Genomic DNA, 144,179 nt, shown 5'->3' with positions numbered 1-144,179 from the left:
TCCATGCCCCACATAATCTTGTACACCTCGATCAGGTCGTCCCTCAGTCTTCTCTGCTCCAGCAAAAACAAACCAAGTCTATCCAACTTCTCTTCATAACTTAAATGTTTCATCCCAGGCAACATCCTGGTGAATCTCCTCTGCACCCCTCCAGTGTAATCACATCCTTCCTATAATGTGGCGACCAGAACTGCACACAGTACTCCAGCTGTGGCCTCACCAAGGTTCTGTACAACTCCAACATGATCTTCCTACTTTTGTAATCTATGCCTCAATTGATAAAGGCAAGTGTCCCATATGCCTTTTTCACCACCCCACTAACATGCCCCTCTGCCTTCAGAGATCTATGGACACACACGCCAAGGTCCCTTTGTTCCTCAGAACTTCCTAGTGTCATGCCATTCATTGAATACTTCCTTGTCAAATTACTCATTCCAAAGTGTATCACCTCACACTTTTCACGGTTAAATTCCATCTGCCACTTATCTGCCCATTTGACCATCCCATCTACATCTTCCTGTAGCCCAAGACACTCAACCTCACTGTTAACCACCCGGCCAATCTTTGTGTCATCCGCAAACTTACTAATCCTACCCCTGCACATAGTCATCTATGTCGTTTATATAAATGATGAATAATAGGGGACCCAGCACAGATCCCTGTGGTACGCCACTGGACACTGGCTTCCAGTCACTAAAGCATCCTTCTATCATCACCCTCTGTCTCCTACAACTAAGCCAATTTTGAATTCTCCTTATCAAATTACCCTGTATCCCATGTGCATTTGCCTTCTTTATAAGTCTCCCATGTGGGACCTTGTCGAAGGCTTTGCTGAAATCCATATAAACTACATCAACTACACTGCCCTTATCTACACACCTGGTCACCTCCTCAAAAAATTCAATCAAATTTGTTAGGCATGACCTCCCTCTGACAAAGCCATGCTGACCATCCCTGATCAAACCTTGCCTCTCCAAGTGGAGATAGATTCTCTCCTTCAGAATTTTCTCCAATAGTTTCCCTACCACCGACATGAGATTCACTGGCCTGTAGTTCCCTGGCTTATCTCTACAACCTTGCCAGAGAGGAATTAAAAATTTGGGTCAGAGCCCCTGCGAATTCCGCCCTTGCCTCCCTCAGCAGTCTGGGACACAAATCATCTGGACCTGGAGATTTGTCCACTTTTAAGCCTGCCAACACATCCAATTACTTGTCACTCCCTATATCAATTTGCTCAAGAACCTCACTGTCTGTCTCCCCAAGCTCGATAACTTCATCCTCATTCTCTTGGGTGAAGATGGATGTGAAATGTTCATTCAACTCTCTACCGATGTCCTCTGGCTCCACCCATAGATTGCCCCCTTGGTCCCTAATGAGCCCTACTCTTTCCCTGGTTATTCTCTTCCCATTGATATACTTATAGAATATTTTGGGATTTTACCAACCAGAGCTTTCTCATATCCCTTCTTTGCTCTCCTAATTGCTTTCTTAAACTCCACCCTGCACTTTCTGTACTCCACTAATGCCTCTGCTAATTTGCTTCCTTTGTACCTGCTAAAAGCCTCTCTTTTCCTTCTCATCGCATCCTGATATTCACTGATATTTTATTTTCATTGCCTGGTGATGCCAAGGTGGATTTTAGAGGCTAATCTGGGACCAATGGACGGAGTTGAACCTGGAACATATTTTTCACAGAATCATAAAATCTTAACGGCATAGAAGGAGTCCATTTGGCGCATCGTGCCTGCACCAGTTCTCCAATGAGCATTATGACCTAGTGCCATTGCCCTGCCTTTTCCCCATACCCCTGTACCTTGTATCTATTCAAATAACCATCTAATGCCCTCTTGAATGCCTCGATTGAACCTGCCTCCACCACACTTCCAGGCAGTACATTCTAGACCCAAACCACTTGTTGCGTGAAAAAGTTTTTTCTCACATTACATTTGCTTATTTTGCAAATCACTTTAAATCTGTGTCCTCTCGTTCTTGATCCTTTTAAGAGTGGGAACAGCTTCTCCCTATCTACTCTGTGTAGCCCCCTCATGATTTTGAAAACTCCTATCAAGTCACCTCTCAGCCTTCTCCTCTCCAAGTAAAACAGTCCCAACCTCTCCAATCTATCCTCATAGCTGAAGTTTCTCATCCCTAGGACCATTCTTGTAAACCTCTTCTGCACTCTGTCCAATGTGTTCACGTCCTTCCCATAATATGGAGCCCAGAACAGTACATAATACTCCAGCTGAGGTCTAACAAAGGTCTTATATAAATTCAGCATAAGCTCCCTGCTCTTGTACTCTATGCCCCTATTAATAAAGCTCAGGATACTATATGCTTTATTAACTGCTCTTTCCACCTATCCTGCCACCTTCAATGATCTATGCATATATATACCCAAGTCTTTCTGCTCCTTCACCCCCTTCAAAATTTCACTCCTTATTTTATATAGTCTGTCCATGTTCTTTCTACCAAAATGCATCACCTCACACTTCTCCAGATTGAACTTCATCTGCCACCTATCTGCCCACATCACCAACTTGTCTAGGCCTCTTGACGTTCCACACCGCCTTTCTCGCAGTTCACAACACTCCCAAGCTTCATATCATCTGCAAACTTTGAAATTGTCCCTAGCACACCAAGATCTAGATCATTAATATATATCAGGAAAAGCAAGGGTCCAAATACAGACCCCCGGGGAACTCCACTACAAATCTTCCTCCAGCCCGAAAAACATCCATTGCCCATTACTCTCTGCTTCCTATTTTTCAGTCAATTTTGTTGCTACTGTGCCTTTTATTCCATGAGCAATAACTTTTCTCACAAGACAGTTGTGTGGCACTGTGTCAAATGCCTTTTTAAAGTCCATGTACACCACATCAACAGCATTACCCTCATCGACCTTTTCTGTTACCTCTTCAAAAAACTCCAGCAAGCTAGTTAAACACAATTTCTCTTTTAGAAATTCATGTTGTATCTCTCCCTTATTAATCCATATTTTTCCATATGACTAATAATTCTATCCTGAATAATTGTTTCTAGGATCTTGCCCACCACTGAAGTTAACTGACTGGCCTGTAATTGCTGGGCTTATCCTTACAACCTCTTTTGAACAAAGGGTGTAATGTTTGCAATTCTCCAGTCCTCTGGCACCACCCGAGTCTAGGGAAGACTGAAAGATTACAGCCAGTGCCCCTGCAATTTCTGCTCTCACTTCCTTCAGTAAGCTTGGATACATCTCATCTGGTCCCGGTGCCTTGTCAACTTTAAGCACCGACAGTCTATTCAACACTTACTCCTTATCAATTTTTATCCCTTCCATTTTCCTCATCTGTCGCCGTGGCCTGGGTAGCGTATACCTCCTTGGTAAAGATGGATGCAAAGTATTCATTTTAATACCTCACCCAAATTCCCTTTTAGGTCCGTAATCAGCCCTACTCCTCCTTTTACCACCCTTTTACTATTTATATGCTTATAGAAGACTTTGGGATTTCCCTTTGTTGGCTGCCAGTCTTCTCTCATAATCCCTTTTTGCTTCTCTAATCTGCTTTCTCACCTCCCCTCTGAACCTTCTGTATTCCTCTTGGTTCTCAGTTGTATTTTCTACCTGACACCTGTCGTAAGTACACTCAGCTACAGCTCAGCTGTGCTTGCTGAGTTACATTGGCTCCCAGTTAAGCAACTGCTCAATCTTAAAATTATCAACCCTGTTTCAAATTCCTCCGTAGCCTCGCCCCTCCCCATCTCTGTAACTTCCTCCGGCTTTACACATCTCCATGATATCTGTACTCCTCCAATTCTGGCCGATTGCATATCTCTGATTTTAATCACTGCGCCATTGGTGTTCTCAGCTGCCAAGATCCTATGGTCTGGAATTCATTCTCTAAATCTTTCCAACTCTGTTCCTTTATTTAGTCTTTTGAAATGCTCTTTAAAACCGACCTTTTGGTCATCTGACTTAACTTCTCCTGATGTGGCTGGATGACAGCTTTTGTTCGATAACATTACTTTGAAGCATCAATGTTTTATTACATTAGAGGCAGTATATAAATATATCTTGTAATAGTTGGATTTGTCGTGCTTTTTAGCTATGAGAGTTGGGGTGTGTTGACCCTCCAGTATCCTGATTGGAGCAATGGCAGGAAGTGAGTTAAATAGGGGAGAATGGTGGTACAGAGGCCACAGGTCTCTGAGTGCTATTCCCCCGAGGACACATAGCAATGTAAACTGCCTTTTGTGGCAAATTGCTATCATACAGAGAATTGGAACCATGAGGCACGGCTGCAGAAGCTTCTAAATTTATACGTGGTAATCCTTTCCTATAACACACTCACAGCCTCTATAATGAGCATTGTTCTGGCTTCCTGTTTGACAGAGAATGTACACAAAGAGCTTTCATTAAGTAGCCTTTTGCTAAAATTTGGTTTTAATATGACTTTTGAATGAAAGGTGGAAGGTTGGAATGAAGGGTTATGGGTTTCTGTTTTAAATGCATAAAAAAAATCAGCATTGAATGGCTTTATTTTGATTCTGATTTTGGTTTACTTCCACTAAATTCTCTTAAGCATCATTTTAAAAGACACTATTCTTCACTATCTGCATTTAGCTTGCACTTGTATTGGCTTTGATCAACTTTACAACAGGGAAATGTTCTGTGGCTGACAGGAATTATAGACAAGAATTTGGGTGGCGTAGTTTATGGATGCCTATCACTGCTTTCTGGGTGCATGTTGCACCATTGGCCACTTCCTGTGCAGCATTCTGGGAGGAGAGGCCACATGTCAGGGTATGGGGTTTGGGGGACTCTAATATTGGCGATATTGTGATGTAACTGAGCCTGATCAGCTGATCCAACGCCAGCATTCCAAATTGGGCAACACAAGAGCAGGCAACAAGTTCATACACCATCACGTACCAAAGATCAGATGGGCCCTGAAGCAGAGCTAATTAAAGGGCCTAGAAGTTGCAGGTAAAGTGTATTTTGAGTAACTTTTACTCAGGGCATAATTGAGTGAAACACTGTGCTGGGTTATTGGAGTTGCTTTTTGCCACTTTCTAAATGCAGTCAAGAAAGACCTTCAACTGAGACCGGAGGCTGGGTGGGAAGCCAACCCACTCTAAGAAGACAGGTTGGAGCTTTAAATGTGATGAGGCTGAGAGCCTCATTGTTATTCAGGTTCTCAATGTTAACTTTCCTTGGTCAGGTTTCCCAAGTGCTGGGGAACCCGATAGCTTCATCGAGCTGCGGACTTGGTGAATTCAGGAATTAAGTGCTTTCACATCTACCTCTTAGGGTCAGGTGCCTACCTGAGAAGCTTCTATGATTGGCAGCTTATACCACCTGCCCCCCAAAGCAACCTTAGCCCTCCAATCTGAAACCACTTCCCCGCCATCACCTGACCCCAATTGCCCCCATACCACCACCATCACCAAGCCCTGATTCCCCCAACATCACCAAACATGATTGCCTCACCACCACCAGGCCCTGATTCCCCCACCACCACCACCAGGCCCTGATTCCCCCACCAGCACCACCACCAGGCCTTGATTCCCCCACCATCACCAGGCCCTGATTCCCCCACCACCATCACCAGGCCCTGATTCCCCCACCATCACCACCAGGCCCTGATTCCCCCACCACCATCACCAGGCCCTGATTCCCCCACCACCATCACCAGGCTCTGATTCCCCCACCACCACCACCAGGCCCTGATTCCCCCACCAGCACCACCACCAGGCCTTGATTCCCCCACCACCACCAGGCCCTGATTCCCCCACCATCACCACCAGGCCCTGATTCCCCCACCATCACCACCACCAGGCCCTGATTCCCCCACCATCACCACCACCAGGCCTTGATTCCCCCACCATCACCACCAGGCCTTGATTCCCCCACCATCACCACCACCAGGCCTTGATTCCCCCACCATCACCACCAGGCCCTGATTCCCCCACCATCACCACCACCAGGCCTTGATTCCCCCACCACCACCACCAGGCCTTGATTCCCCCACCATCACCAGCAGGCCCTGATTTCCCCACTGCCACTGGCCAATGTGCTAGTCTCCCACTGTGGACCCGCTCTGGGCCATCTTCCTTCTGGGAGGATTGTGGTGGTGAAGGGGAATGGGGGTGGCGGGGGGTGGTGGGGGTGTGTGTGTGTGGAATGTAACAATTATCCACCTAGAAGCAGCAGGTAGCCCAATTTTTGGGACTTATTAAGACCAGTCTCTACTTGCTGACTAGGAATGCCCCACTGAAGCTGAAGCAGCCAAGGGATGGAGGAGGCTCCCTGACAGAAGGAGAACAGCCAGTCAGTGAAAGCTATGACTAGCCAGTGTGTCTCTGGTCCAACCTCCACTGCCACATTAAACTCTTTCTTTGTGATAGTCCTTGTTTTGCTGGGTGAGGTGTTCCATTGTTGAGAGCAATTGCCATAGTTAAGTGTGATCATATCACCTGCTGACTAATCCACAGGGCAATGTGGTCATGCTAGAAGTGGGAGATTCCAAGTGCAATGAGGCTCTCTCTCCTCCACCAGAGTGGAGCAGAACATTGTGACGGCTTCAGCTGTCGAAAAGAATAATGTTTAAAGAGCGGTAACAATCATTACATTACAACAGTGACTACACTTCAAAAAGTACTTTGTTGTTTGAAAAGTGCTTTGGGACATCCTGTGCTATGAAGATGAAAAAGCTAAGAAAGTAACATTCATGCTTGTATTCATAACTTTCCAAATCTTGGAGTAGATAACAAAGTTAGCATGTGGTAATTAATTCATAGGAATAATGCATGGAAATATATTTTATTGTGGATTGTTTTCGTTTTCTCTCTCCCACGGATTTTCAATGTAGAATGGGGTCAGGTCACCTTTACCTTGGCTAACCATTTCACAAATAGCAATCTCCAACTGACACTAAAAGGTTAATCAGGGAAGTTTGACTGAGGAAGGAACGAGGAAAACACGAATTGGAAACTTTCCCCTACATATGGTTCTTTCTTTCTGTATTTTCTCTCCATGTTAGTGAAGCACTTAGATCTTCCTTATTGCTTCCCTTAAATGTCAGGCCAAGATCAGGAACTCTCAGTGCAGAGAAGCATTGTCACTCACCTGTTTCCTGCCAATCTTTGGGGGGAAAACACTAACCTTCTCACTCGCACGATTTGCTAAAACCTGCAGCTTTGTCATCACAATGCATCAAGGGAGTGCCACATAAAATATTCTGACTATTTTGAGCTGCAGTATACTGATGACTGGCCCAGCCACCACTACATTTATTAACTATTTCACACTTGAAATGACTTGATGCCCCTTAGTATGGGGCAAATTTCTCTTTGGTTGTCGAATTAATTTTTGTCCGAGTTCCTAAAATTGTTCCAAGCGGTAAAGAAGTGTGACATGTGTTAACAACAATAACTTGTATTTACACAGCACCTTTAACATAGGAAAAAAAAAGTCCCAAGGTGCTTCACAGGAGCATCACCAAACAGAAACGAACAGCAAGCCAAAAATAAGGAAACATTAGAGCAAGTTGCTCAAATGTTTGGTCAGAGAACCTAAGAACTAGGAGCAGGAGTAGGCAATTCAGCCCCTCGAGCCTGCCCCGCCATTCAATACGATCATGGCTGAACTCATTTCGGCCTCAACTCCAATTTCCCGCCTTCTCCCCATAACCTTTCAACCCGTTACTAATTAAAAATCTGTCTATCTCCTCAAATTTATTCAGCGTCCCGGCATCCCCTGCACTCTGAGGTAGTGAATTCCACAGAATCACCACCCTTTGAGAAAAGTAATTCCTCCTCATCTCTGATTTAAATCTACCACCCCTTAGCCTAAAACTATGGCCTCTCATTCTAGAATGTCCCACAACAGGAAACATCCGCTCCACGTCTACTTTGTCTATCCTCTTTAGTATCCTATATACCTCAATTAAATCTCTTCTCACCCTTCTAAACTCTAGCACGTATAGGCCTAAACTACCCAATCTCTCCTCATAAGACAAGCCCTGCATCTCTGGAATCAATCTAGTGAACCTCCTCTGAACTTCCTCCAGTGCAACTACATCCTTCCTCAAGTAAGGGGACCAAACCTGTGCACAAAGTACCACTATTCAATCATCTCCTCTAGTCTCTTTTAGTCATTTTTCTGTCTGACAACCTACAAGCTTTTAAAGCCCAAATCAGCCTTATTTAATCCCTGCTTCCTGATTTACCTTGTCTTCTCTTCTGTTCTTTCCTTAGGCCTTGGGCCTAGGTCCTTGGGTAGATTTCTCAATTTAAGCACAAATATAAATTGCATTGCAGGTTATTTTAATTTAAATTTGTAATACTGTCTGTTTTGTGATAGCGTATGGGTTTGATTTCTTCTTTACTCTCCCTCCTTATTCCCACCATAATGTTTTTAAATAGTTTTTCTGGATGATGAGTCTTCAGCCAGTGTAACTTAGTAAACAGTATCTAGGGAGTATTAACAGAGCAGTTTGATGTCATCAGATTCTCCCACGTCCCTCTGTTAAAACACTTCTCCTGTTTGGCGTCTCCACCAGTGATATAGCCATGGTTACGAACACACCTTTTTTTTCACTTTGAGCTGTTTTAGGTGCACTTTTACCCTTAGTGCAAAGTATGTGCTAAAGGCATTTTTTTGTCACATTTAGTGAATGTGCTAATTTTTTACACTTTGCATCGAGAAGAGATGCATTACGTAGAATTACGTAGAATATGCAGCAGAGAAACAGGCCACTCAACCCAAACAGTCCATTCAGGTGGTTAGCCTCCACTCAAGCCTCTGCCCATCCTTCAACAACAACAACAACAACTTTCATGCCTTTAACATAATAAAGCTCACAGGAGTGTTATAAAGCAAAATTACACACCTAGCCACATAAAGCAGTATTAGGGCAGATGGTAAAACACTTGGTCAAAGAGGTAGGTTTTAAAGAACGCCTTAAAGGGAGATGAGGGGTTGAGAGGCAGAGATGTTTAGGGAGGGAATTCCAGAGCTTATAGGGCCTTGACAGATGAAGTTCACATCGGCTCACTCTATCAGCATAATTCTCTATTCGCTTCACACTCATACATTTAACTAGCTTCCCTTTAAATGCATCTATACTATCCACTTCAACTATTTCTTGTAGCAAATTTCACATTCTCACCACTGTCTGAGGAAAGAAATTTCTCCTGAATTCCCTATTTGATTTCTGAGTGACTATCTTATCGTGATAGCCTCTAGTTTTACTCTTCTGGCAAGTAAAAACGCTCGTTCTGTCAAATTATTTCACAATGTTAAGGACCTGTATTAGGTTACCCTTCAACCTTCCCTTTTCAAAAAAAAAGAGACCCAAACTGTTCATCCTTCCCTAACCTCACAGTTCTGGCATCGTCCTTCTAAATCTTTTTTGCACGCGCTCCAATACCTCTATATCGTTTTTATAAAACGGCAACAAAAACATATGGTATTCCAAGTGTGGTGTAACCAAGGTTCAATACAGGTTTAGCATAACTTCTCTACTTTTCAATTCTATGCCCCTAGAGACAAACTCCTGTACTTGGTTTGCAGTTGCTATGGCCTTATTGAGCTGTGTTGCCACATAGTGATTTGTGGATTTGTACTCCCAGATCCCTTTGCTTCTCTACTCCAATTAGCTTCTTATTTTCCAAGTAATGAGAGACCTGCTTATTTTGCTTACCAAAAGGTAAAACCTCATACTTGTCTATATTTAAATTAATGTATAACTTATGTATGATTCTGTGAAATGATTCTGAACAACACCAGCACAAATGCTGTTGAACCACATGTTAAACTCAACAGGCTCAAGCCTGAAGTGTAGTCCTGTGTGCCACCGAATGATTAGTTTGTCACAGAGCTAGAGGCTGATCCTGGGATCTTCCTGGCCTTCGAGGCTCAATTTTACGCTGGACAGTGCGTTTCCTAACTGAGCTATTGGGAGCCCACATGAGGACCAGAGGGGGTGAAATTCAACTCGTGGCCACTCATTTTTCTGGATTAAAATTGGCATAAGACCCTCTGAATTTTGTGTTGTACTCTGCTGAGCCTGAAGTGTGCTGGAAGCTATATTGGCTTGAGTGAATTTTAGAAGTCGGGGTCGTCCCCCTGATCTGGTGTTAGGCTCCTTAAATGTGCAAGTCAGGATGTTACATTGATTCCAATCAAGGCACAAATGGGAGGAGGCATTTTGGCATTCCCTATCTAGTTGCCCAAGGTCAAGTAATCTAACCAGCAATTGTTAAAGGGTGGTGAATACAGTACAAGGAATGAACCTTAAAGTTAGAGATAGGTCTTTCAGGGTGATGGCAAGAAGCACTTCTCCACAACAGAAGGTAGTAGAAGTCTTGATTTCCTCCCTCAAAAAGCTGCTGGAGGCTGCAGATCAATTGAAAATTTAAAAACCGAGATAGGGTTACAGACCCAAGGCACGTAAATGGAGTTCAAATGCAGCTCGCCCATGATCTAACTGAGTGGCAGAGGACAGGCTTGAGGATCGGGATGGCCTGCTCCTGTATGAGGATTTGTTTTATTCAATCACTGGATGTGGGCACTGCTGACAAGGCCAGCATTTATTACCCCTCTCCAATTCCCCATGAGAAGGTGGTGACCTGCTGCCTTGAACCGCTGCAGCCTGTGTGGTAAAGATACACCCACAGTGCTGTTAATTAAGGAGCTCTAGGATTTTGACCCAGTGATGATGGAGTGGCAATATATTTCCAAGTCATGATGGTAAGTCACTTTTTCTTTATTTGTTCAAGGGATGTGGACATCGCTGGCAAGGCAAACATTTATTGCCCATCCTTAATTGCCCTTGAGAAGGTGATGGTGAGCCACCTTCTTGAACCACTGCAGTCCATGTGGTTTAAGTAGGCCCACATGCTTTTCGGGAGTTCTAGGATTTTGCTCATGCAATGGTGATTTGCTCATTTGGAGAGGCGGTGCAGAGACGATGGGCCAAATGGCCTCCTGTGCTGTAACAATTCTGTGATTTGACATAGCAACATTGAAGAAATGGTGAGATATTTCCAACTCAGGATGGCAAGTGACTTGGAGGAGAACTTGCACATGGTGGTAGTGCCATGTGTCTGCCATTGTTCTCTAGGTGGTAGAGATCTCAGGTTTGGGAGACATTGTCAAACATGTCTTAACCTTAACGTTAGAGCTAAGCCTTTTAGGGGTGGTGCCAAGAAACGCTTTTCACAGTACATTTTGTAAAAATAGTGCAAATTGCAGCCATGGTGCCCCAGTGATAGAGGGAATGAACATTCAAGGCAGTGTGTAGGGTGCCAATTAAGTGGGTTGCTTTGTCCTGGATGGTGTTGAGCTTCTTGAGTGTTGTTGGAACTGCGCTCATCCAGGCAAATGGAGAGTATTCCATCACACTCCTGATTTGTGCTTTGCAGGTGTTGGAAAGCCTTTGGGGAGTCAGGAGATATGTTACTCACTGTAGAATTCCCAGCCTCTGACCTGTTCTTGTAGCTACAGTACTTTTATGGCTGCTAAGTTTCATTTCTGGTCAATGGTGACCCCCAGGATGTTGGTGGTGATGGATTCAATGATGGTAATACCTTTGATTGTCAAGGAAAGGTTTTTAGATTCTCTCTTTGATGGTCATTCATTGGCACTATGTTATGCAAATATTACTACTCATTTACCAGACCAAGCCTGAACATTGTCTAAGTCTTGCATATGGTCACAAACAGTTTCAGTATCTGAGGAGTTAGAAATGGAACTGAACACTGATCAAGAATTTCTATTTTTGTGGGCCTTGAAGGAGCAGGAGCTCTGTTCCTGAATCCAGAAAAAAACAACTCTAGCAAACCTACTGTCCGGCGCACAAGAGTTCCCCATTCCGGGGCCACATGCCAGCCAGTCCATCTTAGCAACACAAACTATTTTCCAGTCTCCAGCTGACAAGCTGTAGGGTGGCATTTAAATGAGGCCCTAATGAATTTGACAGGCCTCTGGCCATTACATGGAGTTGTCGCTCTGCCAAGTTTGTACCCCTTTGGGTGCAAGTTGATTTTCTCAGCCATAGTCTTTCCACAGCTCTTTTTGCCTTGGATTGGCTGAAGGTGTTAATTCCACAATGTACAAAAATGTACAGTAAATTCAGGAGGCTGGGACAAGGGGGAACTAGTTAGGTGGAGCTGACTTATGATGGTGAAAATGTGCAAATATTTCTGTGAACAAAGTCATCCTACAGCCTGGGGCAGAGATTCTAAAGTCACACTCATTTCAACAGAATTTGTCTGTGTTCTGCCAAGTCCAATTGGAAATAGTTGCAGCTTGACATGAAGCCTAAAGGAAAACATCAGGAAAGTTGAGCAAACCTGACTCATTTCCTGCACACAACGTGTCTCACTTTTTGCAAATAAGACCAATCACAGAACCGGAAATGAAGCAAAGCAGAAGAAAAAGGTGAAAATAATCTTTTTCTGCTCTTCGAATGAATTCTGGCTATTTTCTATGTTTTAAAAAAAAAGCAATATGCGCAACCCACACAAGGAAACACTTCAATAAACTGAGGATCAGAAAAAGGACTTGGAGAAATATTTAAGATACTTTAGATGCATGACAATAGTATTTCAAGCACAGAAGGGTGAGACTCATTCCCCAGGAGACAAGACTGTAGCTCAGTTAGATTGCCCAGTTAATGCTGAACAGATGCACAATTCGCATCCATCAAATTCATATAGAAATATGATAGTACAGAAGGACGCCACTTGCCTCAACGGATCTGGACTGGCTCTTTAGAAGAGCGATCCGGTTCATCCCACTCACCTGTACTTTCCACATATTCCTGCAATTTTCTTTTTCTCCAAGTATTTATCCAGTCCCCTTTTGAAAGCTACAATTGAATCTGTTTTCACCACTCTATTAGGCAGTGTATTTCATGTAATTGACCTCATGTTGCCTCGTTTTCATTCTGTGCCTTCTAGTTATTGACCTTTTGGCTATTGGGAATAGTTTCCTTTTATTTACACTATCAAAACCCTTCTTGATTTTAAACACCCCCAATGAAATCTTCTCTTAGCCCCTTCTGTTCTAAGAAGAACAAGCCCCAGCTCCTTCAGTCCATTGTTGGGCTTCAGGAAAACTGTAGGACTCTCCCATTGGGCCAAGTGCTTTTAAACAGCGTGGGCAGTATTTAAAGGGGCTTGTAAGAGCAGGAAATGTGGTGGGCAGGGAGACCTAATTAGGCAGGAGCCAAAGTCTCAGGTTGACATCAGGTTGAGTTTGTGAGATGTAGTGGGCAGTGTGTCAGTGCCAGAGCGGCCAACATGTCATCATCTGGCGGGAACCAATTTAACATTCATTTGCATACCATGAATACTCATTAATAGGATGCACACTAAATTAAGCCCCACTTTCAATATTAAGTCAGTAGCGCGCAGGAAATTTGTGTCTCTTGTTTCTCAACATCCTAAAGATGGTGTGCGCCAGGCGAGATTGTTCAATCCTTGGATCTGAGGTGAGGTTTTGTCTTTGGCTAACTCAGCTGCACAGGGGACCTGGGGAACGTGGTCCATTAGCAGAAAGGGCGAGATGGGGATGAAGAGTATGTTGCTCGGGTCCTCAAACAGCGCAGCAGTTAAGCTGGCAAGAGGGTGGAACTTTTGCTTGGATCCTCAAGTGGCAGCACAGCAGGGCAATGGCACTTTGGGGGCGAGAGGTGTCAGAAGGGAGCCAGGCTCCGGACTATAGGGTAGGGTCCATTGTTGCAGTGCTCGCCCTTTTTCCTAAGGGAACAAAGCTGCACCACACATGGCAGGTCAACAATCAGAGAAGGAGCCTTGAACTTGAAGCAGGGGCAACAGGTCAGTGGTCTATGAGGGAGGGTTGAGGGAAAGCGAAGGTCGGTGAAGGATGATGGATGGAGGCTCCAAGATGATAGCAAGAAGGTCACGGGTAAGGATGGGAGGGTCAAGGGTGAGAGATGTAAGGTTGAGGGTCAATGTCTTTGGATCAAGGATGATGGTTGAATGATCCAGGATGATTGGGGAAGGAGACGGGTAAGGTCGGGAGGGTCAAGGATGACAGAGGGAGGGTGGAGGTGGGTGAGCTCCAGCTGCAGGGTCACAGTGTTAGTGTCCGTTGCCTTGGCTAATAAGAATCTGCTACATTGCTGGAGATAAGGTGCTGATAGGAAACATTTACCTCACAGGAGATCAGGTTCTTATGGGAGGAGAACACTGTAGGATGGGAGGAGTCCTGGGTGTGGCCCATGAAAGGGCATTGGATTCCCATTGGTCAACTGCAGCTGCTCTATGAATGAAAGCCCTGTCAGCAGAAGTTCTCATATCTCTGCCTGCCTTCTTCACATGCTTCTCTTTGTTGATTTGCAATGGGTTTCATACAGCCAATCTTTTTGCAACCTCAGATGGTGCAGGAGAGGATTTTCCAGAGGAGGGCGTTGGCTGCATAACAACATAGGCCATAAAGTTGTCAAGATGGCACCAGCTGAGCAGGAGGGAGGTTGGGAGGAACCCAGCCAGGGCCATCTTCATTGCCAAAGAGCACTGGCACACTAGCACATATTGACCTGTGTGTGCTCCTCCAATAAGACTTGCAGCCCCATGGCTTTGGAGGGAACCCCATGTCAGCCACCTTCAAGGGAACTGTGGTCCTATTCTTCTCCTCTAGTGGTTCATTCTGGGGCTCCACAGGGGAATGTGGCATTTCCCAGTCTGTAATATATAGGTGCATATGGGAGGTGACCAATGCACTGTTCAGAAAGGCCAACAATTTCATCATATTCTCAATAGATGCTGACAGCCAGGCTGCCTAAGCATTTGGCTTTGGGGCCATCACATGGTTCCCACAGGTACAGGATATAATTAACTGCACATATGTGGTCATTAGGGCCCCCTGGAACAGCCAGGTGCATTTGTAAATTGGAAGGCATTTTGCTCCCTTAATATTTGAGTTGTCTGTGACCACCAGCAAAACATTATGTGGCTGTGTGCTCATTTCCAGGGAGCTTTCATGACGTATACACCTTAAGGAGCTCCCAGCTGCCATAGCTACTTGATGTCCCTGCCCAAGTGCGGGGTTGGATCCTGGGTGACAAGGGCTTTCCTCTCAGGACGTGGTTCATGACAGTAGTGCGTCCTCCCCAAAGCCCTGAGGAGGAATGTTACAATGGTGCACACTGCTCAATGAGGGCAATCGTAGAGCAGACCATAAGATTATTCAAAATGTGCTTCTGATGCCTTGATTGCATCACAGTGGGTGTAAGGATTGTCATTGTACATGGCACAGCAGACAATGCAGCATTGCAAAGGGGAGAAGAATTGCCAATCGAGGACATGGAGAAGCTGCTAACCTCCTCAGATAAGGATGATGGGAAGAATATGAGGAGGAGTAAGAGGACAGATCTCACGGCAGCTCTCCTTGATGCCAAGGCCATGGAGAGACATGTCAAGGCTGTCTGGGATAACCTAATCTTCAGTCATTTTAACACAATTGATGCATCTACCTGACCATCATTTCCTCACCTGAAAACCTTTGCCTGCTCCAGTGCCCACTTCTGCCAACCTCCATGACCTCGTGGCTACCTCACTACAAATGTCCTCTACCCCCTAGAAGACTAAGAGGAGTGGACCGTTTTTACATAGGATGAAAAGCGATGACTCCCCCCAAGGATACTGGCTTTGCACTGACACTGAAGTCAATGAAGTTATCATGAGCCATCTCTCAGCTCCTTGCCCAGATTGTCAATGCCATGATTGCACAAGCAGCACATCACTTCTCACATTCATCAGTGACCTTGGCCAATCTCCTTGGCATGTCATTTATGGGGAGGCTGGCATGATGCTTCATGGTCAGCCACGACGCATTGTCTTGAGAATACAAATCACACCACACATGTTACCATCCAAAAAAGACTGACCCCTAACACACTGCCATATTGTTGCCGGGACATGTACGATGTCTCTCAATTCCCTTAATTCAACTACGGCTGTCAAACATGAAGCATGGCAGTGCAATATGCCCTCCAAAGGAGGACAACCCAACAAATGCACATAATGCATACAATAGTCAAGTGAACAAAATATATTGTGATATCCATGTACATATGCTTACCATAACAGCATCTTAGCACCTGTGTCACCATTGTGGCCTCAATATTACTTAATTTTTCTTTTACAATCGTTACACCTTGTTGTGACCCTGCCATCAACAACTGATAAAGAGGCAGGCTGCTGAGAGTGAAAATCCCCCACCACGTGATTGCACATTCTAGACATGTCTGTCATATGCATGTAAAAGTTGCATTGTGATTGCATGGGTGGCGGCTCCTGACACTAAAGCGGAAGTGGTGCTCACTTTACGTCCCACCGTCGGGGAAATGTGCTCATCTTATTAAATTCCACCCCTTGCATCTATGCCATATAAACTAGGAATGCTCCAACTTAATTTCTTGATGAGCACCAAGTTAACTCATCACTGCAGGGCACAGAAGTATCCACAAGGAGGGTGGAGCAAAAAAAATCTGGCAGTGCTCCCACTCTTAGTGGAGGTAAGATATGTGTATGGGCATTGGGTAAGGACTATTGTGACATCCCATAGTGTTAATGCTCATTGTTCAGACTCCCAAGTAAGCAATGGCTACAGTACAGACAGCAGCATACATCTGTGGAGACATATCCCATGTGAATCAGTGTCCACAGGTCAGGTATTGGCATTGAACCTTCTCAATAAGTTTCCCTGTAACAGCAGGAACTTGTAGTTATACAGTGGGTTTAACGTGAAAAAAGTCCCAAGATACTCAAGTAGCCATTGACTCACATGAGGTGTGATTCCATAGGTGCAAGCTGTCTAGCTGTATGGAAAACAGACTTGAAGGTGTGGCTAAAAGCTTGGTCATAGACACATGTAAGGAAGTTTTTAGAGGAGGGAAAGCTGGAGAAATTGATAGAGGGGGTTTCCAAAGATGCTTTCTCTTCTAATTTCCCCTTTCTCACATAAGCGTCTGTTTTCCATACAGCTAAGCGTTTGGAGAAGCAATGATGGCAGGTGACCTTTCAGCCTGGTGAAGTATACGCTCTGTCTGCTGAATCAAGCTAGCTTTCCCAACGGAAATGGGGTCTTCTCTCGTGTGCTTATACCCTGTCCCACAACCCAGGACATAACCTGATAAACTGTCTGCCATTTTCAGATTGTTTTCACGATGGAATGACAAATAAAGAAGGATCTAACCGCACCTGGTCATCAAAAGAGTCATGTCAGTTCGACTTTGAGACATAACATACTGAAAGTCTAGGTCAGTGTAGTCCAACAGTAATCTGACTGACCACAGGTGTAGTTATTGCGACACTGTGTTAGCCCACCTGCACTCATTTTAGTAGAACGTACGCTCATGTTAAATATACTTCAGGATGTGTATATTTAACATTTTAGTAGAACGTACGCTCATGTTAAATATACTTCAGGATGTGTATATTTAACAAACGTCTATCACCATTCAGTAGCCAAGAATTGCAAGCACTCAGAACCACCGAAAAACGGTCCCACACTCTGCTTTTCACCCTCGAATCCCAAAATAGGTTAAAGTTCATTTGCATTTGCAGTATGAATATGAGTATTCAGACCACATGCCCAACAACTATGTCTATCACTCATTTCTTGTTTATTAAAATTCATTCTTGGGACGTGAGCATCGCTGGCAAGGCAGGCATTTGTTAATGCCCTAATTGCCCTTGAGAATATGGTGGTGAACTGCCTTCTTAAACCAATGCAGTCCATGTTGTTAAGACACACACTGCTTTGGATTTTGACCCAGTGACAGTGAAGGAATGGTCATAAAGTTCCAAGTCAGGATGGTGAGTGACTTGGAGGGTAACTAGCAGGGGGTGATCTTCCCATGCATCTGCTGCCTTTGTTCTTCTAGGTGGTAGAGGTTGTGGGTTTGGAAGATGCTGTTGAAGGAGCATTGATGAGTTGCTGCAGTGCAACTTGTATATAGTACACACTGCTGTCACAGTGTGCTGGTGGTGGAGGGAATGAATGTTTAAGCTGATGGATGGTGTACCAACCAAGCGGGCTGCTTTGTCTTGGATGGTGTTGAGTTTCTTGTATTTTGTTAAAGCTGCACTCATCCAGGTAAATGGAGAATATTCCACCACATTTCTTGGAAATGGTGGACAGGCTTTGAGGAATCAGGAGGTGAGGTACTCGCCATAGAATTCCCAGCCTCATCTTATGAGCCCCCACTGTGAAACAGCAGTCTGACACTGTGGAAACTTTTGAGTTCTCTAGTGTGGCAGGCATGTAAAAGCCGATCCAGTGTCTGCAAAAGATGTTGCCAAGGAACAGCACAGTAGCAGCAACATGCACAATCAGGGCTTCATCATAGATTGTTGGGGGAATCTGGTGGTGACAATGTAGTCCGGAAGAGAAGCCATTGTTCTCTCTATGTTCGAACCATGCAAAAGCAGTTCCATAGAACTGGACAATGGAGGAGAAGTGTTGGAGGAGGAGGTCAACCATGATGAAGGCCATGGGAAGGGACAAAGTCAGTCACAGAGGATATAGTTGATGACTTCAGTTAGAATTTACTCCCTTCTTTTCCTCTAATTTTCATTTTGATATTTCTCTCCTTAGCAGTTCTCTCATCAAGGGATTGACTCATATTGGGCTCTGCTTCCGTATATACTAGTGGCTCACCCATAACTTGCCCGAAACTCATGCTAAGTTCGTCATCCTACCCTCACCCAGAGGCTACTGTTACACTTTAGGATTTCTGACTATGCTACTGTGGAAGAAACTAGATGTAAAGAATGTTAAAAATGATACCATTGAGTTACACTTAGCTCTTAAGGCAGTAAATGTACAGGACAACATGGCTAGGAGATGTAGATGAGAATTTACTTAAGTAGCATATGCAGCACTGAAGCAGATTATTCAGCCCAACCAATCTGTGCCAGTGTTTATACTCCATACAAGTCTCCTCTGATCCTATCTACTTTACCACAACCTTTCAGCATATTTTTCTATTTTTTTTTTCCCTATCATCTAAGTTTCCTGTTAATAGGGACCCCTTCCTCCAACACTTCTCCCCCATTGTCCAGCTCCATGGAACTGCCTTTGCATGTTTCGAATGCAGACAAAGCAATGGCTTCTCTTCCTTGTCACCAACAGATTCCCCCAGCGATCTATGATGATGCTCTAATCTTCCATGTTGCTGCTACTGTGCAATGAACATTAATTTTGAAGTTTCAGTGACTGTTAGCAACTATTCTGTTTGAGGTGACTCAATTTAACTGAGTTCTGTGGAGGGTTGCTAGGCTAGTTTTGTGAAATTCTGCTTCCTAGCAATGAGGAAGGAAAACCCATGTTTGGGTCATTCATGTCAAAGGTTGGGTTATGGACAGGAGGGGGATTAATTTAAACAGCCGTGATTTCTCCTCTCACTACCAGTCCATAAACAGAAAGGTGTTTTTGATTTCTGATCTCCCCCTTTATAAGTGGTGGCATGTTTTCACCAACCCTTCAGTTTGGAGTGATCCAATCGTCTATTAACAACCCCATAACAAATTCAAGATAAGGTAAAATAAGATGGTTGGTTTATTTTTATCCACATACACAAAACAGTCGAAGGGGCTTTTGCAACGTCTGTCCCTTTTTGCACTCGTACAATAAAAGAGGGATAAAGGAAAGAAAGGGACACAGAGCAAGACCATGATGAAAATAAGAGTTATGGTTTCACATGAGTTCAGAATTAAAAGTCCAGTGGCGTATTCCTTCAGAAGTTAGCAGGCTAAAATTGTTGCAGAGTAATCTGTCTTTCCAGAAGCGAGGACTTCCATAATGGGAGAAGGCATGCAGAGATGAACTAGTCTTGAAGGCATTATTACAGAAGTCCCAATGTTCCAGGTGTAGATGATGGCTAGGCAATTTACCCAGACAGAGCTCTTTCTGCTGCTACCTGTTAGATGGTAAAATGATAGACTGTTTGGGTTCAGATCCACACGGCAAGATTACAGGTTCTAGCAGCTTGGGGGAGGTCATGTGACATACCTTCCACTTCTTCTCCTGCCTGTTGGACAAAGGATGTATTTTCCCAGGTCTGGAATTTTTGAGGTGTTTAACAGCATCTCTGTTGGCCAGCTCTGCCTTAGAAATGTAAAAGGATAAAAGCAAAATACTGCAGATGCTGGAAATCTGAAACAAAAGCAGAAAATGCTGGAAAAACTCAGCAGGTCTAACAGCAACTGTGGAGAGAGAAAAAAAAAGAGTTAACATTTCAAGTCTTTATGGCTCTTCTTCAGAGCTAAAGAGGATGTTGGTAGATTTCTTTGGAATTTTATTTTCTGCAGTCACAGGGTCATTAGTGCCTCTTTAAAGCTAATGAGGTCACTGCTGGTTTCTGAAGGTTAGAAATTTCACTGGTATGAGTCATGGCTATTCAGGGTAAAGCCTTGGTAATTTAAAAAATATAATAAGTTTATAGAGTAGCCAGGTTGACTTGGATATATATATATATGTATATATTTTCCTTCCTGTCTTCTGGCTGGGACAGTTGTGAGAATGGAAGTTCAAGGCCTGAGTTGAGAATTCAGGTAGAGAAGTGTTTCTTTCTCAGCTAGAAGCTGAGCCAAGTGGAAATAAAACAAATATTGACTATTCTGTCAGCAGATAATCCAATGTGTTTTTCTGTTGTCATGGGTTTTATTATGGGAGAAGATCAGAGATATATGTATTTTGCAAAATAAACAAGCTCCTTAGGTTTGTTTCTTTGTCTGAGCTTTTCCAGCATTTTCTGTTTTTGTTTCAGATTTCCAGCATCCGCAGTATTTTGCTTTTTTCTTAGGTTTGTTGTTGACCTTAGCATAGAACAATACAGCACAGAAAGAGGCCATTCAGCTCACTGAATGAGTGAGTTCTTCCAAAGAGGAATCTGACTAGTGCAGGTCCCACAAAGAGCAATATGATGAGCAGATAATCTATTCTAGTGAGGCTGGTTGATAAATATTAGCCAGGACACTTGGGAGAACTCCCCTGCTCTTCCCTTTACCAGTACCATGGGCTATTTTATGTCCATCTGAGAGGGTAGACAGGCCTCAGATTAACACTTCATCTGAAAGATATCTCCCTCAGTTCTGTGTTGGAGTATCAGCCTAGAACTTGTGCTCAAGTCTCTCTAGTGGAACTGGAACCTACAAGCTTCTACCTCAGAAGCGAGTGTGCTAACAGTTCAGCCAAGAATGATATACACTGAGACACGGCTGACACCTATATGCAAAACTGGCACTACATTAGCAATTTCACTCAGAGAAGCCACTGGCTGGCAGGCACGGAAAATGTCATGGTGGTACAGAGGAGTTTTCCACTGAGCTTTGGGCTTAGGGATATTGATGGGCAGAGTTGCACAATTTTACGAACATACAAAATAGGAGCAGAAGGAGGCCATTTGTCCTCTCGAACGTGCTCCGCCACTCAATAAGACCGTGGCTAATCTGTTTGTGTTTTGAATTCCACATTCCCATCTACTTCTGATAACCGTTGATTCGCTTGTCTAACAAGAATCTATCTACCGCTGCGTTAAAAATATTCAATGACCCCCTCCTCTACCATCATCAAAGGCAGAGAGTTCCAAAGTCACACAACCCTCAGAGAAAAAAATTGATCCTCATCTCTGTACCAAAAGGGCAACCCCTAATTTTAAAACAGTACCCCCTAGTTTTGAATTCACCCACAAGAGGAAACATCCTTTCCACATCCACCTTGTCAAGGCCGTTCAGAATCTACCTATCTTTGCATCATCTTCAAATTTAGCTGGCATGCCTTCACTCCTCACATTTAAGTCATTGAAATAAATTGTAAAAACTTGAGGTCCCAGCACAGACTCTTGTGGGACTCCACTTGTCACATCCTGCCAATCAGAAAAAGACCCATTTTTGCATATTGTCTGTTTTCTGCCAGCCAGCCAATCTTTTATCCAGGCTAATCTGTTACCCCCTACACCATGAGCTTTTATTTTCTGCAATAACCTTTGATGTAGCACCTTCTGGAAACCCAAGTACAGTCTGTCTACAGGTTCCCCTCTAACCACCACACATGTTACTCCTTCAAAGAACTCCAATAAATTGGTTAAACATGATTTCCCTTTCACAAAACCATGCTGACTCTTCCCGATTACTTTGGGTTTCTCTAAGTGCCCAGCTATAACCTCCTTGATGATCGATTCTAACACCTTCCCCACAACAGATGCTAAGCTAACTGGCCTATAGGTTCCCACTTTCTGCCTCCCTCCCTTCTTGAATAGAGCAGATATATTTGTTACTTTCCAGCCTGATGGAACCTTTTCAGAATCTAGTGAATTTTGGAAAATTAACATCATTGCATCTACTGCCTCATTAGTCACATCTTTTAAGACCTTAGGATGAAGTCCATCAGGACTGAAACTTGTCAGCCCACAGCTCCATCAGTTTGCTCAGTACTGCTTCCCTAGAGATTGTAATTTCAATTTGTTCCACTTTCCCTTCCAACTCCTTTACAGCTATGATTGAATGTTTTTTGTATGGCACTACTACTGTGCTTAATTTTGAACAGAACTAGCAAATCAAGACTTGGCATCCATGAGGCACTGTGGACCATCAGCAGCAGCAGAATTGTACTCAATCACAATCTGTAACCTCATGGAATATCCCCCATTCTACCATTACTACCAAGCCAGGGGGTCAACCCTGGTTCAATGAAGAGTGCAGGAGAGCATATTAGGAGCAGCATCAGGCATATCTAAAGAAGAGGTGTCAACCTGGTGAAGCTACAACACGGGACTATTTGCATACCAAATAGCATAAGCAGCAAGTGATAGACAGAGCTAAGTGACTCCACAACCAACGGATCAGATCTAAGTTCTGTAGTCCTGCCACATCCAGTCGTGAGTGGTGGAGGACAATTAACTCACTGGAGGAGGGGTATCCACAAATATCCCAATCCTCAATGATGGTGGAGCCTAGCACATCAGTGCAAAAGAATGGAACATTCACAACAATTTTTAGCCAGAAGTGCCTAGTGGATGATCCATTTCGGCCTCCTCTGGAGGTCCCCAGCATCACAGATGCCAGTCTTCAGCCAATTCGATTCACTGCATGTGATATGAAGAAACGGCTGAAGGCACGGGATATAGCAATGGCTATAGGCTCTGACAGTAATTCAGCAATAATACTGAAGACTTGTGCTCCAGAACTTGCCACGCCCCTAGACAAGCTGTTCCAGTACAGCTAATTGAAAATGATGGCTATCAAGAATTATGGACAGCAACAAGACCTACAAGTTGTCATAACAGGAAAAATGTCCAACCCAAATAAAATGGGGATTTATGCATCCTGCATGGTAAACAGCCCACTTAACCCTGTTTTGAAGACAGGAATTTATGCTAAAGCACAGTCCTGTGGATTAGTACAATACATACGTGTCACATTTGAGCCCTCAGGGTGGTCAGACAACTACACTCGCGATGTTGAGGCCGATTATAGCACTGCCATTTCAGCTGACAGTAACTAATTCAGCACAGGCTTTCAAACAGATCTGGGACCTTCCTGATCAGTACAATGCCTCACTGAATCGAAGGAAGGGAGGGAGTGTACCTCTAAAACAACCTGGTAACTGCATATCCTGAATAGCAAGCAAGTTGAGCAGAGTACCCGGCTAATTGTCCAGGTATGTCCTGTACACAAGAAACAGGACAAATCCAACCCAGCCAATTAATGCCCCATCAGTCTTCTCTCAATCATCAGTAAAGTGGTGAGGAGGTCATCAACAGTGCTATCAAGCTGCTCCTGCTTAGCAATAACCTGCTCACCACTCTGCCAGGACCACTCAACTTCTGACCTCATTGAAACATGGACAAAAGAGCTGAACACCCGAGGTGAGGTGAGAGTGACTGCACTTGATGTCAAGGCCACATTGGCCGAGTGTGGCATCAAGTAGCCCTAGCAAAACTAGAGTTAATGGGAATTAGGGTGAAAACTCTCCACCGGTTGGAGTCTTACCTAGCACAAAGGAAGATGGTTGTGGTTGTTGGAGGTCAGTCATCTCAGCTCCAGGACATCACTGCCGGAGTTCCTCAGGGTAGTGTCCTCGGCCCCACCATCTTCAGCTGCTTCATCAATGACCTTCCTTCCATCATAAGTTCAGAACTGGGGATGTTCACTGATGATTGCACAATGTTCAGCACTATTTGCAACGCCTGAGATACTGAAGCAGTCCATGCTTAAATGCAGTAAGACCTGGACAGTATTCAGGTTTGGGCAGACAAGTGGCACATAATATTTGCACCACACAAGTGCCAGGCGATGATCATCTCCAACAAGAGAGAACCTAAATATTGGCCCTTGAAATTCAATGGCATTACCATACCTGAATCCCCCACTATCAACATCCTGCAGGTTAACATCGACCAGAAACTGAACTGGACTAGCCATATAAATACTGTAGCCACAAGAGCAGGTCAGAGGCTAGGAATAGTGTGACGAGTAACTCACTTCCTGACTCCCCAAAGCCTGTCCACCATCTACAAGGCACAAGTCAGGACTGTGATGGAATACTCTCCACTTGCCTGGATGAGTGCAGCTCCAACAACACTCAAGAAGCTTGACACCATCCAGGACAAAGCAGCCCACTTGATTGGCATCACATTCACAAACATTCACTCCCTCCACCACCGACGCACAGTGGCAGCAGTGTGTACCATCTACAAGATGCACTGCAGGAATTCACCAAGGTTCCTTCGACAGCACCTTCCAAATCCACGACCACTACCATCGAGAAGGACAAGGGCAGCAGATAGATGGGAACACCACCACCTGGAACTTCCCTTCCAAGTCACACACCATCCTGACTTGGGAATATATTGCTGTCCCTTCACTGTCGCTGGGTCAAAATCCTGGAACTCCCTTCCTAACAGCACTATGGCTGTATCTACACCTCAGGGACTGCATTGGTTCAAGAAGGTAGCTCACCATCACCTTCTCAAGGGCAATTAGGGACAGGCAATAAACGCTGGCTGAGCCAGCGCCACCCACATCCCGTAAATGAATAAAAATAAATCCTCTATAGTAAATACAGAAGCAAAATATTCGTTCATTTCATCCGCCATTTCCATATTATCTTCTATTAACTCCCCACTGTAATTTTCTAGAGGACCAACACTCGCTTTACTTACTCTTTTCCTTTTTAAATATCTTTAGAAACTCCTGCTATCTTTTCTTACATTTCTAGTTAGCTTCCTTTCATATTCTAATTTCTTTCCACTGATTAACCTTTTAGTCATTCTCTGCCGTTCTTTATATTCCGACCAATCATCGGACCTGCTGTTCATCTTTGCGCAGTTATATGCTTTTTCCTTAAGTTTGATGTTTTCCTTAACTTCTTTAGTTAACCATAGATGGTGGGTCCTCCCTGCAGAATTTTTCTTTACAGTAGGAATATACTTACTCTGAGTATTCTGAAATATCCCCATAGATGTCTGCCACTGCTTCACTATTGATCTATCTCCTAGCCTAGTATCCCAGTTCACTTCAGCGATATACTTGACTTTGATTTAACAGCAGTTCTCAATAATTGGAATGCGTACCACTATCTTGTACTTCGATCACTCCCCTAGATCTAACATAAATTTAATTTAAAAAATGAAAGAAAATATTAGAACACAAAACAAGAATTAATTGAAATACTTAATAAGTAACAAATTATGTGCCTCATTTGTTAAAAACTATTTTAATAGCAACCTTTGACAATACTCAAAATTGAGTCACTAAACTTGTGATTTTGTTTCATATTTCTACGAGAAAAAATATTGACTATTGAAACTTAACTGAAGAAAGTTGCTCAGCGATTCATGAAAAAAAACTAAAGAAACAGTTGCAATAGTGGGGAAAGGTTAGGTGTGTGGCTATAGACAAGACAATGAGTCAGTCATTGTTATGGCCAGCTGCCAAGACCTGGCAAACACCAGGTCTAGAGCCTTAGGCTGTCTTTATCTTGGTATTCCATGATAGAGCAACACTTCAAAGCACTTCTAACATTTTGCTGCATAGAGTTGTCAAGATGGAAGATTGTAGCCGTGATTCACCACACAATGAGTTCCCTATCTCAACCATGCTGCAGTGAAGAGGAATCAAATGAAAGCCAACCATTTCCTCATTAAAAGAAATAACTTGCAATTATATAGCAACATTAGAATGTCCCAAAATGCTTTACTGGCAATTAAGTACTTTTAAAGTGTAGTCACTATTGTAATATAGGGACCTCCTAAGATAATGAGGATATAAAGGACAGTTGATTAATACATCTCTAAACATTAAGGAATACAGTTGCATTAGTTTTATACTGATTACAGGTCTTTCCTCATCTACTCAGCCACAGAAACTACTTGGTGCAGGAGAACATAGGTGAGACAAAGACAATGAATTAACCTCCTCCCTCAAAATAAAATCTTAAATACTGGGTCCAATGCAACTGTGACAGACAAGAAGGGTTGGTCACATATAAGTTTATGGAGTGAAATTGGCCTAACCTGATGGTACAAAACAGATGCTAGTGAATCCACAGCCTATTTTACACTTTACTTGATCTCCAGAAAGCTGGCTCTAGGTTGGGAAAATGATGGCTATCAAGAATTATGGACAGCAACAAGACCTACAAGGTGTCATAAAAGGAAAAAAGTCCAACCCAAATAAAATGGGGATTTATGCATCCTGCATGGTAAACAGCCCACTTAACCCTGTTTTGAAGACAGGAATTTATGCTAAGGCACAGTCCCGTGGATTAGTACAATACATACGTGTCACATTTGAGCCCTCAGGGTGGTCAGACAACTACACTCGCGATGTTGAGGCCGATTATAGCACTGCCATTTCAGCTGACAGTAACTAATTCAGCACAGGCTTTCAAACAGATCTGGGACCTTCCTGATCAGTACAATGCCTCACTGAATCGAAGGAAGGGAGGGAGTGTACCTCTAAAACAACCTGGTAACTGCATATCCTGAATAGCAAGCAAGTTGAGCAGGGTAGGGCTAGTTGCTTCTCTAGTTTTATTGGTTAACTACATACACACAGGACAATTGCTAAATTCTGCAATCTGGGTTGAAAAAGACATTTGCTTTTAGATGATTCGTCTGCACTGCTCACCTGATGGCTCTTAAACACTCGCACAAACATTTTCAGGAATCATGCTGGTTTCTGTTACCTAGGAAAGGACAAAATATCATATATGTCAGATCTTGCATATGTCCAATTGTTTAACAAGCCAGAATTTGTCCAGCTAGTTCACTGAACAATTGTTGCTACATCCAACCAACCCTTTAAATCTCTATTCAATTATCATTGTAACTCCTTCAAGTACAAACCCGTTTCCATCAGTTTCAGATGAAGTTACATTGTTTCGCCATTGTGAGATTTGAACTCTTGATCTTGGGGTTACAAACCCAGTACCATAACCACTTGGCTATTTAGGCCAAGCTCAATTATCCTTGTAGGTGAATGAATTGGGCCAACAATTTGAAGCAAACAATTGATATCTTCAAAATACAAGGAAAGGATGGAAGAGTTCTTTGATGTGAATAAGGTAATGGTGATGTGTCAGGCAATACAACTGAAACATGTCAGATTGAGGCGGATGTAGTTTCAATTTTATTTTTTAAAATACAGAATTTAGAGAATGCAAATTTGAACCTGAGAAACCCATACATCAATGACAGGAAACTGGACACTTTTTCTTTTATTCATTCATAGAATGTGGGAGTTGCTGGCTGGGCCAGCATTTATTGCCCATCCATAATTATCCTTGAGAAGGTGGTGGTGGGTGAGCTGCTTTCTTGAACCGCTGCAGTCCCTGTGGTGTAGGTACACCCACAGTGCTGTTAGGGAGGGAGTTCCGGGATTTTGGCCCAGCGAGAGTGAAGGAATGGCGATATATTTCAAGTCAGGATGGTGAGTGGTTTGGAAGGGAGCTTGCAGGGGTGGTGGTGTTCCCATGTGTTTGCTGCCCTTGTCCTTCTAGATGATAGTGGTTGTGGGTTTGGAAGGTGATGTCTAAGGAGTGTGTCCTGACGTCAACCCACGCTCGCGTGATATTTCGGTCAGCGGGCGCACTTCCAACTTCTGTGCGTGCTCGCTGACAATTAGGAGGCCAATTAAGGTTATTAAAGATGCAATTGTCTCTGATTTTTCATGGTCCTTCCAACCTTATGGTTGGCGGAAGAGTGAATCGGCCAGGCGGACTTTAAATTTTTCATGAAACCTCATCCAAGGACAGGATGAGGTTTCCATTTTTAAATGAAAGAAAAATAAAAATCTATAGGCAGCATTTTTATCATTTATATATCCAGGTGACTGATTGTGATGCTTAGACCTTCTATATTGAATTTCCTAAATTTGGATTTCGGGGGTCCTGACTCATGGACGTAGCCTTTAAGAATACAAGTTAAAAGTAGACCAGTATGAAAGTAACTTAAATAGGAGATGAGAAGAACATCCAAATTAGTGCTCACACATAAAGACAATAGTGTACCATTGCTCTAATTATGCACTGAATAAAGAATAGAACTTTTTTCCTGATTTTAAAAAACTTTATTTAATGCTTTTAAGGTCTTCAGCTCCCTGAGGCAGCTCTCTGCTTTCAGGGAGCTTTCTGCCAGCGCTGCCCAGGCCCACGCTGACGTCAGCACCCACCCTCCTTCCGCCACCATCCAGCAGTGCTGAACCTCTCAGCGCACACTGCAAGGCGATCTGTTCACTGGCTGATCCCAGACCCGCCGATCACGCCCACCCACTGACCTAAAAGTACTGCCCTTGGTGACTTGCCCTTAAGGGGATTTGAATTTATGGAGAATTTTTTTGATGTTGGCCTCTGTTCTTTATTCAATGCATAATTAGAGCAAAGGTACACCATTGTCTTTATGTGTGAGCACTAGTTTGGATGCTCTTCTCATCTCCTGTTTAAGTTACTTTCATACTGATCTACTTTTAACTTGTATTCTTAAAGGCTACATCCATGAGTCAGGACCCCTGAAATCCAAATTTAGGAAGTTCAATATAAAAGGCTTTTTAAATTAGTGCTTGAGCCTCTAATAGTGGGAGTGTGTGGCAATCTGAACATTTTCAAGAGGCACAAATTGATAAAAATAAAAGTACCCAAAGATCAGTGCTATTTGTTTACAGTGAGTGAATGAGTCAAATTAACAGCATAGGATTCTGGAAGTTTTACTAGTATTTCAGTACTCTCATTCCATCCATTCCGTTCCAGGAATTCACCAAGGCTCCTTTGACAGCACCTTCCAAACCCACGACCACAGCCATCTAGAAGGACAAGGGCAACAGATAGATGGGAACACCACCACCTGGAAGTTCCGCTCCAAGCCACTCACCATCCTGACTTGGAAATATATCGCCGTTCCTTCACTGTCGCTGGGTCAAAATCCTGGATCTCCCTTCCTATAAGCACTGTGGGTGTACCTACACCACATAGACTTCAGCGGTTCAAGAAGGCAGCTCACCACCACCTTCTCAAGGGCATTTAGGGATGAGCAATAAATGCTGGCCCAGTTAGCAAAGCTCACATCCCAGGAATGAATTAAAAAAAATGAATTTTATAATTAGGGCCATTGGTTTACAGTGACCAAATAGGTGAGATTTAATATTATTGCATGAGATTGTAAGGTTGTCTGGGATTCTGGCCAATGTTTCTGGTGATAGTTTCTATATTTCTGTTCATTTTTCAGTGAAAAGCTGAAAATCAGTGGACTTGCCAATAATATTCTACTTAATATTCTACAAGCCTATGGCCTAGCTATGTAATTTAGATGGATAAGGCAAGAATTTTCATTACAAACTGAAATAAAAGGTGATTTTTAACAAGATGGCAGTCCGCTTCTCAACCAACATTTAAAAATTGGGGGAAGGGACAGCTAAGCTGACCCATGCATCCCCAAGGCCTGTCCAAAACAATTTTCGGCTGGGCTTGCAAATGGATAAGCAGCATGCCTATCTGTTTTAGGCTGTAGGCTGCTTACATTTGCAAATCAGCAATCTATCCTGGTTGTCGAAACTGGAATTTTTAGGCACAACAACAACTTACCGTTCTATAGTGTTTTTAACGCAGTAAAAGTCCCAAAGTACTTCACGGAAGTGATTAGGAAACAAAATTTGACAGTGAGCCACATAATGAGATATTAGAGCAGATAACCAAAAGCTTGATCAAAGAGCTAGGTTTTAGGAAGTGTCTTAAAGGAAGAGATGAAGGTAGACAGGTAGAGAGGGTTTTTGGAGTGAACTCTAGAGCTCAGGGCCTAGGCAGTTGAAGGCAATACTGCCAATAATGGAATGATTAAAATTGGGGATTCCAAAGAGGCCAGAATTAGAAAAGCACAGATTTCTCGAAGGGTTGTGGGGCTAGAGAAGATTAGAGAGCTAGGAATGAGGCAAGATCATGGAGGAATTTGGAAACAAGGATGGGAACTTTAAAATTGAGGTGCTGCTTAACTGTGAGCCAAGGAGGTCAGCAGCACAGGTGATGGGTGAATGGAACTTGATGGAAATTATGGTAGAGGCAGCAGAGTTTTGGATAACCTAATGTTATGGAAGGTAGGATGTTGGAGACAGGCCAGGGTTGCATTGGAATAATAGTCTTAAGGTAACAAAGGCATAGATAAAGATTTCAGCAGATGAGTTAGGCAGCAAATTTGTACAGGTGGTGAATGGCCAAACCTGTTGGCCCTTAACAGGGAATGTAATGCTGATTGCCTCAAAAGCCGAAAACATTTTTGGAGGGGAAATGTTTTTGCAGGGCAGGAGGAGCATTCCACAACTTCAGGCCCACTTATGGACTGAAGTCAAGAATGTGCTCTGTAGGGTCCTGACCAGTTTTATATCAGATCTCTATATTGTTGATTTCCCCAGCTCTACCTGCACAATCCACACACAATTGCTGAATTTTTCTGTGGGAGTATGTTTTTTTAAAAAACAGTAAGACTATAAGACATAGGAGCAGAAATTAGGCCATTCGGCCCATAGAGTCTGCTCCGCCATTCAATCATGGCTTTCTCAATCATGGCTTAAAGACTTTCTAATATATGTTGATTTGTTACAAGGTATGGGATACAAACAGCTCAAATAGAAAGCAGTTTGCTCATTTTAATGGATAGATGAATCTCCTCGTCAGCTAATCGGAAGGAAACTTTATATTTCTGCTCACGAGCACTATTACATAGGCCACATTAAACTATTCTACTTACAGCAGCAGGATGTTTAAAGCATGCAAAAGTGAACTGTGCCCATTTAAGGTTTCCTTCTGGCAGAAGCTCGTTTCATTTCCTCTAATCTTTGACTATTAAAAGGCTTCAATTATCCAGGAGTTGCTAGCACCCTGCTGCATCATCCAGAGAAAAGGTATGTATCAAGTTAAACCTAACCTGCCAGCCAGTAACGAACTATAAGCATTGACATGAGCAATGGCCTGTCTCAATATCATAGCCAGGACATTTTTTTTTTAAACTCATACATTGGAAGTGGGCATCTCTGGCAAGACCAGCATTTATTGCCTATCCCTATTACCTAGAAGCTGGTGGTGGAGAGCTGCCTTCTTGAATGCAGCTGAATAGTTTGCTAGGCCATTTCAGAGGAGGAAGTAGGCCAGGCCAGATGAGGATGGCAGATTTCCTTCCCTAAAAGACATTAGTGAACCAGTTGGATTTATGACAATCCGACAGTTTCATGATCACCAGCACTGGTGTTAGTTTTTAATGGACCTTCTGCACTGTATGATTCAGCTACACATTGACCACAAAATTCCATGAGGTGATTTGCATCAATAAATTGTGCCCCTGTCAATATTCTACAGAGCTGTAGCTACCAGAATTTTGTGGGGCTGCTCAATTACATATCCATGGGAGGATCCATTGGTGTAAAAAAGGAACAAAGTGCTGGAGGTCCCTCAAAATTGGAGTGCAATCTTTAAAATGTGAATTCTGACTCAAGGATGCAGCAGCTGTTGGAAGGACAGCACAGAGGACCCCAGTTTCAAGCTTTGACCCGTGCTGAATCAGCCATTCCTGGCTTGGATAAAGATGACTCTACTACAATTGGCCTTGGCACAACTGGGTTCGGGAGACAAAAATCTGCTCGAGTTCCTGCTCTTAATTGCTATTCAGTGACTTCTGCTGCAGAAGGGGATCAAGTGAAAATATGACTTTGCATGGCAAAAAATGCACCGACATTCAGCATCAAAGTTTATGCATGGGGTGGTCTCATGGGTGTCACACTGGGTCATATGTGTTGAACTGCATCCAAGCATGTCAGCATCTTTAAAGAAGGGGAGTACATTAGAGGGAAAGCATTTAAGTATTGACTTAGGTTGGGTTAGGTTGGTTATGTTATTGCACTAGTAATCCGGGGCAGAGACATGCGCCTGGATTTTTCCAATGGCGGATGGGCTGGGCGGGCGCGGAGCCGATTGCCGCCCACCAGCATCATGCACGGCGGGTAGCACTGAGCACTACCTGTGCGGGCGGGGGGGAGGAGGGAGAGTCGAGGCCTGCGTTCTTTCCCACACGTGCAGGAAAGAGTGCAGCAATCTCCCTGAGGCACAGAGCTGCCTCAGGGAGATTAAATATACAACAAAATAATGACAGAAATGATTTAAAAATTTATTTAAACATGTCTCCTCATGTGACTGTGTCACATGCGTGGGGACATGTTTGTAAGTTTATGACAATTTATTTATTGATTAAAAGCTTCAGGAAACCTCATCCCACCAGTGGATGAGGTTTCCTAAAAACGCAAAGGTTGTTTGGGCTTTTCACCTGCCCGTCAACCTTAAGGATGGGTGGGCAGTGTTCTTAACTGCTTTAATTAATTCCTTAATGGCCTTTATAGGCTGTTGACATTTCAGTGGGCGCGCAGCCTACTCCGGCACGCACCTGCTGGAAAGGAAGTATCGTGATGGCGTACATTGATGTTGGGACGCACGCCTGACTTCATCGCATGTCATTTTACATGTCAGCGTGTTGGGCCTGCCTCTGTACGCCAACCAGAAGATTCTGTCCATGAATTCAAATCCCGCCATGGCAGCTGTGGATTTTAAATTTAGATCTCAGAGTTCACTGTCAGCTAGCTGCCCTAAATGGCATAGTCTAAAAATTAAACCCAGACCTTTGAGTGAAATTATGAAACACTTCTACATGCAAAGAGCGGTAGAAGTTTGGAACACTCTTCTGCAAACAACATTTGATGCTAGATCAATTGTGACATTTAAGACAAATCAATAGATTGTTACACAAGGTACTAAGGAATATGTGGCAATGATGGGTGTATGGGGCTAGGTTGCAGATCAGCTATGATCTCATTAAATGGCACAACAGGCTGAGGGGATAAGTGGGCTACTCCTCTCCATCTGCAGTGGATTATTTGTTTGCCACACTTATCAAGGACGTCTATCCAGTAATAAAGGTTTGGTTTGCAGCACCTGCATTACTAAAGTTGAGATTTTTAAACTTATCACTGGATCCACTGACTGGGCTTGGGACTCTGTGCAATTATATGGGTTGCATGGCCCTAACACTACCCTTGTGAGGGTCTGGCAGAGGCAGTCTCAAAAGGGACAAGGGCACAGTCAAGTTTAGTGTGTCTAACTTTCAAACCATTTTCTTGAAAAAACAGCAGATAGGAGAGGCAGTCCCTTGGTCCTGCATTGAAGGAAACCTCAAATGTGTCTTGTGTCATGGAAGGAATTGCCAATTGTGTGGAGTACCAACTGGTTTAAGCCCCACCAAACGCCACAATAAATTCAATAATCTGATCAGAGGAGTTAACATAAGACCATCCAACGCCAACAAAGCTCCCTAACCACCTCTGGGTCACAACCTCCCCGATACATTGAGCATCTTTGGAGTGAATGGAATGTAGTAGTGCAAGCTGGAACTTTGTGTCTAGTTCCAACAAATTTGGTTTCCTACCTTGAGCACCCTGGGTACAAGTTAACTTTTCATCATCTTAAAATTAACACTGACAGGAGAGTCAGTAGCCAGAGGACATCGATTTAAGTTAAGTGACAAAAGAACAAAAGGGGAAATGGGTTTTTTTTGGTGCAGTGCATTATGATCTGGAATGTACTGCCTGAAAGGGCAGTGGAAGTAGATTCAATAGTAACTTTCAAAAGAAATTGGGTATATACTTGAAAAAGAAAAATAAATCAGGGTTATGTGGAAAAAGCAGGGGGTAGCTCTTTTCAAAGAGCTGCCATAGGCATGATAGGTGGAATGGCTTCCCACTGTGCTATAAGATTCTATCATTTTATTATTCCAGTAAGTTTTATTTACCATGGTTACTTGTGCTGTCACCCTTACCTCATCCTCTCCAGTGCATCAGAGGGACCTATAATTTAAGTTGTTCATATGGTGCACAAGAAAAAAGGCTTGTATTTGTATAGAATCTTTTCATGTTTCCCAGAAACATCTCAAAGTACTTCATATAAAATGATTAACTTTGAAGTGCAGTTACTGTTGTTGAGTGCTGTATGCTAATACTTAATATATTTCAAACATGTCAGCCACATCTTTCTTTCAACAATAAAGTTTCAGTAGGCCTTCTGCTCATCATTAGTAATGGCCTGGCTCCCATCCATTTTCTAAGCTTCCTGTATATCACTGCCTGTATTGTCAGCTTTGGCTCAGTGACAGCACCTTTTGCCTCCGAGTCAAAAAGTTATGGGTTCAAGCCTCACACTAGAAAGTTAAGCAGATAATATAGGCCAGAGATATCAAACACAATTTACATGGTGGGCCAGCTGCAACATCCTGGCATTTTCTCTGGGCCACATTCAAAAAAACTTATTTGAACACAGTGGGGAAATATTGGTGTGCAATTTGCCCATTTTCTTTGGGTGTAAAAAACAGTCACATTCTATACCAGTTGCTGCGCCTAATCTATTGTCATGTTGGTCCTCACTGTTTGTCGTTACTGCCTGAGGTCAGCTTTGGATCCATTTAAATATTGTAAGAAGGGTCCTGTGCCTGTTTCGAGATCCTTCTGCAAGATGCGAGAAATTCTAGAGTGTAGCATGTGTGTGCAAGTTCCGACTAGTTTTTCCTGTTCTACAGCTGGAGGCTGCTGAAGAAATGGTAGGGGAAGTTTTTTTTTTAAATATCCCCTTCCTACTCACCAAACTGCTACTGAGCCATATTTTCTGCCTGCTGGAAATCCCTTGTGACCCTTGTGATAATTTCCCAGAAACAAGGGGAAGTGATTAGTCAATGTTTTCATTCACCTAGCAGAACGTCATCCTTCACTGACTCAAGAACAAAAAACAAGCTCTACATGTCGGTGAAGCTTATGGAGCGGAAATATTAGGCCTTGATTCCCTCAATCTGCGCCTAGTATTCTCTGAAAAAACTATATCTAGTTCTTTTGGTTGTCACCCCTGGAAGCGAGACTATTACTGCACCTGCTAAGAAACAATTTTTACCGCTGTACTTCAGATTATGTGTTACATATCAATGACATTGAAACTGGTGATAGAGGTGCATGATGTATGCTGTGAGAAGTCCATCTTTTTTTCTGTGACCTCTGCCTCTCTCTTCTCATTTCTTAAAACCCACTTTTTGACTTAACTATTGGTTACCTGTCCTATTCAAGACAGAAGATTTCTGGAGACCAATTATATCAAGGGATATGGAGATAGTGCGGGAAAGTGGAAGTTGGATGGTCAGCCATGATCTAATTGAATGGTGGAGCAGGCTGAACAGCCTACTCCTGTTCCTATGCTCTTAGAGATGCCTTCTGATTCGTCATCAACTATTTTATACCATCAGAAAAAATTAGAGGCTACCTCCAATGACTTCAGTCCTAAGGCTTTATTTCCATCTATCTCTGGTGTGCAGATTAGTTTTCTTAATCTGATTTCAACAAACCTGAGATGTTTTATGGTCCTGCTTATTTCACAAAAAAATACAAGATAATTTCAAATGAGGAAGGCCATTTGATCAATATTAGTTCAACCATCTGGCAGAGATCCTAATGTTGTCCCAGCTTTCACTTACTTCTCAAATGAGTCTGGGGTTTTTGTCTGCATTACTGTCTGGCTGTTTAACTCCATAAGTGTTATTTTGTTATTATTCACAGGATGTGGGAATCGCTGGCAAGGCCAGCGCTTACTGTCCATCTTTGATTGCCCTTGACAAGGCAATGGTGAACTCACTCCTTGACAACTAAGTGACTTGCTAGGCCATTTCAGCCTGTTGAGCCTGCTCCGCCATTCAATTAGATCATGGCTGACCATCCAACTTCCACTTTCCCGCACTATCTCCATATCCCTTGGTCTCCAGAAATCTTCAGAAGGGTTAATCACATTGCTGAGGGTTTTGAATTACATACAAATCAGACTGGGTAAGGAAGGCAGATTTTGTTTCCTAAAAGGACATTAGTGAACCAGTTGGGTTTTTACAACATTTTGGTAGTTACGTGGGGCAGGATTTTCCGCTCAGCGTGTGGGTGCATGCCCTCACACCTGTGTGTGAAATAGCGCGCAATGACTTTGGGCGAGTGTCCTGACATCATGTGATAATTCAGTCGGCAGGCACGCGTGAGAGTTGGACGCGCGCCCGCTGACCATTAAGAGGCCTATTAAGGTCATTAAAGTGTTAATTAAGTGCTATTTTTCACTGCCTGACCAAAGTTATGGTTGGAGGGCGGGCGAATTGGCCAGGTGGCCTTTGGATTTTTTAGGAAACCTCAAACGGGCGGCATGAGGTTTCCGTAATTAAATTTTAAAAAAACATTTTTCAAATATACACGTTAAGGTGAGTGAGTCCGCTGTGTGTGCATTGTTTCCAGATTTTTAAAAACTTTATTAATTGGTTTAAAATTCTTCAGCTCCCTGCCTTCAGGGAGCTTTCAGTGCGCACACCCCTGCGCACGCACAGACTTTTGCGCTCGCACTCCGCCCAGCCCCAGCTTTTCAGCGCACCTTTCATGCTGGCCGGGCGTTAATTGACCAGCCAGCGTGAAATCGCCGTCGGGGGCCAATCGCAGGGGGTGGGCCATTTCCCAACCTGCCCAATGACCCGGAAATCCTGCTCGTGGTTACAATTACTGTTACTATCTTTTTATTCTAGATTTATTTAAATGGAATTTAAATCCCCCAGTTGGATGTGAACTCATACATCCAGACCATTAGTTCAGGCTTCTGGATTATTAAGCCAGCATGTAGAGGTCCGGATTTTGAAGCAGAAATTATGGCAAAACTGACAGCATTCACCACTGTTATTCCTCTGAAACCGACAGCAACTTCTGGAGTTCACCATGAGGAAATCCAAAAGTTGCTGTCAGTTATTCTGTGCTTCTCCTGAGGGTGGGCTGCTGAAGTTCCCCCCCCCCACCCCTCCACTCCGAATACAATCAATTAGGAATCGCGGAATTTATGAGAATTTCCAATTTAACTCCCTGACTCACTGTAAAAACCCTTGAAAGAGTTATTTTGTTGAGATGTAACTGGGATTTTAACTCTGTAATGAGGTCATACTTAATGCTTAAATGGCACATTGGCCCTGAAAGAGTAAGTTCATATTTGTTGAATATCAGATTGCTCTATTTGGTTATGAAATTCCACAATTTTAAAATTTTTTTAAAGTTTGTTTAATGTGTTTATCCCTATCATTTATTTCGCTTTCTGTGGGATTCACTGCATTTTGCTTCCTGGTTTGCTATCTGGGAGAATACTTTGACGTGATTGCTTGCTTAGTGTGTTTGATGACATTACACTTGCTGAATGCCTGGAGATCCCCTTGACAGCACAAGAATCAAACTGACATTGGAAATGGAGAAGTAGGTAGCTTTCTTTGACGTCAGCACTGATTTGCACTTTTTTTTTTAATTCATTCACGGGATGTGGGCTTCACTGGCTGGGCCAACATTTATTGCCCATCCCTAGCTGTGCTTGGGAAGGTGGTGGTGAGTTGGCTTCTTGAACCACTGTAGTCCATGTGGTGTAGGTACACCCACAGTGCTGTTAGGAAGGGTGTTCCAGAATTTTGACCCAGTGACACTGAAGGAACGGCGATATATTTCCAATTCAGGATGGTGAGTTACGTTGAGGGGAACTTCCAGGTGGCAGCGATCCCACCTATCCGCTGCCCTTGTCCTTCTAGATGGTAGTGGTCGTGGGTTTGGAAGGTGCTAAGGAACCTTGGTGCATTACTGAAGAGCATCTTGTAGATGTTACACACTGCTGCTACTGTGCGTCGGTGGAGGGAGTGAAATTTTGTGCATGTGATGCCAATCAAGCAGGCTGCTTTGACCTGGATGATGTCAAGCTTCTTGAGTGTTGTGGGAGCTGCACTCATCCAGGCAAGTGGGGAATATTCTATCACACTCCCGACTTGTGCCTTGTAGATGGTAGACAGGCTTTGGTGGGTCAGGAGGTGAGTCACTCTTTGCAGGATTCCTCGTCTCTGACCTGCTCTTGCAGCCACAGTATTATATGGCTAGTCCAGTTCAGTTTCTGGTCAATGGTAACCCCCAGGATGATGATAGCAGGGGATTCGGTAATGGTAATGCTATCATCAAGGGGTGAGTGATGATTAAACTCTCTCTTGTTGGAGATGGTCATTGCCTGGCATTTGTGTGGTGCGAATGTTACTTGCCACTTGTCAGCCCATGCCTGGATACTGTCCAGGTCTTGTTGCATTTGAACACGGACTGCTTCAGTGTCTATGGAGTCGCAATTTGTGCTGAACATTGTACAATCATCCGCGAACATCCCCACTTCTGACCTTATGACAGAAGGAAGGTCACTGATGAAGCCGCTGAAGATGATTGGGCCGAGAACACTACCCTGAGGAACTCCTGTAGTGATGTCCTGGAGCTGAGACGAATGACTTCCAACAACCACAACTATCTTCCTTTGTGCTAGGTATAACTCCAACCAGTGGAGAGTATTCCCCGATTCCCATCAACTCCAGTTTTGCTAGGGTTCCTTGATGCCACACTGGTCAAATGCTATCCCTGATATCAAGGGCAGTCACTCTCACCTCACCTCTGGAGTTCAGCTCTTTTGTCCATTTTGAACCAAGGCTGTAATGAGGTTCAGGGTTGAGTGGCCCTGGTGGAATCCAATCTGGGCATCAGTGAGCAGGTTATTGCTAAGCAAGTGCCACTTGATAGCACTGCCGATAACCCGTTCCATTACTTTACTGATGATCGAGAGTAGACTGATGGGGCGGTAATTGGCTGAGTTGAATTTGTCCTGCTTTTTGTATACAGGACATGGCTGGGCAAATTTCTACATTTCTGGGTAGATGCCAGTGTTGTAGCTGTACTGGAACAGCCAGGCTAAGGGTGCGGCAAGTTCTAGAGCACAAGTCTTCAGTACTATTGCTGGAATATTGTCAGGGCCCACAGCCTTTGCACTATCCAGTGCCTTCAGCAGTTTCTTGATATCATGTGGGGGGAATCGAATTGGCTGAAGACTGGCATCTATGATGCTGGGCACCTCCAGAGGAGGCCGAGATGGATCATCCACTCGCCACTTCTGGCTGAAGATTGTAGCAAATGCTTCAGCCTTATCTTTTGCACTGCTGTGCTGGGCTCCCCCATCATTGAGGATGGGGATATTTGTGGAGCTTCCTCCTCCAGTGAGTTCCTTAATTGTCCACCACCATTCATGACTGGATGTGGCAGGACTGCAGAGCTTAGTTCTGATCCATTGGTTGTGGGATTGGTTAGCTGTCTATCACTTGCTGCTTATGCGTTTGGCACGCAAGTAGTCCTGTGTTACAGCTTCACCAGGTTGACACCTCATTTTTTGGTATGCCTGGTGTTGCTCCTGCTATGCCTTCATTAAACCAAGATTGGTCCCTTGGCTTGATGGTAAGGGTAGAGTGGGGTTTATGCTGGGCCATGAGGTTACAGATTGTGTTTGAGTATAATTCCACTGCTGCTGATGGCCCACAGTGCCTCATAGATGCCCAGTCTTGAGTTGCTAGATCTGTACGAAATCTATCCCATTTAGCACAGTGGTAGTGCCACACAACACAATGGAGGGTATCCTGAATGTGAAGGCGGGACTTAGTCTCTAAAATGGCTGTATGGTAGTCACTCCTACCGATACAGTCCTGGTCAGATGCATCTGCGGCAGGCAGGTTGGTGAGGATGAGATCAAGTATGTTTTTCCCTCTTGCAGACACAGTCTGGTAGCTATGTCCTTTAGGACTTGGCCAGCTTGGTCAGTAGCCACTCTTGGTGATGGTCATTGAAGTCCCCCTTGCCACTCTCAGTGCTTCCTCCAAATGTTGTTCAATATGGAGGAATGCTAATTCATCAGCTGAGGGAGGGCGGTACGTGTAATCAGCAGGAGGTTTCCTTGACTCTGGACCCCATGAAGGCCAAACATGGACAATGTTGAGAACTCCTAGGGCAACTCCCTCCTGACTGTATACTTCTGTGCCGCCACCTCTGCTCGGTCTGTCCTGTCGGTGGGACAGGACATATCTAGGGATGGTGATGGTGGTATCTGGGACATTATCTGTAAGATATGATCCTGTGAGGATGACTATGTTGGGCTATTGCTTGACTAGTCTGTGAGCCAGCTCTCCCAATTTTGGCACTAGCCCTCAGATATTAGTAAGGAGGACATTGCAGGGTTGACAGGAGTGAGTTTGCCATCATGGTTTCTGGTGCCTAGGTCGATGGCACGTGGTCCATCCAGTTTCATTCCTTTTTGAGGCATTTTTTTCAGAGGACATTTTAGAGTCAACCACATTGTGTGGAGTCGCATGTAGGCCAGACCAGGATGGTAAATTTCCTTCCCTAAAGGGCATTAACAAACCAATCAACAGTGATTTCATGGTCATCATTGGACTTTTAATTCCAGATTTTTAATTGAATTCAAATTCCACCAACTGCCCTGGCAGGATTTGAACCCAGGTCCCCAGCACATTACCCTGGGTCTCTGGATTACTAGTCCAGTGACAATACCACTACGCCCTGCTTTTAGCAGTCAGTTGCTTTACCACTGACTGCAAAATCCAGTCCCAGCTCTTTGCTGGCATTCCTGACAGTGTTCAGGAATATTAGACAGATGATCTCTGTTCCAAGAGGTTCTACAGCCAATCCTTATTTACCTGTTCTCGGGTATACAGCTAGAATCCTCTCTGTAACTGAAGAGACAAATAGTTTTACAAGAAAATCAATTAATATTTATTTACATCACCTCTCCAAATCATTTGTGGTGGATTACTTTAAAATCCAGAAAATTTTTAGGGGTATCAAATACAACGAATTCAGTGGCATAAAAAAGCTTGCTTCTGTTCTTACAGGCCTGTGATCTTTCCTCCATCAGAATAAATATATAGAAGACTGTGGACTGGCAATTGCAGAAGCAGAACATCTATCCAGTCCATCAGGCATATATTTGATAATGGTAGTGCTTTATATTGTCCCACAATGCACCAATGGTTGAAAGTGGTTCACTGATGGTCACTTTGTGAAGCTCCTCTAGTCAGTTTTCTCTCTCATTTCCATTCATGTTGTCAATCCACAATGATGAAAGCATTACTCAATGCTTTCAAGGCACGAACCACAGACGCACATCAGCTGCAAGATGGTCTGCACCCCAATGTAAAATTCCCCCATGATAAGTCCCCACATAATAGAGCTGTTACATTCTACAGAGGTATCTTTTCCTCCATCCTCCACTGTCTCCACCCCACCCAACTGCACAGTTTTCACCCCTCTTCTGAAGGCAGTGATTTATTTTGGGTGCAGTTCTGTGGAAGCAATGACCCTCAACACGTGGTGTCATATTTTTGGGTGCAGGCCATTCAGTTTGGGATCTATTGATCTCCTGGCATCTCTTCATTCACCTCATACCATTCAGCCTTGACATGCTATATTTGGGGCCAAAAAACCCAATCCTCATCACAGCTTTTAATGGGATCCACTGATTGTCATGGGACTCTGTCATTTGTATTCAAATACCTTACCATACCCTCAGCTTTTCTGAAAGTCTGTTGTGGGAGCTCCTTTTACACGCTGCCTCTTTTTTCAGCTCTTCCTTTTCTGCTGAAATCTTGTAACTGCTTCAATACAGTCAGTTTCTCTGTGAATTGGCAGGTAATAAAATATTTGACTATTCCAGTTTCCACATATACATTATCTCCTGTTAAAAGACAAAAAAATTAACTAACTTCCCCATAAAATTGACAAAACATATGGAATCATACAGCAAAGGAGGCCATTTGGCCCATCAAGCCTGTGCTGGATCTTTGAAAAAGCTATTCAATTAGTGCCGCTTCCCTACTCTTTCCCATAACCTTGTAAATGTTCCTTTAAGTATTTATCCAATTCCCTTTTGAAAATTACTATTGAATCTGCTTCCACCACCCTTTCAGGTAATGCATTCCAGGGCATATTAATTAGCCGCATTTAAAACAGTGTTTTAATCCCCCCTCTGGTTCTTTTGCCAATTATGTTAAATCTCAGACTTCTGGTTACTGACCTTCTGCCACTGAGACCAGATTCTCCCTATTTACTCTATCAAACTATTCATAAATTTTGAACACTTCAGTTAAAACTCCCTTTAGCTTTGCTGCTCCAAGAAAACCAATCCCAGTTTCTCTAGTCTTCCACATAAGCTCCTCATGCCAAGCAGCATTCTATAAAGTATGAACAGAAATGCTGGAAGCACTCAGTCAGGCAGGCAGCTCTTGCTGTGGAGAGAAAAACAAAGTTAATGTTTCAGACCTGTGACCTTTTGTCAGAACAGTAAAATGTTACATTTATGACAAGTCTTAAGCAAGTATAGGTGCAGGAAGAGAGAGGAGGACAGGTAAGAATAAGAGCAAAAGTTTGTTGTAGAATGGAAGACAACTATAGCAACAACTTTTATTTGTATAGCCTTTGGCATCTGTCCATCACTGGAGTCAATAGACTGCGCTCAGGGTGTATGTCACTCTGTTTTGAACATCCTCTTTTGTGGCTGCAGAGGCTGATTCATGGGGCAGTCCCTTCTACAAGACTGGCAGGATTTGTATTCCTAAAGGAGGAGAGTGAGGTAGAAAGGCAAAGAGCAAACAGGTTATTTCAGAACTTAGGGCCTAGGCAACCGAAGACATGACCATCAATGGTGCAGCAATTAAAATTGGGGATGCACAAGATTTGGAAGAGCGCAGATATCTCTGAGGGTTGTGGGGCCGGAAGAAATTACAGAGATAGGGAGACACACAGCTATGGAATGATTTGAACACAAGGGTGAGAATTTTAAAAATCAAGGTATGTCTTGACTGCAAGCCAGTACAGGTCAATGAGCACAGGAATGTTAAGGGAACGGGACTTGGTGCGACTTAAGACACCAAGTGGTTTTGGATGGCCTCAAGCGTATAGAGGGTAGAATGTAAGGCACCAGCCAGGATTGTACTGGCAGGAGTGATGTTATGAATAACAAAATCATCTACTAGCACCTATTGAAAAAATGGGAGCAGTGGTTATGCTCTGAAATTATTGAACTCGATTTTGAGTGTGGATGGCTGTAAAGAGCCCATCTGAAAGATTGAGGTGTATGATATCAAGGAGAAAGCCCTGCATTTATATAATACCTTTCATGACCTCAGATTGTCCCAAAGTATTTTATGCTTTTACTGTTGTAAGAAGCAAAGTAGCCAATTTGTACACAAGCTCTCACAAACTGCAATGCGATGATGACCAGAAAATCTATTTTTAGTGATGTTGATTAAGGGTTAAATATTGGTCAGGACACCAGGGATAACTCTCCTGCTCTTCTGAATAATGCAATAGGATCGTTTACATTCACTCTGGAGAACGGATAGGGTCTCGGTTTAGCATCTCATCCAAAAGATGGCATCTTTGATGTTGCAGGACTCCCTCTGTTTTGCCCAGAGTATCAGCTTAGATTTTTGTGCTCAAGCCTCTTAGTGGGATTTGAACCCACAACCTTCTGGCTCAGAGATAAGGGTGCAACCAACTGAGCTACCACAGACAGGTAAATCATAGTGGGGGTGGGACAGCAAATTAAACTGACAAGCAACCAGGAGCAAAGAATCCCCCTTCTAAATCAGAGATGTTCAGCAAAGCGATCATCCAATGTGGAGGAGACTGCATCACGAGCAGCGAAAATAATTATAATAAACTGGAAGTAGTACAAGTAAATCCCTGTTTCATCTGAAGGAGAATTTGGGGCCCTGGACATTCAGAAGGGAGGAAGTAAAAGATAAGGCTTTTTTCTGATTCATCCATGGATGTGGGCATTGCTGGCAAAGCCAGCATTTATTGTCCATCCCTAATCGCCCTTGAGAAGCTGGTAGTGAGCTGACTTATTGAACTGCTGCAGTCCACGTGGTGTAAGTACACCTGCAGTGCTGTTAGGTCGGGGGTTTGAGGATTTTGACCCAGCAACAGTGAAGGAATGGCAATTATAGTTCCAAGTCAGGATGGTGAGTGACTTGGAGGGGAAAGTGCTGGTGGTAGTGTTTCCACGTGCCTGCTGCCCTTGTTTCTCTAGGTGGTAGAGATCACAGGTTTGGAACCTGCTCTCAAAGGAGCCTTGGCAAGTTGCTGAAGTGCATCTTGTAGATGGTACACACAGCTGCAAATGATGGAGGGAATGAATGTTTAAGACGATGGATGGAGTGCTGATAAAAGCAGGCTGCTTTGTCTTGGATGTTGATGATCTTCTGGAGTGTTGTTGGAGCCACACATACAGGCATATGGAGAATATTCCATCATGATCCTAACTTGTGCCTTGTAAATAGTTGAAAGCTTTGAGGAATAAGGAGGTGAGTTACTCACTGCAGAATTCCCAGCCTCTGACCTGATCTGGTAGCCCCAGTATTTATGCGACTTGTCCAGTTAATCCTCGGGTCAAACATAACCCCCAGGATGTTGATCATGGAGTATTCAGTGATGGTAATGCCTTTGAATGTCATGGGGAAGGTCCGCGTTGTCAGCTAATGCCAGTGTTGTAGCTGTACTGGAAAAGCCTGGCTAGGGGTGTGGCTAGTTCTGGAGCACATGTCTACAACATGACAGCTGGAATCTGATAAGGGCCAAGAGACTTTGCTATATCCGGTGCAGTACTTCGCCATTTCTTGTTATTACATGGAGTGACTGAAATTTTCTGAAGCTTCAAATTTGTAATGCTGGAGACCTCAAGAGGAGGCAGGGATAGATCGTCCAGTCAAGAATTTCTTGCATGCAATGTCTTTTGCACTGATGTGGCATTGCTGCACTTGCTTAAGAAAGTAAGTGGGTGTTGGGGGTGATGCAAGAGTGGACCAAGGGGTGTGGAGGAAACAGTCTTTACGTTTACAGCACAGAAGGCCTTCAGCCCATCGGGTCCTAGCTGGCCAACAAAGATCTGACTATACTAAACCCATTTTCCAGCGCTTGGCCCACAGCCCTGGAGGCTATGGCAACTCAAGCGAATACCTAAATACTTCATAAATGTTACGAGAGTTTCTGACTCAACCACCCTTTCAGGCAGTGAGTTCCAAACTCCCACCATCCTCTGGGTGAAAAAATTTCTCTTCAACTCCTTTCTTAGCCTTCTACCTCTTACCTTAAATCTATGCCCCCTGGTTTTTGACCCCTCCACTGATGGAAAAAGTGCCTTCCTATCCACCTTATCTATGTCCCTCATAACCTTATACACCTCTATCAAGTCCCCTCTCAATCTTCGCTGCTCCAAGAAAAACAACCCCAGCTATCCAATCTTTCCTCACAGCTCAGACCCTCCGGCCCATGCAGCATCCAGGTAAATCTCCTCTGCACCCTCTCCAGTGCAATCATATCCTTCCTATAATGTGGAGAGTAGAACTGCACACAGTACTCCAGTTATGGCCTAACCAGCACTTTATACAGTTCCAACATAACCTCCCTGCTCTAGTGCTCCATGCCTCAGCTAATAAAGGCAAGTATCCCATATGCCTTCTGAACAATCTTATCTACCTGCTACTTTCAGGGATCTGTGGATATGCACCAAGGTCCCTCTGATCTTCAGTACTTTCCAGGGTCCCAGCATTCATAATGTGATCCCTTGCCTTGTTAGCTCTCCCAAGTGCATTACCTCACTTTTCTGGGTTGAATACCATTTGCCACTGCTCTGCCCACCTGACCAGTCCATTGATATCCTCCTGCAGTTTATGGCTATCCTCCTCACTATTTACTACCCGACCAATTTTGGTGTTATCCGTGAACTTTTTGATCATACCTCCTACATTTAAGTCCAAATCATTTATGTACACCACAAACAGCAAGGGCCCCAGCACCAAGTCCTGTGGAACCCCAATGGAAACAGACTTCCAGTTATAGAAACATCCCTCTACCATCACCCTCTGCTTCCTGCCTCTGTCAATTTTGGATCCAACATACCACTTTGCCTTGGATCCCATGGACTCTTACTTTCTTGACCAGTCTGCCATGAGGGACCTTATCAAGAGCCTTGCTAAAATCCATGTAGACCACATCAAATGCATCACCCTCATGAACACTCCAGGTTACCTCTTCAAAAATTAGATCAAATTTGTCAAACACGACCTTCTCTTAACAAATCCATGCTGACTATCCCTGATTAATCTGTCTCGCTCCAAGTGCAAATAGATTCTGTCCCTCAAATTCTTTCTAGTAACTTCCCCACCACCAAGGTTAGACTGACTAGCCTGTAATTTTCTGGTCTATCCCTTCCTCCCTTTTTTAATAATGGGACAACATTAGAAGTCCTACAGTCCTCTGGCACCTTACCTGTGGCCAGAGAGGATTTGAAAATTACTGCCAGGGCCCCTGATATCTCTTCCCTTGCCTCCCTCATCTCATCCCCGCCTGCAGATTTATCCACTTTTAAGGCTGCTAAATTCGCTAGTACGTCCTTTCTCTCTATGTTAATTTCCTCTAATACTTCACAGTCTTCCACCCTGATATCTATACCTGCGCTGTCCTTACCATTGTGCAGACCGGTGCAAGGTATCCATTGAGACCGTACCCATGTCTTCTGGGTCCACAAACACATTACCTCTATGGTCCCCAATCGACCCTACTCTTTCCCTAGTTATTCTCTTGCTCTTTATCTATTTAAAAGAACCCTTGGGTTTTCCCTTATTCTACCCACCAGTGCTTTCTCATGCATTCTCTTAGGTTTCCGAATTTCCTTTTTAAGCTCCCTGCCTGCACTTTTTATACTCCTCCAGGGACTCTGCTGTATTGAGCCCTTGACATCTGCCATAATCTTTTTTTCTTAATCCTAACCTTTATGTCTCTTGACATCAAGAGTTCTCTGGACTTGGTCCCCCACTTTGTCTTTCCGGGAACACATTTGCCGTACTCTCGCTATTTCCTCCTTGTACGCCTCCCATTGCTCTGACACAGTTTATTTGCAAGTAGCTGCTCCCAATCCACTTGGGCCAAATCATATTGCATCTTAGGAAAATTAGCCTTTCCCCAGTTTAGAACTTTCATTTCCAGCCTAACTTTATCCTTTTCCATAACTTTCCTAAATCTAACTGAGTTATGGTCACTGTCTCTAAAATGCTCCCCAGATACGCCTTCCACCCACCCAGCCCAGGCTCATTTCGGGACTGAACTGTCCCCTTCCTTGTTGGGCTTTCTACGTACTGGCTAAAAATGTTCTCCTGGATGCAACTTAAGGATTTTGCTCCCTCCCTACCTTGCACACTGAAACTATCCCTGTTAATATTTAGGTAGTTAAAATCCCCGACTATTACTGCCTTATTATACTTACACATCTCTGAAATTTGATTACATATTTGATCCTTTATCTCTCCCTGACTGTTTGGGGGCCTATAGTACACACTCAACAGCTCATTTGCCCCTTTTGTTTTTTTTTTTACTTCTACCTATATGGCCTCATTTGATGATCCTTCCAGGATATCATACCTCCTCACTGCTATAATTGATTCCTTGATCAATATTGTGACACCCCCTCCCTTTCTAACCCCCTCTATCTCTATCTGAATACCCTTTAACCAGGAATGTTGAGCTGCCAATGCTGCCCTTCTTTTATAAAAGCAAAATACTGCAAATGCTGGAAATCTGAAACAAAAACAGAAAATGCTGGAAAAACTCAACAGGTCTGACAGCATCTGTAGAGAGAGAAACAGAATTGATGTTACTAGTCCGAATGACCCTTCTTCAGAAGAAGGGTTATACGGACTTGAGGCGTCAACTCTGCCCTTCTTTCAGCCAAGTCTCAGTCATAGCTATGATATCATACTCCCACATGCCTATTTGTGCCCTCAGCTCGTCTGTCTTATTCCTCAAGCTCCTTGCATTAAAATACATTCCATTTAGCCTTGTTAACCTCACTTCTTTCTTATCTAGCCTATGTTTCCTCTGGTCGCCAGATTCACTCACTAGCATTTTAACTTCTAATTCCACCCAAGCTTCTCTCCTCTCTGAACTACTTTTTAGGATCCCATCCCCCTGCCAATTTAGTTTAAATCCATCCCAACAGCATCAGCAAACCTCCCCACGAGGACGTTGGTCCCGTTCCTGTTCAGATGTAACCCGTCCAACTTGTACAGGTCCCCCCCTCCCAAAGGTCCCAATGCCTCCTGTACCATCTCTGCAGCAATGCATTCATCTTCTCTATCCTTCTGTTCATATTGTCACTACTGCGTGGCACCGGGAGTAATCTGGAGATGACTACCTTTCAAGCCCTGCTTTTCAATTTCCTATCTAACTCCTAAAGTCTGCATGCAGGACCTCATTTATTTTTCTTCCTATGTCATCGGTCCCAACATGGACCACGGCCTCTAGCTGTTCATCCTCCCCCTTCAGGATGCCCTGCAGCTGTTCCGTGACATCCTTGACTCTATGCCTCTATGGCCACAGAAGTGCCTGTCTACTCCCCTCACTAACGAATCTTCTATCACTATTGCCCTTCCACACTTCTTCCTTCAAATGTTACACCCTTTTCTGAACAAGGGGGTAAAGATAAACCCAGCAACCACAGGCCAGTCAGTTTAACATCAGTGTGGGAAAACTTGGAGGAACAATAATTTAGAACAAATTAATAGTCACATGGACAAATGCAGGTTAAGTAAGAAAAGCCAGCATGGATTTCTTAATGGAAAATCATGTTTAACTAACTTGGGGTTTTTTGAAGAGGTAACAGAGAGGGCTGGTGAGGGCAATACTGTTGACGTGGTGTACATGGACTTCCAAAAAGTTTTTGATACAGTGCCACACAACAGACTTGTGAGCAAAGTTATAGCTCATGGAATAAAAGGGACAGTAGCAACATGGATGCGGAATTATCTGAGTGACAGGAAACAGACAGTAGTGGTTAATGGGTGTTTTTTGTGCTGGAGGAAGGTTTGTAGTGGACTTCCCCAGGGGTCAGTGTTGAGACCCTTGCTTTTCCTGATATATATATTAATGACCTGGACCTTGACGTACAGACACAATTTCAAAGTTTGTATATGATACAAAACTTGGAAGCACTGAATTGAGAGGAGGATAGTGTAGAACTTCAATGGGCCACAGACAATTTGGTGGAATGGGCAGACAGGTGGCGGATGAAGTCAATGCGAGAAATGTGAAATGACTCATTTTGGTAGGAAGAACATGGAGAGACAATATTATATGAAGAGTACAGCTCTAAAGAGGATGCAGGAGCAGAAGGACCTGGGTGTATATGTGCATAAATTATTGAAGGTGGCAGGACAGGTTGAGAGAGCAGTTAAAGCATACAGTATCCTGGGCTTTATTAATAGGGGCATAGAGTCCAAGAGCAAGGAGGTTGTGTTGAATTTGAATAGCGCTAGTTCGGCCTCAGCTAAAGTATTATGTCTGGGCATCACACTTTAGAAAGGTGTGAAGGTGTTAGAAAGAGTGCAGAAAGGATTCACGAGAATGGTTCTATGAATGAGGAACTTCAGTTGTGAAGAAAGATTGGAGAAGTTAGGACTGTTTTCCTTAGAGAAAAGAAGATTGAGAAGAGATTTGATAGCGCTATTCAAAATCTTAAGGGGCTTTCCCACTCTTGAAAGGATTGAGAATAAGGGAACAGATTTTAAAATAATTAGTAAAAGGAGCAAAAGTGATATGAGGAGAAACTTTTTTTATGCAGCAAATGGTTAGGGTTTGGAATGCACTGCCTTGAGGGTGTGGTGGAGACAACTGAAGCATTCAAAAGGGTATTAGCCTTTTATCTGAAAAGGAAAAATGTGCAGGGTTACAGGAAGAAGGCAAGGAATGGTACTAGGCAAGTTGCTCATTTGGAGAGTGGGTGAAGACACAATGGGCCAAATGGCCTCTTGCTGTAACAATTGTGAGACTTCAACTGAGGCCTAACCAGTGAATTATGAAGGTTTGCCATGACTTCATTTTTTTGTACTCTGTGCCTCTATCTTAAACATCCAGGATCCTGTATTATTTAATTTAAAAAAATCTAAGACTTGCATTTCTAAAGCACCTTTCACAATCACAGGATACCCCAAAGCATTTTGCAGCTAGCTAATGAAATACTTTTAATTGCAGTCATTGTTGCAATGTAGGAAATGTGGCTGTGAACACAAAAAATAGCAATGTGATAATGAACAGAATCTGTTTTTGTGATTTTGATTGAGGGATAAATATTGACAGGGCACCAGTGATAAATTTCCCTGTTCGCCAAAATAGTACCATGAGATCTTTTACATCCACCTGAGAGGGAGGAAAGAGCCTTGGTTTAATGACTCATCCAAAATATGTCACTCACAGTGCAGCACTCCCTCTGTACTTCACTAAAGTGTCAGCTTAGAGTTTGTGCTCAAATCCTGAGGCAGAATTTTGCCGTCGGCAAGCCCACTCGCTTGTGACTACAACTCATATTTGTATAGTGCCTTTGATGTAATAAAACATTCCATGGGGCCCGCTCGCCGACGCGTAAAATGACGCAGGATGACATCGGGCAGAACCCCCAACGTCATCTCGGCCCATTTAAATTTTCAGGAAGGCGGGGGCGCAGCAAAATCAGCTGCGGACCCACTGACCTGCCAATGGCCAATTGAGGCCATTGACAGGATCATTTATACAATTAAAGGACCTGCCTGTCCAACCTTATGATTGGCGGGCAGGCCAGGAGCTCCTGCGGCAAACAGATAAAACATGAAACCTCATCCACCGGCGGCATGAGGTTTCACGCAGGGTTTTAAAATTTTTAATAAAGTTATTATGTTAATTATGAAGATGTCCCATTTCATGTGACATGTTAGGGAATTTTTTTCTATTTTTAATAATTTTTAAATGTGTATGCAATCTCCCTGAGGCAGCACTTAGCCTCAGGGAGATGTGTGCTCTTTCATGTGCCTGTGTGAAAGAGCACACTCGCTTTCGGGGAATCCACCCCCCGCCCGCACAGGGAGCACATAGCGCTTCTCACCGGACGTCATGCTGGGTGGGCCTTGGCCTGCCCACGTAAAACAGCAGCAGGGCCCACTTCTCCGGTGGGGATTGGCTCCCCACCTTCCAGAGATTGGGTCAGGCCCGCCCGCCTGACAGACAGAAAATTCTGCCCCTGGCGTGGGACTTGAACCCATAACCTTCTGACTCAGAGGCAAAAGAGCTACTCACTGAGCTGATTCAGCTAACTGATGCTGGCACTTTCACAGATTTGGGTACGTGAACCCAATCTCTTTCTGTTCTTGCACCCCCTCTAAACATTAACACAGTAAAACTAGAACTTAAAAAGCTTCCACCATTTTTACAGTTAATTTGTATTTGGTGCATCCCCAGGAACAACTCCAGATGAGTGAAAGGAGTGTCCAATGCAATACTATCTTAGGCAGAAAAAAAATAGCATGATGATATATTTGAATAGTTTAAATTAAATTCTTCTCTAATTAGACTGAAAGCATCTTAAGCTGACTAGAATATTGCATTTATGGACAAAAATGGTACTGGTCTCTTTATAAGAGTATTCACCTGATTCTTTGTTGCCCAACTCCCCACCCCACTCTGAACCAGTGACCAGGGAAAAAACCTACAAAACATGATATAATGGACAAGCCCCCCTTTCCAGTTGCTCTGTGAAGCCTCTAGTGTCCCAAAACCTCAGTTCTAAAGCCTGTGCTGCCCTGAGAATTCCAACTATCACCCCTCCACCACTAAAACCTATGCTTCATCCAGAATCCTAGTTGTAAAACTTGTGTCTCCTCCTCAGATCTCAGACACTCCGAAACCAGCTCCAAAACCTACTAGACCTTTAGTTCAAGGACATGTTTGCATTTTTCAACTGTAACACCTTAAATTTAAGGGCATTCTCAATATTAATTTTACTTTTTCCTTCTACATTAAAATGACTAAAACTCATATTTGTATAGTGCCCTTGATGTAATAAAACATTCCATAGTGCTCCACAGGAGCATTTTAAAACAAAATATTTAAGGAGATAATAGGTCATATGACAAAACATTTGGTGAAATTGGCAGGTTTGAAGTAATGCCTTGAAGGAGGAAAGCGAGGTGTAGTGAGGGAATTTCAGAGCTTAGGGCATTGAGGACTTAATGCATGGCCACCAATGGCACAACCATTAAAATCAGGGATGCTCCAGAGGCTGGATAAATGTAAATATCTCAAAGGGTTGTGAGGCTGGAGAAGATTACAGGGAGAGGAAGGGGCAAGGTCATGGAGGGATTTGAAAACAGGGATGAGAATCTTAAATTTAAGATTTTACTTGACTGAGAAAGGAGGGACAGTTAAAGTGGAAATCTACCTGACCAAAAAAAGAGTCGTGAGGGAAATAAGAACGCAAGACGGATGATGAAAGGAGAAACTGTGCTGGGTGGGAAGTGATGGCGATTTGTGGGAAAATGGATTACAAATTTACCCGATAAGAAATTGAAGCAGCGATGTTTGTTTACTGTTTTAACAGCAGAGTCCGCCTAGAATTGCACAATAGCTTTGATGAAATTAAACTACAGTGACCCTTTGAATCGAGTGGGTTAGAGTTGTTTTTTTTTAAACCCCCTAATCATTTTCGACATTTTTTTTAAATTCCCAGGGACAGGAGAAAAAATAAAGCGGAGAGAAGTTTTATGAACCTTCCAATAAAACTTGCCAGGCGAAAACTGGCGTATCTGAGCAGGAAATGAGTCACAATCTTTTTTTTCATGTGTGCGTGCGTTAATATCCGCCTCGTCATTTTCGGGAGTGATTGGAAACAGCCGGCTCCCTCACCCCTGAAATAGAGAAATGATCAATTTTGCATATCGCAAGGAAACACTGCCTCATTACTCACTGACTTGAAAATGTTTAATCATTTTTAATGTTACTGCTGTGCAATTTGATCGCACAACGGTGTGTGTGTGTGTTTGAGGGATTGTAGAAACTGCATTCATTATACAGCAATCTTAATGCATTTCTCTCTCTATTTTATATTTGCAGCAGTTATATATAAAAAATATATAGAAAGCATGTTGTTTTATTTATAGTAGATGAATACTGAATCTTTATGGGCTGCCTAATAACCACAATCTAGACAAAAGTAGGAGCTTAACCTATCATATGAAGGCAATCGTTTTAGTCATTAAGAATTTAATCTCTTGGAAGGGGTCGAATAAACTTGCGAGCTGTAAAGAATAATTTAAAGGGGAAGGATGGAATTGGGATTTCAGGTCACACGTAATGAGCGGTGGGTGACAGGGAATGGCGAGGCTGTCCTCCTTCACACTGACTGTGGTGGGTCCCACAGATACCATTAGCCTTTCCGACAGACTTCTGCATACAGTTACACTATTGGGATAGTAGCTCCATTTCAATTTAAGAACATTTATTAACAATAGTATTAAATATCTTCAATGAGATTTTTAAAAATCTTCCTGGGATTTCTTAAGAGGCAAGCTTGGTGAAATATTACAAAAATATTTTAAAAACATACGTACAATTCAATTCTCCATTCTCAAACGGACCACTAAACATGCAATTAAACATACAATGTACACATGCACTAGTTCAAGTAAGGTGCAAAATAATTATGGAACAGATATCCCGTTTTTGGAAGAAAAACGTCAGTTTAAAAATGCACGTTGTACATTTAATAATCCTGACAATGATTCAAATTGGAATTTGTTAGGAATTAGGCGTTTTTTTTAAAAAAAAACATGAATAATTTAAAAGCACCAATGTATTACTTTACCAATCTTATGACAAAATTGATTTTAAAACTATTTTTTTTTTAAAAAATCAACTTTTTGCCAGGCATTTCCTACTTAATTGCACACGGCTTTTCCTACTGTGTGTGTGTGTGTGTGTGTGTGTATATATATATATATAAGTGAATTATCACATGATGAACGAAAAAGGGGAGGGGAAGGGGGAAGAGCCAAACTCCGTTTGGGCAGTGCCTTGTATATTTATTCTGATGATAAGAGCAGACCGGTGGGGGTTTTTCCCCCCCCCCATATCCTCCTCCCTACACCTCTGCCTGCGTATGCTTGAGGAAGCCTGTGGTCCATTACTGAAAGATCAATGCCTTATAGCTGATTTTGTGCATGTGTTTTTTTTTTAAAAAAAAAAGATATATACGCGCGTCTGTAAAAGGAGACCTTTCAACATAAATGCACACTTTTAAAATACGAAGGTGGAGAAGAAAAAATAACAGACAAGAAGAAAGCAAGATGGCTGCAAACTGATTTGTGTGTGTGTGTGTGTGTGTGTGTCAGATTTGGATTTCATGGTGAGGAAAGCGAGCAGCAGATTGGATTTTCGCCTCTTCTGAGCCTTTTTATTTAGATTTATCTAAGGACTTGTTGGGGGCGGGGGGCGGGGGGGGGAAAGAGGGAGGAGAGTCGAATAGTTTGGAGTTGACAGAAGAGGGTGGTGTTCGTCTGCGGAAAAAAAAAAAGAGCTGAAAAGGTAGAAGGTGGAGGAGGAGGAGGAGGAGGAGGTGGTGGTGGTGGTGGGAAAGAGAGAAGAAGAAAGAAATGTGCCATAAATATAAATGATTTAAAATCCTTGAGGAGGAGGAGGAGAGAAGAGAGAGAAAGGCGGGGAGAAAAAAATAAAACGAGCACCTAGTTTTAAAATATATATATATATATATATATAGATAGATAGAGAGAGAGAGACTCGGTGACGATGGCTGTAAACGAGTGGATTTGAAAACCTAAAGAACATTTTTCCTTCTGGCGCTGCCTTTTTTTTTCCCCCCTTTCCCTTTCTCTCTCTCTCTCTCTCTCTCTCTCTCCTTTTTCTCCAAAGGATTTTGCAATCGAATGATGCCAAGAAAATTGGAATTTCCCTTTTAAATCTCTTTTTGGACGAGAGGGAGAGAGAAAAAAAAAAAGAAGCGAGAGGCTTTTATGAGCTGGATGGCAGTGAAGAAGTCAGACAGTTGAGGGCTGTGAAGAAGAAAGGGAGGGATAGAGAAAGGGAGATAGAGCTAGAGAAAGAGAGGGGAGGATTGGCTGCTGTAGACTTATTATTTAAAATTTGGTCCACTCGTCTTTTTAAATGAGGAAAACCTCACCTTGATATTCGTTGAAAAAGATAAAAAAAAAGGTGCTGGCGCTGGCGGCGGTGGGGGCGGCGGCGGCGGTGGCGGCGGCGGGCGGCAGAGGAAGAAGCTCGAGAGAGGAGTTTGGCCGTTGGTGGTGGTGGTTGTTTTTTTTTTTAAATTTTTTTTTTTTTGAAAATAACGACTTTTATCCAAGATGGCTGAAAACTGGAAGAGCTGCTTCGAGGAGGAACTTCTGTGCCCCATCTGCCTGCAGGTCTTCGTGGAGCCGGTGCAGCTGCCGTGCAAGCACAACTTCTGCCGGGCTTGCATCGGCGAGGCCTGGGGCAAGGAGTCGGTGAGCCGCTGCCCCGAGTGCAACAACGTCTACCCGCAGAAGCCGGCCCTGGAGAAGAACCTCAAGCTCAGCAACATCGTGGAGAAATTCAACTCCTTCACGGCCGACGCCGCCGCCGTGGCCGCCGCCGCCGCCGCCGCAGCCGCAGCCGCCGCCGCCGCTTCATCATCATCATCATCATCATCATCTTCGGCCGCCGCCGCCGCCTCCTCCTCCTCCTCCTCCTCCTCCTCCTCCTCTTCCGTCGGTAACAACGGCAACTCGGCCGCCGCGGCCGCGGCCGCGGCCTACAGCCCGCTCTGCTGCCGCTACTGCCGCAACTCGCCCGCCCAGAAGGTCTGCCTCCGCTGCGACACCGGCTGCTGCCAGGCCCACGTCGGCGCCCACCTGCAGGCCGCCTCGGTCAGCGGCAGCCACTTGCTAATCGAGGCCGGGGACGCGCGGGCCTGGAGCTGCGCCCAGCATGACGCCTACCGGCTGCTGCACTGCGAGACGGACCAGGTGGCCGTGTGCCGCTACTGTTACTACATGGGCAGCCACCACGGCCACAGCATCTGCGACCTGGAGGTCAGGAGGAATGAGATACGGGTAAGGCCGCCGCACCTGGAGCTGGGTCGCATTAGAGCTCGTTAATCTTTTATTTAAATACATCTATTTAATATTCTCCCCCCTCCCCCTCCCCTTCCCCCTCCCCCAACATCTCTACCCCTTCCCTCTCCCTCCAACCCCAAGATCTCCCCCTCCCCCAACATCTCTCCCCCAACATCTCTCCCCCCTCCCCCTCCCCCAACATCTCTCCCCCAACATCTTTCCCCCTCCCCCTCCCCCAACATCTCTCCCCCTCCCCCTCCCCCAACATCTCTCCCCCAACATCTTTCCCCCCTCCCCCTCCCCCAACATCTCTACCCCAACATCTTTCCCCCTCCCCCAACATCTCTACCCCTTCCCTCTCCCTCCAACCCCAAGATCTCCCCCTCCCCCAACATCTCTCCCCCAACATCTCTCCCCCTCCCCCTCCCCCAACATCTCTCCCCCTCCCCCTCCCCCAACATCTCTCCCCCAACATCTCTACCCCTTCCCTCTCCCTCCAACCCCAAGATCTCCCCCTCCCCCAACATCTCTCCCCCAACATCTTTCCCTCTCCCCCTCCCTCCAACCCCAAGATCTCCCCCTCCCCCAACATCTCTCCCCTCCCCCACCCCCAGTATCTCCCCCCTCCCCCTCCCTCAATATCTCCCCACAATATATCTCTCCCCTCTCCCCCACCTTCCCCCTCCCCAACACCTCTCCCCCCCCATCCCCCTCCCCAATATCTCTAACCCCTTCCCCCTCCCACCTTCTCCCCCCTCCCCCACCAACCCCCCACCTTCTCTCCCCCTCACCTTCTCCCCCATCCCCATCCCCCCACCTTCTCCCCATCCCCCCCCCACTCTCTCTCTCTCTCTCTCTCTCTCTCCCCATCCTCCTGCTCTCTCTCTCTCACCGCCATCCTCCTGCCCTTCCCCTCCATCTCCCCCCCCATCTCCCCTCCTGCCCATCCCCCCCGTCTCCACACCATCTCCCCTCCCGCCCACTCCCAGTCTCCCTCTCCCCTCCTCCCGCCCCAATTCCCTCTCCCCTTGTCCCCACCCGTCTCCCTCTCCCCTCCTCCCCCTCCCCCACCGTCTCCCTCTCCCCTCCTCCCCCTCCCCCACCGTCTCCCTCTCCCCTCCTCCCCCTCCCCCACCGTCTCCCTCCCCCTCCCCCACCGTCTCTCTCCCCTCCTCCCCCTCCCCCACCGTCTCCCTCTCCCCTCCTCCCCCTCCCCCGCCGTCTCCCTCTCCCCTCCTCCCCCTCCCCCGCCGTCTCCCTCTCCCTTCCTCCCCCTCCCCCGCCGTCTCCCTCTCCCCTCCTCCCCCTCCCCCGCCGTCTCCCTCTCCCCTCCTCCCCCTCCCCCGCCGTCTCCCTCTCCCCTCCTCCCCCTCCCCCGCCGTCTCCCTCTCCCTTCCTCCCCCTCCCCCGCCGTCTCCCTCTCCCTTCCTCCCCCTCCCCCGCCGTCTCCCTCTCCCCTCCTCCCCCTCCCCCGCCGTCTCCCTCTCCCCTCCTCCCGCTCCCCCGCCGTCTCCCTCTCCCCTCCTCCCGCTCCCCCGCCGTCTCCCTCTCCCCTCCTCCCGCTCCCCCGCCGTCTCCCTCTCCCCTCCTCCCCCTCCCCCGCCGTCTCCCTCTCCCCTCCTCCCCCTCCCCCGCCGTCTCCCTCTCCCCTCCTCCCCCTCCCCCGCCGTCCCTCTCCCCGCCGTCCCCCTCCCCCGCCCTCCCCCTCCCCCGCCCTCCCCCTCCCCCGCCCTCCCCCTCCCCCGCCCTCCCCCTCCCCCGCCCTCCCCCTCCCCCGCCCTCCCCCTCCCCCCCCCTCCCCCTCCCCCCCCCTCCCCCTCCCCCTCCCCCGCCCTCCCCCTCCTCCCCCTCCTCCCCCTCCTCCCCCTCCCCCCCCTCCCCCCCCCTCCCCCCCACCGTCCCCCTCCCCCCCACCGTCCCCCTCCCCCCCACCGTCCCCCTCCCCCCCACCGTCCCCCTCCCCCCCACCGTCCCCCTCCCCCCCACCGTCCCCCTCCTCCCCACCGTCTCCCTCTCCCCTCCCCCCCTCCCCCACCTTCATCCTCTCCCCTCCCCCCCAACCCCACCGTCATCCTCTCCCCCCCCCCAACCCCACCGTCCCCCTCTCCTCTCCCCAACCCACACCGTCCCCCTCTCCCCTCCCCCCACCCCACCGTCCCCCTCTCCCCTCCCCCCACCCCACCGTCCCCCTCTCCCCTCCCCCCACCCCACCGTCCCCCTCTCCCCTCCCCCCACCCCACCGTCCCCCTCTCCCCTCCCCCCACCCCACCGTCCCCCTCTCCCCTCCCCCCACCCCACCGTCCCCCTCTCCCCTCCCCCCACCCCACCGTCCCCCTCTCCCCTCCCCCCACCCCACCGTCCCCCTCTCCCCTCCCCCCACCCCACCGTCCCCCTCTCCCCTCCCCCCACCCCACCGTCCCCCTCTCCCCTCCCCCCACCCCACCGTCCCCCTCTCCCCTCCCCCCACCCCACCGTCCCCCTCTCCCCTCCCCCACCCCACCGTCCCCCTCTCCCCTCCCCCCACCCCACCGTCCCCCTCTCCCCTCCCCCCACCCCACCGTCCCCCTCTCCCCTCCCCCCACCCCACCGTCCCCCTCTCCCCTCCCCCCACCCCACCGTCCCCCTCTCCCCTCCCCCCACCCCACCGTCCCCCTCTCCCCTCCCCCCACCCCACCGTCCCCCTCTCCCCTCCCCCCACCCCACCGTCCCCCTCTCCCCTCCCCCCACCCCACCGTCCCCCTCTCCCCTCCCCCCACCCCACCGTCCCCCTCTCCCCTCCCCCCACCCCACCGTCCCCCTCTCCCCTCCCCCCACCCCACCGTCCCCCTCTCCCCTCCCCCTCCCCTATCCCCTCCCCCTCTCCCTCCCCACCGTCTGCCTCCCCTCCCCCTCCCCACCCTCCCTCTCCCCCTCCCCACCCTCCCTCTCCCCCTCCCCACCCTCCCTCTCCCCCTCCCCACCCTCCCTCTCCCCCTCCCCACCCTCCCTCTCCCCCTCCCCACCCTCCCTCTCCCCCTCCCCACCCTCCCTCTCCCCTCCCCACCGTCCCCCTCTCCCCTCCCCCACCACCCCCACCTCCCCTCCCCTCCCCCACCGCCCCCCTCCCCACAGTCCTTCTCCCCCTCCCCTCCCCACAGTCCTTCTCCCCCTCCCCACCCCACCGTCCCCCTCTCCCCTCCCCCTCCCCCACCCCACCGTCCCCCTCTCCCCTCCCCCTCCCCCACCCCACCGTCCCCCTCTCCCCTCCCCCTCCCCCACCTCACCGTCCCCCTCTCCCCTCCCCCACCCCACCGTCCCCCTCTCCCCTCCCCCACCCCACCGTCCCCTATCCCCTCTCCCTCTCCCTCTCCCTCCCCACCGTCTGCCTCCCCTCCCCCACCCCACCGTCCCCCTCCCCCACCCCACCCCACCGTCCCCCTCTCCCCTCCCCATCTCCCCCCCCCTCACTCAAAGATCTATAACTTTTGGAAAGTGTATTTGGGGTTTAAAAAATATAACTTAATGCAGTTGGAGGTTCTTGGCTTCTGCACCAATAGTACACTATTTCTTTCCTCCTCAGCTATAGAGTGATGAGGTCTTAAGCTAAGAGGGGCTGTAGTATGAGGAAGTCGGTGATGTATTAGGCTATAAAATTGAAAAATGTTGAGTTCTGTCATGAGCAGATTTCTTCTTGAGACTTTGCCTCCACCCTATAAACTGTAGAATTTTAGCAAGAAGTTCTGTGATGTGTAGAGGAAAAAATGAGAATCTGGAGACTCCTTCTCAAAGTTAAGGAACTGAAAGCTGTAGATGGGGGAATTCTGTAATTGCACGGGTTAGAACTGGGAGGCTACACCTCCCATAAGAACAGCTGACATTTATCAGCTGCAAATATCTTCTGTTGGGGAAAGGATGGGAATATAAACTTTTCTTTATAGTGGAGTTAAATTCTGACATGGCCTAAACTGCCTGGAATTAACTGAGGATTCCCATATCTAGAGGTGGGAGCAGGTAGTTGGGATTTGTGGTGGTAGGGGAGGGTCTCAGAAGTGCGTGGTGGTTATCCATATAGACACAATTCTAATTTATAATACAGCATTCTTCATGTTTCTATGCAATTCAGTTTTGGTGGTATCTTCAACCCTGACAGAATACGAATAGTGAACTAATAAAAATGCACCTTTTAAAAATTTTTATATATTTCAATTTTATTAGTGGTCAGATTGTAAGTGAAATCTTAGTCTTAATACCTTCTTGAAGGTTGTGAAAATTGGAGATCTGACAGACCAACACAATAAACTGGAGTGAAACTTGGTCATGGGTTGTGAGTATATAACAGTAATGATTTCCCCATGTACTGGAATGTTTTAAAGGCAGACTCTGCATTAACAAGCATTGTTGGTTGAGCTACAGATGAAGTATACATATCTTTTGACAGAAAAACCCTGGTTGGTTTTTTTATATATAAACATATAGTAACTGAAGCAATTAAAAAAAAAAAACATCTTTTTGAATGATATTCCATTGAATCCATGGATCAAGTCCCTACATTTAAACAATTTGAGTGGGAATCTTTTAATTTTAATTATTGCAGCTTTTTTCAGTTTTGTTACTAAGTTCATCCTTTCCACTTCTTTTAGTATTCAACTTTTTCCCCCAACCCCATAAATATACTTAACATTTGGACAATTGATTCAAGACAGCTAAATTTTATTAAATCTAGAAGCCCAAAGTGATTATCCTATTGCCAATATTTTCATCTACCCTGAATATCTCTGCCTTCTCTTCAAGAAACATTCATGGCAGTATTTAAGTGAGGTTGGGAATTGCATTTTAAGATGTTAGGGCTGGTACTTGTGTTCATCATTGTAAAATCCATTAGACGGCTTAGTTTGGAGACCACAAAGAGTGCTGCATTAGCTAAATGTTAGCACTTTTTCAAAATTAGCTAATGGCATTGCCAGTATAGTGCGGACGGATAGATAGTCTGCAGGTGTGGAAGGGAGGAGAGGTTAGATTAAGTTCAGAAATGCAGAATTACTGCTACAATTTCCATGAATTTATGAAATCAGCAACACTATCAACAACAGCTTGCTGCTCGAAGTCATGAGATGGGTTTGGGAAATGGCTTAACTCCCATTCATCTTAAGCTTTGTGGGATCATAGAATTAATTAAATCTGACTTTTATGAGGACAGGGTCTTTTGATCTTGGTTCTGAGCATTTTCCTTAAAAGCATTTTTAATTGTGAATAAATAATCTGTTTTGCAATATTCTTGGATTTATTTTTCTATTTCTCGAAAGGAGCACAGCCTGCCTTGAGGTCTGTAGATGATGAAGGTTTGGGGAGTATTTGCTTCCTATTGCTTGTACTTTGCAGATGTAAACAGGCATCTCTCAATTTTTTTTTCATTCATGGGATGTGCCAGCATTTATTACTTGTTCAGAGGGCATTTAAGAGTCAACCTGGAGTCACATGTAGGCCAGATCAGGTAAGGACAGCAGATTTCCTTCCCTAAAGGACATTAGTGAACTATTTGGGTTTTTATGACAATAGTTTCATGGTCATTAGACTTTTGATTGAATTCAAATTCCCCCATCTGCTGTGGCAGGATTCGAACCCAGGTCCCCAGGGCATTACCCTGGCTCTCTGGATTACCAGACCAGCAACAATACCACTACCCCATCACCTAATTGTGAAGGACTCTGAAGTTTCCATGATTTCTGTAACTATGGATCAAATCAGGTGGCCATTTTGAAGACAAATGCAGTTTGCTGCTCCAGCAAGGAGCCACAGTGATTGCAAAAAGGAGTGTAGGTCCAAATGAGAAGCTTAAGATTTTGAATGAAGACTCCATTCACTAGCCGGCTTCAATAGAACAGAATGTGAGGTGGCCTTATCCACATGTTGTGCTATTTCCCCCTTTGCTTTTGTTTTTCTAAGTTTCCTCAAATTGTTTGTCAGGAACCAGTGTAACTTGTTTATTTTTAAGTCCATCAATTATATATGTCCCCGGACCAAACAATTTAAGGAAACTCGAGCTGAATTTACCAACAGCAACATGTTTAACAGCCAAAACTATTTCCAGTTCACTTAAATGGTATGACAAAGTGGATCAATTCCAGCTAGATCCTTAAAGTTCATTGACCTAAATCTATCAGTCATCTCGGATAGGGAGGCCAGGGAAGGAGGGCTTAGGAAATCTATTCACCGGGTAGAAATTTTATTGCCGATTTTCATAAGTGGTTTTTGGCAGTTGGGTTGGTCAATGCATAAACTCTTAACCATTGTCAAATTTGAAGTGACTGAAATGTGATTGATTAATCTCATAGCTAGTCTGTGTGGCTATGATTCTCTCATTGTATACTTGGTTTGACGTGATCTTTCAGCTCCTGCTCTGCAGTGTAGCAGTGCCATTGTTGCTGTAACAAATGTCATTCTTGTTGAGTGAGATCAGTTGTCAGCATTCATATTGGCAGGGAGGGGAAAAGTGCAGGTTGGCTACTTGGCTTTGCAAGATGCGCTGTTAACCAGGAAACTGTTGCCAGGCCTGTGAAGACTCACTTATGTAATGGCTCTGGTTTTTGCTTGTCTTTTGCCTGGAACTGAAACTGAAAACCACCTCTGTCTCTCGCCCAAATGAAGTTCGGTGAAGTGTATAAAATTGAAATAAGAGGCAACTTTTGCACTTTTTTGGTGACTTCTGACAGTCAAAGCTTCGTTTTGTTTTTCCTTCATTGACCTTAGTCTGACAGTGTGAAGTCCTTGTCACATCCATGTGGTCTACTGAATGCTCCACTCCAAAGAATATTCTATGCACCGACTTTGGTATCTCAAGGAATAGAGCATGATTTAGTGCAGCCAGTTAATAATATTTCAGATGTATTTGCTGTCCTGCATGCAGTTTTTTCCTCCCTTAAGGGTGGTGACCTATGTTCAATTTTACTGGTGCTGGTGGTCCTTCTGGTCCTACATGAATTGCACAATCTACTCATAGTTAGGGGCTTCATGGCCCAGCCCAGATTTGTCCACTCTTGACAATCACTTTTTTTTCATAAAATCCAGTTTTCAATGAAGTTCACTGGATAGCGAGGGAGTGGGAATTCTGGCTTCCTTCTTCCTTCGCCCAATTGAGGCCATTTATGGTGCTTCCCACTAACTCTGTATTGATTAGGGTTTAAAGTGGGGAGTTGTATGATTGTATTCCTCCTTCACAGCCTGTCTGCTGCACTCTATCTTCTTAAGCTCCCCTTCCGCTGTATTGAAGAGTGGAGGGAGAGGGCAGGATAAATGGAACATGCACTCGGAGCTTGTTTTCTCAAGGAGTTCTACATATTGGAATATCTATAAGTGAGTTTTCAGGCATGGCTTGTTTAATTATCTCTGCTCTGCAGCATGTAGTTACTACTGACATATTCCAGATTAGACAGCATTCCACTGAAACATCAGTCCCATGTCTCTTGTCTGCTGGAAACTGCCTGAATCTGGGTAAAGGCGAAGCCTCTTGGAAATGGGATAGCAGCTGATGTTTGCAGTGCTTTGCTGTCTGAATTTGACTGCAGTGCCAGCAAAAATGCATCAAAATGAAGGATGACTACTTGCACCCATCTGACTAATGGATTAAGGTCTCTTGGCTAAAAGATCAAGAGAAGCGCAAGCCAACCAGAAATGTTGTCCGTATTTTGTTTAATTGACTAGTGGAAAGTAGCCAACTTGAAGCTGTTTGCACTGCCAAAGTCAATACTTCCCGATGCAATTAGCTACCAATGGGAGGATCTCAACGTTTGCCATCTGTGACCACGTCAGTTTTCAGCCGTGTGCATGCATCTTTGTCAGTCATTATGACGGTGTGATGTATTGCTCAACCAGATAGAGGACAACTGGAGCTTGAAGTGCTGTTTTCTGTTGAAGGTATTTCTTTAACCAGGATTGCACAGAAAATTGGATACTTGGAAAAATACTTGGGAGAGATACTGTATCTTTTCCTCCCCCTCGCTGTTTTGTTTTTATTGCTTTTTGTTTCTCATTTCCTTTTACTTCATACACAGGATGTGGGCATCACTGGCTAGGCCACAATTTCTTGCCATTCCTAATTACCCTTGGGAGGGTGGTGGTGAGCTGCTCTCTTGAACCACATTCGGTGCAGTGAATGTACTCCCACAGTGCTGCTGGGTATGGAGTTTGAGGATATTGATTCAGAAGATAAAGGAAAAGCAATATTTTTGCAAATTAAAAATGATGATGTTCCCATGTGCTTGTTGCTCTTGTTCTTTGAGTTGGTGGAGTTTGTGGGTTTGAAAGATGCTGTACGAGAAGCTTTAGTGAGTTGCTGCAGTGTGTCTTGTGGATGGTATAAACTGCTGTTGGAGGTGGAGGGAGTAAATGTTTAAGATGGTGGTACTGGTCAAGCTTTCACCTGGATGGTGATGAATGTATTGAGCTGCGCTCATCCAGGCAATTGGAGAGTATTCCATCACACTCCTGACTTCTGCCTTGTAAATGGTGGACAGGCTTTGGGGCATCGGGAGATGAGTCACTTGGCTGCATAATACCGAGCCTCTGACCTGCTATTGTAGCCACAGTATTTGTGTGCCTGGTCTAGTTAAGTTTTCTGGTCAATGGTAAACCCCAGGCTGTTGATGATAGGGGATTTGACAATGGTAATACCATTCATTGAATGGTAAGGTGAGGTGGTTAGATGCTCTTATTAGTGATGATCACTGCTTGGAATTTGTTATTCCCGTGGAACCTTTGTCTTACAGCAGTTCAGCATTCCTTGCTGAATGGTTCTTGCATTCATTGCAAGTTCCTCCTTCAGAAGCGAGGGTGAACCCACAAGCTGTGTACAGCACTAAAGAACATTGATAGTCAGTGCATCTAAAAATTGGAATACTTTATTTTACCTACTCTTAGCAATTATCTTGATATTTCAATCTTCTTGTAGACTCCCAGGAATGGAAGGGTAATTTTCCCTGCAATCTCATTGGTTTGTTTACTCATTCCCTTTTCTATGAAGAAATACGTTGACTCTTTGCTGCATCCTTTTAACCCACCGAAATTGTCACATGATGTGAGGATTCTGAATGTTAACCTACATCTGATGTAAGAAATGGTAAGCTGACATGTTAAAATGTTTTTGAGGCATTACCATATGATGACTTCTTGTCGAATTTAATGCTACTCATAGCTTGGGCAGATTTTTAAAAATGCTATATCCTGGCTCATAACTTATATGTAAGCTAAAATATGCATGAGGTCATTGAAACCCTTTGCAGACCTCACTGGTCTCCAGCACTAGATCATCCATTAAAACACTAATCAACTCTCAGCAAGCTAATTAAGAGTTTGCTTTGCATCTATCTGTTATAGTGGAAGGAAGGAGTGTGTTGATTTTATCCATGTATATTGTGTATGTGCCTCTGGGATAATTTCTAGGTGGTCACATTTACCTTGTTTGAGGGTCAAGCAGACGGTGTCAATGGTTTGAGAGCAGGAATGGCTTGCTTACCATGTTGCTTTCCTGCCACCGACCTGGGGACAGTGCAAATACTGTCAAGGAGAGTCATTTTCCGTTCTTGGTAGTTATCTCTTATCCTTTGCTGTTTCTGAGGTTACACCCAAGGGACAAAACTGGTTTAAAATCAGGAATTTCCAGCCTGGATCTCAAGCCTTTGTATAGGTTGCACATTGCTTAATGACAAAGAATGCAGGGAGAGAGAAGGCCTTGGAGAGGAAAAGCTTTCATTTTATATTTTCTTTAACAAAATCTGGGTTAGCACCAGGCCATATTGAGAATTATGCTGCGGTTGTATGTGTGCATTGTACTTGTGCTAACACCGCACCTACCTGATTGTGTTTCCATTGTGCAAGTTTGGCTTTTTGCATTGCTGTTGTTAGAATCATATATAAGGAAACAATGTTTGTAATCCTTCCCCCGATTCTGTTTATTTGATTGGCTAAAATCCCTTGCCAGTGTTAATGAGATGATCAGTTACATTGTAAAGAAAGACTTGCATTTAAATAGTGTCTTTCATGATCACCTAACATCTCAAAGTGCTTTACAGCTAGTGAAGTACTTTTGAGTACTTAAACAAAAACAGAATTACCTGGAAAAACTCAGCAGGTCTGGCAGCATCGGTGGAGAAGAGAAGAGTTGACGTTTCGAGTCCTCGTGACCCTTCCACAGAACTGAGCGAAAGTACTTTTGAGTACTTCATTGGAGGAAACACAGCAGCCAATTTGCACACAGCAAAATCCCCTAAACAGCAATGTGGTAATGACCAGATAATCTGTTTTTGTAATGTTGACTGGTGATAAATATTGGCCAGGACAACAGGGATAATTCCCCTACTCTTTCAAATAGTGTCATGGGATCTTTTATATCCACCTGAGAGGGCAGGCAGGGTCTTGTTTAATTTCTTATTTGAAAGACAGCACCTCCAATAATGTAGCTCTCTGTCAGTACCACACAGGGGTGTTGCCCCTTGACTTTTGTGCTCAAGTCTCTAGTGTGGGAGTTGAGCCTTCTGACTTGGAGGAGAGAGGACTACCCACTAAGACACAAAATGGCAAAGCCATTCGACGCTCATTTTAGAAAAAAATTTAATACCAGGCTGTTTTATTTTAGGTTTCTGGTTTCTGTGGGTGGGTGGTATAATGGTAAAATGGCTGGTAAGAAATTTTTATATATTTTGCAGAAACTATTGACTCCCTCATTCTCCACGTGCTCACCAACTTAATTTCTCTTTCCCATACGATGGCTGTTTTAACTTTTTTGAAGCAAGGCATTAACAAAAATTCTCTCCCTTGTGTCAGAACTATATTTACTCTTTGTATAATTCCTACATAGAGAATACATTGTCTACATTGCCTTATATGAAATTAGTCATCTGCTCAAAAAAACACACTGCAAGACAAACTATCTCCTTGAAAATATTGATGAGATAAGGCCCTGAAAAACTGGAGATTAATTGAATTTGGGACAAAAAAATAATAAATTCCTGAAAATAGAGCCCATCCATAAATCCTGCAGCACAGAATGTCAGTATATAGCAATATAGAGATAGCCAGGGAATATACTGATGTGTATAGCTTAGAAGGGGATCCAGTTATGATTTTGGGCAGCAATGATGTAATCAAATCATAAACCATAAGAGTAAAGAGCTTGAGCTGTTTATATGGACATTGGCCCCCCGAAATTGAATTGTAGTCTTATAAATCCCTCCCTGGCATCTCTCTTTCTCAATATTTTACAAGAGGATTAAATTAAAATTAGGTTCTCTCTGCTCTTTTGTGGAAGGTTTCTTTTAGCTAGTTAGACCATAAGACATAAGAGCAGAAATTAGGCCATTCGGTCCATCAAGTCTACTCTGCCATTCAATCATGGCTGATAAGTTTCTGAATCCCATTTTCCCGCCTTCTCCCCGTACCTTTGATCCCCTTACCAATCAAGAACCTATCTATCTCGTCTTAAATACACTCAAAGACCTGGCCTCTATAGCCTTCTGTGGCAATGAATTCCATAGATTCACCACTCTTTGGCTAAAGAAGTTTCTCCTTATCTCTGTTCTAAAAGGTCTTCCCTTTACTCTGAGGCTGTGCCCTTGGGTCCTAGTCTCTCCTACTAATGGAAACATCTTCCCTATGTCCCCTCCATCCAGGCCTTTCAGTATTCTGTAAGTTTCAATCAGATCCCCCTCATCCTTCTAAACTCCATCGAGTATAGACCCAGAATCCTCAAACGTTCCTCATATGTTAAGCCTTTCATTCCTGGGATCATTCTCGTGAACCTCCTCTGGACCCTCTCCAGGGCCAGCACATCCTTCCTGAGATACGGGGCCCAAAATTGCTCACAATATTCTAAATGTGGTCTGACCAGAGCCTTATAAAGCCTCAGCAGCACATCCCTGCTTTTATATTCTAGTCCTCATAAATAAACGCCAACATTGCATTTGCCTTCCTAACTAGCGATTCAACCTGCAAGTTAACCTTAAGAGAATCCTGGACTAGGACTCCCAAGTCCCTTTGCACTCCAGATTTCTGAAATCTCTCCCCATTTAAAAAATAGTCTATGCCTCTATTCTTCCTACCAAAGTGCATGACCTCACACATGCCCACATTGTATTCCATCTGCCACTTCTTTGCCCATTCTCCTAACCTGTCCAAATCCTTCAGCAGCCTCCCTGCCTCCTCAATACTACCTATCCCTCCACCTATCTTTGTATCATCTGCAAACTTAGCCAGGATGCCCTCAGTTCCTTCATCTAGATCATTAATGTATAAATTGAAAAGTTGTCGTCCCAACACTGATCCCTGTGGAACTCCACAAGTCACCGGCCGCCATCCTGAGAAGGACCCCATTATCCCCACTCTCTGCCTCCTGCCAACAGCCAATCTTCTGGTAGTTTTACCAGCAGTGTCAAAGGGCATAGTGCTTAGTGCTACGAAGGCAAGGCTATACCATAAAATGTGGGGGTATTTTCCCCCTGAGGGTAATTCTGATCATATGGAAGGTACTGTGGTATAATCACTTTATTTTCTGCGGCAGTTTATTGCTTTATGTCCCTGCAGTATATATCGTATCATAATATTTAAGAGCGGTGACTGTTGCACCATCTGTTCTCTTTCTGCTTACTATACATGATTGGCTATGTACTTGTGATCAGGCAACAATGACTGGTATCTGGTCATTTGTGACTAAGAATCTATTGTTAGTGTGATTTTAAAATTTCTTTTGCAAAAGGGAGAAAGTGACTAAAGGTTAATTGAAGTGCTAGAGCCTCACTTGACTTTCATGTTTTGATGGGGACAAGGCAGGAAAGTGGAGTCAAGGATTATCAGATCACGCATGATCTTGTTGAAAGGCAAAGCAGACTCAATGGGCCGAATGGCCTCCTCATGCTCCTACATCTTATGGTCTTATGTTAAATTGCCCCCAGCTATTTTTAAGGCCGTTTTCTTAATCGTGTTTTTGGGATAATTCCTATCCATGTTGCAGTTTAACTCAACCTTGTTTTTTAAGGTGCAAATTAGTTAAACCCTTATGCTTAAACAGAGATGCTTTCCTGTAGTTTGTAATTTTTCAAGGATAGCAGTGTATGGAAAAACTTATCTGCCTCTAGTACAAGTGCTGGAATATATTCAAAACTGAACAGAGTGATTCTGAATGTGGTTGTAAGTTCTGAAGCAGGCTAGTGCCACTTTGATCGACTACTTTCAGGGATCAGAAGGAAAGAAATAAATCTCACTTTGTCTGGATATAATTCTTCTATGTCAGGAACATGGCGAGGAAGAGAAAGGGTGTGTGCTAGATCTTTACACCCCAGTTTTGATACTATTAACACTAGAAAGCAGTGTGAAAACTTAAAACAATTTTATTCCCTTCATCTTTACCCCTCCTTAAAGCAAGAGGGCAACCAGGTAATCTGTTCCTAGGTCTTCTCTACCTAAACCACTGAGAAATATGTTGATGTGGTCTGGTTTCTTTCCTCATCTACTTCCATTTGGCTTGATTCCATCTGTCACAGATCAGCTGAGACTTGGAACCCAATACCGAAGATTCTAAAGAACAAGCCTCCATCGCTGCCAATTGAAAATACAGCATTTTGGTATCCAGTATTCCATGCCATTTGGGTTCCCTGATAATCCTATCAAATAAGTTTTTTGCCACTTGTTTGTGGCAAGCACCTATTTTTGATACATGAGGAAAAATGCTGCAGATGCTGGAATACTGAACAAAAGCAGGAAATACTGGAAGCATTCAGCAGATCTGACGAACTCTGAAGAGAGGTCATCAACCCAAAATGTTAACTCTGTTTCACTCTCCTTAGTTGCTGCTTGACCTGCTGATTATTTCCATCATTTTCTGTTTTATTCCACAGACAATGCCATTGGTTTATGGAATTGGATTCTGTCTATCTTGCATGCATTCTTATCACTGTCCAGAGGATTATATCCTGGAGTTCTTTCTATAGATAATTAGGGCCATTGGCCAATGGTGACTGTCAGGCTTTATCATGTGGGACTGAGTTCTCACCATTGTTGATTTTTATCCATTTGTTTTCTATGAAAACTAAAGGGTGATTCTTTGATTCTGTTTCTTTGCAAATTGAATTTTGTCTTTTGAATTCCATTTTCACCTAAAAGCTCAAATAGTTCAAGTATTTTCTGGGAGACCCTTTAATTCACCAGAATGTCCATCCAAATAAAATGGTCAAGCTTGTGAGAAAAGCAAACACTGGAAATACACAGCTGATTGGTCGGCATCAGTAAAGAGAGAAAACTGGTTATGAGACATACTCTTCATCTGACTGAAGGATAAGGAATTAGGGATGAAATAGTAAAAATGGGGAGAGAACCAGCAGATGCAGCAACTACAGCAAGGCAGTTAATGCATTGCTTAATAGGGGGAAAATGCTTCCAAAAAAAAAAATTGTGAAAAATTGTTGACATCTAGAATAGCTCAAAAGAATATGTAAATAGTGGTGGGGGGAAAACCATGTAAAATAAAGACCTTAAAAAGAAAGGAAAAGGAGGGTGGAAAAGCTGCCAATGCAGCAATGAAAATAAAACAGAAAATACAACTGAACTGCAGTGGATCTGTTCCAGACTGGGACAGATCCCAATCAGAGCTGTGCTGTGGCCAAGGGCCTCTGGGCCCAACTATAACTCGAGCTTCATTCTCCCTGGGCGTCAACTGACCCTCTCCACATGTCTTGCACTCACTGCAGTGAAGAAAATGGAGTATACTGTGAATTTTGCCCGTACTGGATAACCATTTCGTGTGATCAGCACCAGTCTCATTTCTGCAAGTCAACTATCCATAGTATGGGATGTATGTAATGCTTTTAACCCAGCTGGTGTTTTTAAGTTTGAGAAGTGTTTATATATCAACCATCTTGCTGTGCCCATGAAAATAATGGTTTTGCATATATAGTAAATTATTCCATTACATCCCTTGCTGAAAGGTTTATTATGTTTTAGTTCCTCTAATAGGTCAAAAACATGCCTCTAGATAACTTCAAAGCTGTTTTACCAATCCAGCTCTCTTTTGAAAATAAGTCAGGCATGATGTAGCACTGTGGGAGTTACTGAGGCAATGTTCAGTTCTTTCAACCTAAATCTTCCAAACAAATAAAACTACCTGAATTGTCCTGGGGCCTAAAAATCCTCCAGCCCTTGCAGTGCAATGATTAAAGCACACATTGGTTCCAAAAGACTGAGGACTTTTGCATTCTGCCTCAACATGATTGCCCCATTCCTTTCAATGCTTGGACATAATTACTGCAGTGATTCCCACCAATAGTCTGTATATTCTGTGGTTCACCTATGGCTGGTTGTCCAATGTACTAGAGGATGCATTCACATCTAATACAGAATAATTATTCTAGACATTCTGTTTCATGGTCTATTGGTAACCCTGGGAGAAGATTGTCTTAAATTGCAGTGGATTGTATATTGGAGACCATATGGCTTTGAAGTTGTGTTTCCCATCATTGAATAGACAGTTGATATTGAGAGTTAATTATAAAACTGAAATATCGTATGCACACCTCCTAACAGACTTAATGTGATGGATGTCTCATCACACTGAAGGCAGCCAGGAACATAAATGAGGCAGTACTGGTGTATTTGCATAAATATGCATGCCATTTCATCACAGGTTATGATTGTATTAATCAGCCACTTTGTAAATAAGTGGGGGTATTTTAATTCTTCTTTTTCTGCCTTGTAACCTGTGTTCCACATATAGGAGCTGTACTTGGAACCATGCAGATGGACTTCCTAGCTGAACGTCGAGAATTTAAAACAATAGACTAGTTGGCTCAGTGTATTCAACTACTAATGCGGTGTGTTGCAAAAGAGGAAAAAATCTAATTGTGGATGAAAATAAACCTGACTATTTTTGAGCGCTGCCTCCAAAGTGAGTGATTAGGGATTAACAAGGACCTGGGAATGGGTTGCCTGCTTAGCTTTATCATAAAGAGGGAAGGAGGAATGAAAAGTTGGTAGTGGTGTTGTAGCCCATTGTGTTTTTCTTGCAGTATTAATGTAGCCAAATAAATGCATATGTTCTTTATTAAAATAGAACTATGAGCATTACAATTTCCTTATTCCAAGGTATAACTAGTTTCTTATGTTGCTGGATGGCTTGGCTCCCTATCCCAATGTTCAGTGAAGATTTTGAGCTATGACCTGGTTGGAGGTTAGTGGCTGTTTTCCACCCAGCTGCTCACTGTTGTAATTAATGCTTAATCTTGAATAGCAGGAAGGTAATGTTTCCAGAAACTATTCAGTGTGTTTAAAACTTCTACTATTTAAATGAATACCATAATTTATTTTCCAAAAAATATTTTCACTTCACATGGGTTTCAAAGAGGGTGCTCCAAATATAGTCCGTGTCTAAATCCTAATCACCCAATATGTGGTCAATTTTGTGGAATCTATGCTAGCACCGTCTTAAAAAATTGTGACTGTTGGAACTTGCTGCATAGTCTCTTAATTGAAGCAGGGCTACATTTTTAAATATTCAAAATCTTCAGTTATGTAGTCAAACTTAAAAACTCAAGGACTTTACCTCAACTTGACAGTTGAAAACTGCCAAGAGCTGCATTATCTGAGTAGCCAGCACCAGCTCCTATAGAAAGATCTAGTTAAGAAGCACTCTACTGGCAGACACTTTAACAGCATACTCATTCAGTTCAGGATGCTAATTTATTTTCAAATTTTAAAAATTCATTTTTATTTGCTAGGCCTTACTGACTAGAGTAAGTTTAAATCTCATCTCTTATAAAGTGTATTCCTTTATGCTACTTTGGAACCAGCTGCTAAGAGATGAGAGCATTTTGAGATTACTTCAGTTTTTTGTTTGTTTTTTCTTGTTCCTTCAGGAAAGAGCTTGATCTCTGCTCAGTGCCTCTCTAGAAATGCATAGCTGAGATTGGAAAACAAACTACTTGGGTAACTGTGGCCTCAATCTTGCTGTGGTTGGCACAGTGCAAAATTCCAATGATTAGCATGCGGAGGGGCTTGTTTAAACATTTAATCATGTTGGGTACATGTTTGTTCGTTTCTATCTTTTAGAAAAGAATATAAGATAAGGTAAATCAAAGTGGTGTCTAGATTATGCCAGTCTTCAGTTTTAAAAGATTGTAAGGAGGAATGAAATCTGTGGGAGATAAGAGTTGTGCTCTGTTATGAGCTCGTGGGAAAGGACAAGAAATGGAGGAGGCCAACGTGTCGGTCTTGATTTCAACATTGGGGGTGTATGAAGGAGGAAGGACATGTTGGACATCTTATTGATGTTTAGGTGGAAGAAGAGAAGAAAGTAAGATGTTAGTATTAGCTTTGAAAGGGAGAATTACAGAAAAAGGTTGCAGAAAGTAACTTAAATTCTATGAGTGAGTGAGGGATAAAAGATCCAGCAGCTTTTTTTGTGCTGCAGTGCAAGACAGCTGCCAGAAGCAGCTTCCAGAATATGGGAGCCACATTCTAGTCATGGATGTTAAATGAATATTAATTGTGTTTAATTATATGCAGGTGGAGAGCATTAATTGGGGTTTCACTTGATCACATTTAAAGAGACATATGATTGAGTTAGGTGGTGTATACTTAGTTACAGTGTGAAACATTAAGTGTGAGGCTGAGTAAAGATTGGCTCCAGTATCATCCTTCACCAACTGGCTTTCCAGATTAGGACAATGGACATAGTTCTATTCAAGATTTGAAAGGAGAAAAGGATGCACTTACCATGAAAAGGAAATAGAACCTTTAGGAGGCAGTTTTCTTATTGGAAGAATTCTATTTTGGCAAAGAATTTTTTTAGTGAGAAAGGACAAAAGGTGAACCTATAAAAAGTCAGGTGATAAAAGATATGGTAAACATCTGGTTCCATAAGTAATTTTAGAAGAGAGCTGGACAGGTGCTTGAGAATGAGGAATTTATAGGGTTATAGACTAAAAAAGGTGTGGTACAAAGCACAACTGCTCTTTCAAAGGGGCAGAACAGTCACAATGGTTTGCATGGCTGCCTTCTGTACTGTGATTCTATGATCTTTTGAAGAGTATGGAGGATATCAAAGAATGCTTCTATCATTCTATGAATCTATGAAGACCAGAGGTTCTGTTTACTGAGGGCTTGGGATCTTGAGGTTGATGAATGTAGAATGGAATTATCAGTAAAATAATGAAGAGAGTCATAATGGGCGGAGGTTGTTAATATTGAAAAGGAGCTCAACAGGAGAGAGAGAAAATGCTTAAGGGGTCACTAGAAAAGGCAGCGGATGAACCATTAAATAAAGGACGGTACTTTGAGAAACTAGGTATATATGATCAAAGCTATGGTGTGGGCACTTATTATTGAAACTTATTGAAGTGTTAAATACTAAACCCTGTCCAAGGCTTTGGAGATGTCTGGGACAGCGAGATGGAATGATTATAATTGGTTGCTTAGAAGTGCACAGTATCACACTCTATCAAAGGCTTTAGGTATGTCCCAAGATAATGACGACTAACAGTGATAAGTGTTCAAGAGCAGACTTCCAGAATTGTAGCTCATATTGTAGCTGGCAAGATTTCAGACTTACCAAAGTGCCAGGTATGAAGGAAAAAAAAATTTGAAAGCCGGTGGAATACAGCCTTGAACTCTTTGAACTGAGATGTAGCACCAGATCTGATGACACTGTCAGCTGATATAACATTGATTACAGACAAACAAATGAGAGGAATGAAATCAATAGTTGGACCAATGAATTAAATCCAAGAATTCTGCAATTGCTCCAGTTGCTGATTACAGTACCAAGCAAGGCAGAACTAGTTTGCACAATTCAAGCTACTTGAGGCATCTATGAAGTGATAAGAAGGGTCCAGGATTTCAAGCTGCATAATAATTGTACATTCAAACAGGCAAGCTTTTCAACTGTTGTCTTCCTTATCTGACTGCAGTCCTTCAGTTTCAAGCAGATTGGTTTAGGAATAATCCCAAGCCAATTCTTGGTTAGCAGTCTGGATGCACAGACATTTGTTCTAGCAATGGCATGTATTGAAGCTAATCAGAAATATTTCAGTAATGATAATACAGAAGACCAAGTATTCAAATTCTGTTCTGTCCTCACCAGAATTTAGAATGTTCTAGTTTATTCTTACAGCAACCAGCATAAACAGCTGTATGTTGTGACATTAACCCTCTATTTTAGCTCCAATAAATGAGTATGGGTAGTGCTTATGAAATTTGAAATGATCTATGCTGAAACTATGCAGGATAGGCTGGGAGAATGGGATCTTTATAAACCACCATGAATTTTATAGAGATTTTTGATTTTAAACCCTAGATGCTTTGGATTGTTGACATTTAAAGGGTAATTAAATGTGAATCAAGTTTGGTATTTGGCTTTAAATTCTCCCTGGCTTTTCCTTAAAACTCTTAGTTTGCATTTTACAAAATATGCAATTTGGGTTAGATGATGTAGGGTTGGAGGAGGCTCATGTGAAACATAAACACCAACGTAGGTCAGTTGGATCAAAAGGCCTGCTTCTGCACTGTAATTTTTGTAAAATTGTCTTTAAATTCAAGGTGACTCTCCTTGGGGAAATCTAAAGCACTGCCTTGTCTTTTCACATTGCATTTGGAAAACTATTCAGACTTGATGGGATTGGAAAGTTAGCAGGTGGGAGGCAAGAGGTGCTTCACTGATTTAGTGAGCTAAAAGTCAAAGTCACTTAATGTTGCTTAAAATCCCATTTCTGCATTTATCTCATAGTATTCATGCTTTGGTTATTTCTGTGATTCTTTTTTATGTTGTGCGCCCACTGATCTTTCAGCTATTTCTCTATTTTGCTGTTTGTTTACTGTGTATTTTATCTTTGTTTCAGAAATGTTTATCTGGTTACAATTCATGATTATAAATTGGGCTTGAATAATTTTTAACTTCACTAATGAACCTGATGTGCATTTATTTTTTTTAAAATGGCAGTTTTTAAAATAACTCTTAAGTAAAGATATTAACTCTTGTTCAGCCAGGTGTGGTAGGTCAGATGGTAGATTCAAGGAGGAACCTTTCAACTTGTAAATTGATAGCTATTCTAGTTTTCTGTTGAATTGTAAACCAAAATGAATGAAATTGCAAGTTTTTCAAAAGCTCTCGTTCTTAAGGTGTTATTTATTGGTCAAATAATGATTACCATCTCGAAATGAGTGTTGAACCAGACCAGCTAAACCTTGATACATATAACTGACCAAGGAACAATACCTGCATTAGGATTTCTCGGTGGGAGTGAATGGTAAATTGGGATTTTCTGATTGTGTCAGAATGCAGCTTGGATTATATTTACATTTATTTGGACTGGATATGTAATATGGGTGGGTGTTATAGTTTGAAAAGCAGAGATCTGATCCTTCAGAGAAGGGGGTTGTGGCTTAGTGCTGGCTTGAACATTGTTCATATATTCTGTTTGACTGCTTGGATGATCTTGGGGAAAGGATTGTAAGGTGAAATAATTGGCATTTGTAGTAATTAGTGACATCAATCAAAACCCTCAAAGGGTATCCAAAGTCCAGTGGTTGCTTTCAGCATGCCAAAACTGGTCTTTACTTTCTGCTTAGGTTCTATGTATCCCCAGTCTTCCATTTTCTTGTCACAGCCTGGCTGAACAGGTAGGTGTGTGCAGGCTGTTTGCTATGCATTTGGCCGTGCTGCTTGTGACTTTCTTGCCGCAGAGTGTGAGAAAGTGCTTCACAACCAACTGCTATTCTTTATCCTGAGTTTCAGGACCCTAAAAAGAAAACTGAACATAATTGAAATGCACAAGTTCATCAAAAGGCAAAGAGGCTTGCATTTAGGATAGATGATAGATGAACTTCAGATGAACAATAGCATAAAATTTGGGATGAGAAATAGCCACTTGGGCCATCAGTGTTTACCCATATATTACATTCATGTTCAACATAGAATTTAATTGTATTTTGAGAAATATAAATGTTTGCCCCTATTACAATGGCAGATTATTAGAAATGCTTATTTCACTTTAAGACCCCTCCCATCCTTTTTCATTTTATACTTCTTTTGCTGTATTTGGAAGGAATCTAGGTTATTTTTAATTCTGCCATTTAATATTTGATGTACCTTGATGTTTTCCCTTTAATTGTCTTCCTGATTAGACTGCTAAACTTCAGCTTTTCTTGCTGTTTCTTCATAGCGTGTGATCGTTTTCTTGGAATCAGTTTTGTTGCTTTTTTTTTGTGTTTTTCTAATGTAAATCTTTTTTTTCTTGTGGTGATCAGAAATGTGTTTCCAAATATTCCAATTTCTTTTTGTTTTCCTCCTGCTTGAAGAGCTGCAAGTGCAAGACAGTGTCACCCTAACCTGATACACCAACACGGGCAGCACCCATTTGAATTGCTTTCATTCTGTGCCTCCCACAGCTTCTGGCAGCCAAGAGAAGTTTCCAGATGCTTGACCCAACTTTTTCAGATGTACAATGCAGCCCAAGTGGGAGGCTTAGTAAATTGTAGAGAGACCCAGTGGAAAATGCAGCCTTCGTTTTGTTTCATTCTATATCTCTGCATTAATGAACTCTTGTGTTTATATTGCTGACTTACACTTGCAGCCACCATGCCTGCTTTTATACTGTTGTAGTGCCACTGGCTCCAACCGTGCTGGTTTCACCAGCCGCCGCTAATCCCAACATAAGCGTGCTGGATTTGCTACAGCCGGAAAGACCTAGTTTTTAAAAGAGACACATGCAGAAACCTGCACGTCAGTAAATTAAATGTAAAAGCAGCTTCTGGAGCTGGCTTAGTTTTGTTTAGTGGTTAAGCAAGAATCACTGACTGGCAGTGCTGTAGATTATTTTGGTGTGGCCGACATAACTGCTGTAAAGAAGGCAAAGTGACTTTCACTTAAAACTGGAATGACTTCATTTGCAGCTATTATACATGGAGTGTTTTGTTTTCCCACTGCAGTATTTTTGACAAAAACCTGGAGAGAACCTTCCACCACCCCACCCCCGCCCCTCAATATTTGATCTATAGCTAAGATACCAAACACTATGGCAGTGAGGTGACCTGTTCCCAGGCCTTTGACGATGTCTTTCTTGCACCAGATGCTAGGAGGTGAGCGAGAGCATTCAGGGTGACTTGCTAGCTTTTGTCCTCCCATCATGACAGCATGGGAACTAGTGACTGAGACTCCATCTCCATGGCCAAGAGCCACCCACCAACCTTTTTGTTTTGTTGTTTTAAAGTCAGCAATCCATTCAAAATCAGGATGACCCTTAAAACTATCTGTAGCCCACCTTCTCGGCACTTGCGAACATTTTCTTTCAACTGTGCAGTTGAGCATGGGGAAAATGCAGGAATGGCTGTAGATGTATTTCTGATTAAATTTTCATGTATGTGCATGGCGTAGACCTTTTTTATATGTTCCTGTTTACAGAGATACAAAGCTGCATTACAAGAATTGCTTATCTCTTTTGGTTTTTGCTTAAAGCTGCTCCAATACCCTGGAGTGGAGGGGGAGGGGTGGAGCAACAGGCCACAGATGTCTGTGACCACCATCAGTGTTGCTTTGTGATGGGTGTGCAGAGCAGGTCACCCGGATTGAAAAGCAGCAACACCAAGCCTGTAAAGCTGTCTTTTCTCTCAATATAGAAATATATATAATGCGTCTCACGGCTAACCACCCAAACTTTGGAAATATGTGAACAACTGATCCTTTTGTACAAAACTGGGTGGATGAGATTGAAAGACAGAGCAGTTCTTTATTTCAACATAACATGTATTGGGTTAGTCAGAAATATCAGCCATCATATAACGATGGTTAAGTTGAACTTCCATGGAATCAAGACAGGCACATTTTCAGTAACCGTACTATACCTTGTATACCCTGCTCACTGTTGCAGGCCTGTTAAGTGAAACCAAGTTGTCACATTCTTGGAGTTCACTGTGATTCCTACAAATGGTTCTGCCAGTTACCACAGGTAGTTGAAGTCTCCAGTTTTTTTTCCTCTATTCTCCTGCAGTTAGCCCCGATCTGTGTTTCTAGATAGCCTGCATTTGTTGCTGTAAAACTATTGCACTTGTGCTTCCGGTAGCACTGTTGCCCGATGTGTAAGCCCTGACCATGTGTGGCTTTTTAGGAATTCAGTTATGGCTATTTCTGATTAAATTAAAATTTGCAATAGGCACTAGTTGGGCTTGTGATCTCAATACTTGTTTATACAGTATATGCATGTGTGCTTTAATCCCTTTATGCTTTTGTTGGTAAAATGGAAAGACAGAAGGCAGAGTGTGCAAATGTGTTTTGATGTTTGAGTGTTTCACTTTACTTTGTTTCTGAAATATGGTGGATATTGAGTAAATAGGCACACGTGAAATACGTTTGCCTGTATTGTGCAGGGGCAGCCATTTGTTATCAGAAGCCGCACTGGCTTAAATGTCCCCATTGACACTGCCATTCTGCAATTTCTGTTGTATAGCACAGTGTTAAACTTGTCTCTGTGCCACTTATGGAATAGATACTTTAAGGCAAAGGAAATCAGTTTACATAGGTGAAATTTGCAGATTCTAATCCTGTAGTTGGCCTACAAAAAAAATTTCAGATGAACTGGTTGTCATTCATGTCACTGTTCCTTTAGCTTTAAGACCATAAGACGTAGGAGCAGAAGTAGGCCATTCGACCCATCGAGTCTGCTCTGCCATTCAATGAGATCATGGCTGATCTGATAACCCTCAACTCCACTTTCCTGCCTTTTCCCCATAACCCTTGATTCCCTTACTGATTAAAAACCTGTCTATCTCAGCTTTGAATATACTTAATGACCCAGCCTCTACAGTCCTCTGTGGTAAAGAATACCACAGATTCACTACCCTCTGAGAGAAGAAAATCCTCCACCTCTCTTTCTTTAATGGATGACCTCTTACTCTGAGGTTATGCCCTCTGGTCCTAGACTCTCCCACAAGGGAAAACAACCTCTCAGCATCTACCCTGTCAAGCCCGCTAAGAATCTTATATGTTTCAATAAGGTCGCCTCTCATTCTTCTAAAATCCAATGAGTACAGGCCCAACCTAATCAACCTCTCCTCATAAGAAAATCCCTCCATACCCAGGATCAACCTAGTGAACCTTCTCTGGAATGCCTCCAATGCCAGTATATCAAAACTGTTCACAGTATTCCAGGTGTGGTCTGACGAATGCTTTCTACAGATTTAGCAAGACTTCTCTATTTTTATACTCCATTCCCTTCCTGATTTAACAATTCTTTAATTTGTACAAGGTAGCACTTCTGGATCTAATGCTTTCTTTTTACATTTTTGTGTGTATCGAGTTTAAACCTGAATATTGGGTTCCAAATTAAATCCTAGTTTGAATTGTGTATATGCAGATGCATCATAATATTCTCCCCTCAAGTTAAGTAACTGTGCTTGTTAGGTGCTGGTGCGATGGATGACTGATTGATCAGTTTATGATTTGTGTACAGTATTTTCTTGCATTTGTAAAATATCATGTCTAAGATGACAGTTTAAGTCTTCTGGTTCTCCTAATCTGTAGCTGAAGACTCATTTTAGTTCAGCAACTGGCCAGCTACCCTGATGACTTCACTGGCCAATCTGCAGCTAGAAGTACAAACCAGGAGGTGCCATGTTTGGTCCTGGGTATGTGGTGGGTTACGTGACTTTGCCAGGGTGGCGTGTGTGTGGAATCCCAAATTTGCTTCAATTGGGATGCACCTGCTGAATAAACTAGTGTACTGGTAACTGTACACTCAGATGTCTGTCTATTCATTTCAGGTATTAAGACCATTGAGGTTATTGTTAAAAGTATAGTTGTGATCCTTCCTGGAATTAAGTATACCTTCTCAGCTTACTTTGCTGACTGTTTTCTAGTAAACCTTTTCAGCCTGGCTTTCATTTAGAAAGTCTATCTGACGTGAAGTCAAAGCCAGAAATCTGAGTGTTGATTAGCTGTTACCCAATGATTTCTTGATAATGGGTTAACCGCCAAAAAACAATACCTAATGCTAAGGATGTTTTTGTTAATGTGGCAGGTTTATGCTGTGTGAACTTTGTATATGGGCCAATAAAAAATGGTGGTTGCAATGGTCAGACTGAATTTTTGAGATGGCCTGTGTTGAGCTGTTGCGGATGTTGGCATGATTTGAAAGGTATGTTACGAGTGTCTCGTATTTCTTCTTGTATTTGAAATACAGCCTAAGAAGGCTTAGAGGAGACGGATGCGGTCTCTGTTCTTGAAACAAGAAAACACTCCCTTTGAACATTTTCTCCACCACTCCACCCCTTTCTGTTCCCCCTGACCCCATCCCGTCTTCTAATCCCAGCCCTTGCCTTATATTCACCATACCTTCTGACCTTCCCCTCTCCAATGCTGAACGTTCAGTGCTCAGCAAAGGACTCAGTTTCGTACCCTTACACCTTCACCTCAAAATGAATTTTGGGCTCGGCACGATGCTGAACTCTTCTTCCGCTGCCTTCGTCTCTGTGCTCACTTCTTTGGGCAGGTGTCCTCCCCCCATCTCACTGATTCTTTCACCCACCTCCAGAATTCTCCCTCCATCCGGACCTTTCCCTCTGGCCTCTTACCTGCTCTTGATCTTTTCATTGAGATCTGGTGGCGTGACATCAGTCACCTCAATTTCTCTGCTCCTCTCACCCACTCTAACCTGTCTCCTTTTGAACTTGCTGTGTTTCATTCTTAGGTCCAGCCCTGACTTCGTTATCAAACTTGTCGACAAGGGTGGTGCTGTTGTTTTCTGGCATACTGGCCTCTACCTCGCAGAGGCTAAGTGCCAACTCTCAGACGTTTATTCCTATCATCCCCTGGATCATGACCCCAAAACCAAACATCAAGTCATTGTTTCCAGCACTGTCACTGACCTCATCTCCTCTGGAGATCTTCCCTCCACAGCTTCCAATCTCATCGCCTCACAACCCCAGCAGCCCGCTTCTACCTCCTTCCCAAAATCCACAAACAGAACTGTCCCAGTACACCAATTGTATCAGCCTGTTCCTGCCCCACGGAACTCATTTCTTCCTATCTTGACTCCGTTCTCTCTCCCCTTGTCCAGGCTCTTCCTACTTACATCTGCGATTCCTCTGATGCCCTACGTCATATCAACAATTTCCAGCTCCCTGGCCCCAACCGCCGCCTCTTCACCATGGACGTCCAATCTCTCTACACCTCCATCCCCCACCGGGATGGTCTGAGGGCTCTCTGTTCTTTCCTTGAACAGAGGCCCAAACAATCCCCATTCACCACCACTCTCTGCCGTTAGGCTGAACTTGTCCTCTCACCGAACAATTTCTCCTTAAACTTGTCTCACTTCCTCCAAATAAAAGGTGTGGTTATGGGTACCTATGTGGGCCCCAGTTATGACTGTCTCCTTATGGGGTATGTAGAACATTCCTTGTGCCAGTCCTACTCTGGCCTCCTCCCACAATTCTTTGTTTTGGTGCCACTTCATGCTTTCATCTGGACCTGGAAAAATTTATCAATTTTGCTTTCAATTTCCACCCCTCTATCACATCACCTTCACATGGTCCACCTCCGACACTTCCCTTCCCTTCCTTGTCCTTAACAGAGGTTTCCTACCCACTGTGGTTGACAGGGCCCTCAACTGCATCTGACCCATCTCCCGCACTTCTGCCCTCACACCTTCCTCTCCCTCCCAGAACCATGATAGGGCCACCCTTGTCCTCACTTTTCACTCCACCAGCCTCTGCATTCAAAGGACCATCCTCCTCCTTTTCCTCCAATTACAGTATGGTGCCACCAGCAAACATCTTCCCCTCACCCCCCCCCACCCCGTCAACACTCTGTACAGACCATTACCTCCGGGACACCCTGGTCCACTCTTCCATCACCCCCAACACTTCATCCCCTTCCCATGGCTCCCTGTCATGCAATTGCAGAAGGTGCAACATCTGCCCCTTTACTTTCTCCCTCCTCACTATCCAAGGGCATCCCTTTGAGGTAAAATACCACTTCACTTGCACCTCCTTCACTTTGGTCCACTGCGTTCGCTGCTTCCTACATTGGGGAGGCTAAATGCAGACTAGGTGACCACTTTGCGGAACACCTTTGGCCTGTCAGCAAGCATGACCCAGACCTCCCTGTCATTTGCCATTTCAACACTCCACCCTGCTCTCATGCCCACATGTAATTCCTTGGTCTGCTGCAATGTTCCAGTGAAGCCCAACACAAACTGGAGGAACAGCATTTCACCTTCTGATTAGGTACTTTACAGCCTTCTGGACTTAACATGAAGTTCAACAACTTCAGACTATGAACTCTCTCCTCTACCTTCACCCCTCATTTAATCCCTTTTTGTTTAGAATTCATTTTTATTTTTTATCCACTCATTGCTATTTTTATTTATTTTTATTCATTTATTCATTGTTTTATCCCTTTTTTATCCCCCCTTTGTTATCCCATTTTCTATCCATTTTTATCACATTCTGCTTTCTTACCTTTATACAACTATCAGCACCTTCTTTAGCTGTTACCATTACCATTAACATTCACTTTGTCTTGTGTCCATGACGTCTTTGTCAATCTCTCCTTTGCTCCCACCCTATCGCTGGCCTTCCATCCAGCTTCACCTCCTCCACTCCCCTGAAACAGTATAAATTTCATCACACTTTTTTTTTAGTTCTGAAGAAGGGTCATATGGACTCGAAACATTAACTCTGTTTCTCCACAGATGCTGTCAGACCTGCTGAGTTTTTGTAGCATTTTCTGCTTTCGTTTCAGATTTCCAGCATCCACAGTATTTTGCTTTTATCTTTGAGCTTTTTGTTTTACCTCAGTATGAACTGTATCCTAAAGCCATCATTTTCAAAACTGTCCTTTTTGAGGTGTCGAGAGTGAAAAGAAGAAAAGCTCTGTAATTAACAAAAACAATACAACTGCTACAGCGGAATAGTTTGTGCCTAATGTCCATTTTTTCGAGCAATGATTGTAAATAGATTGGACTCAATTAGCTATTGTGAAATGGGCTTCCATTTTCTTTTGGAAGAAGAGTTCTCCCCAGTGTCCCAGCCAATATTTATCCCTCAACCAAGATCATTAACACTGATTATCTGGTCATTATAGCATTGTGCACTGTGAAAAGTTGCTGCAGCATTTCCTACAATACAAAATTGTTCATTGCTGGAAAGTGCCTTGGGATGTTCTTTGCTCATGAAAGACATCATATAAATACAAGCCTGACATTTGCTTAGATGACTAGAGTATTGATTGATTTTTTAAAAATTAGCTTTTAGTGTTTCTTTTCTTCTATCCCCACCCCAAGATGTGTAACTGACACATTGAAGCTATTTGGTTCTCGGATTGTTGTCCATCTATCCTAAAGTTTATTTATCCTGACCTGACTTGCAAACAATATGACTTTTCATGTCTTATTCCAGATCCTGTCCAGTATTTGGAAATTAAATTAATCTTGCTGAATATCATAATGCTTGCCCTATGTTTTATGCACCAAAAGGAATGATTAAATACTGTATGGGTGAGGCTAACCATGTAGAACATTTACAGTAAGAGCAAAATGGAGATGTTTTTATACAGCATAGCATTTGCTGGGAGGGGTAACGTGAATTAAAAGGTATTTTAGGGAGTGTCATAATAGCAGGAAACATATAAGATGTCATTTGGATCCTGTTGCCTTTTTTAGTTGCGGAATCCTTGAAAGGGGTATTGTTGAATAATCTCAACCTAATTGTATATTTACGCCATCACTTTCCTCATTGCATCTCAACATACAAATGGAAGCTTTAGTGAGCTACATTAACCTTGTATTTTATGTGGTTGACATATTTTCAAATGTTTCTTTGCATTTCTTTATTCAAATAATGTATGGTAGACCCAAGGTGGATTGTGGGAAGAACAAAGGTTTAGCGTTGCATTTTTTTTTTGAAGAATAACTTTTTAAACTCCTTGGTGAAAAAAGGATATATTCATTTAAAGGTACCATTTCCATAATTTGGACTGGCTCTCATCTCGAGTTTTCTTCCATCAGTTGTACTTGGGCCACTAAGGGGCATTTGGCCTCCATCAGTATCAGTTGACCACTATCGCTGCCATTCTATGTTGGCTGCAGGACGTGTACAGCTTCTGTCTAGATAGCTGATTCTCTGGAGAAATGACTTCACGGCACTGTTATGTTGCCTGAAAGACAAACTGATTCTATAAGTGGCGCTTCATTATTACTGAGAGCTGTAGTGGGGAATGCTTCATAAAGGTAATGCTATGCTGTATATTATATGCAGCATTTTGCCTTTTCTTTGGAAAAATAACCGCTCCGTACTTCGGGAATTACTTCATCACTTAAGTTGTAAGCATTTCCTATTAATAAACTAGAGCTTTTTCCATAAAGGACCCTGCCATCATTTTTTAAAAATCTATATTGCTTTCCTTTTAAATGATATCTACTATGCTAGTAGCAGCCCAGTTAAAAAAAACTTGCCTTCATGTCCTAGTGCTTTCAGGGTTGCATTCTAAGGCTGTCCAGTCCAGTTTACCAATTGCACTGGAGGTTTGTCAGCTCTTGGTGGGGCCCACTGTGGCCTAGGAACTTCTGCCAAGGTGAAAGGAGAATGACTGCATGTGCTGTAGAGTGAAGAGCCACCAGGTCAAAGACATGAGATGCCCGAAGCTGCTTCACTCTCCCCTACAGCTGGATGTGTGGGGAGAGAGAGTGAGAAAAATTGAGGGTTGGGGACGGGGAGAGTAATTTGGGTGTAAAATTTAAAAATAAATTGATTAACCATGTCGCTTTTAATAAAGCCACACTGTAGTTTTCTTTAGATAAAACAGCTTTCTTGCCAATATTTTTGACTGTATTTGGGACCCGGAAGCAAGACTTGAGGGCTGATAGGTGGAAGTGGAAGCCAATTAACATTTAAAGTGTAAAGTTCAGAAAATAAAGTTCTTGGATCTTCATTTTTCGAATAAAATAGGAAATTTTCACTTTCTGGAAAAAGTCCCAATTGAGCATTTCCCAGCATATTGCTGATTAACTATAAGTTGAAAAAAAATCTTTCATCTATTAAAATGTTCTAAGTACATTAAAATTTCTCTCATCCATAAAGCCTTAAAGGATTTTTTTTTCCACTAGACCTCTTGTTAGACAGTGAAATATTTTTTTAATAAATTATCACGTGGGGAACCATCTGTGTCTGATTGTATCCATAAATATAGACTTGTTGCTTCAACAAGTTACTGATTTGTAGAATTTTTCATCAAACTTAACAAATGATTCTCTTACCAGACTTGGCTGCTTCTGAAAATTGGTGAATGAGGAGAGAGCGGGTACAGGGGAATTAGCCATCCATGAACATTAGCTGGAAAGCTCATTATGTTGCATAGTGGATAAATAATTTACTTTGATCAAGCTCTGGGATCCTTAAGGAAATGGCTATCCTTTATTGTTTTTCTTAGTAACTTTAGTAATCCCCTAAATAGTTGCCATGGTTATTTCTTAACTCATATAACATGTTTTATTTCACTTCTATTTGGCATGCTATTCTTTTGTCCTTTTCCTGATTATTTTTTTCTGACCATATATTCTCTTTTTTCCCTTGCTCCCTGACTAAAGCAAACCAGGTCCCCTGAGGGCATTGATTTCTCACAAGCATTTGGTTCTTTGGACAGCAACCAAGTGCTGTGTCTCAGTCTTGCTGTGGGAGGTCTGACGGGCAAGTCCAGTCCTGTCACCTGACATCTGCAAGTGCACGTTTTTTGCAGAATTTGCTTAATATTGATCAGGAGCAGAAAACCCAGCCAGTTAAGTTAATCCCTCCCTAATCTAGAGCAGTAGCATCCTGGGCTGAGTTCAGAGCTCTCTAGCTTGTATGGTTCAACCCAGCTACAGCCGCCTCAACCAGCTGAGTTACTGAGGATACCCTGTTTTGCAAGTTTAATGATTTTACAATTTTACACTTTTTTATAGAATGAGAGAGCTAACAATTAATTTGCAATGCATACAAGAATGTTGACTCTCTGTGGTAAAACTGTACCTTGCTGTCTGCCGGTTTGATTATAGCACTGGTTTAGAATACTGAAACATCTCGCTGCATGTGCAGAAGCCCAACTGGTTTATCAATGTTATTCAAAAACAAAAACAAAAATACCTGGAAAAACTCAGCAGGTCTGGTAGCATCGGTGGAGAGGAGCACAGTTGACGTTTCGAGTCCGCATGACTCTTCAACAGAACTCAGATCTGTTGGAGAGTCACGCGGACTCGAAACGTCATCTGTGCTCCTCTCCACCGATGCTGCCAGACCTGCTGAGTTTTTCTGGGTGTTTTTGCTTTGTTTTGCATTTCCAGCATCTGCAGTTCTTTGCTTTTATCAATGTTATTACCTGGTGAGAAATCTAATAAAATATAACGGGAAAGATTGATTTTTTTTTTCTCTCTCAAAAACTATACTCTGGGTGTAAACTGCACCCAGCAAGCAACAAGCTTGTTCACGCCACCCCCACGTTTTCATGTCACTAAATTACACTTCCAGTTTACCTTACTAGAATAAAACCACCAGTGTTTGGGAACGTGAACAAGGCACTAACACTTCACACTGATGATTTTGACGTCACTAAAACCTCTGCTGGGGCCTTGTAACACAATGGTCTTGCATGTGTGTGATGTACACTTCCTGCTTTTTGAATGCTTTCTAACACTGCATTGAGTTAACCTCTGTTTTAGTTTTCAGTTTATTTTACATTGGGTCATTTCACATAGGCAAATGCATTATTTGTATTAACTTCACAAAAACTTGAGTCCCAAATGCTTGTGCAATATTTTGCATGCTTTTTTTAAAAAAATTGCTTTGTGAATAAAATTTACTGTAATCTAAATATCTTGTAGAAATATGTATGAAGTGAAATGTTACATTATTTTGTAAAAAAAAACACAACTGCTTGTCTACAGTTTTAAAGTTTTTTCCTCAGCCCAACCTCTTTGCACACATGTGAAGATAGACTGTCAATCTGCTCACTTGACTGCATGAATGTTCTTTAGGGGCATGTCTGATCTGTGATGAAGGCCCCCAAATCTTTATCAAAGCCCTTTCGAATGGTCCCAGGGCCTGGCAGTGCCTCCTTGAATGTCCTATCTTTAAATAGGAAGTACAGTAGTAAGCCTGGTGGACATTCATTTGTGGGATGGGGGCATCGTTGGCAATGTTTGCATTGTCACCCATCCCTAATTTCCTTTGAAGGTGGTTGTGAGCCATTGCTTTGAATACAACTGAATGGCTTATGAGGCCATTTCAGAAAGCAGTTAAAAGTCAACCACTGATTTGGATTCTGGAGTCATATAAGTCAGATCTGGTAAGGATGGCAGATTTCCTTCCCTGATGGGACATTAATAGCCAGTATGGCTTTTTAGCGACAATCCAGTAGTTTTGTGATCATCGATACTGATATTGGCACTTCTATAAATTCCAGATTTATGTAATTAATTGAAATTAAATTCCCCAGCAACCATGGTGGGATTTGAACTTGTATCTCTGGATTAATTGCCTAGGCCTCTGATTTTATGGTCCAGTAGTATAACCACCATACTATTGTACCTCTAATTAGTCTTTCCACAAAGAAATATAATCATTCTAATTACTAATGCATATGAAATCTTCTATTTTACAGAAAATGGTTGTTGTAGTCTTAAAATAGTGAAAATATCCTGGTGTTAATGCTTCTGACTTGGGGGTTTGCTGGCTTCAGAAGTGCAGTGACCCATAGAAAGCATTACTAAAGTGTTTTTGCAATCCTGTGACTCGGGCATTTGTATGTCTTGCTTGGTTTTCCTCCCAGATTGTCCAGTTGTCCACCAACAGCTAATGCCTAGTTTGAACACCAAGTGCAATCTCCAACTCAGAGATTGCTTTTCATTTTATCCAGCTCCCATTAACAACCTTGGAGGCTCCAATGCACTTCAACTCTTCAGCTTGCCCTGTTGAGCAGCCACCACTTGTCTAATTTTGCATCAGACAATCTGAAACTTTTATAGAAATATGTAAACTGGATATAAAGAAGCTTTTAAAATGTAGTTATCCCCCCAGTTCTTCACTGTCTTATGGTATGGATATATTAAACCTTCTCTTGGCAGTAGAGATTAGATTTTGAGCTATGATCCCTTACACAGCCTGTTCTCTGAAAAGATGGTAACCTTATTGCTGTTTTTTTTATTCATTCACGGGATGTGGGCTTCGCTGGCTGGGCCAGCATTTATTGCCCATCCCTAATTGCCTTTGAGAAAGTGGTGGTGAGCTGCCTTCTCGAACTGCTGCAGTTCATGTGGTGTAGGTACACCCATAGTGCTGTTAGGAAAGGAGTTCCAGGATTTTGAGCCAGCAACAGTGAAGGAATGACAATATATTTCCAAGTCAGGATGGTGAGTAACTTGGAAGGGAGCTTCCAGATGGTGGAATTCCCATCTATCTGCTGCCCTTGTCCTTCTGGATGGTAGAGGTCGTGGGTTTGGAAGATGCTGTCCAAGGATCCTTGGTGAATTCTTGCAGTGCATCTTGTAGATGATACACACTGCTGCTGCTGTGCGTCAGTGGTGGAGGGAGTGAATGTTTGTGGATGTGCTGCCAATTAAGCGGGCTGCTTTACCCTGGATGGTGTCAAGCTTCTTGAGTGTTGTGGGAGCTGCACTCATCCAGGCAAGTGGGCACTCTAGACTTGTGCCTTGTAGATGGTGGACAGGTTTTGGGGAGTCAGGAGGCGGGTTACTTGGCACAGGATTCCTAGCCTCTGACCTGCTCTTGTAGCCACAGTGTTTATATGGCAAGTCTGGTTCAGTTTCTGGTCAGTGGTAACTCCCCCAGGATGTTGATAGGACTGCTTCAGTAACTGAGAAGTCGTGAATGGTGCTGAACATTGTGCATTCATCAGCGAACATCCCCACTCTGATGAGCAGCTAAAAATGGTTGGGTCAAGGACACTACCCTGAGGAACCTCTGCAGTGATGTCCTGGAGCTGAGATGACTGACCTCCAACAACCACAACCATCTTCCTTTGTGCAAAATATGATTCCAACCAGTGGAGAATTTTCCTCCCTGATTCCCATTGACTCCATTTTTGCTAGGGCTCCTTGATGCCACACTCAGTCAAATGCTGCCTCGATATCAAGGGCAGTCATTCTCACCTCACCCCTGGAGTTCAATTATTTTGTCCATATTTGGACCAAGCTGTAATGAGGTCAGGAGCTGAATGGCCCTGGAGGAACCCAAACTGGGATCAGAGAGCAGGTTATTGCTAAGCAAGTGCTGCTTGATAGCACTGTTAGTGACCCCTTCCATTACTTTACTGATGATTGAGAGGAGACTGATGGGGTGGTAATTGGCTGGGCTGGATTTGTCCTGCTTTTTGTGTACAGGACATAACTGGGCAATATTCCACATAACCGCATAGATGCCAATGTTGTAGCTGTACTGGAACAGCTTGGCTAGGGGCATGGCAAGTTCTGGAGCACATGTCTTTAGCACTATTGCCGAAATATTGTCAGGGCCCATTGCCTTTGCACCATCCAATGCTATGCTCATTAGAAAGCCATTTATTTGATTGAAAGCAAGCATATAAGCTAATCACTTTTTCTGTTTCTGAATTTGCCTTTGATTGGGACTTCTGAGTTCTCCTGGTAGTTGTGATCAAAGTTGCGTTGTCCCAGTAACTAGTCAATTTGTCGGTGTTGATTGAACCAGGCATTAGAGCTCAGTGATGTTTGATCTGATGGTTTGCCATTCAATTGGAAATGGACCAAATCTGAAGGTAGGGTGGGGAGAAGGAAGTGGAGATGTGGGCACTTAGGGTTAATAGAGTCATTATGGTACAGAAGGAGGCCACTCAAGTCCCTGCAAGTTTGGAATTTGAGTCATGTTGAGCAACCATTTCATTGAGCTGATGAGGGCCATGGGTTTTTAATAAGTGCAGCAATTCCTGAAATGCTTCACATTTTGCAGTAGCAGAATTTGCTTTTATTCGCAACATTTTTGTATCTAAATTACTGTGGCGTTGTCTCCGTTAGTGGACCGAGATAGCCTGACAACTTGTCTTGTTTCTAAATTAGTGATGGGGTGCTGGGAATGTTGGGAAGCAAGCAACCCAATAACAATTAAAAGTCTAGGTATTGAATCACAATGGTACATACTGTGTTTTAAACATGCCACGATTTTTTTTTAATGTACTGAACCTATTTGAATGGTGTGTGCAGGATATTGGCGAAATGGTTAAAGTTGAACTATTTGAAATTTTAAAAGAAATGCATTTTTGCTGCACAGCATTAGATATGCACTAAAAAAACATTAATCATTGTGCCTTTCTTTGAAGTAAGTAGATTCATGAACCCTTGCCAGTTCTCTTGTGTGTTAGATTTTATGCATTATTGAATTAACCATGCTACCTAGAAATTTAAATTAATGTGCAATAAATTCCTCTTTTATATTTAACAGTTAGATTGTAATTTCGCTGAAAAATTGATGTCCAGATGTGTTTTCCCTCCACTGAGTTTTTTTGGTTTTAGGCCAATCCTGTTCCCTGATAAAGCTTAACTGGCTGTCCTCAAACTTAAAAGAATTATGTTTCTGATGGCATTGCCTGCGATTTTGTAATGGTGGTTATGGGGTGAAGTATTGAAGTAACTGTAATACAGTAGTGTGCACACAGGAAGTGTGCTTTTATAAAATAAATCTTGCATCTGGTATAGACTTCCTGTGAAAGTCACACTACTGTAATTATGTGTTCTTTTTAAAGTTCATTCTTTTATGTAGGTGTCCCTGGCTATTTATTGCCCATCCCAAGGCACCCTGTAAAGGTGATGATACAACTAAGTGGTTTGCCGGGCCATTTCAGAGAACAGTTAAAAATCAACCAAGTTTATGGAATGGAGTGGTGCACATATTGAAAGCAAAATACTATGGATGCTGGAAATCTGAATTAAAAACAGGAAATGCTGAAAAACTCTAGTCTGGCAGAATCTGTGGAGAGGGAAACAGAAAGTTAATGTTTCCAGTCCTCACTTGAATGAATATTCAACTTGAAGTTCTGAACAGGAGTCATGCAGACTCAAAACATTAACTGTTTTCTCCCCACTGATGCTGCCAGATCTGAGATTTTCCAGCATTTCCTGTTTTTTATCGCACATATATTAGACTGGGTAAGGAAGGCAATGTCAGTAGAGTCATTAGTGTTTTATTTACTAACAGGACAAGTCATATATAGTTACAGAAAAAAGTGCAAGGAATTCATAGTGTGATATTTACCCATCGTTTGAGATTTTATTTTGGCAGTCTTGGTCATATACTTGTCTCTGAATGTGGGGTCTCCTTTAAATACTTTGTGGGTTGCTTTAAGAGGTAAACATCTCATTCTTATTGAAACCAGTTTTGTGACTTTTTTTGCCATAGGGTGAATGCTTTGAGGAGAGCAAAATTATGAAAACTTTTATCTGTGAAACACTTTTTTTGCATTTCAACATCTTAAAGTTTCTGTTGAAAAATTATTTGTTGGTGGTTTATGCAAATTGAAAAGCTTATCATACATTGCATAGCATGACCCACACAATCTTGTGACTCAGCCCTAGCCTTGCTGTATATACCCTGCCACTTATCCAGGAGGAAGACTGGCTTTTGTACAAAAATGCAGAACTAGAATGTATCTTTTGTGGAGCTTGTGGATTAAGACTTTGTTCTTTGAAAGAGTGCCTTCTGAAACTACTTGTCTCTCACATTACAATTATAAAATCCCAACATTTATATTCCTACTTGGGGGAAAATTAGAACTAGGTGGCACAGTTTAAAAATAAGGGGTCTCCCATTTAAGACTGAGATGAGAAGAAATTTTTTGTCTCTGCGGGTCGTGAATATTTGACTTGAGGGGCCAAATGGCCTTCGCTTACTCCTAATTCATATGTTCATAATATAATTTAGTTTCATTTTGCTTCCCTTCCAATTGTTGATGGCTTGCTCCAAACTAATGATACTCAAAGTAAAAGCGCAAACTTTAATTCCATGCAGCATCCTTCAGGCTCAGGTAACCCTTTGCCTCAGCCCTCCAGATGGTATCGATTGTTAGTTTGTCTTTCTTTTGAGGCAGAGCACTGCCACACTAATGGGGCTCTTGTCTAATCCCCAGCCACCTCAGTTCAGCATATTCTTCACATTGACAGATTCTCATCATCTCTGAAGCTGATGTTGGAGTACCTGTAATCCTGCATTTTAAAATTAAAAACAGAATAACAATCTTTTCAAATCATTTCTCCATTTGTGTGCTAAATTTGGCACTGGGTACACTTGTGATTTTAGTATCTGTTGTATAACGAAGAAGCCACCTTGCATTTATATGCTGCATTTCATGTACTCAAGGCATCCCAAAGTGTTTCAGGGTCAACAGTAACTTGCATTTATATATGCTTTTAACATAACAGAATGACTGAAAGCACTTCACTGGGGAGTTAGAACACAAAATTTACACTGAGGTGCATAAGACGATATTCAAGTAGATGAACAGAAGCATGGTTAAGGAGGTAGGTATTAAGGAACCTTTTAGAGGAGGGGAGAGATTTAGGAGGGAAATTTCAGAGCTAAGGCCCTAGGCAGCTAAATGCACAGTGACCAATGATAGAACCATCAAAATTGGGGATGCTCAACAGGCCAGAGATAACCCTCAGTCTGTGGGCTAGAGGAGGTTGGAGATAACTAATGAATTACTCCTTTGAAGTAAATTAACAAGCAACAAATTGTAGAAGCAAGTGAGAAATTTTATCAGTTCACCTGTTTTGATTTTAATGGAGGTTGGCCAAGATACTGAAAAATGCTCCATAAGGAAGTATATCATTTGCCTATTTTTATTGATGGTATCCTTTGCATCTCTTCATTTTTGCTCCTAATTTGCAGCATTAGCTGTTGATTTTTTAATATTTGTCCATGGGATGGGCATGTTGCTGGCTAGGCCAAGATTTATTGCCCATCCCTAATTGACCTTGAGAACTGAGTGGCTTGCTGGGCCATTTCTGAGGGTATTTAAGAGTCAACCACATTGGAGTCACATGTAGGCCAGACCAGGTAAGGATGGCAGATTTCCTTCCCTAAAGGGTATTAGTGAACCAATCGGCAATTCGACTCAAATTTCACCATCTGATGTGGTAGGATTCAAACCTGGGGACATTACCCTGGGTCTCTGAATTACTAGTCCAGTGACAATGCCACTATGCCACCGCCTCCGTCTATGCACACACAATAACGAATACAGGTGCAGTATCTGAAAACTGGCAACCTCTGGATTGCAGCCGCGTGGATTGCCGATCTTGCTGGATTTTGAGTTGGGTGGTTCGGGCTATGGTGGTTCGGGTCAAGCCAGGTTGATAGGGGCCAAGGGTCACTTGAGGCATAGGAATAGATTGCAAACAGTGAAGGGGATAACTAGTCAGGCGCCAGCGCCAAGCCACATTGCCCAGGTAAGTTTTTTTTTTCATTTTATTCAATTAAAATTGATGCATGGCACATTCTAAAAATGCCCAATCTTCGGACAACTCTGGTATCTGGACAGCCAAATTTGAGACCGTGTACTATACTCAAAGTAATTTGCAAAGGTGGAAGGAACATCATTGATTTTTGGCTTGTCTAAGTCTGGTTAGCTGAGGCAAAACTAGCGTAATCACTCTCGCACGTTTTCTTGGCAAAGAATTCCTGTGGCTCACCAGTGCTTCAATTGCTGTGCAGTAATTTCCGTGGGCTAAAGCAAATATTGTAAAAGGGCGATTTTATATTTGCAGCACCTTGTGACTTGGGAAGGTCTGTTTTTTGTGTGAAATAGGCATGAGCTCTATTTTTGTGTGCTTATGTAACAATATCAATGTAGTGTGAGATCCCAGTGCTTCAACTACCAAATCTTAAATACTGTATAATTGGTTTTCTTATTACATCTTTTTCAAGAAAGCTTCTTTGTGGGGTCATTTTAACTACAATTTGTTGGAATTATTGCCTATTCTTTCTTGTTGATTCAACAGGTCAGGAATTATGTTTTGTAGAGTTCACATGTATCTGTTGGCACTTGCCCTTTTATAGCCATCAACTCCTTTTAAAGGAGAGAATTCCATGTAGTCCAGTGTTTTTTGGTCACAGAATCACCAAAATTGTATTGAAAGGGAGGTTAGTACTAACTCTTTTTGTTCATTTAAGGACTTGAGCAGCACTGGAATGATCACATTTATTGCCCATCCCCAGTTGTCCTGAGAAGGCGATAGTGAGCCATCTTTGAGTTGTCAATCTACTTGTTCGTGCTCTTGTTTTGGGAGTTAGCAATTCTAATCACATTTCTTGCTCATGTTCCTTGTCATTTTCAAATACTTCAAAAAAGAAAGTTAACTTCCCTTTAAATGATATGGCTCGTGCTTCATTAGCCACTTTGGTGGAGAAAATAATTCACCTGATTCTCCTCTATGTTCTTTGTGGTAAACCTGAATCTATGGTCTCCCATTGCTGATATTGACAACCAATGGAAATGGCTCTTACTGCTAGCTTTTAAACCATAAGTTTTAAAATTTCTATGCAGTGCAGTAATTTCCGTGGGCTAAAGCAAATATTGTAAAAGGGCGATTTTATATTTGCAGCACCTTGTGACTTGGGAAGGTCTTTTTTTTGTGTGAAATAGGCCTGAGCTCTATTTTTGTGTGCTTATGTAACAATATCAATGTAGTGTGAGATCCCAATTTCTGCTTTAAGATGCCATGTTTGAGTCTTTCTTCATAACCATAGCCTCTTGTTCCTCACATGCATGTGGTGAATTTTTACTACAATATCCTTTCGATAATGGGCTCCCAGAACTACGCGCAGAACTCGAACGGTGGTTTAACCAATGTCTTGTACAAATTCACTATCACTTTCTTTTGTGTTCAATGCTCTAAATTTTTTTAAATGGCTTCTTCAACTTGTACTGCATATTTTAAAGATTTATGCATCACTCTTAGGAATATCAAGCATGCATTTTTTTTGCAGTTCTTTTTCCAAAGTGTACTGCATCCCTTTTCTTCATACTACATCTGCCATCTTTTTGTCTATCCTGCTGCTTTCTTCCATATTATTTTGTAGCGCTCCTAAATTGGTAATATCAGTAACCTTTGATATGATTATTACTTGGCCAATTTACCAGCTGTTGTTCCCCTGAAATGTATCCCAGCTAAGATCAACACTTTCAGAAAGGAAATGGAGAAAATCTCAAGGCAGTGTGGGAATATCTCGTGTTGGCTGATCCGTCCTGTTGAGTTTGAAGATCTGAAGTGACCAATTAAAATGATATTCCAGTTTAAGCAGCAACTAAATATGCAGCTGGCTTAATGTAGCTTAAATCACTGCTTATCTGCAGTGATTTAAAGAATGGGGGATGGGCAGGAGATAAATTTGCATCTGAAAATCCCATTTCAAATTCTTTACTGAAATTAGAGTTAGATTATAACATATTGACTGTAAAAAGTGATGTAACTACAAATATTCCTACCTCTACTCGTTTATAAATTGACTTTGTTATAAAACGCTAGCTAGGAAATGGTTCATGCCTGTTTAGTAAATGTAGCCATTGTCTTAAAATAAATAATTGATTGGCAAGGAGCTTTATGCAGCTATTGTTAAACACCAACCTCCACCACCACAGTTTACTGAAGACCTTTGCAGTCTGTAATTCACCATGGGGTTGCAACCTTCAAAGATCACATTGTCACAGAAGTTACAGAAAATTTCTGTAAAAGTTAATGTCTTACAAATGTACCATGCACAAAATGCTGACTCTGGGAGTTGGCTTAAGGATCAGCAATTTTTGATAATGATTCAAGGGTTCTCACTATTAATGTTTACTTTCTGTGGAAAGACTAAGAGGTCTTGAGAGTTGTGCAAAAGGGCAGTTGATTTATTCCAATGCAACACAAGCTAGTACAAAAACTAACTTCTTGTATTTTGGGGGAACTTACAATAGGGAAAAGGGTATCACCATCTTGCATGCCTGTCTAAAACATGAATGTGCATCCCAAAGTACCTGTTAAAATTCAGCTTATTGGTCAAAAAGAGTAGCGTTGTAGAGCCAAAGTGGTGAGACTGGACAGAGCATTGGGGTGGGAGAGAGAAGAACAACAGACTCATCGGCTTTTGTTCTGGATTATGCAGTAACGGTGAACAATAGCTAAACATTTTTTTTTAAAGTAACAATTGATGTTTGATTTGAGACTGATATTTAATGTGCTGTTATGCCATTTCATTGCCAAAACAGTGTTCATAATTACATTACACAAATGAGTTTTCAGTAATTTCATCTACCACTTGGAACACATCCTTGATAATTATACAAACCTTTTGCATTTAACATATGTTTAAGGTTCAGGACCACAGCTGGTATGTTGATATGTCTTGCATCTACATGTATAATGCAGCCCCCATTTTAGTTTTTGAGTTGTGCACTAGTTGTGTGTGCTTTAGCTAATTTGTTTTTGGTAGGAATGTGTTTTAGCTAATTTGTTTTTGTTAGGAATGTGTTTCAGAAGATTTGTTCAATATTCTAGTAAATGGCAGTAATTTATATGTCAAAGGTTAGCAGGAAATAGTGTTCCGCTGATGATAGTGTGCAAGAATCCAAGCAAATGGAATCTGCATCAGGAAAGGATTAGAGACGCTTGTATGCAGCACAACTGTTTAGTCAGATGTCTACTGGGGACACAAATGATCAACGTGTTTAGAACATGAAGTAAGAGATACTGTACAAGCTGTTGCATTGCAATCAGTAGTGAAGCTTCTGCAGGACCATTGTAGCCTAATTCGTCATCGTGCAGTGGGTGCTGTTATAGTGGGCGATTTGATTCTGCTGTGTTGTAGCATGTAGCCTGTCATGCTTTTATTGTCCCAGTAAGACTAACAATTATTTTTTATTTTGGGGAAATTCCAAAATTGGTCATGACTTAAGCTCAAAAATGTAAGTTTCTTGAGTTCAACAAATCTTTATATTTTGGGCAGTAGAGAGAGATGCATGTATACAAGTGTGTGCAACATTAATACCTTTCCCTAGCAGCAGAGAAGCAGAATGTTGTGTAAACGTGGTGTGCAGTACTGAAGCCGGTGTTGAGTGAGAGCTTGTTCTTGCAAGTCATCCTTGCATAATGTGTGTGAGTAAGCCAGATATTGAACTACTCAAAAAAAAAAGTTATACCATTTTTAAAAAGGCTGTAGCAAGGAGGGGCTGTTGAAATACAGAGTGCTTTTCACTTCTGAGTACTGAATCTGTTCCAAACCAATAAAATGAAAATCAGTCTCTTCCTCCTGTCATTTCAGTATGAGTCACAGTGCAGAACTATCAATAATTCGGCATTAGATGATTGGTCTTGTGTAAAGCGCCCACAAGAGTGCCTCTTGGAACTGTCATACTGCTGCAGTAGGAGCTGCTTGAGGTGACCAGAATGATTTATGAGAACACATTGGAGCAGTGAAAAGGGAATTTATTTTGCATTAATCCAAGTTTTGTTCCTGGTTTCGGAATACCTCATGTAAATAAGGAAAAAATTCCATTTTCCAATGATTACAATATCCAGTATAATTTTAAAGCTGTGAAAAAGTTACTGTAATTGAAAGAAAATATAAACCAACTTGAGGTCTAAATGTGGGTTTTAACACATTTAGCCGGAACAGTTGCTTCTATAGGAATCTTGAAGTTTTAAAAACGTGTAAAACACTGACTGCAAGGTACTGCTCTATACTATTCAGCATTTTTAACATTATGGAGCATTTCAATAAAAGCATCCACTGCAGAAGTCGTGAGGTGGTTTGTGCTTTCATTTTTGCGAAACTTGACATTTCAGCACTGCCTGGACTGTACTTGCTCATACAAAAATGGTCACAGAAAATATTATGACAAAGTTGCACAATGCTGTTTAAACAGAAACCTTTTTTTGAACGAGTACATTTCTGCTCTTTTACTCTACAAATTCTCTGCCAAGTGTTTACAACTAATTTATCTGAAACGTCCATTTTGTTTTTGCTTCACCTTTTTATGCAGTTTTTTCATATCACGTAGCTGTACAGAAAAGCTTGTGTATTTTTTTTAGTACGAACCTTGTGCTCATCAAGGCAAGCAATGCCTGTGCCAAGTAAAGAGCAATTTTCCACTGTCTGCAACCACCTCTGGTTTTAAACACCCACTCCCACTCTGGAGCATAGTAAATTACAGAGCAAAGCTTCGTATAGTCTGTTCCAGTAATGTTCTGACTCTGTACTGCTGCATTGTGGGACTTTCTTTTTCTCTCGCTCACCCTCCCTCTTTTACTTTCTCTATTTTTTTCTCTCTTGCCTTTTCACTCCTTTCTCCCTTTCACCCTTGTCTCTGTCTCTCTTTCCCCCCCAGTCCTTTCTCCCCTCGCACACATGCCCTCTCTCTCACTCTCTCCCTCCCCTGCACCAGCAGTACTTTTGAGCCACTTGAGTACTTGTGCAGTGAACCCTGTTCATCAGAAGCTGGGTGGAGTCTACCAAACCTTCCTGCTGCTAACAGAAAGTTGCCTTTTATCCACCTTACCCTGAACTACATTCAAACTCAGTGCTCAGAGTTTCGAGTTTTTTCCTGAATTGAGTCTGAGTAATTATTTTCCCCTGTTTCTTCCTCCTTTTGTTAGTTTTCTTTCCAACTTGTTTATGAGTAAGCATACTTTGGTCCACTTGACTGCCCAGTCAGCACAAGAGCCTTAGGCCTCTTGCTATTTATTTTTCTATAAAAAGCTTGTGGAGGGTGACATATCTATCTTTTAGGCTACATTTGAAATGAAATAGGGAAACCTCTATTAGGATCCTGGTGACTGAATGGCATTGGAAAGGATATGTGCAAGTTGTTAGAACAGGGACCTTGATTGGGTGTGCTAGTATCCTTGGCATGCCCTCTTCTCTCTCTCTCTTCTCTCCTCCTCGCCCCCCACCCCCCTAAAAGAATGTCCAGCCATGTCTCAAAATATAGTATTGCTATCTTTCGCATCTTTCTCATTATAAAACCTTGTGGATTTCTTCCAGTCATCCCAATTTGATACGGTAATACTAGTAAGTCTGTATATGGGTGTGAACCCCTGCACTATTGATCAGATGTACAGCTCTACTGATTTTTGGATGAATTTCTGCACTTTTCTGTGCTTGTGAGAAAGATGGGCCAGCATGATGCCGTTCAGCAAGAACCCAGCTTTCCAACAGATTCGTAAATGTATGAAAAATGCTTATCTTGTAAAATGATGCTTAAAAGCAGTGCAGTACTTAATTTTTAATGGGTAAACAAATTGAGTCACAAATATTAAACAATATGTAGAGTCTTTTAAATTTTGTACAAGCTTGACTGCAGTGGTGAAGTTTAATTTTGGCCTTCAAGTGAAAAGAATTGGGCATTCTTGCTTTTTGCTGTAGCTTATTTAAAATTATTTTATAAAAAGCTCAATGCAATTTGTGAGCTGTTTCTCTTTTTACTGGTTGGAAGTTGAAAAATAATGTCCTGACAAGCATTTTTTAAACTATAAACATAGTTGGCCTTTTCATGTCTCTATGTTGAAACCACCATAACGTGAGTAATTAGCCTGCAGTTCTGTTGGTGCAACAGTCTCCGTCTCAGTCTGTCACTTATGATGTATCTTAGAGATCAGCTCATTGAGCTTTTAGCTGTAGCAATTGAGGAATTAGGAGGCCAAATGCCTGCCTCTTCAGTTTTTCTTTTCGTTTGACAATAGCTTTGTGAATCCTATTTTGGTTGGTGAGGGACAGGCACCCAGGAACAAGGTGTGGATTTCCCAAAAGACCAGTTACATTAGGAAGATATACACCAGTGGTGAGGAAACCTGCTGCCCCTCCGGGTTCTGAGTGCAGCCTTTGAGACATTTTGTAGACTGTTGCCCACGTACAGGACTGCCAGATTCCACTGGTTTCTGTCTGCATCTTTCCTTTTCCTACAGGTATTACTGAAGTGGTAAGCACACAAAGCAAGGGCACATAAGTAAGATGCGTGTGGATTGTACACAACTTTGTGAGAGTGCGCCCTCTGCATCTAATCAAAGCGCTGCTACGGTTCAATCGACACACCCCGCAAATTCTTATTCATTGGGTCATGGTTACTGCACATGTCCCGTTTCAATCTTGCAGCCCACTGAGATGAAGGAGGGCCACTCATGAGGCCCACTCACTAGCCTAGGTTGCCCATCATGTATGCCACTGATCGCCAATATGTGTTGAACTATCTCAAACCCTACTTCTGGTAGCCTAGGTTTGTTTGTTGCTTTTTTAGCAATATGGTACCAGGCAACTCTTAATGCTTCTCATTACCAGAATTATTAATGAATAAAAGCAATACTAATTACCCTTGTCATTGTTGAGATGCAAGGGATTACCCTTAGTAGAGGTGAACTAAACCCATAAGCCTCTTATCTCCCACCCCCACTCCCCCAAAAAAGTTGAAAGAGTTGAAAACACACTGTGCTGGAGTAACTTCATTCCAAATTTAGTTCAGAAAGAATTCTTTCTGCGCAAGGCTGTATATTCTGAATTCTTTCCTGATTTCATCAAAAACTGGATACTTTTGATCTATATAACAAAATGGGAGTCTGAATTATTCCTGACCTGAATTAAGTACATGACTAATACTGTTTTATATTGCAGTGCTGTTTCCTGAGCCAGCACTTCAATACAAATAACAGTGTGTGCAAGACTCCTGAGGCACAGAGCACCATCTTGTGAAGCGGTCGAGCTTTGTGTGTTCAGAGGCAAAACGGAAGCCAGCAGTTTAAGTAATTGGCTTGATGCTGGTTACAGCAGCTGCCATTTTATTGTGGCCTCTGCAGACTAAGCTCTTAGCTTGTCAGAACAGGACAGCACTGTAGTGTTTATACTGCTGACCTGTTTAACCTTCCCAAGATATTTGGGATGGTCTAAATCCAGAAATAATACACAGTTGCCCACTTGCCTTGGATCTGTCCAGGGCTATCAAGCAGCTCGATCAAGTTAAGGAACTGCTTCCACAACATAAGTGGGGTATCAAATGCTATTTAGTACTGACATTTGGAAGACAGTGGGATCAGGCACTTAACCTTCAGTTGACAGTATAAACTGAGATTTTGCTTCATGAATCAGCCTCTCCACCCATACATACACTTTTCATATTAGTCAATGCTGAGGCTGTGTCACATTTTGTGTTCTGACTCATTTCTGTACTGACTGTTTGTTTCCTTCAGAAGTAGAGAAAATTTGAATGTCCCTCCTCCCCCCCCCCCATGCCAAAAAAGAAGCATGCTACATTAATTCAATCTGGACTTGGCATACGAAGTCACATAGTTCGGGACTACACATAAAGTTAGACCTTGGCTTGGTTTATGATTGTAGTGTTAATAGGCTTATTTGTTTCATCAATAAATTTTTAGTGTCTGTCTCCTTCCCAGGCAATTGCCATGGGATGCAAAGAGAAAGTGAGGGTGCACTGCTGCAGGGTCAGTTTGAAATGGTTTCAATTTTGCTTGACACTATATTAAAGTAGATTTTTAAAAAAATTTATTCTATCATGGGATGTGGGTGTCACTGGCAAGGCCGGCATTTGTTGCCCATCCCTAATTGCCCTTGAACTGAATAGTTTGCTAAGTCATTCCAGAGGGTGGTTAAGAGTCAACCACAATCCTGTGGATTGGGAGTTACATGTAGGCCAGACCAGGTGAGGACAGCAGGTTTCCATCCCTAAAGGACATTGGTAAACCAAATGGGTTTTTACGACAGTTGACAATGGCTTCATGGTCACTATCACTGAAATGAGCTTTTGATTCCAGTTTTTATTAATTGAATTTAATTTCATATCCCCAGAACATTAGCCTGGGCCTCTGGATTATTAGTCCAGTGATATTACGAGTATGCCACACTTTCCCCTTACTGAGCTTCCCTGAAGATGAAAGTCTCGTTTACTTTACTTTGGATTCAGATAGGGCCTTGACACCATACAGATTTTAGCCACAGTGCTTCTTAGGCAATCCCCCAGCAGTGAGGATGATTCATTGGGTTCTGAGATGGCTGGTAAGCCCAATGTGTGATCTGAAAACTCTGCCAAGTGTGGGCAGGTGATGCTTGAAAATTTGGGTAGATGAGGTTTTTGCACTCTCTCCAACGGCTCAACTTCACTGTATGTTCTGACTAAGTTTTTTCATTCATGGGATGTGGCCTTTGCTTGCTGGACCAGCATTTATTGCCCATCCCTAGTTGTCCTTGAGAAGGTGGTGGTGAGCTGCCTTCTTGAACCACTGCAGTCCATGTGGTGTAGGTACACCCACAGTGCTGTTAGGGAGGGAGTTCCAGGATTTTGACCCCGTGACAGTGAAGGAACGACAATATATTCCCAAGTCAGGATGGTGACTAATTTAGAGGGGAATTTCCAGGTGGTGGTGTTCCCTTCTATCTGCTGCCCTTGTCCTTCTGGATGGTGGTGGTCGTGGGTTTGGAATTGTAAAAGGAGCCTTGGTGAATTCCTGCAGTGCATCTTGTAGATGCTATACACTGCTGCCACTGTGCATCGGTGGTGGAGGGAGTGAATGTTTGTGGGTGTGCTGGCAATCAAGTTGGCTGCTTTGTCCTGGATGGTGTTGAGCTTCTTGAGTGTTATGGGAGCTGCACTTATCCAGATAAGTGGGGAGTAGTTCATTACACTCCTGACTTGTGCCTTTTAGATGGCGAACAGGCTTTGGGGAGTCAGGAGGCAAGTTACTCCTGGCAGGATTCCTAGCCTCTCACAGTAAGGATAGGCCAGTTCAATTGCTGGTCAATATTAACCCCCAGGATGTTGATAGTGGGGGATTCAGTGATGGTAATGCCATTGAGTGTCAATGGGCGATGGTTAGATTCTCTCTTGTTGGAGATTGTCATTGCCTGACACTTGTGTGGCGTGATCGTTGCTTGCCACTTGTCAACCCAAGCCTGGATATTGTCCAGGTCTTGCTTCATTTTGACATGGACTGCTTCAATATCTGAGGAGTCACAAATGGTGCTGAACATTGTGCAATCATCAGCGAACATCCCCACTTCTGACCTTATGATGGAAGGAAGGTCATTGATGAAGCAGCTGAAGATGGTTGGGCCTAGGACACTACCCTGAAGAACTCCTGGAGCGAAGTCCTGGAGCTGAGATGACTGACCTCCAACAACCATCTTCCTTTGTGCCTGGTATGACTCCAACCAGTGGAGAGTTTTCCCACTGATTTCCCTTGACTACAGTTTTGCTAGGGCTCCTTGTTGCCACACACAGTCAAACGCTGCCTTGATGTCAAGGGCAGTCACTCTCACCTCACTCCTGGAGTTCCGCTGTTTTGTCCATGTATGAACCAAGGCTATAATGAGATCAGGAATTGAGTGGTCCTGGCGGAATCCAAACTGGGCATCAGCGAGCAAGTTATTTCTAAGCAAGTGCTGCTTGATAGCACTGTTGATGACTCCCTTCATTACTTTACTGATGATCGAGAGTAGATTGATGGGGCAGTAATTGGCTGTTGATGTGTTCAGTACCTTACCAAAGAACTTTCTTCATGTTGTTAGTACAGTACTGAGTATTACTGCCATCAAGTCAAAAAGACGTTTTGCCTACCACATGAATGAATAATGTGGTATATGAATTTTGTTGTCGGAGCAATGTAGGCTGTACCGATTGGCGGATCACACCAAACAGCACATCCTTTCAGCTGTTTGCAATAAGCTGAGAACTAACCGTATTCAACCAGCCCGTGTTTGCAAAACTCAGAAGGTATTGCCTAATGTTAGATGTGATTCCATGATTGTTCAGCCCTTGCTGAACAATCCTGAGTGTACTAAGCTTACACTAACAACCAATTTAAGATTATCAGTCAGGCTCACACAGCTAACTCACTTACATATATTCATAAACAGGGACCTGTCCTCTTCAGGCCAAAGGAATATGCCCAAACATTGCACTATTTTTGAATTCAACAGAGACATAAGGAAGAATAATACCTCCCTGGTGCATTCGCCATGGCAATGCCTCAATCTATCAGAGCTGACTTCCCAACCAAACGGCACCCTTTACTCTTACAGCATAAATTGTTGCTCCTTTTGAAATTTGGTATTCTTGTGTGTGTCCTGGTGAGTGCAAGACGAAAAGCTTTGACGGCATGTCTCTTTTTCAGCAATACTTATTTTGGTTGATCACAGTCTATAGTTTCCCAGGGGTCATTAGGGAATGACCTCATTTGACCTCATTAGAGAAGCTTTGAGGATATCCCTAAAGCATTTCTGTGTCCTCTTGGGACACTCCTGGTATGACTGAGTCCCGAGTAGAGTAGTTGCTTGAGGAACCTGGTGTCAGTCTTACAAAAGGCATGTCCTAACCAGCTCTGCTGGGTTTGAGTGATTAGCATCTTGATACTGGGCCTGTTGGCTTGGGAAAGGATGCTGCTATTGGACTGTCTTTCTTGCCGCTGGATTTGGAGGATCTTGCAAAGTTATTGCTGATGGTACTTCAGTGCATTGAGGCACCTTCTATAGGTTGGAGAAGCCACAGTGTAATGCTGAAACTGCTTCATACATGATATAGTTTGTAGAGTGAATGCACTGGATGTAGCACATTAGCTGCATCTTGGAGAACTTGACAACATCTCTGTTCTCTGGATTAATTTATTTTTATTTATTTCCTTCTTGTACAAGGTAAAATTTGTGAACAGTCATGTTTTTCACAGACCATTTTTGTCAATCAAGACTTGGAAATTAACGATAAATAATGACTTGTTTTAAGGAATGGTTCTAATTCTGGTGGAATTTTATGATTCCTTTGGAAATTGAGCAACCGCCTACTCTGATTTGTCCCAATATCCACAATAATCCTGAAGAATGGTCTCTTTCCCCTACACTTTAGCCTTTCTCCCCATCAAATATAGTGCAGGTCTGGTACAATATTGGGAGGCCTCCTCAAACTTCCAATCCCTGGTGCACCAGAGTGATGTTTTCCCACCCAATCATGCTTTTGGGCTGTCTTAACTGAGATTTCTTCATTTGATGCTAGGAAACTGGCCTTGTGCTGCAAATCGATGAGCTCAGTTAGGAACTGATTGGGACATGGGTTTTTGAATTTGACTATTCCGGAATTTAAAAGGGGTGATGTTTAATCTGCACTACCAACTGGTTCCAGGTTCAAATCTTGTGACAATAAAATATCTGGGGTGGAATTAGAAGGAAGGCCATCAGAAACTGCTGGTCAGCAAGTGTGATCTGACTGCACAGTATTACTACTGACCAAACTTCCGGGTTTGTTTTTGAGGGTTTGGCACCCACGAAGCAGGTTTTTTTCAACCTGATTTGATTAATAGAATAAAACCTTGCAAATAAAAATATATTGGAAAGCAGCAGTGAAGTGCACTGCTTTAAAGCTTGATACTTAATTATCTGTGAAAGTGGATCACTAAGTACAAATGAAACGGGTTGGGAATTGAAAAGCAATGGCATTCCAGAATCTGCACTCTCCATGAAGAAAGAGAAATGAAAAACCTCGGTTCTTCAAACAGTGCCTGGGGCATGTAGAAATTTAACAGTATGTCCTGGTAACGATTTCTTTTGATCAGTGCACCCTGTTAAATTATTCAGAAACTGTTTACTTGTGAAATATTTGGCTGTCATTCATTCGGGCTATGAAAGTGAGAATCTGTACTTGACCCACATCCCATCCTATAGTCAGTACTTCTCTTGCTGCAGAGCATTCTCTTGTTTGAAGGACTTCCGCATCACTTGAGCCTTCTTTCCCTCACTCAAATAATCAGCTATACTTGCCATATTCCGCTTGGGAAAACTAAGGGATTATTACAATCACCTCACCATCAGTGCAATACTGAGGGAATGCTGCATTTATTTTTTCACTGTTCATTTACGGGCGTCACTGGCTAGGCCAGCATTTATTGTCCATCCCTAATTGCCCTTGAGAAGGTGGTGGTGAGCTGCCACCTTGAACTGCTGCAGTCCATGTGGTATAGGCGCTGTTAGGGAGGGAGTTCCAAGATTTTGACCCAGCAACAGTGCAGGAATGGCAATATAGTTCCAAATCAGGATGGTGAGTGGTTTGGAAGGGAATTTGTGTCTAATGCCCTTGTCCTTTTAGATGGTTGTGGTCATGGGTTTGGAAGGTGCTGCCTAAGGAGCTTTGGTGCGGTCCTGCAGTGCATCTTGTAGATGGTACACACTGCTGCTACTGTGCATCAGTGGTGGAGGGAGTCAATGTTTGGCGAAGATGTACTAATGAAGTGGGCGACTTTATCCTGAATGGTGTCAAGCTTCTTGAGTGTTGCTGCAGCTGCACTCATCCTCCCAAGGATGTTGATAGTGGGGGATTCAGAAAGGGCAATGCCACTGAATGTCAAGGGGCGATGGTTAGATTTTCTCTTATTGGAGATGGTCATTGTCTGGCACTTGTGTGGCACGAATGTTACTTGCTACTTGTCAGCCCAAATTTGGTTATTGTCCAGGACTTGCTGTATTTGGACAAGGACTGCTTCAGTATCTGAGGGGTGCTGAACATTGTGCAATCATCAGCGAACATTCCCGCTTCTGACCTTATGATGGAAGGTAGGTCATTGATGAAGCAGCTGAAGATGGTTGGGCCGAGAACACTACCCTGAGGAACTCCTGCAGTGATTGGCGATACTACTTTCAGATGAAATCCTAAGCCGTCAGGCACAGATTTCAGTTTAAGAGAATGTAAGAGATCCTCTGGTTCTGTTCAAAGTGATAAACTAGCAAGTAATATAAAAATGGACAGTAAGAGCTTCTTTTAAATACATAAAAAGGAAGAGAGAGGCCGAAGTGAACATGGGCCCCTTAGAGAATGAAGCTGGGGAAATAATAATGGGGAACCAGGAAATGGCAGAGCAGTTGAATAAATACTTTGCATCAGTCTTCACAGTAGAAGACACTGATAACATTCCAAAAATCTAAATAATCAAGGGGCAAAAGGCAGGGAGGAAATAAATACAATAACTATCACTAAAGAAAAAGTATTAGGGAAACTGATGGGGGCTAAAGGCTGATAAGTTCCCTGGACCTGATGGATTGCATCCTAGGATATTAAAGGAAGTAACTACAGAGATAGTGGATGCACTGGTGGTAATCTTCCAAGAATCCTTAGATTCTGGAAAAGTCCCAGAGGATTGGAAAACTGCTAATGTAACACCCTTCCAAAAAGGGAGTGAGACAAAAAACAGGTAACTATGGGCCAGTTAGCTTAACATATGTCATTGGGGAAAATGGTAAAGTCTATTATAAAGGATGTAATAGCAGAACATTTAAACATGCATAATATAATGAAGTAGAGTCAGCATGGCTTCATGAAGGATAAAAATCATGCCTGACAAATTTATTGGAATTCTTTGAAGAGGAAACAAGCAGGATAGATAAAGGGGAATAAGTAGATGTAATATCTTTATCCAAAAGGCGTTCGATAAGGTACCACAGATAAGGCTACTTGAGAAGATAAGAGCCCATGGTGTTGGAGATAATATTAGCACGGACAGAGGATTGGCTCACTAATAGAAGACATAGAGTTGGGATAAGGGGGGCCATTTTCAGGATGGCAACCTGGAGTGCCACAGGGATCATTGCTGGGGCCACAATTATTTACAATATATATTAATGACTTGGATGAGGCAAGTGAATGTACTATCGGCAAGTTTGCGGATGACACAAAAATAGGTGGGAAGGCAACAGGTGAGGATGACTGAATCTACAGAGGGATATAGGCAGGTTAAGTGAGTGGGCAAAAACTTGGCAAATGGAATATAATGTGGGAAAATGTGAGGTTATGCACTTTGGCAGGAAGAATAGAGGAGCTGAATATTATTTAAATGGAGAAAGACTGCAGAAAGCTGCAGCACAGAGGGACCTTGTGTATGAATTCCAAAAGGCTAGCATACAAGTTCAGCAGGTAATAGGGAAGGAAAATGGAATGGTGGCCTTTATTTCAAAGGGAACGGATTATAAAAGTAGGGAATTCAAGCTAAAACTAGTTAGACCACATCTAGAATACTGTAAACAGTTTTGGTCCCCTTATCTAAGGAAAGATATACTGACATTCGAGGCAGTCCAGAGAAGGTTCACTAGGTTGATCCAGGGTATGGAGGAATTTTCTTATGAGGAGAGGTTAGTAGATTGGGCCTGTACTCATTGGAGTTTCGAAGAATGAGAGGCAACCTTATTGTAAAATAGAAGATTCTAACAGGTCTTCACAGGGTGGCTGCTGAGAGGCAGAGCCTAGGACCAGAGGGCATAATCTCAGAGTAAAGGGATGTCCATTTAAGATGGAGATGAGGAGGAATTTCTTCTCTGTGGGTGGTGAATCTGTGGAATTCTTTACCACAGAGGGCTGTAGAGGCTAGGTCATTAAGTATATTCAAGGCTGTGAGAGACACATTTTTAATCAGTAAGGGAATCCAGGGCTATGGGGGAAAGGCAGGGAAGTGGAGTTGAGGATTATCAGATCAGTCATGATCTTACTGAATGACAGAGCAGACTCAATGGGCTGAATGGCCTACCTCTCTTACGTCTTATGGTCTCATGTGAGTTCTCCAGGTGTCCTGGCTAACTTTCTTTTTGGAAAAATATACTTTATTCATAAAATATCTGAAAAAAATATTTCAAAATGGCCATCACAAAAAGTGCAATCACGTTCCAGTTTTCCACATACATCATGAGGTGCTTCAATACAATCAATGAACATTACAGACATTTCAACATGGTCTTTACAGTCAGGCAGTGCAATGGTATTCAAGTTATAGTCATAGATCATGTTGCACTCTGAGGCGCTTCAATACAATTGTAATACATGTAGTATTCGCTGTATACATTCAGTGTGAGTCATACAGCCCAAGGGGTCTAAACAATTCCCAGCCGCTTGGTGCACTATGGCAGAAAGGTCTAAGACAGCGACCTTTCCCTCTTGCGCCTTTGTGGCGGCTGCCCCAAACGTTAGTGCATCCCTCAGCACGTAGTGCTGGACCTTGGAATGTGCCAATTTGCAACTCTTTGTTGGGGACAACTCTGCATTGGAAGACCAACAAGTTTTGGGCAGACCAAAGAGCGTCTTTCACCGAGTTGATGATTCTCCAGCTGCAATTGATATTTGTCTCGGTGTGTCCCCCTGGGGACTGGCTAACTGGTTCAAGGTGTTTTGAACCTTGAGACTGCAATATGTGCAAGAGGTTTAGAAAAATTAGGAAGGCCAAGAGAAGCCAGTGGTCAGTAAACATGACCTGACTGCACAGTCATTATGCTACTGTCTGAGCTTGTTTGCTTCCCTCCAGCGTTTAGCAGCTTAACCTATCATTTCAAATACATTTTGCCTGACTAAACGCCATGCCCATTATACCAGTACTATTTCAGAAATATTACACTGAGCATCCATGATGCAGTGTTGACAACATTTTGGGATTGACATAGAAACCCTGTTGTTGGTTTGTTTTATTAGTGTTCTACCAATACAACTGAAATAGCTAAACTGGGTCATTTATCTCACTACTTTGTGGCAATTGACTAAAATGTTTTGGGCCATTGTGAAGATGTCCAAGACACTAACAGTATAAGTTACTTTGTTCTTTGTTTCCTAAGTTACAACAGTGACTACACCTCACAAGTTTTTCATTGCCTATTAAGTACTTTGGGATGTCCCAAAAAGCCCTAATATAAACGTAAGTCTTCCTTTCAATAGATACCTTCTTATGCATGTAGCCAGCTGAAAAGTAGCTTTTTTTTTTGAGTTGGCCTACAACTAGTGCTGGCCCTATTCGGGTATGGAAATGACTGCCTCTTGCTGTGTACCTTATCTGGGCCGCACACATGTGATGTGAGCCAGTAAACAGTTAGGTATGTGATTTCATTTGTGGCAGTTCTTTAGTAAGTGAGAAAAGCACACACGTCTCACTTAGAGGTGATAGTAAAAAGAAAAATTCAATTGTGCTGAAACTATATATGGAATTTAATCACTAGTGAGATGCTCTCATTTTTGGCATGTGTCTTAAACTTGATTTCAGATTTTAGAAGGCATTATGTTGTTGATTTTTCATTTGAATTATGCTTTTAATTTTTACATATGTAGGGAATAAAGCTCCTGTAATCAATGAAAGGTTGCTGCTTATGCATATACATAATAGCGAGTAGGCTATCATCCTGGCAGATTCATGATACACAAGAGAAATTTAAACATATAGAAATCTTGAGTTTTAAATGTCCATGTGACTCAAATATTGAATGCTTCCAGAAATCCATTGCATTGGAGTGCATTGGCAATACACTGTGCCAAAACTTGTGCATGCAAAAAATATATTTGAGCCACCTGTAGCTTAAAATTGGTTGGATGCCTTTCCTATCACTGAAGTCTGCTTCTCCCACCATTTTCTATCCTCTTCTACTGCTTGGCTTGTAATAGTTCAATCTCTTCCTCTTCCTCCCACCACAACACAACAAAGCATTGCTGCTCACTTTGCTTCTACTGCCTTTCTCCATCTCCCAAACCGTAACATAAAGGTTTGTGTGAACTCTAATCTCCATTCAAAAAAAAAAGTTGCTTGAACCTCCCTGGCCCAGAGGGCTGGCAAAGTGTCATCCTATTTGATGTAAAACAGTTGTTCCCTTTCTGGTCAAAATTCTTCAACCAGGAGAAACCTTTTTAATTCATCAGACCCAGGAAGTTCAAAGAGCTGAGGTTGAGTAAATCCAGAAAGTTGGTGGAAGAGGATTTTGCAGACAAATGCTTCATAGAGAAAAAAATTGACTGGCTTGATGGATTGTGGACCATATCTTGGACATTCTTCTCTTCATCTATTTTTTTAATCCAAAGAAATTGTCAGAGCAAATAACAGACTGTTGAAATTTAGGTTTCTTGTGAGAGACAATAACATGATACTGAATATCCAATAAATTTTGGCCATTATTATATTGTGAACTTTTGTAAGTCTTCCACATTTATTTTGTAATGCGCAGCCCAGCCAGATATACTGTGCTCGGGTTGACTGACAATATTGAGTCGCTAATTTTGATGCGCAAATTCAGCTTGTATGACAGGATAGTTCATTACTGCGATCAGAACAAGTTAGAGTTTAGTGTGTGGATGATGTTACCATAGAATTTCCCCAATTTCTTTTCTCCCCAACCCACAACCTATTTGGCTCACTTTGATAAAATGGCCTACCTTTATGTAAAATGTGTTCTGGATCTCCCACTTGTTCCACTTTGCTTGAGAGAAACGGTTGTGGGGGGCTTTACTAATTTGGTGTTCTTGCCATTATCAGTTTAATTTTTAAAACTTTTTACACTTATAATAGTCAGGGAATTTATTTGTATATATTTTTAAACAAGTGCAGTTAGCACACTTTTTTAGTATTTAGAACCTCCTGTGTTTTGAGAAGTTAAGCTGTTAAAATATCACATCTAATTGCCTCTTCATGACTAAATCCATAATTGCTACTAAGTTTCTTGGTCTAGCCATGCCTTTGATATTCCTTGTGCAACAGTCCTATATGTATTGGTGAATGCATTTGGTCAGTCATTCATCATTGTCACGGACATCTCTTCGAGATCTAGCACCTTGCTCCTCTGAACAACTTTTCTTCTGTCACCTGGCAAAGCTGTGTTCTTAACTAATAGTTTTCTCTCAAATCCCTCTATTTGCATTGTAGTTGATGGTTAGTACTAACTTTAATTTAAAAAATTGTTTTATTCTTTCCTGGGCTGTGAGCATTGCAGGTCAGGCCAGTTGCCCATCCATAATTGCTGTCAAGAGGCTTGAACCGCTGCAGTCCATGTGGTGTAGGTATACTCATAGTGCTGTTAGGGAGGGAGTTTCAGGTTTGGGTCCAACGACAGTGAAGTAACGGCAATATAGTTTCAAGTCAGGATGATGTGTGGCTTTGAGGAGAACTTTGCAGATGTGGTGTTCCCGTGAACCTCTTGCCCTTGTCCTTCTAAGTGGTAGAGGTCGCTGATTTGGAAGATATTGCTGAAGAAGCCTTGGGCAAGTTGCTGCAGTGCATCTTGTTTATAATACACACTGCTGCCACTGTGCACGGTGGTGGATGGGTTGTCTGTCAATCAAGCTGCTTTTGTCCTGGATCGTGTTGAGCTTCTGAGCATCGTTGGAGCTGCATTCATTCATGCAAGAAGAGTGTATTCCATCATACTCCTGGGGTGTACCTGTAGAGGGTAGACAGGCTTTAGGCAGTCGGAAGGTGGGTTACTTGCCACAGAATTCTCAGCCTTCGATCTCCTCTTGTAGCCACTGCATTTAGATGGCTAGCTGTTATATGGCTAGCCCTGTTAAGTTTCTGGTCAATAGTAATCCCCAGGATGTTGATAGTGGGGGATTCAGCAATGGTGATACTGTTGACTGTCAAGGAGAGGTGGTTAGATTCTCTCTTGGAGATGGCCATTGCCTGGCACTTGTAGCACGAATGTTACTTGCCATTTGTCAACCCATTCCAGATTGTTGTCCAAGTCTTGCTGCATGTGGGCTGTTGACAGACATTGACAGACTGTTTCATTATGATGCCAATGGAACTGAACACTGTACAATAATTTGTGAATATCCCCATTTCTGACATTATGATGGAACAAAGGTCATTGAGTCAGCTGAAAATGTTTGGGCCTAGGACACTACCCAGAGGAACTCCTACAGTGATGTTCTTGGGCTGTGATTTTTGGCTTCCAGCACCCACAGTCATCTTTCTTTGTGCTCGGTATGACTGCAACCATTAGTGTTCTTGGTCTAGCCTTAAATGGAAGATTAATATCATCTTCTTTGCTGAAGCTGCCTCGATAAAGTTTGGTAGTATCTTCCCATGCCAAATGCTTCTTTTCCCCTCAATTTCCACTCTTCCTAGAGGCCAAATCAGTCAATATTTAATAAGTATACCAAACGAATGCTAAGCTTCTGAATGTATTCATATAATTGAGTGGCTGAGATGGCATAAGAGCTGATCAAAGTTTGTTTAAAACAATCATCTAAACTCCAATATTAACTTGCCTCTGTAGAATCATTTCCTGGTATCAATAGATGGTGGAATTTGAATTCAATAAAAATCTGGAATTAAAAGTCTAATGGTAACCATAAAACCATTGCCAATTGTTATGAAAAACCCATCTGGTTCACTAATGTTCTTTAGGGAAGAAAATCTGTCCTTGGGTGGTCTGGCCTACATATGAATCCAGACCCACAGCGATGCGGTTGACTCTTAAATACCCTTTGAACATGGACAATAAATGCTGATTTAGCCATGAATGAGTTTTTAAAAAGTGTCCAGTACATAATGCATCCATTCAGGGTGCACCATATTATGACATTTCTATGGTTGCGTTGATTTGTTGTATCACTGTTTTATCCCTTGGACCTGGATTTGAATCCAGCCAGACTGCCACCCCGAAGGATCCTACAGATTAAAGCTGTGTGAGTCTGGCTCATGCTCCGTGAGAATTCATGGCACAAAACTGCCAAATTAGCCACACTTTGGTGGTAGTTTATGTGCAAGAAAAGGAAGTTGAAATTTGAGGACTGTACCTTTGACAAAGGAAACACCAAGCTAATTTAAAGTAGGAACTACTTGTTGGCTGGTGAATTAACCTTCCACTTAAGAGCAGTGGGATGCTGACTCTGTTGAAGAATTCAGACTGGAATTTAAATCAATTCTTGATTCAGCCAAGGACTAAAAGGCATCAGGTAAGACAAAGATGAAAAATGGCAGCCTTGGGTGCTGAAACTGAAACTGGATAAAAGGGGACCTAAAGCTTTTTCTGGTCTTGTAATGCATTATATAGAGAGGCCAAGGGGATAGCTATTGAGGGAAGTGTGGAACTTTCTTCAGGTCAAGATAAGGCCCAATTTTGAGGTGGAGATGATGTTGCTTTACTTTACATCTAGCTTGTCAAATTCTTAATTTGGAACTATAAAAACAGGATGCCAAACCATAGAACCATAGAAAAGTTACAGCACAGAAGGAGGCCATTCAGCTTGTCCATGCCAGCCCGAGGACACCCAGGTGCCCTTTCTAATCCCACCTGTCTTCACCCGGCCCATAGACCTGTAGCTTACAGCACTTAAGGTGCAGATCCAGGTACTTTCAAAAAGAGTTTAGAGTTTCTGCCTCTACCACCAACTTGGGCAGCGAATTCCAGACACCATTAACTTCTGCGTAAAAAAGTTCTTCCTCATGTCCCCACTACACCTTCTGGCACTTATCTTGAATCTATGTCCTCTGGTTCTAGAATTGTCCACCAAGGGAAACAATTTTATCCTATCCACTCTATCTATTCCCCTCATAATTTTATACACCTCAATCAAATCACCTCTCAGCCTTCTTTGTTCTAAGGAAAATAACCACAACCAATCCAATCTCTCCTCGTAGCTACACTTTTCTGACCCTGGCAACATTCTTGTAAACCTTCTCTGCAATCTCTCCAGAGCTGTTATGTCCTTCCTGTAATGTGGTGACCAGAACTGCACACAAAATTCCAGTTGTGGCCTCACCAGTGTTTTATACAATTTCACCAGTGTTTTATACCTGGAGAAGTATTGTATTCACCACGCTGATATCCCCACCTTGAAAACAGAAGAACTAAAAATAAGCATTGTATTAATGTTCTGTCTTTTCTAACTTGCGATTAGAAATCGAGAAGTCTCTTTGTGCTGATATTTAATTGTAAACTATAGTTATCTTCTAAATTGCAGGCAGGCCATGTTAGATAAAATGAGTATTGTAATATGAAAGATACAGGGATAAAATACCTAAAAGATATCTGGTTGTTTCCTACTGAAAGCTTAAATTTTATTTAATCACAAATTTAATTTAACTGAAAGAGCACTCTCCCCTTAAATATTGTTTTGTTTGGAGGGTTCAAATGTAGCATGGCTCATAGTTAGAAATATGTCCATTTCTACGTTCTTTATGCATGCAAGACATTTTGCCAATAAATTGAAGTGGATTTCTTTAAATTAAAGTTCAATTTTTTTTTCATTTTCAAGTATTTAGCAATATCAGGACTTATTTTTATTGTATTTGCATTTACACAAATTGGGAGCAAAATACAATCCTACACTTATAAATATAAATAGGAATGTAGTGTCTGTATATTAAATGCCCTGTAAGTACTTGTTTAAAATAAAAGCCTTTTGTGAAGTAACTTTATAACACAGATTAAAATCCCTAATACATCTTGTGAAGTCATTGAATGGGGTTTGTAAAAAGAATGCATCAATACAGCCAGGTTCTTTGGCACGAGTGCTCATGCTGGGAGCGACACGGGCCAGAGTCAGAGTAGTTTGTTAGGCCTTGGTTTCTGGGGATCTGTTTGGCCAGCAGCTCAATTCTGCAGCCATGTCTCATATTAACATGCTCTTTGTGGCCGGTGGATGAGCTGCATTGCTTAATGAGCCATCAACAACAGACCCCAGATTACATAGTCACGTGGAAGATGAATGTTCCTCGCTGATTGATTGATTGGGTTTGTTCCTCACATTTTATTGATGTGGTAAAGTTACAATATATTAATTTGCTTTATCCCCCACTGTCAACATCCTGGAGGTTACCATTGACCAGAAACTGAACTGGAGAAGTCATAAATACTGTGGCTACAAAAACTTGTCAGAGGCTGGGAATTCTGTGGCAAGTAACTCACCCCCTGACTCCCCAAAGCCTGTCCACTGTCTACAAGGCACAATTCAGGGGTGTGATGGAATACTCTCCACTTGCCTGGATGAGTGCAGCTCCAACAACACTCAAGAAGCTTGACACCATCCAAGACATAGCCTGCTTGATTAGCACCCCATCCACATCCACTCCCTACACCAGCGACACACATTGGCAGCAGTGCATACCATCTACAAGATGACTGCAGTAACTCACCAAGCCTCCTTAGATAGCACCTTCCAAACCCAGGACCACTATACAAAAACTTGGCAGATGGAATACAATGTAGGAAATGTGAAGTTATGCACTTTGGCAGGAGGAATAGAGGAGCTGAATATTATTCAAATGGAGGAAGGCTGCAGCACAGAGGGATTTGGCAGTCCTTGTGCATGAATCCCAAGTTCAGCAGGTAATAGGGAAAGCAAATGGAATGTTGGCCTTTATTTCAAAGGGAAGCGAGTACAAAAATAGGGAATTCTTGCTAAAACTATACAAGGCACTAGTTAGACCACACCTAGAACACGGTGAACAATTTTGGTCCCCTTATCTAAGGAAAGATATACTAGCATTGGAGGCAGTCCAGAGAAGGTTCACTCCATTGATCCTGTGTATGGAGGGATTTTCTTATGAGGAGAGGTTGAATAGGTTGGGCCTGGAATTCAGAAGAATGAGAGGTGACCTTGTTGAAACATATAAGATTCTTGTGGGGCTTGACAGGGTGGATGCTGAGAGAATCCCCTTGAGAGAATCTTGGACCAGAGGACACAATCTCAGAGTAAGGGGATGCCCATTTAAAACCTAGATGAGGAATTTTTTTCTCTAAGGGTAGTGAAACTGTAGAATTCTTTACCACAGAGGGCTGTAGAGGCTGGGTTATTAAGTATATTCAAGGCTGAGATAGACAAATTTTTAATTGGTAAGGGAATCAAGGGTTATGGAAACAAGGCAGGAAAGTGGAGTTGAGGATTATCAGATCAGCCATGATCTCATTGAACGATGGGGCAGACTTGATAGGCGGAATGGCCTACTTCTGCACCTATACCTTATGGTCTTAGAAGGACAAGGGCAGCAGACATATGGGATCACCACCACCTGAAAATACCCCTCCAAGCCACTCACTATGCTGACTGGGGTCGATGTCATTGGGTCAAAATCCTGAAACTCCCCCTTAACAGCACTGTGGGTGTACTTACACTACAGGAACTACAGCAGTTCAAGAAAGCAACCCGCCACCATCTTATGGGCAAGAAATACTGGCCTAGCCAGTAACGTCCATATTCCATGAATGAATTAAACAGAAGTTTTAAATATTAATTCTGAGTATATCTAAATGTATTGATGCTAATCACAGAATCTAGAAAGTATATTGATTTGGCTTCTTCTGTGAAATGGATTTTTATCCAGCTGAATCCTTTCCTGTTCAGCCATTCATAACATAAGAGAAGTACGTTTTTCTTCTGACTATGGCAAATATTTTTGAGAGTTTGAGCATTTTGCAAGGTTCTGATAAATACTGGATCTTGCAAAAGTCAGTGAGTATCGCACACACAACTGAGATCCCATTTGTTTTCAGCAGCTACAGAAATATTTGAGCTTTAGTTTATTTTACACTGAGACTTTCCCAGACTATGTAGACTTTGTTAGTTGAATACTTTCTTCCAATTGAAACGTGTTTGTTCTGAGTTCAGTATGTTCAAAGGGTCTGTAGGAATATGGTAAACTCCCATGATCCAGTAAAGGCTTTCCAATGCCATTCTTCCCCCTGCTCTGGGTTCCCACACACATGATCTTGACCACATGCAACATATTTACCTATGTGGATATTAGTGTGTTAGAAGCTGCATGTGCAGTACTTTGGACTATTTGTTCTTACTGCATTCCAGTAACCTGACAACCTGCTTTTTTAAAGACTAAACAGCCTGGATTTGGAGCCCTGCAGCTGTCCATCAGTCGGAAAGAGATTGCCCCTTGCTATTATTTAAACATCTAAAAACTGCAAATAATTCTTAGCAAGCTAAATAATCATCAGTTTTCAGGGAGTTATAGTGTTTAGAATCACGTAAAGAACAATGAGGCTAAAACTGACAATAATGATGACGTAATGTGATTACATTTGCATTCATACAAACAAGGAGGAGAAGTAGGCCATTTGGCCCCTCGAGCTTGCTCCGCCATTTAATAAAATCACGGCTGATCTGATACTAACCTCAAATCTGCATCCTGCTTACCGCTGATAACCTATCACCCCCTTTCTTACCAAGAATATATCCACCTCTGCCTTAAAAATATTTAAAGACTCTGTTTTTCAGGAAGAGTTCTGAGAGAGAAAATTTCACCTCATCTCGGTTTTAAATGGGCAACCTCTTATTTTTAAGCAGTGACCCCTAATTCTAGATTCTCCTACAAGAGAAAACATTCTCTCCGTATCCACCCTATCAAGTCTCTTCAGGATCTTATATGTTTCACTCAAGTCGCCTCTTATTCTTCTAAATTCCAGCTGATACAAGCCTAGCCTGTCCAGCTTTTCCTCATAAAATAACCTGCCCATTCCAGGTATTAGTCTGGTAACCCTTCCCTGGACTGTATCCAACGCGTTTACATTCTTCCCTAAACAAGTTGACCGATACTGTACACAGTACTCTAGATGTGGTGTCCCTAGTGCTCTGTATAACTGAAGCATAGCCTCCCTACTTTTGCATTCAATTCCCCTCGCAATAAATGATAACATTCTATTAGCTTTCCTAATTACTTTGCTGTACTGGATACTAACTTTTTGCGATTCATGCACTAAGACACCCAGATCCCCCTGCATCTCAGAACCCTGCAATCTCTCACCATTTAGATAATATGCCTCTCTTTTATTCTTCCTTCCAAAATGGACAATTTATCATTTTCCCACATTATACTTCATTTGCCAGATCTTTGCCCACTCACTTAACCAATCCTTATCTTTTTTGTAACCACCTTATGGCCTCTCCACAAATTACTTTCCTACCTATCTTTGTGTCATCAGTAAATCTGGCAACCATCCATTCCTTCATCCAAATCAAATGAAATAGTAAATGTGTGATTAGATCGAGCCAGTTCCTGGCTTCAGGTTGTCCGGCCCGGAATGTTGAAGGGTCACAGACATCAAAGCTAGGCTAATGCAAAATGAAGATGAAACTCACTTTTAATATGAATGTCTTTTTATTGAGTTTTTGATTACTATCTATAATCTTCAATGAAGTTCTGTGGGCAATTTTGCTGACTTGAGTAAAACATTTCTAGCCAATAATCAATTTTAGAACTTGCCCATTCTCCGAGACCAGAAAGTCTTGTATTGCTCCTTTTCCACCCCCCCCCCCGCAGCCTGTTTCAGTTTCAATTACTTGTGATCAAACAGCCAGCAATTGAGGACTCAGCATGGCTGGTAAAATCTTTACTTCTTTCACCTGGCCTGATTTGACAGCCATGGGTAATTGCGTTTGGCCGATACCAATGGCACTTCATGGTATTAATTAAAGTTCACACTATTGTCAAGCTTTGTGAAACTTATTGCTTTTCAGTTCCCAAATGGTTCTGGTTAGGTTCATCCACCTAAAACCAGTACTGAGATTTAATTGTGGCTATTTTGGCTTTTTGGAATACAAAAATTTATTTGGCATGCGGGGGTGTGGGTGGTGCCAGTTAATCAAAAATGCCTGTCAACGGAGAGTTCTATTTACCGATGGGATACAGTGCAATGCTTGTAGCATGAACTAATATGCAAGTTCTCAAGAAGTAAAGAACGGTATTCTTTTTACTTCTAATCTTCAATAGTACATTAAAACATAAAGCATAAAATAATATAGTGTACAGGCTCTGGATAACTTTGTAATTGCTTCCAGTTGGTAAAGTGATGATTCATATTCAGGGAACGTCAGAATATCCGGTTAGTAGAGAATTCCAGTTTCTAGAGTGCCAGAAAACACACAGTTTACTGTACTTTTTGGGGCCCAATAGCATTTGGTATATCCAGAGCCATTCTGTGTGGAGTGTTTGTTGTCTTTTAAAGTTTTGTACATAAAATAAATCTGACATAACTGTCAGAAACAGTTTTAAAAAAAAAAAATCAGCTTTTTTTTCCACGTGTATGTTGGCCTTGCGTCTGAATTAGGCACTTGGTTCAAGCCCCACTCCAGAGGTTTGAACACGTAATCTCAGCTGATATTTCTGTGCAGCACTGAGGGAACGCTATACTGTTAAACCAAGCTGCCCACCTCGGGTGGGTGTAAAAGATCCCATAGCACTTTTTGAAGAGAAGAACAGGAGTTCTCCAGGTATCCTAACGAGCATTATCTGGGTATTTTTTCTCATTTGCTGTTTGTGGGACCTTGTTATATGCAAGTTGACTGCTGTGTTGCCCAACATTAAAATGTGCCTACACTCCAAAATACTTTAGTTGAAAAAAATGTGTTCTTATTTTCTCTCTCCACATCTGTTATTTAACCTAACAGTTTACTTTTAGTTTTGTCTCTGCTTTCCAGCTAGCTGTTTTACAGTGAGTAAGTGAAGTGTGCAGACCAGTAGCTTCCCAAGTTTACAGTCTGGGCTGTATAGCTGGTGTAGTAGTATTTTATCTATTGGCTACTAAGTTATTTGGTAGTATAGAAGAGCATTGCTAAGACATTTTGTCAAAGCTTTTCATCTTGCACTCACCAGGACAATTGCAAGAATACCAATGTCAGGGGGAAGCAACAACTTTATACTGTATGAGAAGAGAGTGCTGATTGGTTGATAGAGGCATTGCCATGGAGACTGACAGTTAACTGCAAAGCATTGTCCAAAATTTAAAGCAGGCACCCTGACTCTGGTTGATCAAGGCATTGCCCTGAGGAGTGAACCAGCAAATGGCTCTCACTTATTTTGTTTAGCTGAAACAGGCGCAATGTTTTTTCTGTCTGCAAAGATCAGAGCCCTGTCTATTAATAGGTAGCTTCCAGTACACGCAAATACGTTACACTGCAAGCCCACTGACAATCTTAAATTGGTTGTCAGCATAATTTTAGCGCACTGAGGATTATTTAACAAATGCTGTCCAATCGTGGAATCACATCTAATGTTGAACATTGTTTTGAACTTTGCAAGCATGGGCTAGTTGGGTACAGTCTGTACCTTGCCTGTTACAAACAGCGGAAGGGACTTGCTGCTTTATACGATCCACCAGTCTTTGGGACATACAGCCTATATACCCAGCATGACACTGGCGCTTGAAATTCATATACCACAATACTCATTTGTGTGATAGGCAGAAAGTCTTCTGGCTTGACGGCAGCATCCTGTTAGTGGTAAACACCGCTTGTGTTGTTACTGCATAGTATCAGAGTGAAACAGCTAGCTTCACTTGTTGCTCAAACTTTTGAGGTACCTTGCCCTACCAGGGTAATCTGAGGTAGACAGGGCACTTTTCAGGGCTGAAGGTGATGGCCTTAGGCCCATTGCTGAGTTTGCAGGTTATGCAGCGCGAGATGATCTGATCAGGGTAGCCATCATTCCGTAGGATTTGTTTGATGCGTCCTGTTTCAGCATCAAGCTTGCATAGTGAACAAATGGCTTGGGCCCTATTTACGAGGTTGCCAATAAGGCCATTCTCATAGCACATTGGAACTGTAAAAATCCCAATGCTTTTATTGACCAGTGACGGTGGGCTTGCGGTAGACTGTGGTAGAGTCCCCTGGCAGATTTCTCAACTAATATGTCAAGGAAAGGGAGTACCTTTGACTGCTCCGTTTCAAAGGTGAATTTGAGTGCAGGATGGAGCTCATTAAGATATGCAAGGAAATTATTACACGCTGCTATGGATTTAAATATAGCAAAGCTATCATCCACATATCGGAAATATTGGTATTTCTGCGATTGTTCTGATGAGCACAAGACGAAAAGCTTTGACAAAATGTCTTTTTTCGGCAATATTAACTATTAGGCTGGTGGAATGATATAATAGGATGTCGAAAAATCTGTGTGTCAAGCATTACAGAAAAAAACACTGGGTATGCCTGCCTTACATGGACTGCAAAAGTTCAAGAAGGCCGCTCACCACCATCTTTTCATGGATAATTAAAAATGAACAATCAGTGTCGACCTTAACACTGATACCCACAATTCCAAGAAGGAATTAAAAGAATTATACTTTTGTATGTCTCAAATTCATCCTCATCTGGGCATTAGCTTAATGTAATATTGATGAAAATTCTCTCTCTGGATACAACCTAGTTTTACATTGACAACATCTATCATTGTATCACTTGGTGTTTCTCAAATTTCATGTTGACATGGTAGAAATTTAAACAACTTTCATTTATATTGCACCTTTAATGTAGTAAAACATCTCAAGGCACTTTACATTATCAAACAAAGCTTGATACGGAGTCACAGATATTAGAACAGGTGAGAAAAATATGTTTTAATAAGTATCTTGATGGCAGAGAAAGAAGTAGAGAGGCAGAGGGGTTTAGTGGGGAAATTCCAAAGCTTGGGACCTAGACAGCTGAAAGCACAGCTGCCAGTGGTGGAGCATAGAAAATCAGTGATGAACCAGAGGACACAATTGATTGTGGAAATTAGAGATGAGCGGCAGCAGGGCCATGGGGTGGATTTTAAAACCAGGAAAGAATTTTAATATGGTGGCTTTGCTGGACCAGGAGGCAGTGAAGGTCAGTGAGTACAGAGATGATGACTGAATGGGCTGAATTAGCAGGGCAACAGAATTTTAGATAAGTTCAAATTTCCAGAGGGTGCAAATTGGGAGTCTGATTCGGAGAACATTGGAATAGTTGTGACAAGAGGTAACAAAGGCGTGGATGAGAGTTTCAGCTGCAAATGAGCTAAGGGAGCAGTAGAGATGGGCAATTGTTACTGAGATGGGAGTATATGATATTGGTGGTCTTTGAGCATGCACAGTACACTGTATCTTACTGAAAATCACCAACAGTGCAGTAGGCCCTTATGCTTTTAGTAAAATCCGAGGAATAGCACGTGCACATAAGCATCTGCTTATCACTACAGGTTTTATTTAGTGTGTGTGACTAGTGATTTAGTGTGGGGACCTGTTCTCACCATCAGCTTTGCTCTGTGTAGAGAAACTGTTATCCTAGTGATCATTGTAGAGGCACGAAAATATAGAACTATGATTTTGCAGTTCGAATAAGAGAAACTAATTAAAGCAATGTAAATGTAGGCCAGGTTCTTTGTATTTTATATCTGTGGAGGTCCAGATGAAATCTATGCACCTAGTGAGATTTGTTCTTTAACATGAATGTAAAAGTAAGTGTGGGTGCAGAGACACTGAACCGTAACTTCCGAGTTCCACGGCAGTGTATCTGAGAGGTACCCCAAAGGTGCACTGGGGAACCCACCCCCTTCCCCATAAGTTCCCAGTTAATGATTGTGTGGCAATTGTACTGCACCAGGAACCATGCTTAATGGGATTTAAATCACAAACTTGGATGGTTCCGACATACAGCAATAGTTACCCAGAAAAAGTTATAAGAATTAAAACCACTTCTAGCTTCAGGGTAACTATAGCATTGACCCACCCCAACCCCACAGGATTACCCCCAAGCCCCACTCTATGGAGTGATCTCACCTGGCCTGAGTTGGAAGGTCAAGCAAGGTAGGAGCAGCTTCATTTTAAGGTAAGAAACTAGGAGTGGAGTGGCAATCTAATTCAGTTGCCCTTCCGGTAGAAGTTACAGGCAGTTTTGCTAAGGATGGGCGAAGTGTATTTGAAAAGATCTATCATTATTAGCATGAAATTCTTCACAAATTCAAAAGCCTTGAAAATGTTTTAGAAGGCGCAACATTCAGCCATCTATAGAACAATGGTCAAGAATTAATTCTAGGCATGTGTGTGGTCCCGTGGTGACTTTGGAAGCACTGCTATTTCCAGAACACTAGAATCACAACCTAAAAATACCATTCTGCTATGAAAGAACGTCTTGTGCATCCGCCTGTCTTGGGAAGTTGAAAGGCCACTTCCTGCATAGAAATCTCTATGCCTTCCTATGTCAGACTGTCTATCTGTATTATTCGTCTTTGTCTTTTTGACTGTTTTCTGACTTTTCCTTGCAAAAATTAGAGAAAGGAGCAAAGAGAGGAAAATGTGAAAAATAGTAAAGAAAGCTGTGAAGAGGACGTAAGGGGACTACAAAGTAACATAGGTTGAGTGAGTGGGCAAAGACCTGGCAAATGTGAAATTGTCCATGTTGGAAGGAAGCAGAGGGTGATGGTCGAGGGGTGTTTTTTTGACTGGATGCCTGTATCCAGTGGGGTTCCACTGGGATCGGTGTTGGGTCCCTTGCTGTTTGTAATATATATAAACGATTTAGACTTGAATGTAGGAGGGTTGGTCAGTAAGTTTGCAGATGACACAAATTGGTAGTGAGAAGATAGCCTTAGATTACAGGAGGATGTAGACAGGCTGGTCAGATGGGCTGATCAGTGGCAAATGGAATTTAACTTGGATAAGAGTGAGGTGATGCAGTTGGGCAAGACAAACAAGACACGGGAATACACGATGAATGGTAGGACCCTAGGAAGTACCGAGGATCAGAGGGACCTTGGTGTGCATTTCTACCGGTCCCTTAAGGTAGTGGGACGGGTAGATAAGGCAGTTAAGAAGGCATATGGGATACTTGCCTTTATTGGCCTAGGCATAGAATATAAGAGCAGGGAGGTTATGCCTGAACTGTATAAGATGTTAGTTAGGCCACAACTAGAATATTACGTGCAGTCCTGGAATCCGCATTATATGAAGGATGTGATTGCACTAGAGAGTGCAGAGGAGATTTACCAGTATGTTGCCTGTGCTGGAGAGTTTTGGTTATGAGGAGAGATTGAACAGAGTGGGGTTATTTTCCCTGGAGCAGAGGAGACTGAGGGAGGACATGATTGAGGTGTATAAAATTATGAGGGGCATAGATAGGGTAGACAGGAAGGAACTTTTCCCCTTGGTGGAAGGATCAATAACCGGGGGCATAGATTTAAGGTAAGGGGCAGGAGGTTTAGAGGGGATGTGAGGAAGAATTTTTTCACCCAGAGGGTGGTGGGAATTTGGAACTCACTGCCTGAAAGGGTAGAGGCAGAAACCCTCATAACATTTAAGAAGTATTTGGATGTGCACTTGTGATGCTATGGCATACAAGGCTATGGGTCTAGTGCTGGAAAATGGGATTAGAATAGGTACTTGTTTGACCGCCGCAGACTCGATGGGCGAAGGGCCTTTTTCTGTGCTGTAGATCTCTATGGCTGTATAGAATAAAAAAAACATATCTAAATGGCGAGAGATTGCAAAGCTCTGATGTTCAGAGGGTGTCCTAGTGCATGTATCACAAAAGGCTTGTATGCAGGTACAGCAGGTAATTAGGAATGCTAATAGAATGTTATTGTTTATTGCAAAGGGAATTGAATGCAAAAGTAGGGAGGTTATGCTTCAGTTATACAGGGCACTGGTGAGATCACATCTGGAGTACTGTGTACAATATTGGTCTCCTTATTTAAGAAACAATGTAAATGTATTAGAAGCAGTTCCGAGAAAGTTTACTAGGCTAATACCAGGAATGGTCGGATTGTCTAATGAGGAAAGGTTGGACAGGTTAGGCTTGTATCCACTGGAGTTTAGAACTTATCAAAATCATTAAGATCCTGAGGGGTCTTGACAGAGTGGATGTGGGGTGGATGTTTCCTCTTGTGGGAGAATCTAGAACCAGGGGTCACGGTTTAAAAATAAGGGGCCCTCATTTAATACAGATGAGGAGAAATCTTTTCTGAGGGTCATGAGTCTTTGGAACTCTCTTCCTCAAAAGACAATGGAAACAGGGCCTTTGAATATTTTTTAAGGCAGAGCGAGGTAGATTTGGATAAGCAAAGGAGTGAAAGGTTATCGGGGGTAGACAGCTATGATCTCATTGGATGGTGGAGCAGGCTTGAAGGGCCGAGTGGCCTACTCCTCCTAGTTCGTATGTTCGTACGAACTGGATATAGCAAGATAATTGGGGGTCAATGAGAGAGGAAGAGAAAATTAAGAAAAATAAGATTGAATATTTCACCCATAAGTTTTTCCTTCTAAATTCCCTGGTGCTACTGCACATTGCCCACAACCAAAGTTAATCAATGTAATTGCAGGCTTCAGCATAGGCAACTCTTGAACTGGCTGTGTAGTGTGCTAACTTATGTGCTTTGTTTGCTCATGCCATCCACCTGATGGCTTACACCTAAAATCAACGACTCCTCTGGTGAGAAATTGAGCACACCAGTCTAAAACCAAGTGAAAGGTCAAAACCTATAAATGCAAGACAAACCAAGGTGAAAAGATTAGGAGAGGGGGTAACTCAAACTAGGTGATAACAGATTTGGGTATTGAGTCTATAGGAGGAAGGAAAGACAAAAGGTGATCAGCTTTCCTGTTATGATGTACATTTAATGCTCCTAATTCTGCTCCTGATGTTCCATTCAAATCTGTAGTTTGTTTTTATATTGGATTAAATGCCACTGGCTCCCATGTGAAGGCTAGCAGCAACCCTTGTAAACTTAAACAAAAACAGAATTACCTGGAAAAACTCAGCAGGTCTGGCAGCATCGGCGGAGAAGAAAAGAGTTGACGTTTCGAGTCCTCATGACCCTTCGACAGAACTTGCGTACCCTTGTAAACTTGCTTGATTTAAGGCTAGTAGGAGAAACTTTTTTTTAAACCAGTTCTTCCTCATAGCCAGACCTAGTGAATCCAGCAAGTTTACTTTGGGATTGCAGCTGGCTTTGTCAGACTTGTGTGTCTGGACCTCACAGTGCTAGCATGGGCTTCATGCAATAGAGGCAGCTAATAAAATTTCTGATACGGCATGAAGCAAACCTTCTGCTAGAAACTGTTATTTCAGAATGATGTGTTTTCTTTGAATTTAATGACCACTGTCACTCTGTTTTTCTTTACAGCAAATGCTGATGAAACAGCAAGAGAGACTGTCAGAAAGAGAACAGGATATTGAAGAACAAATCTACAAACTGAAAACTGATAAAAGCGTGATTGAGGTAAATAGAGTTCCACATTTAAACTTCTGAACCTTGTGATCTAACTTCTTTAGGCTGCAGGAATGTTAAGTGGAGATGGTTCAGTGATGTTAGTTGAGTCTTTGGCATTTTCTCTTGGACTTAATTTGGAGCATTATGCTCGTCAAGCTGATGAATGATACCATTAAGAAAGCAGATCATTATTCTGCTTTTATTAGTTAGGCGTAACTAGTAAATCTCCAGTTCTAAATTCCCTCTTCATCTCCACATTCTACTACCCATATAATTCCCCACTCATTTTTCCTCCTAACGTGCTGAATTAGTTTTTTTTGGTTGAAACTGGCTACTTGCTTCAACTGAGAATACTGTCATCTGAATCAGAAGATTGAGTTCAAGCTCAATTTCAATACTCGATATAATTTAGGCTCAGACTTGTGCTCCATTGTTGGGTACCTCCATTTGAATGAGACATTAAACCAAGATGTGAACATAAAAGATCACCATAACACTGTACAGAGATTTCTAAAGGTACTTTAGTGGCCAGACCAGCATTCCCCTTTTTCAACATCACTAAAACTGATTCATTGGTGTTTGTTGTGGTACTTTGCATACAGATGGGCAGTGGCATTTGCCTCCATACATTAACTAACGTAGCACATTCGGTTGTGAAGTGGTTTGGGACACCCTGAGAATAAAAAAGGTGCTAAACAAATGCAAGTGCTTTCATTTCTAATAGGAGCTTTAACAGAACAAAGCTTAGAACCCAACTGCCTGGAATGGAGCCTGCATCTCTAGGATCAAGTTCCGACATGGTGCATCGTAAAGGCCTTGGCTTAATTGCTAGGGAAGTCAATGAGAGGGAACAACCGGACATCAAATAAAATTAGGCAAAAGATTTGAAGTGAAGGTGGGAATGAGGGCAGGTGCGACTGGGTGTGGTGAGGGAGAAATGGAGTCCCCCAAAGAATATAAACCAGGAGCAGCAATGATCAAACTTTATAGCACTGTTTTCAGACTGCATGAGACCAAGTGTCGTTTTGTCGTAATTATTCTGCTTTTAGTAATTTAAGTTCTGTACATTTCAACAGTTGTGACTGTTGATATTCAGTCATGTCCTCCTACTGGAAGTATTATCTAATATGTGGAAGAGATGGCAGTAATGTTGCAATTGATGCAGATATTCAGAGTCTGTTTGCCACTCTTGTCTGAAGGAGGTAAACTGAAGCACATAGCTATAATAAGGTTAAATGTAGGCATATCACAATTAGTGATCTGAAGACAAGCTTGTAGCAAATTTTAAAAGTACAAATTTTATAAATGCATGTTCTGTTGGTAACTTGAGTGCGTTTTTGGAAATTAAATTTCCAATTTATGTTAACCTGGGGGAGTGTGAAAGAAAGAGAGTGGAGTTCAGGTAATTATGGTTGAGGAGGGCCATTTGGTCTATCTGATCTTTTCAGGTTGAAAAGCCCAAATTTATTCAACCTTTCCTCTCAACTCTTAACTGACACTGGCTCTTGGCTGCACTATTTCCAGTGCTTGAAGACACTTGGTCTCATGCAGTCTGAAAACAGTGCTATAAAGTTTGATCATTGCTGGTCCTGGTTTATATTCTAATGTTTGACTGTATAGCTAAATTTCTATTCTGCATTGCTTGAATTTATTTAACATCAAGTCTATGAAGGTTCTTGGTTTTCTTCGGATTTATCCCTAACTTTTTTTAAAAAATGATATTACAATGCCATTCATGGAGGACATGGGCCTTTTTTTTCCCGTGGATCCCTGATGCCCTCCAATTTGATATATCTCAGATTTCTAATGAAGCATAGGAGAAATGCTCTAATAGAGATTGGATTCAATTGATCTTCACATTTATGCCCAAAGGCAGTTTTCCCTTCATAAACATCGAGAACTTACTTGAGTACTACAGTCAAGTGGCCTTCAAGCATTGTTGTATATATTTATATTAGGACTTCAAAAACTGAACATTGGGAGGGAGAGCCACCTGACATTGACCTCTTTTTGAACCTTTGTGCAAGATAATTCATAATTATCCAAACAAGCTATGTCCAGGGTGGATGCAGCGGTGTTTGCACATCGCAGGAAATGCAAAAACATTGGGGCCTAGCATGTGTTTGCCCTCTCAATGAGAAATGTTTAGTATGCACATTGCTGAGCATAAAGAGTGTTATAAAGATTGATCTTGACCGATTCTGATTAAAGAAGGAAACTATTTGACATGCGGTGAATCATTTCAATTTTCGATTGTGTATCTGCATTTGGTGATTTGATACCTCCTGTAGATAAACAGAAGGCTGAGGAGTGGTATTTCCACATTAAAAAAACAGTCCTGAACTCCCCTTATATTGGCACAGACGTAAGAGCGTGTGCAAACAGCAAGACTTCTGCAATTTCCAGGATGTCTGCATCCACAGATAAGCCTAAATGGCACTGGTTTGAGGCCTGCCCAGTGAGCCATTGGGCTGGATTTGCTTGAAGCTTTGTGATTTTTTTTTTTATATATCATTTGCTGAAATAGTGTCTAAATTCTCTCTTCCTTCTAGCCTCTGGTCCCTCCCCCCCCTTCCACCGTCCCCAAGGACCAGTTGCATTTCTCCAGATTGTGTACATTGGATAAATTAAATGATTTCTGTCACTGCCTTCTTTTTAAGGAAAAAGTCCAACAATTAAAAGAAGAAGTACGCCTGCAGTATGAGAAAATGCGTCAGATCTTGGAAGAGGATCTGGGGAAGACTTTGGAACTGATTGATAAAACACGAACAAAATTCTGTGACGAAAATGCGTCGCAAGTGCATCAGCTAAATGAGCGACTGGAGGAGGCTAAAAAATTACTGAACTCTGTCCAAAAAATGTGGGACAGGACAGAGGATATTTCCTTTATGAAGGCAAGTTTTAAAGTAACGCTAGTTAATCTTCAATGATATTGCAGATGGACTCGATCAAGTCTTTAACTGAAGTGGGGTTAGACCAGGGCAAGCAAGCATAATTCAATACATTATCCCTGATAAAGTCCTACATTCAGTCTTTTATTTTTGCAGTACTTTGATTTTATATGATTTATAATTAAATAGCAAAACTTAAGGTGTTTTGGCAAGTAGAATTAATTGGAGCATAGGATTTTCTCTGCAACATAGGCTAAGGAGTTGAGAAAAGTACAAAATTGAGGAGCTACAGTGACAGTACCAGCAGGATGAGTTCCTTAATTCTGTGACTCATTTACATTGGTACTTCATTGTTTAAATATGGCTGTAGAAATTTAGAATGGAGCAAGTTAATGGGAAGGCTTTAAGTATTATTATAACTATATTGCCCATTCCTCCCAATTCATATGTTCATATTATGATATTGCATCTCCCTCCATCTTAGAATGCTTTGAAGGTGCGCACCTAGGCGAGCTAGACAGCCAATACTGTGGCTGAACCCAACATTGGGAAGTATGCCCCCGTAGATGTGTATTTTTTCCTTCTTTTGCTTTATTTCTGCCATCTTTTTGGGGAAGAATCAAAGAGTTGACTAATTGAAGGCATACCTTAGCGCCTTTGGGTGTAGCATGTTTGAAAGGAGGTGCTGTGTTGCCATGCTGCTTTGACCAGCTGCCATCTTTCAGTATTACTGGCACCTCTGTTGCAACTATGTATTGGGAAACAAAGTTTTCTACTTGAAAAAGAGAAATGCAGGTATGAATTTCCCCACTCCGCCCCAAACTTTAAATTAAGGCACACATCCTAAAACAACCCAAGTAGATTGCTTCACTGTCAGCTGAGATAGCATGTGTGAAATTAATAGATTTAAATATGTATAAATGTATTTATCAATTCCTCCCTGACTAAAACATTCTTTTGTTTGAAAGCACTATTCAGCAAAACAAAATATTGTATTGCAATTATTTTCAATTAAAGTGCACCAAAGAGAAAATCTGGTGCACGGGGGTGGGGGGCAGTGTTTAAAAACTCTTCGTTGTGTCAGCTCACTACAGCAAAAAGGGAGTTAAATTGCATTTACAAAAAGGGACGTGGGGTTTAGTTTGTTTCTGTGCTTTTGTTTCTTTAATTTAATGGAGTGAATATGCATTACCTCAGAATGGCTATAATTATTTCATCCTCATTGTTTCCTCATTCTGAAGGTATTGAAATTTTATTGCAGAAATGAGCAGTTTACAGAAGGCTCTTCGTTTCTAAATTAGCTTGAAAAACATACACACAGCTAGTTTCCTGACTTTTTTTTTAAGTGGCCAACTACTGACAAGTAGTCCTAATAGGAAAATAGTTTAATTCCTGCCCAGAATTGAGCAGCAATAAGAAAGACTTAAATTCCAGGTTGAGTTGCCAGAACTATAGTTTCTTGACTTTGTTCCTAATGTCACTGCATATTTTTTTTGCCAGTTCTCTCTTCCCCATGTTACTGTTCTACACTAGAAAAAAAGATGTGTCACTGTGGGTATAGATATAGGAGTGGGATTTTTAATTTTGATCTGTGTTAAAATCCTTTCTTTCTGGTTTCCATTGAGATGAAAAATCTCATATTTGCATTTTCCTCCCTTTTCCGCTTTAGGCTTCTAGGATACTTGGTTTTGGGTGTCTAATTCTGGTAGAAATAAATAGATGGTTTCTGTGGGCAAAGGCCACCTGCGATATGAATTGGTGATCTCGGTTTGGGTTCAGTTAAGTGATCTGCACTGGGTTGAAAGTAAGGGTGCTGTACTTTGTCTCTGTTTTTCCAGTTGTTGTCCGTTGACTTTGGATGAAAAGTGCACACGTGGGTTTTGGATGCAAGTTTATTGTTTAACTTATTTGATCGTATTTCATTCCACCACCAAAATTATGCATTTAATAGTTTCCAGCTTTCCAGATTTAATGTTTTGACCGGTTTTAAAATATGTAATTTAGACATTTCTGTTTCCATCTTCACTGATGCAATAGCAATTGATGAACTCTTGCCCCTTCACAATAACCCATAAATGTAATTATCTTGGAAAACTTGCAGCATCTTACAGCAGGGGTTGAACCTGGACTTGATAATCTAAATGAAGGGAGGGGGGGAAAAAATCAACTAGAGTGACTCCAGATCACTCACTCATCTAATCCTGGAGAAATTAATTATTTGACTGAAGGAATATACGTGTACTATATTTTGCAAATTACAGATATTACACTATTCAATTGTAGTGTTGGTAAAGAAAACCAAAGAATACATACTAGGGCCCAGAATAAAAGAGGCAAATTCACCTGGGATTCCTGCTCCTGATCACTGTCCTATGATTCCTGCTGGGAAGCGCCCATGCCGAATTGTTGGTCTAGGACAGGGGGAGACTTGAAGTGCCCATTCAGTTACATAGCATGCTCACCATCACTATCCGGACTCTTACATAAAGAAGGGCAACTTGTTTACATTGCCAGAAGGCTACTAGTGCCCTATCAAGAATGAGAGCCTGTAAAGAATCAATTGATCACGGAACTTTCCATTTCTATTCATTCAGCTTTAACTGTGGACTGTAAACATTTTAAAGGATTTTATCAGGAAAAGCCCAAATTCCCCCCTTCCTTCACTCATCTTAAATGTAATTGTTATGATGTCAAAAATACAAATAAAATGGTAGCCATGTTGCTTATTGTAACTTTATTTTTTTTCCAGAATACCAAATCAGTAAAAATTTTACTGGAAAGGTAAGCATTAATATCTTAGATTATTTAAATGATTCGTAAGAGAACGAAGGGTCATCTACGTGTAAGGGATAAAATTTTGAAAACAGCCCTGATGTGTCTTTTTATGGAAAGCTGTAATGTGCTGGAACTAACTGAACTGAGAATCTAGAATCATTTGGGCTATCACTGATGGCATTAATTCTATTAATTGACCTAGACTCACAAAGTTGTATTACTTAAAATATAGTCTTCCCCTGTAAATCAAACCATCTGTCTTAGCACCAAATTTAGGTAATAAAAATAATGCCACTACAGACTCTTCAAGGTAGACTGAGCTGTGTTTCTGCATGATCTGTTTGAACTTTACTTGTTGCCCCCACAAAATACCCTCATCAGTTTTCTGTGGTGTTGCTTGCAGGAAGTGGAGACCAAGTATAGTCTTCAGGTGAAGCAAGATTAGCAGCAGGGAATAATTGGACTGTGGCATGCAGATGTAATTCAGTTCCCAATTTAAATAATTTTTTTTCTTGTTTTGATATATGTTGCTTTTATATTACTTGAGGTCAGTCAAGAAACCTAGGACTGTTTGGGAAGCAGAAATGTCAAGTTGCTTGGAGCATGAGTGCTCTTCCGAAGTGTAGGTTGATGAACTGGGAGCTGTATAACTGTACTACTGCTGGTGGCAGGGTGCTATAACAATGTGCAGAGTTTCCATAAACGTGAATGCAAGAACTTATGGCAAAAAATGACTTATTGAATAGGAAGTGTACAGTTACATAGTATTTTTAATAATTTTGAATCAGCCACCTGTTCATTGTCTCACATTACTGTACAAGGCATAGCAAACCGAAGGATTCACTATCTATCCACAATTCCTGTAGTAGAACAAGCAAAACCCATTAAATAAAAGTGAGAGAATGCTGGAAATACTCAGTCAGCATCTGTGGCAAGGGAAACAAAGTTAGTGTTTCAGGTTGATGAACTTTCACCAAAGCCTTAAAATTTACATATAAAAAAATGCTGCGCATGTCACCCTCACTTACAAGTGCCTATTTCACTGAAATGTTGATTTTCCTATTAACATTTCAGGAGAATTGGGCAGGTTTGCAAAGCACCGTAATATTATTTTTGGTGGGTTTGCATTGTATTGGCATAGCTGTTGCCTTGATTATCTGTAATATGCATCTTTACATGGTAATTTTACAGTTTATGTCCATTCAGAGAATAAATGTAGTGAATGAATGGTAGCACATGTGCAGAGTTTACCCAATGATAATTTGTTGCCTGTGATCTTGGAACTATGGTTTTTAGCTGGCCAGGATTCGTGTTGGCTATTCTGCACCATTAAAGTTTGGAATGTAAACCAGCCCAAAAAAGATGTCTCCTATCAGTGATGAGCTAAATGTGCTTTCTGTTCAAAATTATGAATGTTTTTCTATCCCCGTTAACAATAGCTATTTGTCTGTGAGATTTTTCCGTTTGAGAGGGATGAAATAATACAGGCTATGTCAGAGAATTTTGACTTCTGAACCTATCGTTTCCTCGTTGGTATCCAGTGTGGCCTAGAATGCGAGTGCTGCAATGTTAACAGACTTCAAAGAACGTTCTTATAAATAAGTTCCATGTAAATGAAGACTTCAGTTTTAAATATTTCAACAGTAATGTGACTGAGTGTGTTTAATCGTTTGTGTACTTTTGGATGGCAAGGAGACATTTTTGTACTGGTGACCATTATATAGTACAACTGTTCATTTTCAGTCCCTTCCTGGTCAACTAACAGCCCCTTTTAAAACCTAGTTGATGAAAATCCTACAGGAGTCATTTAGAATGAAGTTTTGATTCTGTAAGTTTGTTTTGAACCAGCACGATGCTGGATTGGTAAAGTGTAAATTTGACAGTGGGCCTGACATAATTTTGGTCTGAATTATCAAAGCATTATCACAATGCATTAAGTAAACCATGTTTTGTCCAAATGTGTGAACAGGCAGAGCCCGGAAAAATGGACTGCCTATACATTGCACCTTGAGTAGGTGTTTGATGTAGAGTTTTATGGTCATGATATGAAACTGAACTTCAAATATTTTTCTGTTTTGTAATGTTTATTTCTTCCATTTTTTTTTAAGGACTCAAGCTTGTACAGGAAATGGACTGCCACCTCCCAAATTTGGTCACCTCCAGCCAAAACCTTTCTTGAGTGAGATTGGTAAGAAGGAGAAACACATCAGAAAGTTGCTTGAAGGTAATGTGTCCTTTTTTTAAACAAGTATTCATACGGGGTCACTACTAAGTGTTGTTTTCAGGCAAAGTGGGATTGGAGGGTAAGGTTTAATTAAGTCATATGTAACAAGTTGAAGCTTTATAGTTCTATGTTCGCTACTTTTAGAATACTTAGATTTTATACTATTTATTGTTGGAGAGCAAAAACTGGGGGAATTTTGGGGAGCATTAGAGTTGCTGGGGGCAAAAACGTTTCCCTGCAGGCACAGGCTGAAAAGCTGGGAGCTGCATAAATGCCTTACAGGTAGAATGGTGCAGTTACAATATTTCATGTTTGCATTGATTTTGATTATAAATGGGGGCATTGGAATTTATTGTGGAAATGTTGGCAGGAATTGTGTATATATCTCTATGGGTTTGTGTGTGTGCCTGTCTCTATATCTTTGTCTATTTATATGTGTGTGTCAATGTATAATCAGTATATGTCTCTGTCTGCTCAGGAACAGGAATAGGCCATTCAGTCTCTCAGGCCAGTTATACCATTCACTGAGATGATGGCTGATCTTTGTATCCTAACTCCATCCACCCACTGTGTCTCCATGTCTATTAATACCTATGTCTAGGGAAAAAAAATACCTCTGATTTAGATTTAGAATTATTAACTGAGGCAGCATGTGCTGCTTTTTGTGGGGAAGGAGTGGAGGAAGTGAGCACACTCCACCATCCTTTTGTGTCAAGAAGCGTTTTCTAATTTCTCTCCTGAATAGGATGGCTCTGATTTTAATGATATATCCCCTAGTGCTAGACTCTTTAATCACTGGGAAAACTTTCTCTTTTTACCCTTATCAAATCACCCATTAACCACCTTCTATAATTCAGGAATACAAACCTCGCCCATCTCATCTCTCCTCAAAATCTTATCCTTGGAACTCTGATGATGCTGCATTCCTTTCTAGGCCCATATATCCTGTACACAGTACTCTAGATGTGGTCTAATCAAGGCTGCGGCAAAACCTCCGCTTTTTATATTCTAGTCCTTTAGTTAGAAAGGCTATTAGCCTGTTTGATTTTTTTTTGTACCTGTCTGCTTCATTTTAGTGGTTTGTGTAAGAATACTATATTTTTTTTGTTTCAAAAAGAATGATTTCACACTCAACCTATGTTGAAATTTATCTGCCACAGTTTTGCTCACTTGTTTAATCTATCAGTGCCTCTTTGCAATTTTATATTCCTGTCCGCACTACTTGCTGCTGCCAATCTTTGTGTCCTTGCTAAACTTGGATATGTGGCTTTCTATTACATTACATAAGTTATTGATAAATCTAGTGAATAGTTGAGTCTGCAGCACAGATCCTTGTAGGACACCGCTTGTCTCGTCCTTCCAATTAGAGTACATACCTGTTCACCATACTCACTCTCTTCTACTCTGTAACCAGGTCGATAATTTGCCTTCAGTTCCATGAGCATTAATTTTAGCTAAGTCTCTCATATGAAGGCATCAGATGCCTTCTGGAGGTCCAGATCAACTACATCTTTAGACATTCCCCTGTCTGTTACTTTAGTTACTTCACAAAACTTTGATTAAATTTGTTTGATCTCCCCTTTACAATTTCATCTCGTCACACTCATATCAGCTCAAGTTTCTTTGAGTACTTATAGATTCCAATAATTTCCCCATATCAGATGTTCAACTAGCAGGTCTGTAATTTCCTGCTTTATCTAAGACCTTTCTTAAATAATGAGTTATATTTGCAATTCTTCAATCTAAAGGGGCAATCAAGAGTGCTTTAGACAATTGTGGCTAAAGCATCTGCAATTTCCTCACCCACCTCCTTTGTTTTCACCTTTGGTTTATCAGACTTTAGTGCCATTATTTCATTCTAACACTGTTCTTTTGCTCATGTTAATTTTAGTGAATGCCTGTCCTTGATTAGTTCTTAGTTTATCTGGAATATTTCATTCGTTTGTGTGATGTGGGCGTCGCTGGCTAGGACAGCATTTATTGCCCACCCCTAATTGCCCTTGCTCAGAGGGCATTTAAGAGTCAACCACATTGCTGTGGGGTCTGGAGTCACATGTAAGCCAGACCAGGTAAGGACAGCAGATTTCTTTCCCTAAATGAGAACCAGTTGACAGTGGGATCATGGTCATCCATTAGATTTTAATTGAATTCAAATTCCACCGTCCACCAACCCGAGTCCCCAGAGCATTACTATGTCTCTGCATACCAGTCCAGCAACAATACCACTACGCCGCCACCTCTATCTTAAAGACTGATACGAAGTAATTATTCACTTTGTCTGGCATTTCCTTGTTTTCATTTGCAATATTACCTGCATCTGGTTTTAAAGGGTCCCCATTACCTCAACACTGATAATGTTGCATTCCTTTCTAGATCCATAAATCCAGTACTTAGTACTCTAGATGTGGTCTAATCAAGGCTGCAGCAAAACCTCCCCCTTTGATGTTCTAGCCCTTTACTTCTGTAAAAATTTAGTTGATTTTGATATCCTATACAAATTTCTTTCACACTGTTCTTTTGCTCATGTTAATTTTAGTGAATGCTAATTCTTGATTAGTTCTTAGTTTATCTGGAATATTTCATTCATTCGTGTGATGTAGGTGTCGCTGGCTTGGACAGAATTTATTGCCCACCCCTAATTGCCCTTGCTCAACAGAACATTTCCATTTTGCAGCTCTTACCATATTTTTTTGCCTTCCTTTGCTGTACTTTATATCTTTACCAGTCCCTTGGATCTATACTATTCTTTGCACTTCGTATGCTGTTTCCTGAAGTTTTATGTTATCTCTCACCTCTTTTGTTGACCAAGTAGAACTCTTACCTCTGAATGGTGTATATAGGGTATTAAACTACATTCTCTTTTGAACATCTCTCACTGTTCCTATGTCAAATCTCTTATCAAGTAAAACTACCAGTTTACTATTATCAGTATCTGTCTCATCCCATTAAAGTTAACCTTACTAAAATCCAGGATCTCAGTAAGTTTCTCCTTTTCAAACCTAACATTGTGTTTGATCACATTCTGATCACTGTTAGGGAAATTATCCCTTACTGTTAGCTAATAACCTGAGTCTGGCTCATTATTAAATCATCTTGTTGGTTTTAGAGCATAGTGCTTCAGAAAACTGTCCTCAGTACACTCGGGAAATTCAGTAGCTTTCTGATTTGAACTGCTCTGCTCTTCCCAATTGTTGTGAAATACTGTTCAGTGGAAAATATACCAGTGTAAAGCTATATTTAAATTTCATCAATCTGCCTAAAACCAGCATAACCACACTAGTTTTAAATAAGTGCAATATTTTAAAGGAGCCTCCATGGGGGAAAAAAGATCATCTTCCACATATTTCTAAAGAAAAATGCAAATATAAAAGATGCATTCACCAGGGCTTTTTTTTTTAATCCCTCCCAAATGAAGGTCATCTTCTGTCTTCCATCAGCAACTTTCTGTGATTACTGTTGAAGACAGCAATGTTGGTCTGTGATTTCATCAATATTAGTTCAAACACTTCATTTTCTTTTTTATGAGTAAATGTTTTTTAAATTTTTCACCTGCATCCCACTGTTTTTATATATATATATAAATGGTAATATAGTGGATATAATACTGAGCTAACAGTCCAGGAGAATAAGAATTCAAAATTCCATGACAAGTTGTAACATTTGGATGTAATGTTAATTTGTGATCTGGCACCAGGAAAACTGATCATGAAAGCTGCTGGATTGTAAAAAAAAATAAAATCCAACTGATTCACTGATGTCTTCCACCTCCCTTGTCTGACCTATATACAGCACCAGTCTTACATTACATGCATCAGGAAAAGTAGGGATAGGCATTAGGTACACGCCTTGCCTGCATTGTCCACATCTTGAGAGCAAATAAGCAACAAAAAAGGAGTTGTAAAGTTGTTTACAAGTGTTGGTTCATCAAGTAATACAGTCATTTTAGTTTGTCATGTAGTTTTTCTCTTGTGGAGTAACTATAGTATTTATAATGAATGCTACATATAAAGATGCTACTTGTGGAATGTTCATCCAACTGAAGTGCAAGTTTTTTTTAGCTAGACTAGGGCCAGGATTTTCCTGGCGGTGGGGGGGGCGGGGCCTGCTCGTCGGTGTGTAAAATGATGTGTGGTGATGTCAGATGGAACTCCTGACATCACCGCACCCCTTTTAAATTTTCAGGTAGGCGGGGCTCAGCAAAATCAGCTGAGCGTCCGCCAACCTCTCGATGGCCAATTGAGGCCATTGACAGAGTCATTAAAGTAATTAATGGATCTGCTCGTCCAACCTTAAGGTTAGTGGGCAGGCCAGGAGCCCTGGCAGGCATTGGGAAAAACACGAAACCTCATCCACGGGCGGGATGGGGTTTCATGGAGGTTTTAAAAAAATTTAATTAAAGTGTTTTTAAAAGTTACGGACATGCCCCAACTCATGTGACAGTGTCACATGAGGGGGACGTGTCAGGGAATTTTTTTTCCTTCTATTTTTACTGTTTTTTTAATGTACAGCCAATCTCCCTGAGGCAGCACTTTGCGGGTCTGAATGTCAGCGTGTGCTCACTGCAACCACCATATAAAATTTGAAATCTGAATCAAAGCATTGGTGAGTCGGGCAAGTGCTGATCATAAAGCCCGGCTGGTCACTGGTAACTTGCACCATTGCTTAAATTTTAATTAATTAATTAAAGTGTTGGTGAGGGAAGAAACCGGGAAAGTTCCAGGAGGCATTTGCATTCAGGTGGGGATCAACAGACTTCAGTAAGTGTTGGGTTTGGTAGAATGAGGTCTCAAAGAGTATCAGGAGAATACAACCCCTTATCTTGCAAAATTTCCACAGTTAATTTACACATGTGAGCAAGAGAAGCATCTTGTATATAATTGGGACAAAAGCCAAAAGTTTTTGATGGGAAAACAGGAGCTTAAACAAAACAAATATTTTGTGTTTCAATCTTGTAAAACCAGTCCATTAAATAACTAGCAACAGTACTTGTGTGCATGTGTTTGTTGTAATTGCAGATCCGTGTGTAACCTGCTTTTTTTTTTTTGCTGTACTTAACAGGAACAATAAGCACTCCTGTACCGTTTCTGCAGAGCGTTCCGGCTTACACCTGCAACATTTCCAATACTGCTGGAGAAAAACGCAAGCACTCCACTGCTTTCCCTATGCCCACGACATCTGCTGTGGACAATGGTTTCCTGGAAGTTACGGCTGGGAATGTTGCCAGCCAATTCATGGGCCAGGGCGGGCCTGTTGTAGAGGGCCAGTCAGCACAGTCCCTTGTGCCCTGCAGCTCTTCCCCACACATTGTGGGACTGACCAGCGGTCCGCAGCCTGTCCACACAGGTCCAGTCTTCAATACAACTCACTATCCCAATGGCACGCCTCCCCAGCAGTCTGTACTTTCCCAGTCAGTCGGTTACGGTGGCCGCAAAATCCTTGTCTGCTCTGTGGATAACTGTTATTGTTCTGGTGTGCCTTCTGTTTCGAACCACAATGGACACCAGCCATACGGCAGATCGGGCACTTTCCCATGGTCTGTGACGTCACAGGAATACGCACACGCTCTTCCACCTGCTCCTTCGGTACCTCAATCCCTAATATCGTATGGAATGGGATCGGCATCTCATAACAACACTGCAGGCAAGATAACTGCAGGATATATGGCCAATCCTTCACTGAACACTACACCGCAAACTAATCTTCTAAATTCTGTCTACCATACATTTTGAACAGTTTGCGCATATTCTCATTTTTTAAATTTTTCTTCTTTCTGTAAATGTTAATTTCAAATCATTTGCTTAAAAAGAAGTTAGAAAATACATTCCGCACATGATGTAACCTTTTTGTGCAATTGAATTCCAGTGCTGGTTTAGTAATCCATTCACAGATGAAGTCATGTTCTGTATTAAATGACTTCCTTTGGTTGTTTCTGCCATGAGTGCCACAACCATAACAGAATTTTTATATGAAAACTCTTAGCACTTTTTGCAGAGGCATTTAATATTAGTTAATCACAGTAGTGCTCTGGTATAATAATAACAGCAATAAACAGAGGTACCATTTGACAGTGAAGCACAAATTACGCTGATATGCGTTGACACCATTTGTCTGACCTGTTAAATAGGCGGATCTGAGAGGAGAATGATACCCTAACACTGGAAGTTGTCACAAGGTAACGCAACGCTGAATGGAGGATTGTCTCTGGCGAGTTGTCAGGCAGGACGTTCAATCATTGATTGTCATAGTTACCCAATGGTCCTTTACAATAAACCCTTTGAGTATGGACTTCCCTTGTGGAACAAGAAATCTAAGAAGAAAATAATTTTTTTTGTTTAAAGCATTCAAGGTGTGACTCTGGCTTCCTGGAGATTGGAACTGCACCCTAATTAAGCATGGCAGATTTGGCCTGTCACTTTAATCATGTAATTTTTTTTTAAAAAGTCACAATGGGACTACTACGATGCAGAGTGAAAAACTGGTCAGGCTGGGTTCCTGGCCAGCTAGAAGAAAGACAGATTATTTTAGGTTTGGCAAATGCTGTCCTGTAAACTATATATTGATAAATAATTGGGAATATGCTTAATGCATAACATGAACATTTCTTAATCGGTATTCTGTAGAAAAACTGGAGTATTTGGGAATCTTGTTTTTATTTCTAGAAAATGGTAGTGGGGGGGTGGGGGGTGGGGGGGGGAATGTTACAGTAATGCTCAAAGGGTTGAAGATCTGTTTGTCGAACAAACATCTTTTCAGGCCTGTTGTGTTGAATGGGCTATTACAGTGGAACCTCATTATTACTAACCCATGGTGGTTGTTGTCAGTGATAGGGGTGGGGGGGCTTCACCTTGTCAAAATTTGAGCTCTTCAGTTCTGACCTCATTCCTTCGCCACCGACTGCTGGGAAAAATATTTCACCGATTTTTTTTCTTTGTTTGTTTAGTTTTCAGTTCTGCATCTGGGCAATGATGGTGGCACTAGGATGTCCTGTAAATGGTAAAAGCAATTACAACAGTGCAGTTTGTTATCACTGGGCAAAAGAATGAAAGATAATTCATTACAAATGGTGCCGATGGATCTGCTGGTCTGCATGTTATAACAAAGTTTGTTTCATCAAGGGATTGAATCCCTTGGACTTTTTTTTAAAATTAAAACTGAAATAGAGCGTCAGTTGGGGACCTGGGGAAAGTTTGATGTAACAGAAGGTTTGTTGTAACGAGGTTTGGCTGTATTTTAACTGTATGGTGATGGTCCATAGGCATTTGACCACGGGAGCTCTGTTTTGCTTTGTCCCTGCAGAAAAGGGTGAATGTCAGTGTTTGGAAAAACTATTGTAATCCGTAAAATCAAAAACTGTCGGTATTTTGTCTTTCTCAAATACTTATAGTTACCAGGTTATGCAGGGTTTATCTTAACCTCCTATTTCATGTCACTTTATCAATATCTTCTTTTAAGGCATTGAATAAACATGTATACATGCATTGTTGAGGATTGTCTTTTTTTCTTATGTATGAAAAGATTCTAATTTCATTCAGCTATGTTTTTTGAGCCACAGGACAAGGAGGTTCTCAGATTTGATTCTTAGTGGCAGCTGGGCTGCTGTCTTTGGACCAAGTCACTCTGGTATAGGGAGGGAGGGGAAACAACTAGAACCCCACATTCCTGCCAGCTGTCCATTATTCTCTGCTTAATTTTGTGGCCATGAGATGAAACAAGGATCAGGCTCTGCTATAAGCCCCACTTTAGTCGAATAACTGGACAACATTCACCATCCTAGGTTGATGTATGAATGGCTAGAGAATTGAATGAGATTCTGACATGCTCCAGTCTGGCATAAGCTATTGTCTTTCAGCTGAGGGAGATAGAATTGTGAAGAAAATTACGGGAAAATTGACTTTTGTGGAAATTGGTTTTACGGTACTTTTGCTGCAGAAGTTAAAATCAAGCTGACATAATGAAATTCTATCTCTGCTCACTGTAAGCTTCTAAATGAAGGAATTACAAGAAACTTTTGACCTAGCTTCCCTGGATTTGGACTGACAACACAATTAGCCACTGACTGGCACTTGATCATGACATGATTGCTGGAAATGTAATTCCTACAGAATTCATGCAGAAAATGTTTTTCTGAAGTTGGGGTTTAAGATCTGTTGTAAAGGGTATTTCAGGGACACCTTTGCCT

At 42.3% G+C, this 144,179-nt stretch overlaps 1 protein-coding gene across 1 annotated transcript; it reads left to right on the top strand.

The window, feature by feature from the left end:
• The first annotated feature begins 55,567 nt into the window (after positions 1-55,567).
• Positions 55,568-143,478, top strand: trim8b (tripartite motif containing 8b). The gene is made up of 6 exons (XM_041209535.1): positions 55,568-56,405; positions 128,024-128,119; positions 130,771-131,004; positions 133,751-133,782; positions 135,885-136,000; positions 141,059-143,478. Exons 1-6 carry the CDS (start codon positions 55,677-55,679, stop codon positions 141,727-141,729), a joined length of 1,878 nt encoding a protein of 625 aa, XP_041065469.1. The 5' UTR covers positions 55,568-55,676; the 3' UTR covers positions 141,730-143,478.
• Positions 143,479-144,179: the final 701 nt, after the last annotated feature.

This window comes from Carcharodon carcharias, chromosome 17, assembly GCF_017639515.1.
Source record: "Carcharodon carcharias isolate sCarCar2 chromosome 17, sCarCar2.pri, whole genome shotgun sequence".
Classification (NCBI taxonomy): Eukaryota; Metazoa; Chordata; class Chondrichthyes; order Lamniformes; family Lamnidae; genus Carcharodon; species Carcharodon carcharias.
The sequence above is the reverse complement of the archived record's forward strand: the minus strand, read 5'-3'. Positions and strand labels throughout refer to the sequence as shown.

Coding starts and splice junctions, on each gene's coding strand:
- trim8b (XM_041209535.1), top strand. CDS start 55,677: ATGGCTGAAAACTGGAAGAGCTGCTTCGAGGAGGAACTTCTGTGCCCC. Junction 131,005..133,750: donor AGGATATTTCCTTTATGAAG/GCAAGTTTTAAA, acceptor TTTTTTTTCCAG/AATACCAAATCAGTAAAAAT. Junction 136,001..141,058: donor CATCAGAAAGTTGCTTGAAG/GTAATGTGTCCT, acceptor TGTACTTAACAG/GAACAATAAGCACTCCTGTA.